Below are 144,179 nucleotides of genomic sequence, written 5' to 3'. Positions count from 1 at the left end.
GAAATAGAGAAAACAGGTTCTGTATCGGCCCCTTAAATCCAGACTTCACTATAAGCGGGATGATGTAATGTCATGGTACGTTTTTAATAAAGCAACCTGGTGAAACTATAAAAAACTAGATTACTGCCATGTTATTTGTTTCATAAATGCACAATATATTATATCAGTGGTTCTCAAACTTTTTTGTTGTACAGGCGGATTTTTACTTTTGCGTAGCCTACGCAGAGACGCGTACCCTATGCCGTCGCGCACCTCTCAAAAAATAAAACAGCGTGTCAATGCAGTCTACGGCATAGGTCTGGCACAGAAGAAAAAACCCACCTAAGGCCCCCTTTGTGTAACGTGCATCACTTTGTGGCCCCCCAAATAAAGACTTAGAATCGTAAACTTTGAATTTAAATTATACCAAAAACATATTTAGTTAAACAGTGCTGGAACATCAGTTCTTTTGGTTGGTGGTCTTACTTTTCTGATGTTTGATTGCATAAAATGTATTATAAAATTCTATAAATGCAACTAAATCTGTGGCCCCCTGGATCCATTTTGGGGCCCCCCAAGGGACCACGGACCCCGGTTTTAGAACCACTGTGTTGTATCATGAATGACATTTAAACCGTATATTTGCATATAATCTTATAATTGTATTATTATAATTTTATTTAATTTTGAAAAATTCATCCAGTGTACGCCTGGTTTTATTTTAAATTGGAAAATTGCCTGTTTAAATTTGATCTATTTGGATTTTTGGCCCTCGAAATCAATAACGATATATATGCAAAATAATAATTGAATTCCTATCAATTAAATTACATAACACGTTTTGAACTCATGAAACTATAGTAAACAAAGACAACTTGCACTAGCACAATCAAGTCTGGGCCAAATGACCGGTTCCCCTGGTCGAAATAAAAGCAAAACATCCAGCGCCATTTAGGTGGTAAAGCGGTAAAGTTGAGCTTTAAAGGAAATTGGCCTAGATGGTTACAAAAACATCCACTACCGCCCGTCACATTTTCTCGAACCTGAACCAAACGCTCCACTGAAGACACTTGCTCTTGCGTGCCTCCAACTCAGGGTTTTGAGCTCTGTAGAAAAATGACTTGACATCCTTTGACCGAGGCAACAGGCTTAACATAGGAAAAGAGGATACACAGATATATATTCCTTTACTCCACAGTTAATTTTCAAATCTCTGACATCCTATGGCTGTCTATTTTTCAGGACTCTTCTCTTTTCACTTTTTTCGGCTTTCATTCTTTTCTTTTAAGATGTTACGGGAGCCGGGTGCTGATGGTGATAGATGGCTCAGCGCTCTAACACTTTATCCAATCCAGTGCAGTTTTCATCCAATAAAGAATCACTTGTGCTCCCTCAAACTAAATGGAAGTCAGGCAGCGGAGAGAAAGGGGCTGCGGTTTGTTTCTGAGCTGCGAAAATCAAATTTTCTTAAAGCTGCCGCGGCAGTGGCTCGCGGAAAAAGCGGCAACAGCCATGACTGGACGGGTCCACAGACGTCTGCACACACAATTTAATCCATCACAGACCGCCTGACACCCCATCAATCAAGCTTTCATCAGCATGGACCCCAAAAAACTATATTTCCATTCACCCGCTTCTAACTGGGCCAAAGCCAGGCCCCTGCTGGCCAATAGCGGGGACCGGGGGCCCCCAACCAGACGGGGCTGCTGGGTAGCACCACCGACATGGCTCACGGATTGACACGCCCTCAGCCTGCAGGTCGGTGGGACTGCAGCAGAGATTCACAAACATACACTCCAGAGACTTGCAGAAATTCCTCACCGTAGAGACGCTGCACGGCGAGGCAACATATTTCTGCCACATAAGTGAGTCTGAAATAACAGGGCTTTATTTTTAAAGTATAAACTGTTACAGGATGATTTCTTTAGATTCTGAGATATTCATTCATGGTTGAATCAAAGATTTTTTGTAATATTTAAGCTTGAAATATGTTATATAAATACTAGTATTCTTTCTTATCTATGCAGGTGTTTTATGTATATATCTATTGCATTTCTAAGATTTGTTTTGCGATAAGAAAACCATGAGGGTGTGTTATTATACAGAAAGTGTTTTGTCTGTATTTTGACTGTACAAAGTCAGGACTTCTTTGCATTTGAGCTTTTTTCCCCAAATAATGAGCTGCCTACATGAGTCAAATACAGTACACTCAAACGTGAATGCTTTGTAATATCAGGTGAAAAAGTGCACTGAAATACAGTTAAGTGTATTTAAAGTGCTCTATTTTATTAGCACTTTTTGTCCAAAAATGTGTCTTTAGAACCTTTTAAGATACACATACTAAGATATACACTGTAAGTGTACTTAACCATGCTTTTTGGAGACTCTGTGAATAGCCGTACAAAAAAAAAGTATATTTTAAATAAATTAAGTACAAACTCCATGTGTGAAAATGGAGAACTTTAAGTACACTTATGAAAGTGTACTAGGTGTGATTAATGAGCTTTTTAGTGCACTTTATGTTCTGAATAGACAGCAATTGGGTAACTTCATGATGCAAACAGTACCAACTATATAATCTAACTATAAAAATACATAATGCATACAGATACTGACTAAAAAATACATTTTAATTACAAAGTAATTTAAAACAAAGTATGTATGAATTTAGTTCTGTCTATATATGTTTTTTACACTTTCTTCACCTCATGTACTATAACAGATTCTTGGAACTGTTTAGTGTCATACATTGTTGTCTTCAAGGGCACAACATACTTAGTTACAGTCACATTATAATTTGTTAGTTTAGTTGCAAAGCTGACTTGTGTTTTCACTTATGCATCTCTTTCTTCAAGACTGCTGTAGTACCAAATCATGAACAAACACAACCTGCATCCAACACACTCACAGACACACAAAAACATATTAAATGTACTGTCCTTCATCATTCTTTGCCGTATGACACGCCATCAAACCCGCACCCCCGCCCAGCCCTAACCTGACCCCTCCCTTGGCTGTCCTTTGTTCCGGGAACATGTGCCATTTCACCCCCTCAGCATCCCACAGGCTGTGGCTCTGGTGGCCTATGATTTATAATTCATAGGGGCCGCTTTTATATGGGACCTTGGTCTACCTGATATCTCTCAACTGCTCCTGTCCCAGGACAGGGAAGGAGGGGGTCTTTCTTCATTACACTATGACAGACTTCCTCTCGAACCCAATGTGCCACCTCCGTCCTGCATGTATATGGGTTTTAATGATCTCCCTGCTGTAAGTCAGTGATATCATTGATACACTCGGTATGCAGTCTGAGCCTCCCTCCCTTCCTTTTCGAATAAAGATCTTCAATATCGCTTTCTACGTCTGAAAGATCGTGCGGTATGATAAATACAGTCTGTCTCTTCATGCAGTACGCAAGCGTAACTCGCACAGGCATTAGCCTAGCTGCCGACAACCATGCGGCCCTCTGGCCCACCCTGGTGCTTGTCTTTATATGCATGTGTGTGTATGACAGTGAGAAAGTGAGAGCGGCGCTCAGAAGTTGACCTCAGCGTGGGCCCTGGGCATCAGGCTGTGAGCCAGGTCTGATTCCGCTTTAGGCTTTGCTCCTTGGCCTCCCGTACCCTGCCTGTTCTCCAGCGTGGCTCCTGCAGTGCACTCCTGCATGCCCCCCACCTCCCCACGGGGGGCTTCATCACGGCGGGGCTTGTCCGATTGCCAGCGGCAGGTTAAACGACAAAGAGAGGGCAGCTCAGCCCGGATCACAGGCATGTATTATTGTTGTTGTTGCTAAGTGCTCCGGACTAATTATTCCACCCTGATTTGCAAATGGGGCTTGGGCTCATTTCCATATCAATGGCCAGAGAAAAGCCGGTGGGGGGATTGGCGTGTGTCTAGAATGCCTTGACACACAGGAGCCACTCATTCAAACAACAAACACACAACAAACCCCCCTCCTCTAAAATGGGTTTATAAATGCACTGTAAACAATGCTGGTTGGTGGGGTTATTTGTATGTGGGGGGGTTGGTTGATGAGATGAGGGCACTCTGTCAAATTATAGGGCAGGCCTTGGATTAGTTTGGTTGTTGCGTGGCCCTGCACTCCACTGAGATCATTTAGGCAATTACCAAGAACAAAGGCAGCCGCAGTGTTGAACAGCACCACTTCAAAGGCTTTCGCCAGGCGAACAGTAACAGCACACTGGTCAATTTCCATACAATCCGCACCCCCCCAAACCTCCCTCCAAACTGGATCTCCCCTCCTCAACATGCCTCAAGGCATTCTAGCAGTGCTAATGAACAGTTGCTGCCTCTGCTGCCAAACATCACACATAAAAACATGCTCGCACTTCTAACTATGATGGGAACTTTATGATGTGCTCTTCACTGGTGTTTCAAACACAAAGAGGATGAGCAAGCCTTGACAACAACTACTTGACTCTTTATTGCCCAATTGTTGGCAGGGCGTTGGACCCTTTTGTCCTTTTTCCTGCCTGTAAGATCCTCAAAGCTTGCGAAAATTGTATGTTTTCCCCACAATCACTCAGCTTTCAAATCCACATCAAATCAACGGCTTTTGAGAACAAGCTACTTATTTTGTGTTCCAAAGGACGCCGCCGTCTAGCATAACTGCCATAATTGTTGTCATTGTTTAGGAAAATATTTTCTTATATGTAGCAACGGCAAGATGACAAAATTGCGCTTTTATTTTGTAACAGTATTTGAAACACCAGAAACTGACATTATTCAAAAAATAAAGTTTAAAGAAAGGAAATGATATTCATTTTATGTGCATTAATTCGAAAAAGATAAAAAAACTAAACCGAGGAGAAATGTATCTTTTAAAAATTATCTATTTGAAATTGTACATATAACATATATTTTTAAATATTTTTAACAACTTTGACTATAAAGTCAGAGATCAATATTTCCTAAATAGACAGTTCCACATGAATGAACTCTAATAACACCTACCAAAATACCAAAAGTCGTTTATTGAATTAGATTTAGCATTTAATCCAAATTGCATACTTTATGCATCATTTAATAACACAGAAAAGTGTTACATGCTTTTATGACTGCATGCTTCTTTCTAAAATTAGAGCATCAAAAAAGTTTCAGACCTAAAGTGGAGCAAACGGAATGAAGCATTTTGTGCAGTGTTTAAAAGGATGAGAAGATATTCCAAGACTGTTGACTGAATGCTAGTCTCAAGACTGCCACAGCGGCCCTCCAACAGTGCCAAAGTGATTGGGTTTGCGGCAGTAGTACTTAAGCGGTTCTGAAAAGCAGCCCCCTCTGGCATTCACAGCTAATGTATTCAACTGTTTTTGCTACACCTAGATCATCCTCGATTTACTCGAACAAAAGCGCAGCTTCTGCAATCATGGCCTATCTGCTAAGTGTTCTCACTTCAACTCTGAACATTCTGGGACGGGCTGAAGTTATGAGAAGACCGTCACATTTGCAATGCAGCTGCAAGGTCCTCAGGATGTTTTTTGCCCATCACTTATTGTATATCACTATTTATATACAAAAACAATCAGTGACCTGAGCCAGGCTATTCTTAAAGGTGCAGCTGTCTCAGTATTAAAAATTCAGTATCTGTTACTCTGCTGTGACCTCCGTGTTTGTCAAACTGCAGCATGGCCTGACAAAGGAGCAGCACTCAGGTTGACAGGATCATTCATTGTGGATGGCACGTTCTAGAGTGCCGAGCGGAGTAGCAGCCTGACGCCTGCAATAGGACGACAGGCCTTTGAGTTTGAGAAAGAAGCAGAGCAGAGGATCTGCAAACCAAAGGCGTCACTGCCAGTTTGGGGAGTCACTGGGTCTGACAGCCTTCCACCATCATTTGGGCACTGCCTGCTTTCCTCGTGGACACACAACAGCGCAGAGCAGGCCAAAGCGCTCGATTCCTGCTCTCTTGCTGCTCTCTTGCCCTTCTTGATGTTGCTTTTAAAGATCCAAGACAAACATACACGCAACTAGATCCCTCACTTAGGATTGGGTTTCGACAAAATATAGACCCTTATCGCACTCGATAAATAATTCAGGAGGAGTAAAATCGGACTTTGTAAAATGTTTATTGATACGGCCTGGGCAGTGTCAGACTGGTGACATGGATATTGATAATGCCATCTGAGCACATGACTCTCAGGGCCCGGGTGGGAATTATGGGGTTGTTGGGGTGAAGGAAAGGAGTATGATTATGGGCTGATCTAAAAAGCAAAGAATAAGGGCTGTCAATCAAATTGAAAAACATTGCATTCATGATGATTTATTAAAAATGCAAAAAAGAATGATATAACGAAATAACGAAAATTATTGTGGCAAATAAAATAATCAAATGGAAATTCAAAATGGATGTAGACGTCAATAAATGACGTTTATTAAAAACCTGTCTTGTAGATTTAGTCCACACAGTTTTTTAATTATGTGCAACTTTTGCCATTATGCTGACACATTAAAAATAGACAATTCATTTAACTAAATTAGTGAATTCAATCCACAGCCTTAAAAATAATACATTCCTAAATGAAAGAAAATATCTAGCAAACGCAGGTACTCGTGTCACAAACATAATCGATTTACGGGGAATCGAGACTGACAGAGTGAGAGAGAAGAAAATAGAGAGATGAAAACGTAGCTAAGGCAGCTGATAAAACAATGACAAAAAGACGAGGGCGATAAAGTCGTCGCCGAAAGACTGGTGATGAAAGGCAGGGAAATAAAAGCGTGGATGTCATTAGAAGTCGTCCTTTCATCCCGCACAAAAGCAGTTAATATGAGCCTGAACATACAGATATATTAAAGCAGAATATTCTCATTATTATTAATACTAATAAGGAGAGATCACATTGTGAAGAAAAGCCCGGCCTTCAGCTCATGCTAATAGTCACAGCATTCATAATGGTAATGTCATGAAATTCCGCTTTTCCTGCTCATCACAGCATCCATTTTATTCCCATCTTCCTATTCATATGACAGGAGTCATATTCCTCTAAATCCAACACTGGGGCCCTTTAGCACTGATAATATAAAATAATGTATTCTTTACATTTATTAAATACACACTTGGAAATATAATATAGCGGAGAGCCCCCCCCCCCTCTTCAAGTGGTGCGGTGGAGGGAGAGGCTTCTGGTGTCAGAGAAATTGCCCGGCGTGTATTTGTTTGAGATGCAAAACTGTTTAAATCTTTAATAAAATGACAAGGATGGAATATCAGACATCATCGGCTGGGCGTGAGGAACGGGGCATTTATATTGTGTCATTTAAAGGCCTGGGAGATCTGTGTGTGTGTGTGTGGGAGGGAGTGGGTGTTATGGCCTTATAGGGTTGAAAATTGTTCAATGATGATATTATTCTTATTCGAAATATTCTTCTCCTTTCTATCTACAGCCTATGGTGCTTCACCAGAGGCCATTTTTATTCCCAGCTAACTTGGCAGTGATCCTTCAAACATTTCCAAGACAAATTTCCATTCCTCTTAACGGGTTATTAATGCCACTTGGCTTTATTTCTAAATAAGTTATGTTTGGGAAATGGAGAGAGAGAGAGAGAGAGAGAGCTCTTGCCGTAAAATAGGCAATCACTTAGAAAAGAAAAACGCACGGGGGAAATGGGACCATTCTCTTTAGCGCTTTAAGTTATTATGAAAGCATCATTATGGTGCATCTGCTTTTGCGTGACCGGCTTCATAAGCCGCCCGTTGCCTGCATTTTTGCAGCTATATTGGAATGGTTTGATGAAAAATTACAAGAGCCATTATGTCTGCTTATCATAATAGCCTGCTCGCAATAGACAACAGACGTCTCATGTGAAGAATTCCTAACGTTCCAGGCATTTACAGCAAATGAGCAGGGTCATCAGTGAACCGACTCCGCTCAAAATCTGGAGAAACCGCACGCTTAGAGGTGGCGATGTGGACCTGAGAATGCTGAGATTCTTTACCTTGGGGACCCAACATAAGGAGTAAAGAGATGCAGATGGTTTCACGGGAGATTTCTAAGAACTAAACCTGAACAGTCATACAATAAAAAGGTTTCTGAAGCGAATATAGATATAGAGAATATTGGAGTACAAAAGTTGAGAACTGCGCCCCCTAACAGGTGAATGTACTCCCAGCTAACATCTTAGTATTGACGGACACACCGACATGTGGAAGACAAACACACGCTCAAATTTTGCCAGGAGGAGCGTGTGTTCTCTCTCATCTTTGAAACGGGCACAGACGGCTAGAATCCGTACCAGCCCAACATCAGCGAATGGTGACTACTGGGAATTTGTGTGATATCAAGCCGGGCGCCACATACACAACATTCTCCAAGCAAGTAAGCAGAAATACAGGAGTTTGTTTGGCAAGCAACAGCTTTGTTTTTCAGCAGCGCAAAGCTACAGAAACACGTCGCAGCTGGGATGACAGAAGACCGAAGCCTGTCAAAAACAAGCGTCAGCTTTGAATGAATGAAGGGAGGGGGTCTTTAAAAACAATAGTGGAGTAAGCAAAAGAAATTCATAACCAATGCGCAAAAAAACAAAACAGATACGGATACACACATATACAGAGAGAGAAGACAAACACGTATTGTGTGCGTTCCCACAACATCCAGTACAAACAAAAAGGAACAAAATTACGGAATATGAAACCATGTTTGGGAAAAGTGGGTTATTTTTGAGCGTTGTTCCACTCTTTTCCAACCACACTGAGCCTTATGTTATTCAGATGAGCACTGAAAGGGGAAAAGGTGCCACTAAACCTCAGAATAGCTGCCACTGATGGAACAGAAATGAGAATATTCACTTCGTCTCAACGTATAGACATAAATCAATGGGATGATGGAACGAATGTTGAGCTAATTATTGTGCTAGTGAAATAACCGAGAATGACACCTAGGCGCAACTGTAACATGTATAATAAATGCACGTCTGTCTTCTCGTGACGCAAATGGAGGGAAATATAACCATAAACAAATTATGGATGTGCTTATTTGTGCAACATGCACCAGTTAATCGTAGGCATGCAGCAAATGGGGTACAATCAATAAAGCCCTATGTGAAAATGTAATGTTTCTAGAAATCTGTAATCTAACATTATCACTCCGGATTTATTGGTAGCATTTGTTGCAAAACATACCTAGAAAATCCACTTAAAATGACACAGCTGGTTCAACATATTGAATAACACATTAAAATCACTATCTTCTAAAGATGGATATTATATTTGTTTCATCAAAATATAACAATAAAGTGAATGCATGTCAATAGCATCCAAAATATAACTGGCAATTCAAAAAAGAAATATTTCCGGCGTTTCATTTCTTTTTCATGGATTCAAATCGCAATACATTTATTTTACATTCATGCATTTGCCAGATGCTTTTATCTAAATATCCAAAAGACCTTCGAATTGATCATGTTAGCTAACTCTCAATACTTCACCCCGTCAAGTTCGCACTGTCAAGTTTTTTAGCAAGGGAACAAAAAGACAAGCTAAAATGAATAACGTGCGAGTCCTGAGCTTGACAGGGACCATATTTCTAAAACTCTGGCTTTAACACAAAGCCACAGAGCTCAACAGGTACCGCGTAACAGGACTGACCCACCTGCAACAGAGATGGACTGCCTGCGAATACACTTAATGCGCCACCATCAGTCTAAGAGCGTGCAGTGAGGGCGCGATGCCCGACGTCCATCACTCTGACATGAAAGAAATCAGATCAGAGATACACAGCCTCACCATAGCTTACAGACACACGCATCCACGAGGGCCCACACCGGAGCACTTCCATTGGATATGTCATCTAAATATTGCATGAATAACACAGGCAAGGCCTAGAGTGCAGTTAGACACCTCTGATAGGAACAGATGATTCAGGGTGCCCTCAACTGTTTTAAAATAAGGTTTGTTTGACCATCGACCCACATCTACAAATACTTATCCCGTCGGTCGAGAGTCCATGTTGTTGGTCGTAAAGCTACTGTGAGATTCTTGACACTGGATTTCAGAGGCCGGAAGTTTCGCCAAGTGCACGGCAAAGGAATTCAATAGTTTAAAAAAGAATGAAACTTTGCAACTTTTATCAGTTTTTTACCATTTAAAAATATGACATTTTATAAAGTACAGTCGCAGGGGTAAAATATCTGAAGTCTTGTATAAGCCTTCTGGTGTCTAGACCTCCACCCAAGAGGTGCTTTGGCATGACCTCAAGAGAGAAATTCACACCACACATCAGAAATATGAACTGTTTAGTAAACAGGAATGGCGCAAAATTCCTCCGGACCGTTGTGCAGGTTATTGCTGCCAAAAAGGGGTCGGCCAGTCATCGAGTCCAAAGGTTTGCATACTTGTTCCACCTAGAACTGGGAATGCTTATAAGAAAATGTATCAGTTACGTTTAACTGATTTCATAGGGTTTTAAAGACGATAAATCACACATTTGATCCTTTTTGGGTCCGTTTTTCACCACATACGGTGCTTATTTTGGCAAAGGTGCATGTACAGAAGGACAGAAAATATTGGCCGTGTTTTGCAGAATAGCTTCGCAAAATAATTCAGTATATTGAATATTAAACTGCATCTTGTCATTTTAAACCTGGATGGCTTTCTGTCTTTAGCAGAACACAAAAGAAGATATTTTGGTAAATATTTACCATGTCGGCATTCCAAAGCTGTGCTGTTTCAAGCACACATGCTCCTTATCATGAAGTTCGGGTATGCTCAAAACGTCACCGGTTTTGTGAAAGTTGATTAAAACTTTTGAGATTTATGGAGCTTTGCCGCTTTTCTATGTTTTACTTGATACGTTTTTGGTTAAGCTCCCATTTCAAGTTGACGTGCGTGCTTTTGCTGTGTTTTTGCCACTGAAAATGTTGGTAACAACAATTGTACCTGTTGACTTGCATTGGTTTTGTGTCCATACTATAGAAGTCAGTGGGTTCGTTCCCAAAAGTTTTCATATCTTTTGTGCTCAACATAATTTTACAGGTTTGCAATGACATGATGGTGAGTAAACGATGACAACATTTTATGCTGGGGTGAAATGTTAGCAACTGAGATTACTGTGACATCATTGACTACCATAGTAGGAAATGGTTGTTAAATGTGCCATAGAACCGTTGCATTCCTACATTCTTTATATCATCTTATTTAGTTTTCAAAAGAACAAAAATAATGATACGACTTTGTTTTACTATGTTAGTCAAAGACGTCCCAGAAAAGTCAGTTAACATTTTCCAAATATATTTCTGTGTGTTCAACAAAACAAATAAATGTATACAGGTTTGGAACAACTTGAAGGTACGTAAATTGTGATTTAGATTTTTGGTGGAATATCTAGTATTATGCTTTAAAATGAATAAACAGCCACGTGTCTGACTAAATCTGTCTTTATTAATAACAGCAGAAAAAGAAATACGAAAAACTTGATGAAGGCAGCTTTTTTACTAATCTAACCAAGAAAATGGCAATTCTGTGGAAACGTCTTCTCCGATAGGCTTGCAGAACGTTTCTGAGCGTAAAGTAATTTGCCATTCAAGTATTCTCTCTGATGAGAAAAGGCCCGACGGTGAGTGGTTTGCCGTGCTTGACGCTGGCCTGAACACAAGCTGTCTGCCTGCTGAAATCTTCAGAGCTCAAATAGTCAAGTGGAGATAAAGACAAAGAGGCTGTATTCCTCGGCACATTTCAAAAGATCAGAAAGCAACACGTCACATCGCCCCAGAGCGATCTCTACATTATGAAGTTTAATGCCTTCTGATCTGCATCAATAATTACCGTGGCAGGGGCAAGCGCTTGCCTTCCATTACCGCTAATTATAACACCGGCATTGATAATCCTTTTAATAATCAACAGATATGCCCGACATTAAAGTCAGGCTGTTGATAATGAGCACTGGGGGTGGTGTTTTATTATAACAGTACTGTTCACCATCTCGGGGAAATATATCCGGCTGTGAAGTTGAGAGTAATGGTGCCATAAACATGCACCTGATGTAATGTGTGCATGCGCGCAGTAAGTACCCGTCTCACAAACACATTCATGTGTGCTGTTTATTTGCACGTATGAAATCACACAAAGACAGGCGATGTGTGCCCAGCTTAAAGGAACCCTACTGAGGAAAGCCACGTCAACAAACTTGCAGAGAGAAGACAGTGGGAAAGTCGAAGAAAGCGCAATGAAGGAAAAGAAGAAGACTGAAGAGAAAGATAGAAATTTACGAAAGAAACCAAGAAAGAAAGAACTGAAAATGACTAAAAAGAAGGGAATGACTAGACCCCCATCCCTCTCCAGAGCAGCATAAATTGATCTATTAAGTCCCCTCGATCTCTCCCCCTCCCTCCTGTCCTTTCTCTCATATCCATCTCTCTCTATCCAGGAGCTGCTGGGAAAATCTGATTACTTTATACATGAGGCTGGACTGAAGGTGGTGGGCAGACACAGATAAAAAGGCGGAGGAGAGATTGGGTGAGCTGAGTGATGCAAATCAGCTGCTGGGGAGAGAGACAGGGCGAAATCACAACATCACAGTCACAGCCGAGCAAAGTGACCACCACAACATGAAACATTCAGAAAACAAGGACAGAGACTCTGTAATTCTGTGCTGCCTATACATCTACAGCTCTATATACAACCTGTATTTAAATGCAAAACAAGAATTCAACACTTACAAAAAGTACAGTGGTATTGACAGGTTGTTTGACATTGGATTTTATCCATGGAGAATTCTGAAGTACAGTTGAGTCCAAAGCAGAGAGATTTAAATACACATTTCGATTATTTTATGGAGAAGCATCCTGTCAAACTTCTTTAACAGATGCAAAGATAAATGAACATTTCAAACATTTTAATATACATTTTTCATTTTAACTAAATGTTAAATATAAATTGATATTCAACTTTACATGTGGATTTATATTCATCAAATAGTTAAAATCCATAAACATTAAATCATTTATTTATTTAGGTTTAAATTATCTCATTTTTCACATGGACCTTCATGGTAAATCCCTTACAAAAATTAACCATGGTTTTACTACGGTAACCATAGTTAAAGGGATTTCACGCAAAATTGAAAATTCTGTCATCATTTACTCCCCATTACACAATTTCATACCTGTATACATGACTTTGTTCTGATGAACACAGAGATAGATATTTGAAAGAATGTTAGTCATTTTCAGTTTCGGGAAATCCTTGACAGTCAAAGGTGCCATAGAACTGTTTGTTGTCCAAAATTCTTCAAAATCTCTCCCTTTTTGTATACAATAATACAATACTTTTTTTCTAATATGGTAGTGGATGTTTTCCCATAACTGCAAATCGCTAACATTCTTCTAAATGTCTTTCTCTGTGTTTATCAGAACAATGCGATTCATAATGGTTTGAAACAAGCTGAGCGTGAGTAAATCATGAGAGAATCTTCAGGTTTTTATGGGTGATCTGTCCCTTTAAACTATCTAACCATAAACTTTCCAAGGTTTTAATACAGCAACCATAACTTAACTTTTATGTTTCTAGTAAAGTATTGTAATGCCAATAGTAATGAATCCAGCCAAAACTACACTTTTAGAGCATTCAAACCATGGTAAACTTTCATCAGGGATGAATTGAGTAATATTAAAGTACCACGATATGACCATCACTTTTGCACAGTACCACCGCAGTACCTTTTGCTCTTTCGATAGATATTTGGGGAAAATGTTAGAAACTGACATTTTTGGGACATCATTGACTACCATAGTAGGACAAAGTAGTCAAAGTTGCCCTAGTACTGTTTGCTTTCATAAATTCCTCAAAATACTGTGTTTTAAACAGAACAAAATTCTCTACTATTGTAGTCAATGATGTCCCAGAAATATAAGTTGCTAACATTTCTTCAAATATCTTTCTTTGTGTTCAACAGAACAAAGAAATGTATACAGGTTTGGAACAACTTGAGGGTGAGTAAATGATGACAGAATTGTCATTTTTGGGTGGACTATCCCTCTAAGTGACAAAACAAATAATATATTTACTCTTTCTCCCATTTATCTGTGGTAAAATAAGGAAGGCATCAGTTCAACTCCGTCACTCAAGTGATTTCACTACAGTGCAGCCTCTGTGTCCCTCAGCATCGCTGTGTTCCACCGTTTTAACCGCACCTGTCATTTGCGCTCCAGTCATCCGCCATTTCTCTCTCTATGCTCACAAGGACCGCTAACCAGAGCCTTCCGTCAGACAGGCCAGCACCGTGGCAGGGCGGGGCGGCGTGTGGGGGGGTTAATGAGCCAGAGGCTGCGCTAACACCGAGGAGGGAGTCCATCTTACCAGCCTCCGCCACGGACGCCTTGAAATGGCGCTGCACGTTTCTTTTCCTCTCGCAGTTCTTCTAATGCCATCTTCCTTCGCATTGGCTCTTGTCTTTAATCTCACCCTTGCTCCTCGGAGGTGCAAGAAAGCACACATTACCTGCCACGAGGCAAGAATAAAACAATAGAATAAAACAGACACCTGCAGTTACAGCTAAGCCAAATGCACAAACTTTGATTCGCTCACACACAACCGTAAACATTGAGCGTATTCTGACTTGTGTGAGCAGTCGTGGCGCGGCTGTTGCTTTATTATTTCATTAAGTATAAATCCTGTCAGTGATCTGACACCCCCGGCCCAACCGGGGCCTTCCTGCTCTAGAGTCAGCAGGTTAAATTATAATTTAATTACCAGGCCTTAGCTGCATAAGCTGCCTGGGAGCACTCGCCCCCAGAATAATTTGAGAATATGGCATCTCTCCATCTCTCCATCTCCATCTAACTATCTATTTCTCTTTATCTCCGTCTCCCTCATTCTAAGATTCACGAGGTCCAGGACCCCAGAGGCCTTCCTCAATATCCCATCTAATTATATCTCTCAAATCAGCCCCGTATTACTACAGGACTAGCAGTAATTAAGTCGGATGGGGAATTTAATTGATCAAGAAAATGTTTTCAGAGTTAGCGCAACAAGACTCTTACAAGGCTTTTAAAGTGACAGTACAGTCCAAACTCACTTTCTAATCATTTCTAAATAACAATGATTTCTAGCTTCTACCAGCAGAGTTCTGACACAAACTGATGCAGAAACCATATAAACGTTTGGTTTTCACGAGCCCTATAGTATTTTAAGACACAACAATAGAGAAGCAAACGTAGGCATTTTAGTCTGCGTTTTTTATGGGGGAGAAATGTTTTAAATTGTATTCTTTTAGCTCATTACTCTCTTGGCCTTCAGTTTCTCACAGGCGTGTACAGATAGAGCTTTTATTACGTCCTATCTTTGCAGAATTAAACATTGTTCATGCTAGAAGCTCCATCTAGCATTCAATTTCAAGGTCTGTCTTTGAAGATTCGAACCTCTTCAGCGCACCGGAACAGCCAACACGTTTCCAAATAAATAGAGTAATGAAGCAAAAACAGAATTCATCTGGCTTTGAAAAGATGAGAGACAAACTCGGTTTCACACGGCTCCTTGTTTAAATGGAAATGGGTCGAAGAAAAGGGACATTTAAATGATGCCTATTCAAGTTTTTGTCACAAACATGAGTACACCCTTGGAGCCAGAAAATGCATCAGCACCTGTTGAATTAGCAATTAAGTGAATGTATACGCTTAAAATACAGACGATAAAATGGTTCTCCGCAGTGATTCCCCAAAGAACTTTTGAGTCAAAAATGTATGAAAGAACCATTATTTCCTTTATATAGACCAGTTTGCAAGTTGTTAACACTGGTGCAGATGCACTTCCGGCTTCATTTTTTATTTTACTATTTCAATCTTATGTATAAATATTTGGTGGACATTTTGATTGGGTTATAAATGTTCTATTGGTTGTTTTCTGTCCAAATATTTTAAAAAACTGAAAAAGGATGTTCTTCTGGACCAGCGTTGCACAAGCAATGTTTGCCTTTCCGAAGTAGTCTATAATCTGTATAGCAACAAGATGTTAAAGGTTCTTTATGGAGCCATACCGCCCTACGAACCCTTTAAGAAACATTTATTTTAAAAGGTGTTCGGCAAGATTCATCACTCCCTCAAATATTGATACTACGCTAGCATCCTGGAATTCATTAGACCAGAAGCAAAACTTTAAAAAGCAATTTAAAGAGTGTCTCAATTCTTTGTTCTTCCCCTGGAAAAAAACTTTTATTCAAACCCGGTTTAAGATATTACCACAAAAACCATGCTTTTAATCTTGATCGTGCAAGGCCAGCAGCAAAAATGTCTTGGAAATCACTCTTGCGCTCAAAAAAGAACCGAGCCAACTGCGAGTGAACATTTCAGCTCTGACGTTCATTTGCAATGACAATGTCAATTAGGTTTATTTTATTGTAAACAGAGAAGGATACATTTTCCCCATCGCCTGCATTCATTTACATGTAAATCCAGTGCGGCTAGCTCCATTTTATAAGCTCCTGCCAAACGTTCTTAAGGCCAAGGCTGTCTGATGAGGCGAATTATTTTCAAAGAAACGTAACAAATTATTAAAAGATGTGGCACATGATTTAAAAATACTATGTAAGGCGCCTTCCCGAGGAAGAATGGTGTAATTTTCTTTGTGCTAATTTGACACCATAAAATTGTACGTTGCAGTCAAAAAGGAACACACTATACGGGGGCCCTTGGGAAATGTAATTTGAAGAAATCAAGGATCTAATTCAGTGTATAATACCGAAGAAAAGTAGAAAAGTACTCATCGGCTATTCATACCTTCTTCGGAGTGGAACCCTTCCTTTGGCTTTAACTCAGTCGTGTCAAGGCAAAATGCGCTGTTAAAAACCTTTCTCCACATGAAAGAGGCCCTTTAAACACTTTGATTTTTTTCCATTTTGAGACAAAGATAAGTAAACACAGGCGAGATAATGAATGGAGGGGGAAATGAGCGTTGCCGCTCTGCCCTGTTCGAGCTCAGAGACAATTGCAGCATTTTGGGCGAAATTGCACGCGGGCTATGTCACCCCTACCTCGCCCACCTCACCTCGCCCCTCCCGAACCTCTAATCCTCCAGTGAGGAGACAGGACTTTCTCCGTCCATGCAGACCCCCCACCCGGAGGGACCCTGCCAAGGCAAATTAGACCAGAGGGGTGCCTTTTGTTTCGGGGCACTCTGGGAGGAGAAAAAATCCAAATTATTTCTCGAGCTAGGGCAATTTGACATGCTGTGATAACTACTCTGCAAGAAACTTCTTTGACAGTATTGAAAGAGAAGATTTTCCAGCCATGAAATACCCCACCGCCCCACCACAAAATCCCCCCCGCAAACACACACCCTTTTCTTTCAGGGCCCTATGTGCTGACAAAAGACCCACAAACTCATTAGACTGTTTAATTAAGCCATCTTTTCTTTTTGCCCGGTCCATCTCTCATTTTTATCAAAACAAGGCTAAAAAGACTGGCCCCATTTGAAGTAGTTAAGGCCCTCATTATAACTCTTTAACTCCACTATTTCACACTCCCTGATTTGTTTTCCTTTCTCCGAACAGTATCTTTCACTTGTTCCCCCCGTGTCTCTCACTTTCTCCCTGCCGTCTCGCCCAGTTGTGTTGTTCTCCATGTGCGAGGCACCCCACCGCAGTGATGTACTCAAGGGATGGTGCGATGTTTGACTACACTTCACTAGCTGCCCCACTACGCTCTCCAGCGCTGCTGTTTGGACAAGGGCCTGGTCAGTGTTTGAATGTGTAATCAAAAAGCAAACACAGACCGGTCCCCTAAAAACTGCGAAAAGGAAAAGCTCCTTAGTGGGAATGACTTGACAGATGGAGAAATGCATTTTATATGCTAATGGGAGGCACTCGTGCCTCAGAGCCGGTGATTGATCTTGGGCTTTACAAATGTAAAACTCATAATTAATAGAGCAAATTATCTTCAGAATGGTGAAATCTCATCTCGTCAGTATTTTGTGAAAACAGTTTATCTGCCCTTGTCAAGTTCTCTTATTAATCTAATTCAAGGGCTTCTTTGTAGACTACAGTATGTAAGCAAATATCAAATATTTGAATGATCTAAAAAAATCGGTGGGATTCATTTGTTTTCTATCTTGTGCTGACTTTGACCTGATGTTATGCTCTGAAAACATAAAAAATAGTTTTATCAAAGATGTGTAAAAAAATAAACATAATTTCTTTGTTTATTTTTCTGTGCTATTGTGTCCTTACATGCCCATCAAATGACGTGTAACACTGACACAATACAACAACGTAAATACAAAATGTTTATAATTAAGATGCATATCTGTATCTGCATATCTGTTTGCGTCGCAATGTGTTTTCCAGAAAGCCTCTTTGCAATACTGCAAAACTGTAAACAGCCCTATGGAAATAAACTTACAGAATATGTTCAATTTAAAAACTAGTTTTTGCTAATATTAATGCCAGGGAAAAAAGATGACTAATCAAAAGGACGTCTTTAATCTCTGGACTGAATCAAATTCTACAAAATGTATTCGTTAAATTGTACTTGCATTTCTTGAACAGCGACTGAAGCAACATGCTGCTTTTTTTCATATCATTCAGAATTGAAGCAGCTACACTTTCAGAAGGCTGTTGTTGGCGCTCTCATGATTAATGCTGTCCTGCAAACATCACCATTATCTAAACACACCATCCTTTGTCATGTTGTCAGCACCAAACAGGAAATTTGACTTTTGCAGATCCAATTACGGCATTCTCGCATCACCTCTCACCTTTACGCTAACACACAAATACACAAAGAGAGGAAAGCAGACACGTGAAATATCTGAATTTCAGGGTAAAAACATCAATGAATCACAAGCACCTGTGTCACAATCCCTCCACTGAAAGTCTATATGCAAGACAGATCAGTGACCATTCACTTAGTATTGAGTGGGCGGAACAGAAGGCCTGATTCACAATGATTGGTCAATGAATTTGTTTTGTCCACCTGCCAATACCAATGAAGGCATGCTGTCAATAAAGTCACCTAGATGTCTATTGATACAATTGAAGACAAGGAAATCCATACATATACCCCTTGGCTCTCTCTCTCTCTCTTTTGCTCAAGCTCAGCCAAGCGCATACAGGATATTAGCTCCTCTCTGGGCAAATTTGCTTTTCACATCTTTTTCGTTCCTTTTCTCGTCTTCCAGTTCTTGGAGGGACTTGTTATTGAGCTTAGTGTCCACAAATGCCATTGATCCGAGCCGCCACTCCGATCCATTCCCAAGAGCTTTAACACTCTCCCAGCATGTAAGTAACGCTAATCCCGCTCAACTTGTGAAGCCATTGATTTTATAGATCTCTCCCGAAAGTTGTGATAATGATATATCATTGTTAAATTTGGCAGAACAAACTGCTTTGCCAATCTATCTGTGTAGGGATGGGATCCGGGTAAAGATTCTGAAAGGTGGGCTGATTTTTTAACCTCTCAGCGAAAGTTGCACTGCACGCTTTGTCACTATTGCTAAGGTTCTTAGCAAGGTTGGAAAAATAGTGGTTGTGTTTAGAGGCTGCCACACACGTGCACCTCGTGCCTATGTCTTCAAATTCTAAAATATAAATGTTTTAAATGAAAGTTGTCAAACACAAAATGTGACCCTTGATCACAAAACCAGTCTTAAGTAGCACGGGGAAATTTTTAGTGAAAGCCAAAAATACATTGCGTGGGTCAAAATTATAGATTTTTCTTTTATGCCAAAAATCATTACGATATTAAGTAAAGATCATGTTCCATAAAGATATTTTGTAAATTTTCAACCTAAAATATATAAAAACTTTATTTGTGTGAGTGGATGGCCTGCTAAAGTGCCTCGGATTAACAACTTCAAAGGCGATTTTCTCAATATATAAATTTTTTGCACCCTTTACTTCCAGAGTTTTACACTCTTGTATCTCCACCAGATATTGTCTCATTTTAACAATCCATATATCAATAAAAAGCTTAACTATTCAGCTTTCAGTTGATGTAAAAATCTCAATTTTGAAAAATTGACCCTTAAGACTGGTTTTGTTGTCCAGGGTCACAAATGTGAAATGCTCTTTTATTCGCAAGTCACTGTGGATGAAAACATTATCAAACCCTTTTTGGTATGCAACATTAAGTTATGCAACATTTCTTTCATATGAATACATTTAGTTCCTTCATATTTATATCAACATGAAAGCTGACCTTACTTTTAATACATGCATTGTTAAAACCAGTATTTTCTTATTGAGATAAAAGCAGGAACTTATGGGTTCCTTGAAAATTGTTTACTGAAGCATAAAACAAATTACAGACATATGTTTACTCGCACTGTAATGATAAAACATGATTAAAGTTATGAAATGCTATGAAGAATCTCCAAACTTCTGTGGAACTTCTGCCACATCAAAACATATGTTACATACTGTATATGTTTTGTTCTTCTAATCTAAAAAAGTTTAAATAAATATTGATATTACTCACAACAAATTATTGTGATTCACAACCCTTGATTTTTCTACAAAAATGTTTAATACTGACTTTAAGTTCCCAAATGTGAGTGTTCACAGAATTCTCACCAATAAGTCCTATTGAATAACCACGAATCAGCCCTGCTGATGCCATGTTATGCTTAAATGTCTTTTCTATTTTAATGGTATTGCATATTCCGGTAAAATCACAATACTTAAAGTCATAAGCGACATTTCTGTTCCTATATTTTTTACACAGGCTCCTGCTGTTCTCTATATAACCGATTGTATAGTTTGAATGAATTGCAAAACACTTCTTTGCTTCTCATTGAACTTCAGCACTTTTACCTTGATGCTTTAAAAAGATACATAGCTGCCAGGAATGTGCTTTTTATGCGCTTGTTTGCCAGAAGAAATAATCTTTTTACGCTTACTGACAATGCACGACAACACACACACATATAAACAAAACCTAGTTAAATCCCAGATGATTACCAATGCAAAAACACAGAGGTGACAAACAGTTTAAATAAGCCCTACAGCATCTGATACCTCCCAGGGCTATGGCGAACGGAGAAACTTTACCGAAGGTGCAATCTCTTAACCGTACAACACTCAAAACCTGCTAGATGAAAAATGTTTACCGTAGCAGCATTTCTCCTAATATGGCCACGGCACACATGGGTAGCGATGTAGGGTAGAGCCGGGCACAGAGCCGACGGGGGGAGAGGGAACTAATAGGCTTCGCGGAGATGCCTCGGTGCAGAGCCAGAGAGAGGCAGCAGTGGCTGAGGGCCTCGGAGGAGAGAAACGCCTATTAGAGGAGGATAAGGGTCTGTTTGGAGGAGAAACCTTACAATGCTATACTGGGAAGCGGCGCTGGGCTGTGTATCAATTAAAGAGAGGAAAATATGACATTGAAGTTGAGATGCATTAAATAAAAAGCAAAAACACTGGCCGAGGGGCTGTAGCCTCCACCTGCTGTGATGCTCCAAAGGGAGAATGCTCGTCACCCGGCAAATAATGCAAGAGAGATCGATGCCGTGTGTGTGTGTGTGTGTATGTATGTGTGTTTAAGTGGAAGCATTGTTCAGGGCACTGTGGAAATGAGCAGCTATACCTCCTGGCACAGGGAAGCCTAAGTAAATGAGAAGAGGCCTTCAAAATCTAGAGAGATAGAAAATATAACATGTCAATGGGCCGGGCCACAATGACGGCTAATGTACTTTTAATTCATCCTCAATTCCTCCCTCTGACAGGCCTAAGGGCGATAACTCTGCCAGTTTCCGTGGCCTACATTTCTACTGTTAAAGTGACATTAAACGGTGTGCGTGTGTGTTTTTGTGTGTTTGAACTACCAAGGCTACTCCTTCTTTAAGACTAAAGCCTATTCAAATGAATAGATGAAGGAAAGTCTAACAAAGCTTTTATCGAGTGTAAAGGCTGGTCGATAAGATAATGATGTGCCCTAAAGTCAAGAAATTGGTGGGAATTATACGGGTAGTTTGGAAGTGTATGTGATGTAAAACCTCACGAGATGCAAAATTCTTTAGCATTCATGACACTGAAGTGACAAAAAGGAAGCAATAAAGTAATAGTTGTCATTTTCAACGATATGAAAACTACTTCAGTAGCTATTGATGTTATCAGATGGACATTCCATAAATGACTGAATAAATACAAGTTCATATTACAGGCCAAATATAGTCATATCCAAACATAATACATCAATGTAAAGCTTATGTATTCAATTTTGACTCATAAGACGTGTCCAGGGTCACATTTACTTAACGTAAGCTGAAATTACTTGTACATACTTGGTGCATCTCTGTGTCATTTTTCTTAAACCCAAGAAAAACCCAAACAATGCTGTCAAGAATCTAAAAACTGACCATATGACATCAGAATGAGAAAATGCAGTAGTTTTGACACTACTAGGTCAAGATACATGTGGTTTAGGCATGAAACTTTATGTAGGCGACACATGCCTCCCATGATTTTAACTAGAAAACAATAATCAGCCAAGCTGACTCTAACCAATGATCTCTGATAAAATCCTAAGAAACGCACACTTTCCGTGGGCGTGTGCGTATTTCTGCACGTACGTGTTCGGTTTGGGTGGGTTAACGTGATTTCCGTTCCGCCTGTCCGCTCCAGAGATCCGGCTTTGTGAGGACCGGTCAGGTAAAGTCGAGGCTCAGCCCCCTGTGGCCATTAGCGTGGACAGGAGACAACCCAATAAAGACAGGATGCTTTGATGCACACAGGTCATTGCACAACTGCCAGTTACAACTCATCTTTACTTTTAACAGTGACAGGGTGGGTTGGTACGGGCCTATGGGGGCTAATACTAAGACCTAATTACCAGACCAAGCTCGGATGCGATTCCGTAAGCTTCTATGGGAGTGGACTAATGCTAGTTGCATAAGAGCGTAGCCGTCTGAGGGCACACAACAGAGTCGAATTTACTCAGACAAACAACTCCGGGGTCAGTTCAGGGAGACTGCGCAGGAGGCGCAATCTGTTATATTCTTAATGCGTTGTTTTTTGTTTATTAATACAGCACTCACACACACGCACAGAGAGAGACGCACAAATACAAACACAAGTACACTCAGCCCGCCCGTCTGAAGTTTCCGTGCCATTTCCTTTAGCACGCTGTGGTGCATTTTAAAAGGCACCAAGAAGAGAAAGCCAACAGTGAATCTTTAAGGATTTGACTTGCGAAAAGCACCTCATATATTGTTTATGAAAAAAGCAACCCCCCCACCCAACATCTCCCATCTGCCTCCAGCATGTTAGTTTGTTTTATTTACTTATTTTTAGCTTCGTGCACTAGTTAGGGGAGAGGCGCACTTGTCTGTGTATATCTGCCTGGATGAAGACAGACTGTGTCCTCAACTGTCATTTCATATAAGAGGAGTCAAAACGCTTCCATTCAGGTTAAAGATTCATCTGTGACATCCTCAATTGAGTCAACAGATTCTCTTTTTTCTGACTTCTCGCACAGAACTATCGGGGAGGAAAGGGGTGAAAGACAATGAAATTCCTGAGCGTGTGTAACTGTAATGATAAAACACGGGAGGAAAAAGAATTAAAAAGGAATCTGTCAAGCGGGTGTCAACTCGGAAAACCTCTTAAGAGAGCAAAGGAAAAGAGTGAGGAAATTACCCTCCATAATTGGCATGTTGATCAAAGACGACGATGGCAGCCGAACAATAAAACCTTTAATTTATCAGAATTCATTATGAGCTACTGTTGTAACGCCAAGATACATTAGAATAAATAGAGACGGAGAATCAAAGGCTCTTTCTGTTGGATGGTTTTGTTGACTGCTCTTGTTCGGAGACGCTCACGAGGGTGACAGTGTAAAGGTGATGTCGGTGGGGGGGGTTCACTAACATACCTGATAACTGTTCATCCTAATCATGACCTTGACAGGTAAACATGGCATTCAAAGTTTCCCTATGAATATGGATGTGCCGGCTCTTCAATGCCTGTCTGCTGACTGGAAAGGGCATAGGGAGAAGGGAGCTGTCAGCAGGGGCCTGGGGACCGTGTTCCACGCCAGCTTTCGCTGATGGTGGAGGCCCCCGACTCCGCTCCTGCATCCGCGGCATGGCAGATAAATGGACACAGTAGTCGTCAGCTATGGACGTGTGGAGAGCTGTGTTGAGGTACAAGCATGTTCATTATTTATCAGCTATGGGGCGGACTGCAAGCAACCATTACTTGGTCCTGGATGCCCTTTTGGGATATTTGGAAAAAGGCTCGTGCAAACAGTTGTGTCTAAATGTCTGAGATCACTAATGAAAGGTTTGAATTTTCGGAATATTCTGTATTATCAGTTAAAGGTCCAGTGTGTCATTTAATGGAGAATCTATTGATAGAGATGCAATATAATGTCCATTACGATGTCTTCGATGTGTATACAGATCTTACATAATGAAGCGTAATGTTTTTATTACTTTAGAATGAGCTATTTCTATCTACATACATCGCCTGTCTCCTTGCATGGAATTCACAATGTTGTTTCTACAGTAGCCCTAAACGGATAAACTGCTCTACATAGAGTGTTTTGTAAATATGTTATCTCCTTCGGCAAAGAAGCGAAAATGTGACTTGTGTCAGCCACATAGTGCTTCGAAAGGGAGCCTTTGGGTGCAATTCGCAATCTCACCGCTTGATGCCTCTGATATTTAAATGCTAATTTTAAATATTGTGAATATGACACGTCTTTCATTATTTTTATCAAGGCATGCATTCGAGCTGGCATAGATTCTACACATTTGTAAGAAATATGTTGAATCTGATGATCTCAAGTTATTTTTGCACTTCAATGACAGCAAGGAACTTTTGTAGAAAAAAGTCAAACTAGCAATTTGCTCACATAAGCTTTAGTACAAAAAGAGAAGAATCTTAAATAATGTTTGCTATTTTAGATTTTAATTACGTTTGCTTCACATTTTTCAAAATTAGACTTTTGGATCTTCTTTCTAGATTTCATTAAGTGGAGAACAAATAGTTAGAACCGGAACTCACAAATGTCTCCATTAGAGTTTAGTTGTCCCAAATTGCGGTCAGATTTTCCAAGTCTGCAATCAAGAGTCAATTATTCTTATTAAGAACTTTACATGAACTCAAACATTTCATATCAGATTGACCACAATTCAGATTTTACCTTTAAAATCTACATTCATTTAACAGATCCATACTCCTTATGTATTTTAAAATTGTCTCATTTATCTCATTCTATTCATCTTCCCCTACACAGGTGCTTCAAAGGTTCTTCGATGCAATTGAAGAACATTTTGGTTCCATAAAGAACCTTTAACATCTCAAGGTTAACATTTTTGGTTAAAAAATGTAAGAAAGAGGTGCTTCTCTAAAGAACCTTTGACTGAATGGTTCTTTGTGGAACCAAAAACGGTTCTTCTATGGCATCGCTGTACTCTAAGCACCTTCATTTTTAAGAGCGTAAGCAATTTTAAAAGAAACATCTCAGGCTGCATTGGTACTTAAATGAGAAACAAAGACCTTCATCAAATTTCTGGACTACCAGTTAAGTTTATCAGGCCGATCACATCCATGCAGACATTTTCCTTTCTATGAAAGCATACCCTTTTCAGCCCAAATGAAGCCACAAGCTTATTCAGCACACAAACCGTTAATGATCTCAATATCTAACATTTCCCGTTCAGTCTCTCACAAGCCTCCCAACAGCTGCCTGTGAGAGTCAGAGCCAGCTGGGGCCACTTTCTGTTGACAAATATATTATTGCGCATCAATTAGACTGATTCTTCACACTGGCCCCGAACGCTGACGTTAATCAGAAAATGAGGGATAGACCCCTTAAAAGAATTATAGCAGGCTGGCTGTTGGAGTGACAGTATGGATACTAGAGGATATTGCTATTCCCTTCTGGAGACAACGTCCCCCCCTCCCGTTTTAATACCACTTCCTCATTTCCTTGATCTCCTAAGATCATTGGCCGCTCACCTGCATTCTCTCGTCCGCTTATTCTCTCTCTCTCGCTTTCCTCTCCTGCTTGTTTTGCTAACCACTCACATGCTGGAATACACACAGATAAGATGGCTACCATGAACACCAGAAATCCTGTATTTCGTAAGCCTCCATCACAAACCACCACCGTCAATTACCCGTGCAAGACTTTCTATATGGCTACACACTCTCTCATTAGCCCAGACAGGCAATTCAGGTTTTTATGGTCAGATATATTGGATATAAAGGGTGATATATGACACAGCCGGAGAGGCCCCAGCCTATTATAAGAGACGGAGGTCAGAAGGTTCAAGGAACAAAAAATTTTAAATGCAAATGCTTTGGTGTGGCAGACCTCTCATGTGCCTATTGTATTTAGTTACAGCAAGAAGAAAACTCAGAATTTTTGGTTAGTTTAGATGCATACCATTTCTTTGGTGAGATAAGCTAAACGAAAAGTTTAGAGTCTAAATACTTATCTAATAAATATCTGAATAGTGAACGTCAACAAGTAACTTGACTTCCCTTTGCTTAGCAACTACATCTTTAGAGTGCTCAACAAACCTTATTATATTGCACCATTAGCTATAGGCTGAGATAAAATGTCTTATTAGCTAACTTAAAAATGCTTCACCGGGTAACATTTAAGTCACAAATATGATTAAATATGTAAAAATCAACCAATGAATAATTTGAAAATGCCAAGAAATATCATTTTCTAAACCATCCAGGTAAAACATGGGTATTTCTGTTCATGTTATCTCAAAATATCGCATTTAAGTTCATTTAAATATTATTAAAGGGATAGTTCACCCTGTCATCATTTACTCATCCTCAAGTTGTTCCTGTATAAATATCCTTGTTCTGTTGAACACAAAGAAAGATATTTGGAAGGAAGTTAGCAAGAGAAAATTAAAAAAATATTTACATCCTTGTTCTGTTGAACACAAAGAAAGATATTTGGAAGGAAGTTAGCAAGGGAAAATTAAAAAAATATTTACGAGGGAACTGCGTGCATCACAGAAATAATTTACTATTTTAGGCTAATTCGTATGGATTCGGGCAATGTGAATGGTGCAAATCATATGATAAAAATAGCAATAACGAAGCCACACCCCAAAACCTAACATCACTAGCGCAAAAGCAGATCATACTAAAACGTACAAATTCAAATAAAGTTATGCGACTGCTATAACAAGTTGGATGCGTAAATATTCAGGGCATTACTACAGGTGTGGTCGCCCACTAACAGATGCCACAATTGACTCCAACTCGGAAAGGCGCCTGTAGTCTTGTCTCTAAGTGGACACACTGTTCTTCAACAACCATGAAGCATGTAACCTCTTACTGGCAACAGACAACAAGCCCATCTTGATCTATCTAGATCTAATTTCCACTCCTCGCTAACTGGAAATGATATCCAACATTGCAGGTGGATTTCACGGGCACAATGCAAAGCGTACGAGTATACGTGGGCTAGTGGTTTGGCTCGGAGTCTTATGCCCTGCACCCTCCATCTGGTGGTGTAGGCCCTTGGTCAGCTTCCCAGCATTAAGACGTGAGCGCAGAGGAGGGCAACACTAGCAGTCAGTACTGGCAGGTATAATTGCACTGAAAATCACTCTAAATCTGTTCCAGAAGGATATCGGGGCATGGGGATGTCAGCAGCTGTCCCATGCGGTGAAATATGTTAAGAGCAGAGAACGCTACACGCACACACTAGACAGATGAAGCTGTTGGGCTGATTCTGCAGGTTTTCCTCTTGGCATCGAATCCACTCAGCTGAGAAGATATTTCCTCATTAGCCAGCCTCAGCTTCAGACAGCTGTGGGGCTTGGAGCAAAAACGAAGTGCGTGTGTGTGCGTGTGTACGTACAAGAATAAAAAATGAGAGAAAGAGAAAGAAAGATAAAGGCAAAAGATCCACTATAAAACATATAAGCCAGCGGACGCAATAAAGGGCATTCTGGGATGTGTGTAAAATGTGTACATTATGGTAGAACATCAAGGTGAATGCTGCGGAGGTTTGGGGTGGGACTTTAAATCCAGTGCTGTGAATCGGGCCCAGCAAGTGGAGGCATAGAGAAGGAAAGATGGGGGATAGTGGAGGCGATAAATCACTAAGTGCCTCACCTTGGGTCAGCAATCACACCAGAGGCCACCGACAATCTGTATTTGAAGCACTGCATCTGCACTTCGAGGGTCCCGCTCTCTGGCCCCCACTATAAATCAGCATACGCACATGTACTCCGGTTGGAAGTGTATCTCTCGGTTCCTATCTGCATTTTTACCACCTGGTTATCATTGGGGCAAAACTAAGCCTCTCTCAATCTGTTTCAAATATTGCTTTTATTGGGCATTTTTTATGCTGCATTGGGGTTTAAAATGTTGAGGGTTTAAAATGTATTTGAGAAAATGTATTGTTAAAAAAAACTTTATTTGGGAAAAATACATTTAATATTTAACTGCATTTTAATCCGAAAATATTCATGTATCATCCTACTTTGCACCACACTTCTACTGTACATCTGTACCGGACCCCAAAACAGCATCTGTTTTGTGCATACTTCTGGTGTTCTGAGGTGTGTGATAAAGTCTGATATAGCCAGGACATAAAAAATATAGAGCCATTGAAAAGTTGAGAGATGAGAAAGGAAGTGACACGGGTCATGTTACCTTTGGACAGGAAGTAAAAAACATTTCGGTGCCACAAAAAATTCCATTGATACAAGCAAATATCTCTCTTGCTAGACATTTGTAAAAAGTGAGAGGGAGTCATGTGAAATATAAAGGTTTATACGACCCATCCATGTTCTTGAGTTTCACGAACGGCCACGTATTGTCCGTCAGAAACACGATCACACACATAATGACAATCATTTTCTTAAATTATGGAACATGGAGCCAATTACAAAATTATTCCTAACTGTCATGAGAACAGCACACATAATTATTTCAACATTAGCCTTCAATAGCTCCACAGTCATAATTTACCCTCTTAAAAATCTCTATTTTGAGACCTCTGATTATATTTCCTTAAGCCCCCTCTTAATTCAAGCCTGGCAATTTTCATCCTTTTCACAAAGCCAAAATTTGTGGGAAAAATTTAATCAGCTGGTCATTTGTCCTAATTGTTATATCAGTGGGGAAAAGAAACGAAGCTGAATGGATGTTGGTTTTCCACCTTTAAAATGACGAAATCCTAATAACACTTGTTCTGCTGATCACAAAACAAAATCTAACCTTGGGGAGTTTATTTTACCTGAAATTAAATATTCATTAATTCAAGTTTTGTCAATTGTCAATCAAAAGACAACAAAAATGTAATAAATATACAAAACTAAACTAAAAACAAAAATGTATATTCTTTGGAGCTTGACACCCACAGTCCCCTTCCCTACCTGTCCATCTAATTCCCAAAATATCACCTGTAAACCACAGGACAAAGAACGTCGTACAGGTTTCAGACAGTATGAGGGTGAATAAATGTATTTTTTGTGTAAACTATTCCTTTAAGAGTCTGCCTGTTTCTGATTCGGTCTCTTCCGCAGACTTTGTGTGCCGGAAGCTGTCTCAGGTGCCGGACATCTGAAGGTTCAGAAGGGAAATAAAAGCGTCAGGATGGATAATATAGCACCCAGAAATACTTTCAAAACAAATCATGCTCAGCTCAAACTCTAGCTTATCTTCCATCTTCGAACAGCACCTCAAAAGGCAGCAACATATAGACATTATATATAATATTAGCATCAAAAGTTGTTGAAAACATCTGAAAAGACCACGTGAGTCTCTCAGCCCCGAGACCAAGAATAATCATGAGCCAGAAAGAAAGCGTTTTACTGGAGAGGAACAAACATAATGTGATCGGCAATGTGCTTGTGAAAGACAGAGAGAGAACTGGGCGAGTTTGAAAGAGTGTGCGAGAGGAAATAATTTCACTTCTTCTATTAACCTGACACGATTACAATGGTTTGATGGGCTGCCTTATTTCATGGAATATTAAGTTCAAATGTGGCTGGCAGGGGGACAATGGAGCGGGGTGGGGGTAGGTGGGGGTCGGGGTGGATTTGTGGGTGCACGACTGGCCTGTAACACACGCCTTTCCTACTGCTCTGACAAACAATAAACAGTAGCCACTCACATCCAAGAATGTGTGTGTGTGTTTGCCAGAGTGCAAAAAAGTCTGGTTATCCATCCAACACAGAGCTGATAGTTTGAAATGATATGAATTTATAAATTACATTTACATTTATGCATTTACTAGAAGACAAGTTTTATCACTTATGATATTTCTGACCCTGTCTGTGATATCCACCATAAAGTCACAATCTAATTACGAAATAGGAGAATAAAGATAGTTATAATTATAAAACATAATGTAATGTTTGTTCATTGCTGTAAACAATAGATTACACGACAGATATAAAGATGCCGTACTTCAATTTTCATTTATAATAAGATAAAAATTTGCACAAAACTACTGGAAGCTGGCTTCATTTTCAATTTTTTACATGGAATCACTGTAGTCAATCTAAAGTCATAGTCAATCTCTAATAGTCAATATTAAAGATGTCAATGTTATACTTTCACATAATGTTCTTTACATTATGTAGGACGATTTGATGTAGAAAACTAAATCACAAAAAGCTATGTTTTCAAAGACTGGGTCACATTCAATCACAAGTTTGTTCTCTGGGTATCAAACATACAACCTTTGCACTGCTGACAAAATGCACTACCAATTGACCAACATGACCACCGCATTTAATGCAAAATTTATTCAAAATTGCAATAATGTTTATTATATTTCTGTTGTTTCTGTACTTGAGTTATGAAAATGTAATTCGCTTCAGGTTTCGAGTTACTAATATACATGTTTTGTTATTCCAAATTGCATCCTATACCTCTTTCTTTATCAAATTCACATTTGCAGACAAATATTCTGGACTTATTGACTGTGGTATACTTAGAAACGCCCAAACTGTCCCTCGCAACGTTTGCCTTTACATCAATAACTGGACACTAAAAACAGTCTGCAGCACTCCATGTACCAGACTACAGTCACTGACTATAATAAAGCGTGACATTATTACATTTTTAAATAATGTGTTTACCTTTTCAAACAACTATTAATTTGCTGGATTGTCAATGCCGAAAAAGTAGAAGCTACTTTTAACATTTCATAAATAACGTTGCTGTATTCAGCAATTGGACCACATCATTAAAAGCCGCCATCAATTAAAATTGAACAACGAATGCTGAAATAAATGAGTAATCGCTGGTAGAGAGTGAGATTGGGGTCTATTGTACGCAGGACAAATTAAAATATGCACAGATAAATCAGCGTGGAGAAGGCAACATCTGAGAAGACAATGCAGTTCAATTTAAAACCCAATCTTCATCCGCTCATTGTTTAGTGAGTGGGTGTGAGATGTTTTAGTAAGTGTGTGTGTTTGTGGAAAATACTGCCTCCAGTGGTTCATACCTGAGGCAATGCAACAGCGACACACCTATACGGAGGGCAACGTCTCGAGCATGAACTCGAGCATTTTAAAACATCAAACACAACAAAATACTATTTATTTTAAAACTGGGGAGTGTTACTTATCAACCAACATGCGACACTTTGTCTGGGTGATGCTTGCTACTACTTATAATGATTTTTTTGGGGGGAACAGCAAGAGTTATCTGTCATTTGATTGAGAACTGCATCTAATATTGTGAACCGCAGCAGTAGTTTGGACTTTGTTTGCTACTTAGGCTGACAAAAACTGTGCTTTAAGAAGTTTTGTCATAACCTTGCTCACTTTCGCTTTTTTGTGCCAAATGAGTTCAATATCCTCGCGTTTCAGAAGATCGTGAAACAATATCTCATAATTGCGAAACCACGTTCTACCATTGTGATGTTTACAGCCATCAATCTTTGTTTCCCAGGCCTGTCTGTCTTTCATTTCATCCATTTATCCCCATTCCAATGACTAGGTTTTGCTTCTGAACCGGCCCTATTCAGACTAATATCTACATCAGACTCAAACTAGAGTGATACCTTTTTTTATTTCAAAAGTGACATTTAAATCAGAAGACGCTGGAGTACCAGGCTTCTTTGTATCCGGCAATCCATCCGCTGTCAGGCTCCAGCGAATGATGCGGTGGGAAAGCCATCAAGTGCATTTCTGGGGCGCTTGTTCTTGCTAACACTCTGTACACCAGCACTCCTCTTATTCTAATGATTTTAAAGCCCGCCATGCTTCTCTATTCCGGTTCGTGTCATTTATCCTAAGCCTCTTCGAGAATTTCATAAATAACTTGTGTCTCTGAAAGGAGGAAAAGAGACGGAGGAAAAAAAGTTTAGTAATCAGAAACATTAGCTCTCCAAAAGGTTTCAAGACACCAAAAAAAGACACCATTTTTATTAGTCACTCAGCACGGCTTTCCACTTAGAGAGCGTACACGGCTATATTCTGAGAGCTGAATTACAGACGTGCTTCTGCTTCTTGGACAGGACCGAAACCCTGGAGCAAGGCACTCGCGGTTTCTCCTCGGATGGAGTGAAATCGCTAATGTTGCCATTTGAAGGACAATGGGGCATAAACGACAGCGTGATATCTCGGCGCAGGTGGAGATACAGTGCTCCTACTGTCAGAAGAGCCCTGTCAGCGGGGGCTTAAAGAGAAACTGGGGGACGTGAGCAGGGGAAGAAGGGAACACGGAACCGGCGGTTTGGCCCCAATTCGATAGCTTATTTAAAACAATTCATTCTGTCTTCCCGGCAAAGCTGGACTCTGGACGGCTCATTGAACAAATGCACGTCCTCCACCTTAGCCGCACATTTAAAGCACACCATGAGTGAAGAAAGCACAGAGAGGGCCGTTACTGGGCATCATTGACAGGAAATGGAGTCGGGAGAGAAAACGAGAGGGTGCAGGAGAACGCTCGTACTGAATGGAGCCCTGTGAGTTTGGGCTGTTAGGGTAACATAGTTCTGACTTATCAGAGATTGCACATCTGGAATCAGATTTTTTGCTATTCTAAACTATAATTATTAAAATATTATGCAACATTTGTGTCAAGCGTTATACAAGAAATGTATTTATAAGACCGTATTTCTTTAATGTAACGATTCTGAATTGACATAACCAAAGAAATTGGTCAAATGTCAAGATGTTGACAAACAGTATTTCATGCTGATCATAATCAATAAAGTCATTGGTGCAAAACTTGATGGAAGTCATTTTTATAAAGGAAAAAACACGTTCTCTGCAAACACACAAACCTATCAGAACCTTTGCTTGTCTCACACAACGTTTGACTTTCCCACATCCTCCTCCTCTATTAAATGTGAACCTCTTCAAATTATTTTATTCTAACACCATCTACTTACTCTCACCACAACATCACCGATGGCCTGCATTCATCTTTAAAAACATACAAGACATACATACGTTTTTGTTACAGTTTCACAATGTACAGAACGGCGAATCACTGTAAAATATTGACACAATGCTTACTGAGATTATTAAAAAGTGTAATTGTTGTAAAATACACACAGTGGAATTATTAAAGAAGATAAATGGCTTAAAGAAGGGAAAGGTATTGTGATGGCCTGTAAAGCAGTAAGTGCAGTGTCTTGAAACTTGACATACTGCACTTCACCTGAATGTACTGTCGGTCCCAAGTAGTTTTATAGTGTAGTTTTAATCACCTCATTATTCATTCAGAAACTACATGAAGTATTTGTATTGGTCCCAAGCATGACTAGTTACGTAAAGTACCATGAAGCTGTAAGGCGAACTAGAAGAATAGAATAGAATAGAATAGAATAGAATAGAATAGAATAGAATAGAATAGAATAGCTGTCTCTTTGGTAGAAAAACACATACATTATAACACACAATACATGAGATGGACGAGGACACATGTAAAAGCGGGTGTGCGCGCGCGTGTGACACACACACGCGCGCGAGCGAGAGAGAGAGAGAGCGAGTGAGCGAGTGAGCGAGAGGGCGAGTGAGCGAGAGGGCGAGTGAGCGAGAGGGCGAGTGAGCGAGAGGGCGAGTGAGCGAGAGGGCGAGTGAGCGAGAGAGAGAGAGAGAGAGAGAGAGAGAGAGAGAGAGAGAGAGAGAGAGAGAGAGAGAGAGAGAGAGAGAGAGAGAGAGAGAGAGAGAGAGAGAGAGAGAGAGAGAGAGAGAGAGAGAGAGAGAGAGAGAGAGAGAGAGAGAGAGACCGAGAGAGAGAGAGAGAGAGAGAGAGAGAGAGAGAGAGAGAGAGAGAGAGAGAGAGAGAGAGAGACTGGTGGTCTGTGCCTCTCCCATCTCCACTCACTGCTCTTCTGCACTCTGGAGTTTGTTATCAGCCCAGATGAGGAACAGAGATTGCAAAAGAGTGTGTGTGTGTGTGTGTGTGTGTGTGTGTGTGTGTGTGTGTGCGTGTGTGCATGAGAGGAAAACTGCAGTGTTAAACTGAAGTCAGGATCTGTGTTCTTGGCAGACCGGAGGCGTTTTTGAAACAGATCAGAGGTTCCAACACTGTCTCTCCCTGTTCTGTCCCGAACCCTAAAGACCTCTGGGTGCCGCACTACACTGAAAGGTGCTGAGGTGCAATCAACTGTCCATCTACAACAGAGTAAAAATGTAGTTTGAATGTGTAAATCTGGTATGCACTTTGAAAATTGAAAAAAGAAAACGTATAAACTATAAAGGGGAAAATACAAATTTGACGTACAAAAAAAGGGATTCTTGATGACTGTTCAGGTGTGTACAAGTTTGATAAAATATAAAAGACATCCTTTTTTGTGTGATAATGTGCACCACCGAACAGTGCAAAGTAAGACTAAGAATGTGTATCACAAAAACAGACAGGGTGAACTCTGTTTATTTCCTTATTTCTTTCTTTTTCATAAAATTCAACTTTTTATTGGTGCAACCTAAAAAAATCAGGTTAAAGCAATAAAAGTTTTTACTTAAATAAAACGAGTTGATTTAGATGTTACCACGTCAAGGCTACCTGACAAAACATTAAACATTAGCTTACTGAAGCAGCATTTTCAGAGTAAGTGCCTTCAGTGTTGTCAACACATTGAAATTCAAATTTTAAGTGTAAATTAAGTGGCATCACATCTCAAATGTGAGATGACATGATGTTCCGCAAGCGCACACACACACAAAAAAATATCCTCTCGAAAAATATTCACTCGCTGATCTCTGGTCACGGGCCACATGAGAGAGTCTTAGTGACAACGCTGTGCAGCCTGTCACCCCGCTTTCAAAAGCACCACCCTGACAAAGGTAAGTACAAAGGTAATTACCATGAAAGCCAATGTCACCCTAAAACGCCATCACCTCTCCTCATCTACGAGCAGGGCTCTTAACGCCCCATCCATTGTGCCAGGGTCTTTTGGGGTATGTTGCGGCAAGCGTGGGGTCCCTCTATTTTCATATTTGATAAAAGCAAATGGAAATGAGGTGTGTGTATGTGTGTGTGTGTGTGTGCGTGCGTGCGTGCGTGTTCAAGAAGGGGAGCGCAGCTGCGTTCGTGAGTACAATGTGTGTTTTTTACAGTGAAGTATAAGACAAGAGAATGAGAGCAAGGATACATGCATCTGTTCCTTTAAGTCAGTGTCCTGCTGGGATACTCTGTGGAGAGATCTCTAATTCGAGGAATTCTGTATCATTGGCTTTGTGTGAGCATCCCTTCTTTCAGTCTGTTTTTCCATCCTTCCTCTCTCAACATGTCAACCCTTGATCTGTGGGACGGAGCTACTGAGTGTCGATAGATGCCGAATAATAAGAAAAGTAAAAAGAGGACAAATAGGGCCGAGAGGAGAAGCTTTTACATGCTGACATCTAAACAACTACACTACCGCTTTAGATATTTCCTGTGAACTTACAAATGTAGAAGTGTAAGTTTGTGAATTATGGACAAAGTGGACAAAAATTAAATCTACTGTGTATAAGAATCATTACATGAAGAAGTCCATAAGATTTGTAATATTTACTAGTGAGCAGCACTGAAGAAACAAAAACTCTCTTTGCTACAAAAATCATTTTCATATCACCAGATAAAACTTTTTTTAAATGCAAGTGGTATGCTCGTAAAAACTACTTATGTCAATAATAAGCAAAAAGCATGTGTCTTTTATTACTCAGACTGAGATCAGAGACGTACGGTATATCAAGCGTTTGACAGAGAAACTCCTCGCTTAACTCGGCCATATGTGTGACAATAAAGATGCAGATATATATCAACATAAAGCACTTCAAAAGAGGTCTGCCTGTATTTCACCCATCTGTCCCCGCAAGAATTTAAGAAGAACTTAAACTTCCCATCATTACCGATGGAAAAAAGGTCTGGGGCTGAAACAGGAACAATTTCACACTTGTTCCAAGACGGAACTTTTGCCCCTGTGGAAATGTAACTAAATTGGGGTGTCTGTACATTTCTGGCCCTCTGATGATTGAAATTCACTTTTAAACTGTACTTCAAATAATACAGCTCCTTCATAATTCATGCGGCAAAATCAAAAGATGAGGCGTCACCTTGTTAGCACCTTTACCGTCTGTAATGGAAAAAATGATTTGTTAGAGGTCTGAAAATAGCTACTCTTATCCCAACCTATAATTATATCTATGAAACATATTAAATCAGGTATGGTTTCAAAAACGTCTCATCCAGAGCGCTACACAAATTTGCAGGAGAGACGGTGCTTAATTATAGTGCTACATACATAACTATATTTCAGCCACATGCACGTGCTTTAATTACAGTAAAGACAATTCCGCTCATTCTGAAAGGTCCTATCAACGTATCTTTTCTCTTTTCACTTTTACTGACCAAAAATCAAGCAAGAATCTAATCTGAAACATATCTAGAATGAATACAGTTTTAATACAGAAATATTAGGGAACATCCACTTCAGCTGTGCACTGTATTATTGGAGCAGAATAACAAACAAGAGTCTTTTTGTGGGATGGAAACTAGCGCCTGTCACCTGTGGGATCTGGTGAATGGTGCACACAGCTCCTTCTCAGTGGCCTGCTGCAGTTTGTCTCACTTTGTATCTTACATGCATGTTGTGTAGACAGGTAAGGCACAGCCCATTTTCTCTCTTTTATGTGTCACTTATGACAATATTTTGTATATGGGCACGTTGGAAAAAACACTGAACTAACACAAAAAATGCTTTTTTTTTAAGACGACAATTGTTGACGGTAATCATATTGTCGCTGTCCTTCCGAAATCTTGTGTCCAAATACGCTGTTTTTCAGGGAATGAAAAAATACAGTTTTTTAAATGATTAAATACTGTGTTGTCAAAGTTGACAAGCACTTTTTCATACTTTTAAAAGGTTAGATTCTTGCAAAACCCAGTGAAAAACAATAATTGGTGACTGATAATAATGATGTTTGACAACATACAAAAGATCCATAGCTTTCAGAAGGAAACCAAGAGCTATCAAACTAATTTTTAAAGTATATAATTATAAACAAAAATGTCTTTTGAGTGCAAATGATCTTGTAAAATGTAAGCAGAATTTGAGATATTATCAAGATCTCCTCCATTATTCTAGTCTGCACCACAGAAGAAAAATATTGAATATAACCGATAATTCTTCACCATTGGAAATGTTTTGCTAATAACAGTAAGTGATGATAATCATGACTGAAAGATAATACTGTACTGGACTGCTTCCACCAGAGGAAATGATTCATCATTTATCGGCTTCAGTATATTGGCCTGATTTTGTTATCGGGCCGATATCAATAAGATTAAAATAAATAAAAATTGCAGATACCGCCGATAATTTATTGTGCATCCCTAGGTATTAATATGTATTCTTTAGATGCAAATGTGTGAACGCAAACTTGCAGTCTTGGTGAAACTAAACACAGCCTGAGACTTTAGATCTCTTATTCCTAAACAAATATGAGAATATTACAGCATAGTCTTTGCATATACAAATTAAAAAGCAACATTTTGTCTCCACTGCATCTCATTGCTCTATATGAGAAACAACTGACACATTAAAGAGATAATTTATGTTTTAGTCAGTTAAAAAACACTGCATTGCACCTAAACAGCACATACGATAAAATAATTACGACAAGAACATTTTTGCAGAAATGCAATATGGCCGTACCTGCGACCAGTCTGCATGAGCTATTCTGCAGCGTTCAGTGGACGGAGTGGACACTGGCTGGATGAAGGAGAGGGGGGGGTATTACAGGGGCGAGGGCTTCTTTGAAGTCTGGATTCCAATTAAACCCCTGACTGAGTTCTAAGCGCAGAAGAAAAATGACTGAGGTACATGACATGGCCAGGTCCCCTCGTCCAACCAACCCTTTCCATTTCAGACCCTTTGTCTCACTGCAGCTTCTAATATTTATGATCGCTCCCCCCAACACCAGAAGGACCCACACACTCCCTCCCCTTAAGGAACAAAAAAAACCACATACTGACAGGACTCTAAACCTAGTCTTCGGACCCTGAGGTTTTCTTTCTTTCTCCAATCTTCGTTCAGACAACACAGAGAATCGCAGACATGACGCAGAGATGGAAAACAGATAAATTATTAGTCAGGCCAATCTAGAAGCGGAGAAATATTTTAATAAATATGTACATAATTACGTGAGGAATTGCCACATGACCAATTAGCAAGGCCCTGCGCTCTCACCTGCGCGGATATCCCATCCAACATTTAGATATTTATGTTGCTAGATCTACTTCAAAAGCTCTTCTGCTACCAATGGTACTGATAAGTTTCTGATTAGAGCGAAACAACAGCCACTGCAGAGGATTTCAAAGTCAGAAAAGATGAGAAATTCTGCATTTTTCCTTCGGTTCGCATTATTTGCATGCGATCGTACAGTTCAAACAAAGTAACTCAGTTATTCCCACTCACGCAACAAAAAACGCTGAAAAACCACCCAGGTATGCAAATAAAACTTTTCCAATCTAGCATGGCACGGTGTGATGGATACCACGCACAAATCCATGCAAGGTTGTCACAAATATTACAGGAAATGCAAGGTGTCCACGCAAAGTCGAGGTGAGAGAGGATAAGGTAAAGGTACAACCCCGATCGTGATAGTCGGCCTCCACAGAGCAGCAAGCAGCCACACTTACAGTTTACCTCAGAGACGATGCAACACACACCTTCACAACTCCAGTATCTGGGCTAGAGCAGCTCGCAGTTTTGTTTTCTCTTGAAATAGTGATGGTGAAAGCAGTGTAGGAGCACCTTAGCTGGGGGACATGTTTTTTTGTGTTGAAAGGGAATGCAGAGAGATTGTGGATTTCAGAAGCATCAGTCCTGCAAGGCAACCGCAGGCATTTTATACCCACACCCACACCTCCACCGAGAGACATGTGCCGCAGACACACTTCAACCCATGAAGTGCTCCGCTAGCGTTCACTCACACATCTATCAACACGCAAACCAACCGAATCAAAATATTACTGGAACGTACGTAGCTCTAGTTTTTGTCGTTTGCTCAAACAGAAAAACACACCAAAATACCACAAAGGCACACGAAAATAACAATAAAACATGTGTAAACCTTAAAAAATTCATAAAAGTCGCTTCCGCGTGCTTTCTAGAACATTACAATAACAGCGCCGCCACTATCACCTGGTCAAACGTTCATTCTCCAAGGAATGCTTTCCATCACAGCGCGAGAAGAGAAAATGACTGAAATACAGGCTTTTCGTCACACCTTTTTTTCTGATGACTCTTCTCGCTCGTACTGAAGTTCTGACACTAGTTTTAGCACTGCCTACCTTTTATCATGCAGTGGGGGAGACAGCTAGCGAGCCGGGAGCCAGAGAATGGTAAATATTTCATGCGGATGGGTGACATAAACAAAGGTTTACTATCATTCTCACTTTTTAACTTGCAAAATTTGGGGATGGCAATTCATTACGGCCGTCCATTTTGACACGCTAACACAGTGTTGAGAAATAGGCTCGAAGCAAACACTTTTACCCTTAGTTTGCCTGCCTGCTGATACACCCACCGCTTAACATTTATAAACAATATTTTCTAGGATTAAATGACTATCTATTTCTAGCGATTTCCATTATTTGCGCTATTACGTGCGTTGTGCCATGTTCAAATGAATATAAATAAAACTTGCCACTACTATATTGCAACTATAACAGAAAATACAGAAAATCTAAAATCAAACCAGCTTCCCTTTGTTCTACAAAATATTAAGAAATACATTATTAAGGACTGTTAAATGGGCGAATCATCATTTATTCACCCTTATGTCATTCCAAACCTGTATGACTTTCTTCTGGAAGACAAAAGAATATATTTTGAGAAATGTAAGTGGTTTCGCATCCACACAATGGAAGTCAAAGGGGTCAAATGTTGTTTGGTTAACAAAATTCTTTAAAACATCAATTATTTTTACTATATTTTATTTGAGATGAACACAATAGTCTAGAAATTGAGACTGAACATTCAGTCTGGCATCAGATATGTTCATGGTTAAGAAAAGGTTATCAAATTTGGAACAACAACAACTGAATAGAATAGAATAGAATAGAATAGAATAGAATGGTAATAGACAAAACACAAAAATATTAATCCATGTGAACAATCTGTACACTAAAGCTGGCTGTCCAGAAAACCTTCCTCTTCCTCCTTCCTTCCTCCCTCTCTCTGAGCTGCCCCTTACAGTGCCTGCGGGACCCAGAAAACCATTTGAAAGAGAGCAGGGTGGATGCTGATGTCTATGGCCAGCACCTTCCTCATAGCAGATATGAGAAAGTGTATTCATTCAAGCCAGCGGGGGCCCAGGCTAACATGCTTGCCCAGACGAGCATCAGGAAGAGAATCAGCAGGAAGAGATGAGAGAGAGACGCAAAACAGGAAGTACAGTACCAATCACCAGTGAAAAACAGAGGGCTACTGGGAGCCAGAATGAGCTATCGGACCCAGAAAGCTATTGTTTGTGTGTGTTTCTGCGCGTGTGTGCGTATGAGAAAACCGCAATCACTGCAGGGCTAACATCCTTTTACATGTATATGTGTGTGAATAAGGGTTGACATCCGTTTTTTAAGGAATAAAGAAAATAGGGCCATATAGATTAAAAGAGAGAGCGAGCAAGAAACAAAACATCAAACATGACCACTATTTTTACGATTATAAATCTAACAGCTCTACATATTTGAGAAGAGAATGTGAATAAAGGGACTGGCAGCCAGAGCTGTATTAAGCTCTCAGATGGTTTACATAAACACGTAAAAAATGAAACATCTCCGCAGAGAATAGAACTCTTCATTTAGCACATGTGTAAAGGAGCAATGCCGCCATTGTTCTTGTTTTTCAATACCATCATCAAAAACAACAACTCTGACACGACTTGTTAATATGTAGGTTGGACGACAGTGACCTAGCAAAATAAATATTTACAAACGCTAGTCTGAAGTGAGGACCCGCATGTAAAATGCAAAGGAACGTGTGTTTTTAGATTTTTTGCCTTTTTGGATTTACTGCTCCGGTGTGTTATAAACCATATGGACACAACAAGGGGGGAAATAAAGTCTTGCTTTTGCGCACCATATCGAGACATTAAAAACACGACTGATAGTAAGCAAAGGAAATGTGAAGTTACACAAGTTAAGATTTATGATATAAACCGGTGTTCTGTGTGGCTTTAAAAATCCCCACCATTAATTGCAAAAAAAATTCAGTTGAATCAAAGCAGATGCACATGCTAAATAAATAATAAAATAATTTGCATATCTCATATTTGTGTTTGTGTCGTGGGGACTAATGTACATCATAAGGCACCTGGTGTTGTTGTTTTTTGCTTGTTTATTTTTAAGAGAAGACAGAGGAGCAAATGAAACTCATGAAGGGAGAAAAAGAGAGAGAGAGGAAAACAGTGCATGAGAGCGAGTGAGAGTGCCCTCTACTGCACATCCAATGATTTAGAGAGCTTCTGCTATTTCCATCCAACCACAGAAATAATCCACATATGTGTAATTCTATTGTCAACTGGTTATAATTTTACCTAATTAAAGATAAAAGACAATCTACTAGAAGCCGTCCTGCATCTTAAATATACGGTCAGCGTATGTCCCTCAGATGGAACAGGAATGAGGTGATAAAGGTTATTTAGTGGGGGGACCAAATGGGGGCTGATGGTTCTTGTTACCATTTCTGATACACTCATTGCAAACGCGTGATACATGGCTGGCTGGAGTTCGGCCAGTCATCTGTGCCGAATAGCCACGGACAGACAGTCCGACAGCACCGCCCGGGAACCAAAGCATCTGCAGCTGAAATCGCTGGCAAATAACCCCAAAACATGGTCAACACATCGCCTTACGCACCGAAGGGTCTGTCAAAGCAATGTACTGTCCCTCACAGCCGAGCTTTACTGCCAGTAAAAACAATCAGCAAGAAAAAAATTGTTCTGACTTTTAATCAATATTTTAAGATGTATTATTAATACAATTCACAATGTAATTTTATATTTTACTTCAATTCTATTTTAATAACGTGAAATTATATATATCTCACGTGAATTTTTCCAAAGATTATCAGAAGATCTAGAAAACGACTGCATTCGTTTGAGATCATTTTGATTAAAAATGTAGATTTTAAATTGAACTGCACAAATGACATCCACTGTATGAAATCCGATTTTGTACATCAACAAATATCACACACACGATTTCAAAATTTCTCGTTTGAAGTTTGTAACACGTTCGATTGTCAATTACATCAACTTCAAGGAAAGATGCATGGCATGAAAAATAACTGCTAGAAATTTTCAAAGCATCAAATGCAAGACACACTCTCCATCACACAGACTATTTTTTGGCATTTATAGCCAGCATGTGTTCACTTAAATGTCAGTATATAGTACTGTATTACACTGCAGTGTGTGTGTCACTACTCTCTCTCTCTCTCTCTCTCTCTCTGCGTGTGTGTGTGTGTATTGTAGGGAGGTCTTCGACCCTGTTAACATTGCATGTACACAAAACACTGTGGTGGCCATCTCGCAGGCTGTGAAATGATGACCTATTTTTTTCAGCCGTATTTGATTACCTGGTTTTATTAAAATTGGATCCAAAGAGGCCAGTTTCCCATTTGATTTTAATGAAGGCAGCGTGGTTGACAGGAGACTCTTGATTTATACACTGTTATTAAAGGCACTGAGGCACACCGTGCAGGACCCAGCAGTGGCCAGTCACAGCTCCACACACGCTCTCTCTTACACACACCTCCACCTCAATGCTCCACAAGCTCCTCCATTATTCATAGTCAAATATGAAGGGCCTGAGATATACACTGATGCAAGAATGAATAATAAATACATTCACATCGAAAACGATGAGTGAGAGCCAAGCTGCCATTTACGACAGAGTCAACAGGCTTTATAAACATCTCTTGCCAATTCTGAAACTGATCTATCGATTCATTAACATTCACAAAATGAAAAAGCCATCCAAAAATTGAGCTCCTCGTGTTGCCGGAAACATCCATATGAATTATGGCGTAAAATCTGTATCTGCTAAAAATTCTTTGTTCTTTCTGCATCTGTGGTAAATACACTGTGATTGTATTCAATTTCGCCCACTCGTCCTCTAAAAAACTGCAAATGTGAAAGGCAGAGATTGCACAGCACCTACTCTCTCTACTGTCCTAGCCAAGATAGTGAAGTGGAAGAGAGAGAGAGAGAGAGAGAGAGAGAGAGAGAGAGAGAGAGAGAGAGAGAGAGAGAGAGACACTGCTGACTAACTGACTCTGTCTATGCTCTGTTAAGGGTCACGGGTTGGGGCAGGGGCCAGACGGGACTCAGACAGGACTCAGACAGGACAACAGCAAGTCAGGTTCAAATGCAAAAGAGATTTTTACAGACTGAATTCAGCAGCTTTAAATTCTGCTATTTAAATTATTTTGATTTACAAATTTGATTTGTATTTGTAATGTAAACGGATTTTGTTTGTTTTTAAAATAAAAATGATAATTGATAATTAATAAGACGCTGACAAATGTTGGAAGGTATTTTCTTACACAGTTAAGGCAGTAATGATTGTTTTCACCGCATGACTACTGTTGATTTTCGCTCATTTAAATTAAATCACTCAGTGATGCCCATTGTAATATCTGGCAACGCGAGCAACCAAGCAAATATCAAACAAATATCAACTGTGAACATAAGTCATCTGAAAAAGGAGAAAATTGCATTTTTCTTTTTCTAATATTTTGCTCAAACAGAGCAGCGCTGTCATGCCTTTTTTATCCGGAGTGTCAGACAAAAAGATTGAAGATGGAGAGGGAGTTATCCTGAGGGAGAGAGAGAGAGAGAGAGAGAGAGGAGAGGGTGGGTGGGTGTAGGACTAGAGATGGAGGGGGTGCTGACATGCACTTGTCTCCAATCTCTTCGAATACATTTCACAATTCATCTGCTTTGTCTCTACTGCCACGACTGAGGACAATCAGTCCAGACGCCCATTAGATTGCCCCCCCCCTACCCCCCATAAAAAAAATTTCATTGTGACACGTTGGCTGAAGAAGGAGTCAAGGCAATTCACAATTTTCACCAAATGGAGATATGTCAAGATTGGGAACCAACATCAAAAAAACTATGTCGTTATGGAGATAAAGTAAGGACCAAATATTACAACAACCGCGTTACATATTTACGGATTTAGGGAATGGTTGAATTTAGTGATGTAAAAATGTTGCACATTTTATCTGCTATTTATATTGCCGCAGGATGAACATGTAAAATTGTCAGCTCTGTGTTTTGAAGGCTTTTATTTAGAAAAATAAATAAAATCGCACACATTTGATTTTATTATTACCAACTAAAAATGACTATTCAAACAGGTGTAATTGAAATTGAAACATCCATATTTATGATTAACAATTTAATTATGCAAATAATTCTATTAACTGATTGCTTATATTCAGTACAGAATTTATTTAGCAAATATACATTTATTTATATATAGCCAAGGGTTTATTCCTTAAAAAAAATAAAATCACAATCATTCCAAGCCTCAAAGACGGTGTAAATCGTGAAATGTCAAATCTTCAGGCATGTCTATATGTGGAATCTTAGCTGGAGTCCTTTTCGGCAAACCTCTAGGGTGAGGTCATGTGACCACCGTGCCCATCCACAGAAGCCATTTTCAGCCAATAGTGTTGTCAAAGACACTATGCATCCGCAACGCTTGGCATTTCGATGATCTGCTCTACAGAAAATAAAAAAAGACCAGGAAAAGCAAAAAAGGAGACGACGAGAACGCGGAGAAAAAAGAGAGGACTCTTTACCCGTACTCAATTTAGTTCGGAACCAGCCATGTACTGGAGCTGCTCTCGAGGAAAGGTGAAACGGAAAAAACCCACTGCAATCCTGGTTAATCTGGCTTCGTCCAAAGGTCCATATGTTTATGCAGCCTGGGACGTCTGTAATAAGGGTCAGTTTAAAGGGGTTAGTGCACTCAGCACCACATAAAAAGCTGTGATTGAAAGGATATTAATGGTAAGCGTGGCATAGTAACGCCATTAAAACCCCGGCATTGCCCTTCCCCTCTTTTTCTTTGTTTGGCCAGAGGAGCTAAAGGCTTAAGGATAGAGGTAGAGCTCAAATCATGAGACGGAGCTAAAGCCCTGGAAAGATAGCGGGCTGAGACCGTGCTCTAGACCTCGTATAATTAAACACCCACAGCTTCACCGTGGACCTCATCTATCTCTCTGCTTTTTTCTCGGGGTCCCTGTCCTCAGGTCTGTCAGGAAAACAGAAGCACGTACAGTCGTCACGTACGCACACACCCGTACGCGCATTACGATGATGGTCTAGCCGCCAGCGCCGCGGCACATACATCCAGTGAGCAAAAACACAACACTGATACCAAACCTCTTCATGTCTTTAATATGTGTTTTATGTGTGTGGTGAGCGATGCTAGTTTTTATTGGATTACACCTAGACCATCTGTCTCCGCAGGCTCATCAAAACACACAGGTACACAAACAAGCGGTGATCCCTTTAACAAATGCTCTTCTGGTTACGTTTTACAATCATTTTTCTGCTTGTGGTGGAAAGCCACGAATGCCTGTTTTTGGATGCATTCTGCAACGCTACATTCTACCAGACACCAATCTGTACCACATTTTATTATCTACAGTCGCTGGATGTCAATATACTGCAGTATGGTATGCATTTGTTTTGTGTGTAGGCTACAGCATAGAGAGAGATGATGATGATGCATGCATGCATGTAGAAACAACACAAGCCAAAACACTAGTGTAAGATTTGTGTCTGACAAAAACAGAAAAAGCTTTTTTCCTTTTCGTATTTACTGTGAAGACACTGCTGTACAGCGGTGCTCCTGGTCATGCTGTGGGCAGTGAATACTGCCCTCTATTGGATGAATCAGACACTATGAAGAACTGCATAACAACAGAAAAACACACATTCACTTCATAACGTTCATCTATTCTGTGCTGTGTGTTCATGTGCAAACATTTATTATTAGCCGGGCGGTGAGCATGAATCTAGACTGCGGTTGTGGTGACCCTGGACCGACGCTTACGTGGGCTGTGAACATGGCATGTGTTCTTAGATGAAATAAAATGGTGGTTCTGACGGACATGTATTGCAACACGCGGCACAGATATACGACATGTCGCTGTGATACAGTGCAACAGGACACAAAAAACTGATTAAAAAAAATCCTGAATTGAAGATCATATTATTTGGTAGAACTTAATGCTGTTGATTCAGAATTTTCTTTTGAATGGCTGAATAAAAAAAACACCCCAAATCTGAGGGAAGAAAAATACGGTCTCAAAACAAATGCAGACAGTTTTAACATACCCTTACATTTTTTTTCCGGAGAGAATATACATTCATTCATACATATCATTATTGGTACGCATTAATTTTCTTTTATCCGTCTTTTAATTTAGGTTTTTAACTATATAATAAAAAATCAAGAAAACAATTATGACCCGTTTTCTATTTAACAGTATATGGCAACTCACAACATAACAAAATGTCTTAATTTTCACTATTTCAAATAAGTGTACCTGTTATCTGTCTCTATAGTTGTTCAATGGCCAAGGTGCTGAACGGTGCCTGTGAGAAAATCCACACAGGGTCACAGAGGCCATGCTGAGGTCAAAGGTCATGGGAAAACCAGCTCTGGACATACGCACGACCCTTGGCCAAGACAGATGAGCTCATGTAAACCAAAGGGGTGCTTATATTTGTTTACGTCTACACAAGCATACCGTGTTCACATAGGTTGTTCCTTTTTTCGTCGCATTCGACATTTGCATGGTTTCTAAACATCACAGAAATCAGGTTCAGGAGACATATCATTTCTCATGAATTCTTCTAAAACGTGAGCGAAGGCTTATGGAGGCAAATGTCTGCATGCTTCCACGAGCATGTCCGCTGTTGACATACTGGGTCCTGTAAATCAGGATGCCATTTCTGAAGGTGAATGTTTGTTATATTTGGCTTAATTTAACAGGACACAAAACAAACTTCACAACACACTTGACTGAACCATATTACAATGTAGGAGCAGCCATAGCCTGACCCAAAAGAGGGCACAACTACTGATCAACAAACCGTTCAAGAAAGAAAATTACATTTATGCATTTGTTTCTGACTATGTGCAATTCCCTGGGATCGAACCCATGACCTTTGCATTGCTAGCGCCATGTTCAAACCACAAGAAAGCAGCTATAGGATAAGCACTGAGCCACAGAAAACAAAGCAGCTATCGGATAAGACACTCTGGTAAGAAGACAGAACTACGTGAAGTTCAATGATCAGCTTACAAAGCACACCTGTGTCCCAGAAATGCCCAAGAAGCAGGTTTTCAAAAAACTGAGGTCAGAATCTATACTCTTAAAAAAATAAAGGTTTAATTTATTTTTTATTTAAATTTAAGGAATATTTTTAAGTCTAATGAGAACTTGCATGAATCAATTTTTTCAAGAACCCATAAAACGAAATATTCAATTGAACTACAATACGCACTGAGCATTCTCTTATAAAAAAGGATATAAGTCCTACCAAGAACAATCGAATAAACTTTATTTTTAAGTTCGATGCCCTTGTTATACACAAGTTATGCTCTATTGAGAGCATCTGTGGCATGACAATTATAATACTCGTCCCATGGTTCATAAAAACAAACAAAAACAGTGTTGACAGAAATCCACTATGCCATGGACTTTCATTGTAAGCGTGTAATTACCAACATATTTTTTGTTTGGTTTAACAAATTGTGCGGCAAAGTGCACGCATAATTCAAATAGACACTTTCTCTAAAAAAATTGAAATACTTTCTCATCTTCTTTATGCATGCATTACATTTGCTAAATCATCCTTTAGCAAACGTGACATCACGTTGTCACGTTTGTTAGGAGGTGACCACCACACTTCCACTGTGTTTAGGTCAGTACAGCTGGCCCTGTTGCAACGGGCTCCAGGCGGCCCCCATACAAGCAGACATAGAGACTGGGCACTCTAATAGGGACAAATTGGCAATGTCTGTGCTGGCCGGTACTGTGCGGCACAGAACTGTGGATTGATAGTGATTCCTAATGATCCCCTTGGGTAGATCAATACCAATAATTCCCTTTCCTGCCCATCCTCGTTATTGGCAATAGAGCACCAAGAGGAGAAAGAGAAAACTGCAGTGAGGAGTGACACAACCGTGGAGTTTGGACTGCATGACGCACTCGCCCACCGATTTCTTGACTTATCCTTTGACACGCGTGCAATATACAGTACACATCTTACAAATTACACAAGCAAGCCCGGACACATTATTCCACCAATACAGCCTTTCGCAAACAAAATAACAACCTCACTGGCTCGCAAATTGCGGAAATCAAGTCAAACACGTTTCGTCCACACAGCCAATGCGATCGATATTTATTCCACTGTATATGTATTTATTAGCGTGTACAATTTCAAAGGTCCAATAGGAGATGAGTTTGGTTATTGTTATCAGTGGCACCGCTGCCACAGGCTCCAAAACTTAAATTGAGATGTGGTGTGCAACAAAACAAACCTTAATGAAATTAAAGGCACATCTGGAGCCCGGCAAAGAGAAATAAATGATGTCTCATTATTCATGCTCTATGCGATATTGGAAAAGCATTTGTTTGGTATTCCGTGCGTTCAATACTTTTTACTTTGTTAACTCGAAGCGTCATTTTATTTAAGGTAAGATGCATTGATAACTTGAAATGTTTTTATCTCAGAGGGGGGAAGCGGTGAGAGATGAAATGTGGGACGTGTGTTGGTATGGATTAGACCGAATGTGTGCATGATTTGTAGATACATTCTAATAAAGTGTGTTCTATGAGTGGTCATGCGTCTGCCTCTGTGTGTTTAGCCTAGCGAGAGGGAAGCGGAGCATGCAATCCCAGAGGACCGCTGATCTCTGTGTGTCTGTGTGTGTGTGTGTTCCTGTTTGTGCATCACAGCCATAAAGCATCAAATCACTCTCTCTCTCTTACACATACGCGCGCACACACACACACACAAATCCCCACCCCCTCTGGGTTTATGCAGCCGATTACTACCACCAAACACATCCATACACTTTAGGCTAGCTGTCAGAGAGTGTCCTCATTACCCTAGAGTCCAGCGCTACACGCTGCACCTCTTCAACCGCACAACCACAGAGAAATGCACAACACAGCCCCAGATTTAACCGTTTCCAGTCTCTCTCACACAGAATCGACAAATGAAATGCCATGCTTTAAAAATAAAATTACAGCATGATACATAAATCAATTAAATCAATACAGTATTTGTGCTAGGACAGGAGGCTCATCGATTGTTCAGCCGATACTCCGTTCATCCGGCGATGGAGAGAAATGTGATAAGTTCACTGGCTGGGTTTTACCGGTGGATGGTCCTAATCAAGTTAAACCAACCTTTATATGAGACTAATCCTTTTAGCTTTATAGGAATAAAGTGAGTTTAAGCTGAAATCGGTCGTCTAAAGTCGTATCTGCATTACAATTAAAAAAATAGTTTAATGCTTTGTGCTAAAATATATAGATCGGCTGAGGTCTTCCGACAGATTCACGAAACAATGTTCATTATATTTTACAGATTTAAATTGAGTTCATTCATATAATTTCTTTATTTCACGGTTGGGAACTTGGGACATAGCCCTTGACTTTAAAGCCATGATGAAGTTTTGTTCAGTCGCTACCAGAAACCATCTGTTAACGTTTAAGAATGAACAATAAAACTACTTTATGCTTTTTTTCTGTTAAACATACAAAATCTGAAAATTTAAGAAATGAGAATTATACCTACAAATATTTTGAGGTATAAGAAAAACATACTGGAGACATTTTTGTTTATTCAACTTCCTAGTATTAGCCAAAATATATATTTCTTTAAAATTGTAATCTGATATTGTGACATCATTCATGAAAGAGAAGCAGAATCAATATCTGTGTAAATCAATTATTAGTCCATTCTTGTCAATTTCAACGAAATGCAACAATTGAGGCAAAAATGGTTTATTGAGCAATTTACACAAAGATTGGCTTGTGCGTCATGAATAAGGGCCATTGATTTTCTTCAAAAGATTTAACATTTCAAACTTCATAATTAACAAAACTTCATCTAATAACATTAAAAAGACTGTCCTAAAATGTGACAGATCTCAAGCCAGATCTCTGATCAATACAGCCCCTAGAAAGGAATAAAATAAAAAGAGAGAATGAAGTTTTGAGAGACAGGGGAGCAATCCGGCAGCCTTGCGGTTTGCTCAGGTGACTTGGTCAATAGTAGAGAGACGCTCCTGCAATATGGTGGCGGTCTCTCCAACCTGTCAGGGGCGGACGGGTGATATGCGTGACACACTCAGCTGTGTTACCGCGGAGACCCACAGGAGAGCGGACCGCGTGCCTCCGTCTCACTCAGCTTCATAAAAACACTGCCTCTTCCTGAACATCAATCAATGTGCGGCTCAACAGTACAAAGCCATTAACACACACACACACGTGCACACAAGTCATCTCTCACACTCTCTCTCTGCTTCTCTCCCTCACCAGACTATGAGATGCAAGGTTTTGGGGACTTCTGGCTCCCTAAGGAGGTTCCTTGTAGATTTTTTTCACGCCAGGTTATTGCCTGTCTTGAGGTGTGAGGTGTGTGTGTGTTTTATAGATGAGAGCAGAAATGATTTCAGGAGCTGAAGGAAATCAGCTCATGTAGTTATTGCAATGTAAAACAAACTATAATATACGGAGTCGAAAAGCTCATTCAGACAATAGCTGTCAAAGCCCTGCTCCAAAACATGCAGCACAGATGAGAAAGAAAACAAGAGAAAGACACAAATGTGACAGCAACCATGCCAAATGACGGAGAGAGAAAAATGAAGATTACGGAAAGAGAGAGAATGAGAGCAAGCAAACAGTATTATAATACTGTAAATTGTTGTAGTTTCTTTAAAAGGACACAAGCTCAAAAGGTCTTATATTTAAGGGAATCAGATAAAGCTTTTGTTATTTTTTATGTAAATATTCAAATTAAACCTTAACTAATGGAAGGTTCGTCTTTTGATGAACCTGTGCTGAGGGAATTTTATGACTGGAAAAAGTTTCAAAACCTTGAACTATTAGTCTTTATCTAATCATATTAGATAAAATGTTAAAAAAAATGTTTTGTAATGATTGAATAATACATTCAAAATGAATTTTGTTTTGGTTGATAAGCAATAATAGACAACGTGTTTAATGCTCTCTGGTTTCCAAGATCTAAATGAATTATTGTAAATCAAAAATGCATCCTTCTTATAAAAACAAACAATGGATCTATAAAATTAAAAACCCTGTTAATTCAATTGTACAAAAGTGTTACCCTAATGTTACCAAGTGCCCAAATAAAGACAAATAAAAAAACGTTGTAATATATATAAAAACAAATGAATAATGTAAAAGAACTGATGTAAATGTGAGGTGCAGAGAGAAGTGGATCGGTTTCTCATGATCTCAGCATGCAACGCAGCCGCGTGCAACAGCTAAACGCTGGCGTTTAATTCATTACATCGTTATGTCATCTCATACTAATCTGCGCAGTGCCTTCCACCGCTTTGACATGCAAATGATGCTGAAAAAAGCCACGGCACTTTGCGGGGGGGAGCGCGTGTATGTGTTTGGAAAGCGATGGGGGGGGTCAGCAATCATCATGTCGTGTCAGTGCCACGAAAATCCAGCCCGAAGCTCAAACTGCCATTTCCACTCCTTCCCACCCCGAATCTTTCTATCGGTTATTCCCAACACCCTCCATTCCCGTTTCCTTCTCTCTTCCCGAACAGTGAACAAAAATCCCACAATCTGACTCCTAATAGGGCGAGCTTAAACTCTCTCACCCCTCCTCGCACGGCCCACAGCACGCGCTCCTCATCTGCATATTCACAAAAAGGCCTGCCGCCACACAGGCATCCGAGTAACCCCTCCCCGACACCTCATCAGCACGTGCCAGATGAACTAACCAAAGCCGGGCGGCCGTGGGACCACACACACACAAACACCCCAAAGACAGAAGTAAACAGACAGACATCACAACATGTCACTTTGGGAGCTATGGTGATGCCGATTCCTCTTTCTCTTTTTTTTCCTGCGCTCTCTCTCTCCCTCTCACTCTCTCATCAGGCACCTGGTGACGAGCCGCCCATGATAATCCAGAGCCGTGAACCAATCAATCAGCAGCATCATAATCAGCAGTGCAGAGAGGGAAAAAAAAGCCCACAACTTACCCAGAGTTCCTCGCTGTCTCTCTTCTGCACACAGTCACAGCAATCTTTACTCTTCAACCCACAAAAACGAAGGAAAGAGGGCTTTTACCTCACGCCCTACACAGATTTCACTATGAATGCATTTTACACTGTCAAATGGAAAAAGCATATCTATTTCTGCGTCTGCCCCTAGATCTGCTTGCTGCGACCTGTGGGCACGTACACTCTGTGAAGTGGAGAAATGTATTAAAACAGCACTGTGGTAGATATAAAATGCTGGCGACTACTGTATCCTGCAGATCTGTTGGCCTGTGTGTGTGTGTGTATTGTGTGTGTATGCACGTGTGTGTGTGTGTACGTTTGTGTGTAGATGGGGGAGTGTGAGACGGGAGGGAGGAGGAAAGCATGGGAGGGTCAAAGCTAAATGTTCTACAAAGAACTAGGGGACTGTGAGGACTTCTTTCCATGGTCTCTCTCTCCCTCTCTCTCCCTCAGACAGCCGAGCACTCCCTCCCCTCCCGGTCGTCTTCTTTCCCGTATTCATCCCCTGCCTCCCAAACCTCTCTCTTTCTCATTTTTTCCAGCTCACAGACAATCTTTTCTCTCTACTCCACAGCAGCAGCATCCTTCAAGGGCTTTTGCTTGTTTTCCAAAAGCTGAAAGCATAGCAGAGCCTAGCAGCCATGTACATTTTGCCTTGGGGCTGCGCTGGATGGAAAGCCACGCGCTATCATCACTTTTTAAGGAGCGTGAGAGACAAAACCGGGGATGAAGGGGGAAAATCGAGACGGCGTGAGGGAGAAAGAAAACCTACAAGAGAGGAGCAGCCCTACGCGGTTGTATATCTGAATTTAGCATGGGATTATGCGAAAGCCAAATCCTAAACCATCTCAGTTCAGATTCTGTGATCATTAAACCCTACTTTTTGTATCGCAGACGTACGTTTCAAGCATGCTCAATTCAGAAACTCCCTAATATGTGAGAAATGTTCTCCTGCAAATAAATTACTTAAGAGCCCACATTTTAATATCAGGCATCAGGCCTAAGACATAACGTACACCAGGCCCGGTGCACCTCATCCACCCTGATCTTTGTCCTGGTTAAGAGCCGATGCGTAACGAAGAAAAAAACACATGAGGAATCAAACAGCGCCCTGGCTCTCGGGGGCCCGTGGAGCCCAATCCGCAGCTGATATTAAGAATCGCCGGTAACAAGGATGTAGAGGAGCTGGGGGGAGTCTGTGTGTTCCTTTGTGTCCCGTCCTATTCTTGCGCTGTTGTTTTATTAATCTAGTTTATATTTCTGAGCTGCCTACCCGCCTAGCTCATCCTGTAGTCTGCGCTGCCCCTCTGACCCACACACACAACTGCGCATACACACATCCGGCGAACATTCTCCAGGCACCGTTCTCCGGCTATGATACACACGATACTTACTGAACACGGTGAAGTCTGGCTCCACCTGCAGAGCACATGTTCTCCCTATAGTGCCCAGAGGAGATGAACAACAACACCAAACTCGTAAATCCCTCCATCTCTCAAGACTGTGCTAGTTGCACCAAACTGCAAACCCACGGTTTTATTGTGTGCGGCACAGCAATACGCGTCAGATTCTAACGTGGCCACATCTGACTGCCAGTGAGATGCTTGATGCAGAAAATTGATAACAATACAATTATTAAAAATATGAAATATATGATGGCACAAAAAAACTGTCCCAAAATAGGATATCAGGCTTTATCAATGATATAAAGAGGACAGCAGCATTTCAACAGACTGACAGATTCATTCAAAAGCAAAGCCGATTAAAAAGTAGTGACATCACAGTCAAATAGAGTTCCTGTAGCTCAATGGGAAGAGACTGGTGCTTGGCACATCATAGGTTTGATTCACTGTTAACACATGCGCTGATAAAAAAATATATGCGTTTAATGTTAGCTGCTTTGGATGAAATCAAATGTTACTGCACATTTCTGAACTTTTCCAAAATCGGCGAAATGTAGAACTACAAATATGCATTTATATAACAATACCATCAAGTAACTTTTATAAAGACTATTAGAAATACTAAACCTGCCACTTAATATTTTTTGTTAAAGACTGAACAGAAATGCCGTATTTTCGTCACGGCTCTAAAAGCAAAACAGTCAGGTCAGCTGAACATCATCAGACAGAACATACCAGCAATACGTCTTGAGGGCAAAGAGGAGAATGTGTAGTTTGCGTGTAACAGGCGTGTGTATTAGTGTGTAAATAGGTAAGCTATGGGTCTCTGCTTTGGGGGGGTGAGGTGGTGGTCATGCTTGCCTGCGTGTCATGTATATAAGGAGAAGGATCCATCTTCCCCAAATACAATTTCGCAGAATGTGACAAAGACCGACTCTCCAGACAGATGGAGAACATTGCTTGGTGGACAAATGAAAGATATAGATGGAGAGCAAAACAGAGGGAGAAAGACCGAGAGCAAGAAAGAACTAACAAAGCCTAAAGCGACGTAATGGGCTCCAGCACTTTGCCAGCTACATCCATCCGCATTACAAATGTAACATTTGATGTAGTAAAATAGTACATTTCTGATCAAAGTTAAGTGATGAGATTGCTTCGATTCTATTCTGTGCATGAGCATGCCACATCCAGAGAGCACACACCCTTCAAAGACTTCATGAGGGTGATAAAGACGCAGGGGTCAATCCACCACCCCTGCTGAATTTAATGCTCTCCTCATCACGCACAGTATTATACTGGACGGAAACATTTTATACCATGTTAAAGTTACACTCTCTATACTGGCAAAAACACACGCTTTTTAGTTTTTGCTTTTTTTGTTCTTACAGAAAACTGTTTTTTAAATAATGTACAATTAAAAAGTTAACATGAACTGGATTGAAAACTCATCAAGGCCGTCTGTATTTAACGCTATAAGAACCTGCTGGTGTGATCTGACTCTTGCTAATAGAAAATCTGAGAAAGTCAGAATTAACATATTTGATATACATTAAATATATAAAATTCATTAAATGTGAAGGCATTAATTGCAGGTGGGAATTATTACAATTATACCTGCCATATGCGCTAATGATGATTAATATAATTAACTAATAAAACTTAATTATTTCCGATCAATTAACATACGGGAGTATTTAACCAGATAATTTGTCTTAATTAGCTGCTGCAATTAAAAGTAATTAAAACCCAATTAACATTCTCAAGAGAGGCAAATTAGCACATGAAGTGGGTGTAAGCGCTATAGGGTGTGTGTGTGTGTGTGTGTGTGCGTGTGTGCGTGCGTGTGTGAAAGGGAGAGAAAGAGAGAGAAAGTACCACAGCTTTTCCCCATCAAGGCACAAGCAACTCCTCTGGCAGCGTTTCAAACAGGAATATGAAATGAAATTATTTCCAGCGAACAGCACAAACCTAATGGTAAATGACAGCTGTCAAAGGGACTCTGACTATCTGCCTGAAGATGGGAAAAAATGCCCATTGTCAACGTTAATCACTCTTGCCTCATATAAAGTCAAGAGAGAAAAAAACACGACAAAGAAAAAACTAAACAGCGTCAAGTTCAAGTTGAAGGAACAAAGTACAGAAGGCTGTACATTTACAACAATAGACATGCCGAGCACATATGGGAACACGGGAAGAAACCGGACAACCATTGAAAACCAGATGAACCGAGAAAACTGCTTAATGCAAAATTTGCTGCACAAAAAGTGCAAATATTTTATCACTATTATCGACTTTTTCAACACAACACATTTGCAACATTTGTGTTTACAATCAAGTTAATGTAACAGGCAGACCACTTTCTCTAAGACCTCTGTGGAGATGAGTAAAAGGTCTGGTTATGATTGAGACGGGCGGTCATGTGTGCTGCATGTTTTTGTGTATGTGTGTGATGCTCTGGGTTCAGCGGTCATCTTGCGGCCCCTCTCAGCATGTTCTCACACCCCTACTATGCACATCCTGATGAAAAAATTGAGTGACAAGATTCATGGCTACCAGACCTGCTGACGAGATAGCGAAGAGGACTGTAAAAAAAATTGGGCCCCTTCTATTTCTGATTACTATTCAAAGTCGAAGCCGAATGTGTGATACATCACCGGACACACGAAACATTTAAAATAAATAAGGGGCAACTGGCCATATACAATATACATTCCTCCTAGCCTTTATAGTGTCCCTCTCTGACCCAAAAAAATTTACCATGATTGCCAGAGAATTAGTTTTAGTGGTGAAATACATATACTTCACAATATACACATATCTATATTTTAGGTTAAATTAAGACACATACTGTAATATACACGTGATACTAAAACCATCTTCTGCACCAATAAAACATTCCTGACATGACTGTGAAGTCAATAGAGAGAAAAGCAAAATGTAAAATGTATAATTTTATATCTCATATATTATATTTCAAAAATGAAAACCTATTAAGAATAATTCAATTATTCAAACTTCAAATCCACGCATACAAAAAATTTCATTCAAAATAAGAGAATACGATTGAAAAGCAAAAATGTAAAATATAAAGAGTCATTTTCTGCGGTTGAATTTCCCTCTGCTCTGTGGATTCTGTTTTGTTCGTGCGGGCTCAATTTCAGCCGTTTGGTCAAGACCCTTTCTTTCAGTATCCCTGCAGGATTTCTTACAACAGAAGCGGCTCGGCTTTCCCCGGGTTTATATTTTATTTCATAGATTTTCCCATGCAGAATAAATATAATCATTGTAAGAATGATATTCTCAAATACCTTTTATTTATAGGATTTATTTTTTCATATTTATTTAAAAATAACATAACATGTATATTTTCTTTACCATAAATATGAATTTAATAAAAAATGAAGTTATCAATGAAGTAGTCAATATAAAAGTTAATCGTATGGAGTGTTATAAATGTAAATTAATCGAACATTTAAACTGGTTTGCTTGTTATAAATCAGTTTGTAAATTAAAAGATTTAGGCTTTTTTAAATAAAAATCTGAATTACATGATTTAAGCAAATTCTGGAAGCAATTATGCCTTCTATCACTTTTATTTATAAATATAACAGATTAAAAAACAGTATTCAATTACCGTTTAGATTAGAATAGACAGAAATATTTTGGAAAATTGCATAGAGATAGAATACAAATGAAAAACGAAGAAATGAATGTGGATTGAAACAGAAGCAGCAGATAAATTGTCTGTTCTTCAGTCAGAAGGGCTTCAGAGAGGAAACAGTGCTTGTTTAGGGGAGTTTTGACTCTGAATTGCCCCACATCACATCCCTTTGTCGGATTTCAACAACTGGGAGCAGCTCTGACCCCACATTACTTCCATTGTACTCAACCAGAAAAACGAAAGCAAAACGCACATCCAGCTGGAATCACAAAAGCATTTAGAAATGACTTACAGTCCGGCACCAACACAAGCCACAATGTCCAATCTCAGCTATTCTAAATTCAGCCTTGCCCATAACAGGCACCGATTGTTCACCACAAGAAAAAAAGCTTTTTTGCATATACAACCAAGCCTCTTTAAAACGAGGAGAGAATTGCGTTGGGTCTTGGTCAAGTGAGAGACAGTAATAACAGCACACAGCATGCGGACAATAATAAAAAATACAATTCAATGACTAGTTGTTATGTTAAAGGGCAACAAAAAAGGCAGAAGCCTCGATTATTTTCTGGAAGCCCAGCAGTGACATCCATGGATATATTCTGCATTAGCACCTGACCGCTCTGCCCTTGTGATCCAGAAATACCCTGTCAGAATACTTCATCTCAGCGAAGCTGGTTTACCCCACAGCTACACCCCAGTCTTAATGCAGTGGTTTGAAGTTTTTTAATATATATATATATATATATATATATATATATATATATATATATATATATATATATACACACACATATATATTGATTTGTGTGGATATACATAAATAGGATCACATCCCTTCGTGATGTGATGTTGTGTATATATATTTGTGATATAGTAAAAAACAATACATATATATTTACTATAGTACAGTAAAGACATCTGTGTATTTTTACTTCGTTTCTATAAATATACATGTAGAAATGTATATTTACTATAGAATATATCTATACTACAGTTAATGTATATGTAATATTTTACTATACATACACATGTAAAAAATGTATATTTACTATAGAATATATCTATTGTGATGCTACAGTAAATGTATATGTAATATTATACAAATTATACTCACATTTACTATAGTTTATGGTGAAATATAGTCTATATAGCAATAAATATGACTTTACTTACTAAAAAACTAGCATAAAGCATACAGAACAGGAGCTCATTTTATGCATTTTAGCATTTTAAAGAGGCAATATCAGTGTCTTGCATAATGGGGTAGAGATACTACAATTATTACCTTAAAATAGTCATCCAGCAGTCTTCTAAAACTGGCATCTAGCGTAAAAGCATCCAGCAGAATGGACTTTGGGCCTGAGGTGAAGCCATGTTAACTCTGCAATTCTTTAAATTCAGTGGAGCTGAAAAACACAAACTGCTCAAGAGACAGAAAAAAGGGAGAAAGGAGCTTTATTCATTTCTGGTTTTATGCCGGCATTGCAGGAATTCTCTAACTTGTGGAGATGGGTGTAAATGGAGGCATTTGGGAGCACTGAAATGAGGCAGAGCCAAAATAGGGCCATAAAAACAGCAGCATTACCATACATTATTATACACAATATTTTGCACTCGCTCTCTTGGACGAGCAATCAAAATGGCCTCTCTCCTCGTGCCAGTCACATTTGCGGGCTGTAGATGATAACCCTGCTTTTATTTTTTTCCCATGCAGGCCCCTGCTCTTGTGCTTTAAGGGCTACACAAAACCCCTGCCTGTGCGCTCCGAGCTTGTGAATGTGTCTGTGTCCCTTATTTATAAGTCGGTGTGTATTTGATGTGCACCGAGATGGTGACAGACTAAAGCTGCCAGATATGTGCATGTTCTTCTGAGGTGACCTGGACCCAGAGGGACAAGTCGAGGCAGGCACAGAGAGAAGAAAGGATGACGTGTCCGAATCAAAAGTGACCAATTACGGCAGAGTGGCTCAAAAAAATATTACATTTTAGGTTAACTGCATTATGGGATTGAGGTCCGACACCGCTGTTTTCTTCTGGTACATTCTTGCTTTGTGTTTTGTTGGAAGAGAAAGAGGGGGGTAAACAGAGGGTTATCCTTGGGCTTATCATGTCAGGCCATACAAATTCATTTCATATTCAGTGGAATGGCTGTTCACTGCGGGAGACTCGCCGCACTACCTATCCCACTCTCCCCCTTTTCTCTTTGATTTGCTTCATTTGAGCTGTGTTGTCCCCGCTAGCTTGTTAGAACTGCCACCTCACAGACCAGGCCCCCTGGATCGCATGGGAGAGAGAGAGAGGGAGAGAGGGAAGATGGAGTAGATGCTAAGGGTTGAGGAGGCCTCACCACGAGCATTGTCACAAGTCAAGGGTGAACAAGCACAGATCGTGACCAAAAGATGGAAAGCCGAGTATGGAACGCCATCTACTGATCAAACGTCGGTACTTTGTCATGCAACCAAACACAAAGACAAACAGGATGAGGGGCTTTTATCCTTTTTCTCTAATGCTTCTTTGTATACATTTTTTAATGTTTGATTTTGTGTTTTGAGGTAAATTACATTTTTATTTGATCTCACTAGCTTTGGCAAGCCTGATAGAGGCAATTCACCTGAACATTGTATGTCGTAGATTAAACAAGGAGCAACTGTTCATTTGGGATCTTAAATGATGTTCATTAGAGCAAAATTCACACCGATGTCAGTCGAATGAAACCGGGCCTCATTAACTACGAATTTCTCCTGAAAGATCTCTCAAACTAAATTACAACCAAATTGCGTAAAAAAATCTGATATAACAGAGAGAAGTTGAATTCCTCAGCCACAAGCTCCTTTTTTATTATGTTTGACAAGGTGCAAAAATGATTCATTTAGGTCAGGGGGACAAGAGACATAACTGCCTCAATTACCCATAATGGCACACATATGTGGCAGCCGCCTCCATTTTACGCGAATCAATCTAAAACGTTCGGTTTCGTGCCTACATTGGGCACGGGGAAAATTCTTGGTCATCCGTCAATCCAACGGAGGGTCAAAACAGAAAATGAAATTTTCCAAAAAAATCTGAAAATTATTGTATTGAGACCTCTCTATTTGCCAAGGTCAGACTCATTCATCACAGCGGGGCATGCTGGGTAACTGGACGAAGCCTTGAATGCATAATGACGGAGGGCAGACAGTATGTGAAGGTGAGGATGAACGGGGCACTAGATACAGCCTTCCCCACCCTTTCTGAATCCAGCCTGGATGATTAGATGTCCAGACGTGGGTTAACCTTGGGCTTGAGTGGCTGAAAAGTACCCGAGGAGGTGTCGACTTAGGGGAGACTTAAGCGCTATACAGCAACAGCATGGGGCTAAAGCTATTCGTAAATCATCTTTATATATATATAGAAGACATAATCTATACGTTTTCTTACACACGTGTGTGTGTATGAAAATAATGTAAGGCGCCATTACTGAAACCCTCCCCATCCCCCTCTCTAGACCCTATGAAAAAATAAATCTAATTTTCCCATCTCCGCCACAGAGCGACATTCCCCTTCCCGCAGGCTCCCCCAGCAAACCCCCCACCTTCTCCTCATACTGACGCACCCCTCTTCTTTTCCTCCGAGAAGGGCTCCATTTTGTAATAAGTTCTGATCAGTGTTTCTACCAATTTGCATTCTACTAAGGAAATGGAGGAACATCCTTGATGAAGAAAATGGAACAGTGTGAGTGAGTGAGTGTGAGCGAGAGAGAGAGAGAGCGAGAGAGCATCATATCCAATTGAATAAGCGTGTGTGTGTGCGTGTGTAATAGAGGGTGCAGTGAATGATCACGTAGGGACTGGGAGTGTGTTCCTCTGTGTTTGTGTGTCTCTGGCTACGCATGTGCAACCATGTTTGTCCATTTTCTGTATACGAGTGCTGGAATGTCAGGAAAGCTCATTGTATCATTTGCTTATTCATAATCAATCATATAGCCGTGCTGAGCGGTGGGTTGAAGGCAGCTATGTATATGTAAGATCGGCACGCTGATAGCTCTGGAGTCAATGCCAGCCCACTTTCTTTCTGTCAGCCAAAATAGGGAGAGAAAAACCCAACACCTATTGGCTGGTACCACTAAACCCAATAATAACACCTTGATAATACCCTAGTAGAAAAACAATACCCTTATATATTGTAAAAAAAATGCAAAGCCACACAGCTTTACAGACATATCGTGTTAGCACCACCATGGTTTTCTTTTTGGATATGCCATATGGTATACACCTTAGAGTACCATGAAAATGCCACGGTATATGAATATGGTAATCAGTCAGCATCATGACATCATTATGATGTCATCACATTGACGTCACGCCATCTTGAATGTTCCGCCATGTTGGGATGCAGGCTGCTGTTGCGTTCAAAGGAGTGTTCCCCTTTTTCTTGTTTGATTAAGTTTTATAACTTTGGTAGGTCGGTCTTGCTGTATTAAAAACTACAATACAATCGTTCTGGAAAAGACCCTTGTAGTTTCACTTTCGATTTCTCCATGTATCAAACAAACAAGTAACGGTACATATCACAACAATAACAGCGGCGTATCAACCTCCCAAGATGGCGGAGCAGCCGGCGGAACTGCAACATAAAACGCAAGGCGTGACTTCACATTCTCTATTAAGGGGTATTTATGAGCTACATGTATTAATAGAATAATTTTTTTTTTTTTTAATAATTACTTAGCTGTACAAATAACATAAATTTATGGAAATCTTCCTATAGCATTATCACATTATTAACTGCTTGCTTTAATAGTTTTATCTTTACTTGTGAATCTGTCCAGTATTTTTGTTGTGATTTTGTTACAAAACGGACATTTAAAGGGACAGTTCACCCAAAAATTTTAATTCTGTCTTCATTTACTCACCTTCGATCAATCCAAATCTGAATAAATGTTATTGTTCCGATTCACTTTACCTACTAGGGTAGTCAATGGTGGCCAAGAACTGTTTGGTTACAAACAATCTTCCAAATATCGGTGTTCAAGAATTTTATACAAAGAGTTTTATAAAGATTTGGAACAACATGAGGGTGAATAAATTATGACAGAACTTTTATTTTTGGGTGAACTAAGCAATGGATGCTTAGAAAATGTTATGGAATAACCAAATAAAGCCTGTAGAGTCCTGCATTCATCTAAAATACATATTCAAGAATATTGTAAAGATTTTCAAGAATGCTTAAAGCACATATCTTCTCACATGACAGAGCTGCATGAAACAGATAACATCATGTGATTATAATTACTCATGGCCCTATATCTGCATCACATGTTCCATTATACAGTTTCTTGGAAGATACAAAGCATGCTTCCCTTCAGGGCTTGGAATTCAAAGAACCAAGGTGTCCCCACCGAGTCTACGAAGAAAGGGGTCTTCAACAGGGCCTGCAATTATTGCTGATCTTTAACTAACTGTCATGAAAGGTGTAGGGGAGAACCCAATTGCAGGCAGACGCGGGGATGAAGGGGTTAACAGATAATTTATTATATAATAAAACAGAAAACAAAAACCCACGAGGGGGTAAAACAAGACAGGAAAAATAATGACAACTAGGACACGGACTAACTAGACTGGAAAAAATAAAACACTAAGGACAAGACTAGACTGACTCACCAAAACACAATGAACTAGAGACAAGCGACTCCATGGGATAAAGACTTGGAACCGCATACAGCAAACACATACAATGAACACGAGGATGTTTTAAAGGGGAACAAACACAGGATAGTTAACAAGGGGCAGGTGTAGGTAATGAAACACTAATGGGAAGGCTAACGAGACAAAAGGGTGGGAAACACTGACGAGACACGAGAAAGCACATGGCAAGTCAAAATCAAAACAAAGCCGTGTCTTTCTCACACAAAACCTAAGGCTACGCCATGACTCCGCTGCGACCAAGAATAAACATGACATGATAGCGGAATCATGACACTAACTTTGTGAAAAATATGCAATATTAAGATACACTAGTCATATACGGGGTAGGTAAACCAAATTGAAGTTCTAAGGTTTAACGTGTCATTTTCAACATTAAAATGTAAATAGTACATTTTTTTGCATACAAGACATATGAATAACAACCATTTTTACTTCTTTGGTTATAGATCACTTTGGAAAAAATGTTCAACAAATATCTTTAAGATTTAATCGTATATGATTAAAAAGTTTAAATAAAAATTACATCGGAGGTGTTTTGGACCAGTGTTTACATCTTGCAAAGCAGTCTATAGTATCTAGCAGGTGGGCAGAAGTTCTTTGGCAAAGGAGAGCACAAGTTTTTCTGAGGACTCAAACAGTGTATGTGCGTGTGTTGGGGGTATAGGAGAGAGGTTAAACGATGCTGCCGTAAAACATTGATCTGCTTCAGATCCACAGTTAGATCTCCCAAATCGCCCTCTCCTCACTGCCATTACTGAATTAGCCTAACTGCTGCCTCACCATGGCTCAACAGAAAGGCCACAATGAATTCCTTTCCACCACCTTATTGATTTTCACGCCCAGAGACGCCGCGCCCCCTAAGACCACTGAATTACAGGCTATTTTACAGGGAATTACCAGCGCTAGAAACTTTACAGAGATATGGATATCAAGGATCGGTGACAGTACAGCCACTGAAAACCGCAACTAAATCCAATTCACATCAGGACCGACACGCTGTTCAAAGCAATGACATAACAGGAAGTTAGGGGGGGACATATCGATTGGTTTCTTTCCATTTAAAATGGCCAAAAGAGTTCATCGGAGCCTGGAATCTAAGAAAGCTGAAGTGCAAATCGGTGTCCTCACAAATGTTTTTGGGGTGAGAAGTGATGCCTTGTTAGATTTGAATCTTTTGAAAGCTAATTTTGTAAATGTTTTGGAGCACGCTATTTTATTGATATGCGTAAAGGGATAGTTCACCCAAAAATGAAAACTCTTGCCGAACAATGGTAGCCAATCATTTGCAATGGTTTCGTGTCCATACAATAGAAAGGGTACCGCCATTGTTCAGTTACCAACTTTCTTAAGAATATATTTTGTGTTCTGCAGAAGAAAGTCATGTATAGGTTTGACTTGAGAAGAGGGTGAGTAAATGAAGAGGGTAAGTAAATAAGAGAAAAATGTATATTTTTGTGTGAACTATTCCTTTAAGATAACATATTCAGACTAAAAGCGGCATTTCTGATTTTATGGGGACTTAAGTGCTATGGCTTTACTATTTATTACCTTTCAATAAGTTGTCTAGACTAATTTCATGATCTTCAAAACAAGGTTATTATGGTTTACTAAAACTGTTCATTGAAATAAATAGGACTAAATAGTATTTGAAAAAACAACCATTAGAAATATTGTCTGGTGAGGAATTAAAATTATTACCTAAAAATACATTTAAAAAATATAATCTAATATTTAAAATACTGAAAACATATTCAAAACATGAATATTCTAAAAAATATAAAAACCAAAACTATACTAAATCTTTAAAATACTGTATAAGGAATTATCCAAACACTAAATAACTATTTTTTGGGTAAGGTAACCACTGGGTTTTAAAGGATTTACCACTTCAAAGAAAGTTTAGTTTGGGAGAATATCCTTGCTGCTGGTCACCATCCCATCTTTGGAAGAGACAAATATGCACACAATGTTGGCTATATAAGAAATTAGGGCTAAAAAACGAATACGGTCCCGTAAGCTTGATACAGTAAAGGCTTTAGAAAGACCTGATCTGCATTATAAAATGTGAATTAAGCAGTACAGTAATCAGGTCACACCCCCCATGATGCCCAGCTCGATCTTCACCTTAATGCGAATGGAAGCTATAGAAACAAACATCCGCAATCCCAACACGCATGTTGCAATAGGCTGGCGTTAGATCCGTTGACAAGCAATGACATGTGCAACATTGTATCGTTGTGCTGCTAATGTCTGAGCGTTCCCGCGCGCCAACAAGCCTTTCTGATATTATTTACGTCTGGGGAGGGCGTTTGATCGAAGCTCTGAAGCGCCGTTTACAACACCGTGTGTCATGTCAAAAAATGTGCGAGGCAAAAGCCCTGAGGATAGAGGTTAATTCAGTGAGGGAAAAAGAGCCTGCTGTATCTCTTTAATGTGATAAACAAGATGAAGCCGGAGAGAACTTGACATTTGTAGATTTTACATATACCGTTGATAAGTAGAATGACATAAAACATTGACAAGCCTTATTTGTGTTCCTTTTGAGTGAATGCAGAAGCAGCAAAGGCCCGTAAGAGAGGCTGAGTGAGCCGGGGGGACGATTCAAAGTTGGCTGAATAATAATAACAAAAAAAATCTGTCTCTCTTTGTCTCTCTCGCTTTCTGTGACATCTGGCAATCTCAGGCAGTGTGTTTTACATTTCATTTCTTATTTAGCTTTCACTTGTAAAACTCTCTGTGCGCATCAGTTCACACTGACCTCAGTGGAGACCCACAAACATGAAAGTGCCTTTATCTGTTCCAGGTGTGCGGGTACTCATGATCGGTTAGAATGTGTGTGCGTTCATTTACAAAGAGACAGAGAATTTCGGAGAGAGAAATTGTGCTTCATTTTGCAGGAAACCTGGTCCTTTACTAGCACAATGGTGTTAATAGCACAAGGCACACAACGCAACGTTTGGTGAGTAAGCCACAATCTATAATAAAAGGAGGTATATTATTATAGACTTGCGCAGAAAGGAGGTATGATTTTGCTAAAAAGAATAACAATCCCCTTTAATGGAGTACAATATAATATATGATTAGTTCCTGGCAAACTACATTATGGGGGGCTAGTAAATCAAATTTGGTGCAATGAAAACCACAGTGCTTCTTTTAACGGAAGTAAGGGAAAACAATATATTTTATATGTGAGACCCGGACCACAAAACCAGTCATAAAAGTGTTGTTTTATTTTATTTACACATCATCGGAAGAGTGGAGGAGAGTAGATAAACCCGAAAGCGGACATTCTAAACTTTACATAGATACCAAACTTGAGTGGGTAATTCCCAAAGAGCGGGTAGCAGCGAGTGAAGTTTGTATTTTTACGGCCATTTTTTATTCATGATTTTGCTGCATCCACGAACAAAAATAAAGTTTAGATATATTTACTCCAGGAAATGTACAAAATATCTTCATGGAACATGAACTTTACTTGAAGGGGTCATGAGGAGCGAATGTGTTTTCTGTGTCTTTGGTGCGTTATAAGTGTGTTATAACAAATAAAAGTGTCTGAACAAAAAAATGCCCGTGTCGTGTAACCACACTCCCACAAATCTACGTCAGTTCGTGGTATGATATGACTAAGACCGCCAAAATGTATACACATGTAAGGTGGGCGCACCTGTAAGGACAATTGCTTTGGAACCTGATGTTTCAAATATTAAAGAGGCGTTACATTTCCGTCACACGCTTGCAGTATTCGACCAATCACTTAGCACTGGTACATACGATCACATAACCCCAATGTTATCAACCCTTCAGTGGCTACCCAAATTTTGTATTGACTTTAAATTTCTTTTAATCACTTATAAAGCCTTAAAGGGTTTAGCCCCTACCTACATAACAGAGCTTCTATCACACTACAACCTATCTTGTCTCGAAGATCTCAAAACTCAGGACTTTTGATAATACCTAGAATAACTAAATCCACCAAAGGGGGTCGAGTTTTCTCATACGTAGCACCTAAACTCTGGAATAGCCTTCCTGATATTATTCGAGGATCAGACACACTCTCCCAATTTAAATCTAGATTAAAGACACATCTTTATAGCAAAGCATTCACTTAAGGCAAAATATGCTAAATAAACCACCATCAGACTGCATTTATAAGATATTATTTATGAGGATAATTTAACTTGTTATATAAACACCATGTGCTGTGCTGTGCTTTTTTTAGTTTTTCGGTTTTTCCCCTGTAAAGCTGCGTTGAAACAATGCACATTTTGAAAAGTGCTATGTAAATTAAATTGAATTGAAATTATGAACTGGCCAATCACAGCACACCTCACTTTCAGAGCGATGAGCTTTGTAAAAATCTGCACGTTTCAGAGAGGCGGGGCAAAGAGGAGATGCAAACATGCACTGTATGTAGAAAAAACTACGTTTTTGAACCTTAAATCGTGTATACACATTACAATACATCAAACAAACTTATTTATTATTGTAAACAAACAATAATATTTATTTTAGCCGTGTCATATGACCCCTTTAATATCCAGATTTTGGGCACAAAATGTTAAGGTAATTTTGACCAATACAATTGTATTTTTGGCCCTTGATACAAATAAACCCTTGCTACTTATTTTGTGGTTCAGGGTCACATATGTTGATATTTACTGTTACATTAGTTTCAGTTACTATTAATATAAGTTATGTGACCCATTCCGTGAAAACCAGAAGGAAAATCTAAACTAAATATAATTTTGAGAGAACAAGCATCGAAGTTAGATTTCAATCATTCATTTCACCGCGATTTTAACCTTTGACTTGGCCTTACGCAGTCAGTATTAAAGATATCAAAGTTATATTTTTACAGAATGTACAGAATTACACAGGATGATTTTATGTAGTAAAAAGTAAATTGCACAAAATGACTTTAGCTGGTTTTTCACAGACTGGGTCACATATCATCGCTGTCATTCTGAAACCTTAGACTTCCACATTCACACATTTTCAGGAAATGGAAAAAACACTGTACTTTTTTTCAAGTGGCTAAAATGTGTCGTCAAACTTAACAAGCACTTTTAAATTATTTTTATTGGATAGATGTTTGAAAAAAAGAGTGTCAAGGGTGACAAACAATAATGCTTTATGACAAAAATAAAAATATGGACATGCAAGGTTTCAGAAGGACAGCAGCGAAACGTATAGGCTATAAAAAAGTTTTATTGATTTTAGATTCCATCACATGACATCGAACAGAAATTCAGAACTCACGTGTTCCCACTTGTGCCACATTGCCAGGGACATACAAGACAGATGAGGAGTCCGGCCTGTCGACTGAGCTGTTAAGAAAGTTTGCATTCCATCCGCCAATTAGTTTCTACATGTTTATAGATTGGACCGGGGCAATTTTTCTAACCCTCGCAAATCACCCCAAGGGTGGAGACGCTGGAGGCGCGAAGACCGACCGCAAAACATAGAAATCAAATCATGCTTTAGAAGAACACTTTTCAGAAATCTCAATCCAGAACCAATCAGGCCACACACAAACCCACAATCAAGCTCCTCGGCTCCTTACAAGGGCTGATAAAATTTCAGATAAGTGATGGCAGGTCCGACCAACCCATCCCATTTTTCAGCTTTGTTACTTTTTTGCTAGACTCATTATTTCAGCCATTCGGGGACCGGACTGTCACACACAACCCACGTTTGATATATGAACATCGGCCCATCACTAAGATCCCCTCCTGCCAGAGCCAATGAGTTGTGTGGGTACGCGGTGGAGCGCAGGCTGCCTCCCTGCCACGCGCAGACAGAGACGGATGATTCGAGTTGGATGTGGTGAGGGGGAGCGGGGGAATCTGTGCTGGACAGGTTACAAATAGGGCTGAGTGTGTGGAGCTCAACTTGAATAAATGCTGATCTTCCACTGAGCCTCTCTCATCCACTACCTGTCATTTCTGCTGGCCACGGCAGCATTTAAGAGACTCGATCAGACAGGGAACGAGAGCGAGCCGCAGACAAGCTACGAGAAACGGCAAACAACACGAACCGCACAAAGTGGCCCTCTTGATGTAGCCCACTCTAATCTAGAGCCGGCCGGCAGATCTGAAGCTAATGCAAACGCGGCTGAGAGAGTAACGAAAAATTGTTAATGAAATTGGCCGGCGTTGTGCATCTCTTTTTTAGCTGCCACCTCCAATGTCTCTTTCACCCACAATCAGTGTCAGAGGACGAGGCGAGGAGCGCAAGACACACTTATCTAGCATAGCGGTAGAGCTCCGTTCCTACACCCTTTATCTCTTCGGGAAATGGAATTCAATATACAAAAATCCCATCATGCAACTGCTGCGTGCTAGCGCCAGATAGAAGGGCAGGGTTGCCAGGTAATTGGTTGGCGTGCACGAACACAAGGTATGAGACTACCCGTGGAGGAGAGGAGATTACAGGGAGGAGAAAATGGGGAGAGGAGGGGGGGCAAGAGGGTGTCTTGACAACCCCTCCAGCAGCACATCTCCACGACCCCTCCCGTTCTGAGTAACGTGGAGCCCGCTGCACCCTGAGGCTCCTGCTTAGCTTCTGTAAAGATCCAATTCACATGGCAACTATTGCAAGAAAAGGAGAGAGAAACAACAAGGCTTTGTTTATATTCAAAATTTTGCATGACTTTTGCTATTTCTAACACAGTACTTGTGAAAAGGACTTGCATACGAGTTAAATTTCAACAGATTAGGTCATATAACAAGATGTATTTGCATTTATGCATTTGACAGCTTTACCCAAAATTACAGATTTTGCATTTACAGTAAGATTTTTATCAGTATGCGTGTTCCTTGGAAATTGAACCCACAACATTTACATTACAATGTATGCGGGGGGGAGAGTAAAACATTTCAAATGAATTGGTAAGACCCAGTAAACTCCCAGGAACATCATTTATTTCCCAATCTCACGGAATAAATGGAAAAATTCTCACCCCAAAAAACTACAAAATTCTTATTTAAAAAAATCCTCTTATTTATATTGGATTGAAGGCATGCAGAATGGATCAGAACAGGCAGCAGTGGTCAGACTGTCAAAGCAATTAAAGTACACAACCTTAGAAAACAAATGCAATGCAAGTCGCTTTGGATAAAAGCGCCTGTCAAATGCATAAATGTAAATATAAATGTAAGTATCTTCATAGTTAAATAGATCAGTGAAAGTAATAAAGAGCAACAGTGGGGTCTGAGGTTGTGTTGCGGCCAGGTGTTAACCAGCTCGCGTTTGCAGAAAACCAAACTACAGACAACCACAACCACCATTAGGTGTCTCATCAACACACGTCACAATCGCTTCAACAAGACTTTCAGTAGATGTAAAACAGCAAAAGTCCCACCGTACAACGGTGTGAAGGACGTTAACCTGAGAGGATGTGAACTACGAGATGCAAAACACTTAAGATTATACTGCACTACAATACAACTAAAAAAGTGCACTACTGTTCAAAAGTAATTTTTCTAAAAGCATGTGCTTATATATTTGAAATTATTTTTGTAGACATGTAATTGTGAAAACATCACTTCCTTCATTAGAAAATAAAATTCGATATAATACAAAGTTTATGAAATGGATGATTTGGGCTAAATAATGTGGAAAAGGCAGCCAATAAGAACATAAAGATGCAAACTACTAATGATGAGACATCTGAGAGAATCTACCTTTTTATGTAACAGATTTAACACTTAAGCATTTAGCAGACGCTTTAATCCAAAACGAGTTTCATTGCATTGTACTAAACATTTGTATCGGAGTAAGTGCAATCCCTGGGAACCCGTAACCTTGGTGTTGCTAGTGTCATCCTCTAACCACTGAGCTACAGGAAAGCTTCTGATTTAAAGACGACTAGTCGGGCCGCTGAACAAACTAGGGGATAAAATGCTAATTTTGCACATTCAAAGCTAGTCTTAGCTACTTTGACTAGGCTAAAATATAACCATCTCTCAATTCAATTATTTATCAACAGATCAATCTTAAAAGTAATATGACACAAAGAAGGTAAGAGGAAAAGCAACAGCATACACAAATCCAGACACATACATGTACAGTATGCACACATACACATTTTTATTCAAGCAGCATTTGTAGATGTGTTGTGGCCATCCCAGTCCAGTGCCTGTTGAATCTTAACAAAATCAAACCCTTACATTTTCTCCGTGGCTGCATATAGGCTTCGGTTTGTTTTAGTTTTCTTCAGTCCTAACATAATTCTCATCAAAATATTATAGTTTTTTATTATTCTACAATTGAGAAAATACGAATTAAGAACGAATAAGGGATCCTAAACTTTTGAACAGTAGTATTTGTGACTCTGATGTTAATGCAATGATACAGTTTGAAATAATTTGTCTCGTTTTTAGTTTAGATTTGTGTAAAATGTCTCATATTTGTCAGGAAAGAAATAGTGGTTCTTACACCGGAAATGAAATGGAGATCATGTACACATTTCTTTGGGTAAATCTAGTTGGTCATGCAGGTATCCATGAATACATTGAAAATGTATACTGTGCACAATACAAAGTACATACCTTAACCTGCAGAAACAGTGAGAGGTGCGTGTGTGTACTGTATGGAGAGTTAAGAAGGTTCGTGTTAAAGACAACATCACCCTCTGCAGGTGGAGGACAGAATCCTACACTGACACACATTTTAAACAGTGCAAACACCATACATACACAAAGAAGCCACCTGCACAGAGTCACATGTCCTTGAGCTATGTGGGTCTCTAAAATAAATCTCTTCTGTATTTCGATAGAATGTAAGGCTGGAAGCTATGTACATTCAAAATGTTTAATGCAACAACAAACTAAATTTCAATACTGTAAGAATGCTCCCATGCTATGAAAATGCACCAATATGTATAAAGTATAAAAAAAGTATTGTATATTAAGAATATATTGTGAATATTCTATATATTGCCCAGGCCTTACTGAGAAGACAAGATGAGGACAGGAATGAAAAGAGATTCGAGATCCTGGATACTGTACAGTACATGAGGTCCAGCCCAAGATTAGTCACTAAAAAACAGCAAGTGAAATGCTTTCTGAGTTTGCTGTTGTTGCACAAAAGCTGAGCTACGACCCGGGCGAAACCTAAAAGCCTTGAAAAAATCAGCAAGCAAAAGCAGAAAGTACCGTATCCTCTCTGATTCAACCCTAATTCCGTCCATTTTACCTCATCATTATCGGACCGGAGCAATTTCCACTGACAGGCCAAAATCACCTCGACGAAACACTCATATTTACGTAACTACTGCTCTTTCGTCTCGGCGGTGTTCATCCCAAGATTCATTAACAGTTTTCAACATGGCATGTATTTGGAAAATACCAGTGATTTCATATAATTTAATGGGCTGCAGATGGGCCCGATTCAAACTCCACGGTCAGAAAATACAGCCCAAAATTGCTGTGCTTTCTAATATTGCTGGCACTCCAGGCAGATGGGAATAAACCGGAATGGAGCACAAATGTACTTTTCATATTTGCAGGTCTGCTGTGAATCTCCACCTCCGAGGTGATAAAAATTGGACGTGTGCGGCACGGATTCGAATAAGTCGGAAAGGCATCCATCTCAATGCTGAGGAAGTTAAGGAGATAGCAAACCATGCGTTGCTTAAAAGGGGATCGCCGAAAGATTTTACTTTTTATTGTCGCTTCATCTATGATTGATCAATGTACGATTAAATTAATTTAATCAAATCTATGAGCGCCATTTTGCAAGAATTACGTATTTAGACATAGAACTATATTTAATATCATTCACACACTGTTCGTTCGCCATTTCATTATTTCCCGTCTCACAAAATGGCTTCCTCCCAGTAGAGCGGCCCACTGACCCGCAAACACGCAAGGGGGGTGGGATATGAAAGATCTCCTCCGTCACCTGCTCCACTGTTTCATGCGTCACATTATAGAAAATTCCAGAAATCAGCCTGGCTAGATTGGGTCTGAAGCAAGCCCTTTGATTCCGTCGCGTGTCCTTTCATCTCTGTGAATGGTTCCCTTCACTTTAGTTTACCAGAACAACACTTTACACTGGAAAGAATACCCTTGAAACTTGACAACCAACTTGCCTTTTTTCTGCGCGGGCACAGGGAATATCGAAGGATTCTTTTCAACTTTTCTTCCTCCCCTGCAAGTTTTCGCAGCCGCGACACGTCACAAACAGATGCGACTCCATAGATTTTCCCCGCTCAGAGTTTTTGTCTCAGAAATGAGAATTCACACACTCAGAAGCGAGGTTTGATAGATTCATCCTTCAGGACTTAAGATGTACTGAGGGCGGCTTTCTCATCTCAGCCCGACCTCTTCATGCATTTAAATCATCCCGAACCATCGATTACCATCGCCAGATATCACCGTTCAGCTCAGAAAATATAAATTCGATAGGATCTTCTTTGCTAACGCTGGCTCTTTCTTCCCTCTCAAGATTGATCCCGAGATTGACCTGGTGCATTCTGTTCCTGTGTTATTGAAGACCTAGAAGTTGAGCCTGTTGAGTCAACTGATGCTTTAGCAAGACCACTCAGACTCCAGGGTTATTTCGGCCTGGATTTTCTTTCAGTTCTTTAAAGAAAGGCTCAAACGGTTTAGATACACGTTATACGTAAAAATGCGGCCAAATAAATGTGGCATCAAAGGGTGTTCACGTTAACCCAGACCTTATGGTGAGTTTTGTCTTTGTGTGCCGATCCTGCGGAGATGTTCTGGGTATCTTAGGGCACCGCTCAGCTTTTTCGACGGATTATGAAAAACTTTGAAGTCCCAAAACCGACCTGGTCCAATCACCACAGCACAGCTTTTCCAGACTGAGGACGAGCAGTTTGGGGGATGAGCTCCTCCGTGGAACATCGAACCTGAAAATTGAAATAAAATGGAATGAAATGAAATAAGTCACATGTAAATTTTGGTCTAACATGGTCTTCACATGGCTGTACAGCTTTTTAAGGAACAGTTCAACAAAAACTGTTATTGACCTAAGATTATTAGGGACATTTTGAAAATGATAATTTCAACCAACTTTATTATGTAAATAAATTATATATTTTTATAAATCCTGCAGCTCAGTTGCATAAGCATCGTAATGGTTGTTGGTTCGAAGCCCCAGGAAACACACATACTGATAAAAATGTATAGCTTGAATGAACTGTAAGTGACCCATAATGAATTCCAAATGCACACATTTAAAAATGCAATATATTCACGAAAAAGAAAGAACTTGGAAATTAAAATGTGACCGGAAACAAGTCTTGATCACAATGTTAATACTATTTGTCTTCAATAAGGTCAAGGATCCAAAATGTCACTTCTGTTTTCATGGCTTCATACACACATCCACACAGATAGACAGCATTCACCTTTATCACACACCCACATACACAAAATTCAGGTGACCGATGACTCCTTTTCCCGATGAAAAAAGAAAGCATAAATAGAAAGAGGCAGCACGTGAATGACTGAAGCCAGAGCAGAGCCAAATGTCAGCACAGCTACACAGAATCTCCAGCAGTCAAGAAAGAGCAAACACACGAGTGGGCAGAACCCGCACGAGAGGGCGGCCATTCTACCTTCAAGGTGCGATGAATAATGAATGCGCCTGCGATGGACACAGAGAGAGACCATCAATATTTCACATCTCTCCTGCTCTAATTTCACTCTCGCTCTCCCAGACTGATGCTCGCTGTCCCAACACAAATCTAGAGCTGTTGCTGCTGAGATATAAGGGCGCTGAGGTACACAAAACCACCGGAGTGGTGCTTTTAAAAAGTGCACCGATTTCTGCTCCATAAGAGTGAAAGAATGAGAAAGTGTGTGTGTGTGTGTGTCAGACGAAAAGATGATGAACATACAGTATGTTGATATATTTTTCACTTTGTTTAAACTCTACTTTGTATACTTCGTTATATTTTTACTACTCTTATAATTATTCTGTTTGTATCTACAAATGGGCACTATTTGCATTGATAGGAGGAAAGAAGGAAGGAAGACTCTCCTGAGCTCTACCTTTGAGCAGTAACATTTTGTTCTGGGTAACAAAGCACGAAAGCACTCGGGACTTTGGAAAGATGTCAAATTAGAAGTCCCGTCATTTATATGAAGGTATCGGACAACCCAGCACGAGCGAAACGTTCAGCTCGCATTTAGTAACCTGTCAGTATCAGCATAATCTAATGTAAATGAATGCGTGCAATCAAGCTAAATTGGATGCACTCAAACTTAATTCCTTCACTTTCTCCCCCATGAACCCACGGCCTCACTAATGACCCCATTAGATATTCTTACGCTGCGCTTTGTGTGTAAATCCAATTGTCGTTCCCATTTCATACAGCGTCACTATCCTGATTAGCCTGCAGACCCCGACAGACAACAATGGGAACGGCCATGCTCACTGAACCTGCCACCATCACGCACACAGTCGCGTCTGATCTCATCACACTCCTGCCTGTGTGAGCAGGGGTGGCCCGCCTCCATTCTGCTGATGCGAAAGCCTTTTTTTGTCCATGCAGAACTACTCTCTGTAAGAGGGGAGAAAACAGGTGAAGGTGGAAAGATGTAGACCCTCATCTTAAATCAAAAGGTCACAATCCCAGATCTTAAAAGATCCAACAGGCCTCAGAATTCCAGTAATCATGCTGTCACAACGTACGTTAACAAATCAATATTACAATCACAAATGCTCAGGATTTTTTATTCTTGTAATACAAGCCACAAGTTAGTATCGCTTTTATGCCCTCAGTAACATAAACTATGGTTTCATTTTATTAAAAGTGCAGAACGGCGTTCGTAAAAATACAATGTCAGAAAAAAGGGTCAAAAAATATATCATTGGTATCGAATATATACATATCTATACATCTTCGATGGGGATCTAAATGACATTTCTACCCTTTTTTGATAGTGTATAATTTGACGAAGATGACAATCTTTTCAAGTAAACAATTCAAATACTGTATAGCGAACTACGAATCTCCATCTTAAATGCCTCGAGACAAATACACACAAAATGCAGCAAAAAACCAACAATCTAACACGCACACCTATCATTTCACATTAAAAGAAAAATATTAACCAATAGAGTCATGTGGATTACTTTTGATGGAAGTATGGGGTTACCTTAAAAGAGAAGTTATATGCTGTACATCTGGGATGGCACAACCTTATCTCACAGGAATTCGTTACGTTTTTATGAGGTTGCTTATTCGTGCAAATTTCGATTTTCACAAAACATACGATTACTAGAAAAAAGCAATACTGAAGCCCCTCCCATAAACCAGCCCCTAACGTCACTGGCATGAAAGCAAATCATACTAGAATCGTATTATTTCATACTAACAAGCAAAAATTTATCACATGTCACATGGGTTAATAAATTGACATAATTTGTATTTTCAGTTCAATTATGCAATTTTTAACGAATTACGTCCTGAGATGAATGATTTTATCTCAGATATCCTCACACTGATGTTTCTCGGGTATATTAGCATCCATGATTTGCTATGAGTTGTAAAATTTTCTCCTTAACACTTCCCGATCCCCACCTCAGCCCCTCTACGTCTCTCCAAGCCCAGCTCTCAATCGCTTCAGGGCCACAGAGAGGAATCACCCGCCGGCAGAAGAAACGCCGACATGCCAAGCACCACACAAAAAAAGCAAAACGACTCGTCTGATCATATTATGCCACAAGATGATGATGCTAATTAGTCAAGGCAAATTTGCATCAGTGGATTATGTAATCGGTTGGAAGCGGGGCGGTGAGATGGGGCAGAGCGAGCGCGGCACCAGCTAAAGTCACAGCTTTAGCGTAACGCCACCCTGCCACTTTATGCCAACGTGGGCATGAGCAATCAAGCAGAGAAGATAGCAATCCCAATTAAACATGAGGGGGTAATTTCATCAGAGGAGGGGCTGGTGGCATGAGAGACCCTGTTACATGCCCTCGGGCACCTCTGCGTCTCTGCCCGTTTTAATTCTTATTAAACAACGAGCTTGTTCTCGCTAATGCAGTCAGACAGACAGTTAAACCCGCACACTTATAATAGCAGGATGATCAAATAGGGCCAAATGAGATTGAGGAGGGCGGTGATGGTATTAAGGCCATAAAGTGTGGGAGTGAAAATAAAGATTTAAAATAAGTTACACAAATTAAAAAGCAAGGAGTTCATTTAAAAGCAATGAGGGAGAGAAAATGGCTCACTGGATGTTAACTACTGCTGCACAACCCTGCTGAAGAAATTGAACCTGTGGTGGTTCACTGGTCTTTGCTGGTTTGAGCTGGTCTAACTGGATTTTTTGCCTAGGCCTAAGCGGGTTAAGGATGTAAGCCCGCTTGCATCCAAACCATGAGATTCAAAGTGTTGGAGCAACTAAAAACCATCAAAACCACTGAAGACAACTAACCATTGTAAGCAGCTATAAGCGGTTTGGAAAGTATGGTGGCACGGTATATCCCATGTCCCAAGTAACCGTTTAAAAATATAGCATAGCATCTCTGTTATGTCTTTGTAAAATATTACAAAATATACATTTAAAAAATACAATTTTTGCACAAAACATATACATTTAAAACCACAAATGCAGCATTAACTGACGGCGTGTGATGTAAAAACTATGTGCAATAACTGAAAAACAAAGAAATAAAAAAGCGTCTGTCTTCACAAGGAAGACAAGCATTTGAAGAGTTAGCACCACGCTGAGATATACACAATTCTTCCTCAGACCTCTTCACCAGCCTGCAGGGAGGGTAGATGTATATGGCGGGAGGGGGGGCTTCTCTAGATCTCCATCTTTCCCTCTGACCCCACAGCAGGCCGGAGTTGTCTGGGCGCCTCGCTGCGCAAATGCCCTCTTCTCATCTTTCCACAGCCGCTCCTGACTCTAATTGGTCGAGATCCGTCTTGTTTCGGTGTAATCCTTGCATGTTAATACTCCCACAGTAACATTCTCCAGCCTAATGGCTGCCCAGCGAGAGGCATTTTCAACCGCATTACCTCTTATCGAGTTACGGTGCCCCACCGTTCCAAATAAGACAAATTTAATTGATCCAGTCTATAAAAATCCCAGTCCGCTGTGAAGGGCCCTGCTCGACGCATTTCTTTATTTATTTATTCCCCGTGTTTTCCTCACACGGCCTGAACTGCCTCTGCATGTGGCGTGGGGAAATTAGGTTTATTCAACTCCTTACAAAGAGGAGGAACGGTGGAGAGAAAAAATTCAAAAGGCTTCAAAATTAGATCAATGGTCTCAACAATCAATCAACGACCGGGCTCCTAAGCCGCCTCGCTCAGGAGGAGATGTGAAATGAACCTTTAAAACAGCAGGCTTTTGCTCCATACCTCTGCGTGGCGTGCGGAGGCGAGCTACTAAACTGCAGCATGATTCAATGGTTAACAACATTCATCGCTCTCACTGCTGTGATGCCAAAATATTCTTCAACCTAAAAGACATGCACACACACAAGCAGGCAAACACACAGACGGGCGCGTAACATATATACAGTAGCAGCCCTGCACAGGGGACAGAAGCGTAAAGTGTAATACTCTACGTACATACACTATATCAAACAGTCAGACGCTGGAGAGTTTAAAAACACAGAACTTTCAGAAGCAGCGGTAGTTGCGTGGCCTTAATTTCACCTACTGTGCTTTTTTAATCCCGTTACTGCACATTGGTTTTATTGGGCTCAGTGCAACACGGGCAGGCTTATCGGGAATAAATATATCCGTTTCGCTGTATTAGCTGAGGATGAGGAGCTTGTGAAGGCGCTCCAAAACACTGGCCTTAAACTTGAACTCATGGCACATCGGTTCCCAACTTTCTTTGTCTTTGGTACCTCCAAAGTGAACCTTAAGTAACCCTTTATTAACACAAAACCAGAAATGGGCTTACAATCGATGCTAATATACTGTATTTACATAAAAGAAAAAGATGTATAGGCCTATTACAAATCCACTTAAATAGACACGTTTTCGTTTACACCGTCACACTGTAGATTTGTCTCTCATATTTCTGTACAAATGTCTAAACATGTTTTAATCAAGCAATACAACTATTAATATATTAAAATATGAAGTCCTGTTTTATGAAAAGTTGCTTTTGCTTAAACTTAAGAATATCTGGTATGAAAAATAAACCCAATTTAAAGGGAAAACTAAATCATTTATCATACCCCGTTCGCAAATAGTTTTTCTTGTTTCAGGCCAAAACCAAGAAATCAGATTTTTCCAGAAAATTATATTTTAGACAATTTAGCAAAGCGTAAACAACACTGGTCCAGACGCACTTTCTGTTTCAGTTCTTTTAACAAAAGGCAACCCAAATGTTAGAGCCAACAGAAGAATACAACCAACAGAAGATTTAGAGGTGAATCATAATGTTAAATCAAGTTCTTTATGACTTAAGTGTGAAAATACTACACTTACATTACATGTACAGTTCATTTAGCAGATGCTTTTCTCCAAAGCGAATTACAAAATGAATGAAACAGGAAGTGCTTCAGGACGAGTGCTGCTTACAATGAGCAAATTTTTTATTTTGCTTGTCAATTAAATTTATCTAAATTAGTACATTTTCAAAAATGTTTAATACGTAGTAAAAAAAAGTATACGTAGAGAAAATTAAGTGTGTACAATATTGTAAAGTGTAAAATATTGTCAAATAATTTACACAATTTTAAATATATATTTCATAATTTTTGTCAAACAGGTTTAAAAATATCCAACTCAAAATCTTTCCATATACGAAGGTTCTACAAGAAACATGTGCCCCAGAAATCGCTGCCATTGGACACAACTCTGAACTAAATTGTATGCTATGCTAATGTAATTCTTACTTCCTACTTTGCACAACTAAGTGAGTCTGAGGGGGCAGGGAAGCCCAAGGGCTCGATGCTTTTAAGAGGAACTGTTGTCCCAGCGATCTGATGTCCCTTCCTGCCCTTATAACTAAAACAGAGCTCCTCCAACAGACGTCTTTCATCTGCTCATCAGACATTCAGAGGAGAACATGATAGAAAAGGGGAGGAGTCAAGCATAGCATAGTAAGGGATCTTTCGAAACTTCATGCCATTGGAGGACTGGATGAAAGGATTAAGGGCTTTACTGTATATGTAGACATAAATCTAAATTCACCACACAGTATTTACTTAGAACATGCTGTACTTTAGCTGAAAGATTTTCTGTATGCATTTGGCAGATAATTTTTTTATCAAAAGTGCATTCAAGGTGTTAAAGGTGATGTGCGTAATATCTATTGACCGAAATTTCATATAATATACATAACTATGTCTTCAGAGGTGTACCTGACATATTACCTTAGAATGAGCTATTTCTTTCTACATACACGGTGGATCCCCTTGCGTGTAATTGTAGTTTGTACAGTAGCCCTAAAGGGACCAACTGCTCTACAAGGTGCGTTTCGTAATACGTACATTATCTCCCTTGGCAAGGAAGCGTAAATGCGACATCTTAGTTCTGTGTCAGCCTCTGTATAGTGCTTCAAATGGGAGGGGTGGAGTGAGCCGTTGGGGTAGCAATTCGCAACCTTACCAAAAGATGTCGCTAAAATCTCCTTATTGCTCCTTTAATTCTACTAATTGACCTATTTGACGACATGGCAACTTTGAAAATATGTAGTATTTTAGTGAGCTAAAGTTTAGTGAGATAAATTAAAATCTTGTCCATTCATTCCTGGGTTGGTGATCCCTTCCTCGTGACTTCTTCCATCATCTAATTTTACACATGAGTAAGGTTTTAATGAGAGATGGGCAGTATTATTGCAGGAGCTCATATGGACGAACCTATTCTTCATCACGTCTAGCTAGCCTATATTACATTCATAGGACGAAGCCTGGATTGAAAGAAAAATAAGTTTTTCAGTTCAACTAATATGCTTCCTCATTCAAAGCATTAATTTCTTGGCATCAGAACCCTTGGGTAAGCAGAACTTAAACACTAATTGCTCATGATCTGTCAAATGATAACAATCTCATTTATGAATTTGTTGTTAATGTGCAACTATCGAACGCTACTGTTACTGTTAATTCAAAGCAAGCAGGTGATGAGGAACAAGTCTGTGCGCGATGTTATATGTTTTTGTCACACATATCATTGGAACATCATCTATCTGGGCATGACAGCTCCTGTTCGATTCACACATTTATGATTGCCATTCTGTGAAACTCGCTGTGCTCAACGATCAGCTCCAAAACTCCACAATGCCGCTCTTTCTGCTACAGCACAAAGCAACATCAACAGCCATAAAACTAGACCAGAAGAATAAATTGATTCAATTTAGTTCCTCCATAGAACTTCTAAGCTGTACAAAAAGGAACAAGGGCAAATTTTTACGTTTTTTAACCAAACTTTCATCCAATTAAAAAGTTTGATTAACCAGATTTTTCCAAGAGTGCAACTCAACAGCTTCTCACAACCCTGATGAAAACAAAACCTGCCTACTTAAAATCCAACAAAAAGTTCTGACAGGAAATCAACAGTGAGGTAAAGAAGAGCAAAGGGGTTGTCCTGTGATTTAACGGCAAAAATTCTGAAAAAGCTAGCATTATGCTTTTTGATATTATAAATACAAATATTAAGCGCAATACACGTGTTTGTTTACTAACACTCGCCCTACATTATTCCGTTTTCACTTGAAAACTGAGTTTTCGTCTTCAAAACGCTCTTCGTCCACACTAGCATCTTCAAGCATTTCCCAAACACCGCCCATCCACAACGAAACGTCTGAAAATGCTTAGGCTACATCCATGTACTGCGCATGAGTAAAACCTAAGACACGTCAGCATGTGTCATTTCACTTCAACACGAAAACTGCGTTTTCAAATGTATCCTAAACCATTTTCGAAAAGTTCAGTTTTCGTTGGCAAAAACGCCGTCTCAGTGTGGACGAAAGGCCAAAACGGAGAGAGAAAATTTTGTGTTGACAGGATATAAACTGATGGAACCGGAGAATGCAGAAATGTCTGGAAACCATATCGCACTGTTCTGCAGGCAGGGGATGGGCCGGGCCAGGGGCAGAGGCTGATATGGGGGCCCTAAGTATTTAAATGTATTTTTCTTCCTCCTCAAAGTACACAACATTTTATCCCAAGTGACAGGGGAAAAATAAGCTTAATATACACAGATACTAACTAATTAAACAAAAATGAAATAATGAATTCCCAAATGAAAAACATGGAAAAAATGTGATCTATGATTATATACAAAATGTGGGATTTCACTCTGTGTGTTCTTTTGTGTTTTTGTGGTTTATGTACCAAATTTCTGTACTAGTTCGTACAGTACAGACCTGTTAGCACTGTATTTTAATGTTATTATATGTCATTATTAGGCTTGTTGCGATAGTCGTGTCACTGGTGATACACTGTGTCCATCTGCCAACCGATTACATCACCAACCCCACTATCATTTTGAATTTGTGTAGTAAAAAATCACTTATTTAGTTAAATACAAAACTACAAATGCGCATCTGAACGTGGCTGCTGCATTCAGCGTACACAGAACATATTTGTTTTCAACACACTACCATTTAATTTTTTTCTTCTGTAGTGGTCAATGCTGGCCAGGAACTGTTTGGTTAAAAGCATTCTTCCAAATATATCTTTCCACATGTCTGTGTTCTTCAGGATTTTATACAGGTTTGGAACAATTCGAGGGTGAGTGAATGATGACAGAATTGTTATTTTTGGGCGAACTTTTTCTCTTTAATAATTATTCCATAACCAAAGTTTTTGAACTGTCATTCACAACAGCTGGACAATTGATCAAAATACCACAAATGTGCATCTCTCAATGAATTCAGATAACTTGGTTTTCATGTACTTCAATGGTAAAACGTGGCTTTTTGACTTTCAGAAGTTATGATGAGCCTTTTTTTTTCGCCATTTGTTTTAATGTGATCGTATCCTAAGGAATTTTGGAAGAAACATTTGCTACAAAGTAAAAAAATTCATGAGCTGTGTTTCATTGAACTCTCCTGAGTTTTAAAAGTGCGACCTCCGTGCAGTAAAATTAGATTGCATCACATTATAGCAACTCACCGAAAATATATGTTAGGTGCTGTTTTGTTACTTAGCATTGTTAGCAATTTTAAACTCAAAATGTTTAGGTGACAGCACAGATCAGAACAGATGAAAGACATCTATCATAACCGCCACGTTCCCCAGTGAGGTAGTCCAAATCCTCTGTGAATCCCCCTCTTTGCATGTGAGTCTGGTATGGTGTACGGCTGATCCCTGGAGAGGCAGCTCTTTTGAATACATATTGATAGGACTGAGCTCCTGAGACACAGCGGGAAAGCCTCAGGCCACTTTCTGTTTATTACATATGTTCTCTGCGCACAAGCCGGGGTTTGGAGCAATATAGCCTTAGGAGGGGGCAGAGACTCGGCACTTTATCTACCGCTGCGTCCAGCTAAGGCAGCATGTACCATCACATGTGGCAAGTGCTTTCCAAAGCCACATGTACATGCATTTAAAGTGCTTGCATATGAAATCAATCACCGTCTGAGGGTACTTAGATCATTTAGAGCTCATAACAAACCAAAACACTCGCCACACGACCAATGCATCTGTGGGCAAAAGCAGGATGGGAGACCATGAGGTACGTTAATGGCTCCATGCTTAAGTGTGCGAGATGTTGAAGACACCCGTGATCGTTGGGAAAAGTCCTTCAGAATGAATGCAAATGAATCTTGAGAGACTGAAGAAGGACGAGGAAGGGAGGGGGGCAATTAAAGAACGCCCAAAGCAACAATATTAAGGACGAGGCATTTCTTCTATCTAATTAAATTCTACGGCAGACACCTGCCCTTTTCACCCCTCGCTCTCCACCTCCCTAGTACTTGAGGGAGGCAGTGAAACGCTTCTGGCCGCTTTACATCTTTGAAGACTTCACAAGGCTCAACTGGGAGAGAACACTTCTTCTGTCCTGTTTTCATGGGGCACTGTCAAACAAAAGAGGGCAGTACTTCTGGAATTGGGACAATGAAACACCAAAACGTTTAAATGGTGGTCTGTATTAAAAACTGTGATGCCGATCCATAAACTTCTGTATAATATTTAAAGGGATAGATCACCCAAAAATGAAAAATCTTGTCATTTCAACCTTGATCAGAGTTTTTTTTAAATATATTTTAAAGATTGTTAATTGTTCCCAAACATGGGCAGGAGCCATTGACTAGCATTTGTTTTGTTGCCATACAAAAGAAGCTAATGGGTACCGCCGCTGTTTGGTTACTAACATTCTTCAAAATATCTTTCGTGTTCTGCAGAAGAAATAAAAACATACAGGTTTGTTGAAACTAGTAACTTTGTATTAGCACCTATCGTACTATTGCTCTTGTATGACATATCGCTTATTGCTCCCTGAATTCTTTGTAAGTCGCTTTGGATGAAAGCGTCTGCTAAATGACTAAATGTAAATGTTTGCAAAACTCAGTTTCGCCTCAGAGTTCATTAAATGGGAGATGATCATCCTCATCTTCAATCCATAGCAATTCTTACAGGAAAAACACTGCAGAGGAGTGTGTGGTAATAGCACGGAAGTTCATAAAGGAGACACCAGGTACTGGAGATTGGTTTTAAATCACTGGCCGAGATGCTTTGCTCTGAAGGGAGACGAGTTCAGCTAATAAAGCCTGACAGCCCATTCCAGAGCAGGAGAACATTACGCCCGGATGCAGCCGCCGGCTCGGCCCCCTCTCGACGGGCGAAGGAGAGGGAAGAACTTTAGAGAAACTAAGTGTTGCACATTTCCTGCTTATTTAACACCCAATCTCACTTCAAAGCTTGTAATAGCAACTCAAGTCGACCGACATCAAACACGCCGGCATCCCTGCCATGAAAATCAACCCATCACTTGCAGAAGGCACCGACCATACATGCTGGCATTAACATACTGACTAAAGGCCCTAGATTATTACATAAGAGGAGAAATGTTACATACCTTGAAATATACCAGCCTGAACAAATGCAAATGGATTAAACAAGATAATACAAAAGCAGACCCTTAAACCCTTTCTGCGGTTTTAATTTGTAGATTAATAGTTTTGCTTTGATGCTAACGAATGGCGCATTTAAGTTTAATTGTGCGGATCTCATTGTGTGACCTCTAGAATTGCACGCAACAACGAAATCTCACAAGACCACAAAGCACGAGCAAGATTTACTGGATTCCTTTTCACAACCTCTGGGAGAATCTGGCCAGCAGGACATTTCAGACAAGAGGAACCAAGACGAAGCGGAAAAAGCTTGTGAAGCCGGCCCTTAAACATATTTCACTGCCTTACTAAAATGAAGAGAGAACGTATTGGACTTTGAGTCGAGGGGTGCTGTTAATTTACAGCACATGGCAAAAACAGAGAAGTGAGGACGGAAAAAGAGCAAGAAAGAGAGCGAGCGAAAGCTTAATATGATTCCCAGCTCCCTAATAATCCCCAGCTTCCCCCCTGGAGTGGACTTCCACTAACCCCTCCGCTGCTCTACTCCGTTTCATATTCTTCCAAGATGATCTGGAACTAATGTGCTGTTTATTTTTCCCAGAAGATAGCGTCTGGGCCGCTCTGCTCACGCAACCTGTCTTTATCCACTCACAGGTGGACGGAGAGAGAGAAAATTACACAGAGGCTGGGAAGACAGAGGATTTAGATGTATACTTGTGCTCTTTGTTGGTATTAAATATTGTTTTGATCATCTCCATCCTCAAAAAGGTTGGCTGCTGAAATCAGTTACGAATAGTTTACTGCTGATACTGAGACCTTTCGCTTGGCCAGTTTTTGAGCTGAAAGATATATCAAGCTGACGTGATATCACAGAATAACTCAGAGTTAAATTAATACATGTCAGGGATCCTAGAATCCTGCATACATGTTGCATTTACTAATGTTAAAGGAGCAATGTGGATCTAGCGGTGAGGTTGTGAATTGCAACCAACAGCTCACTCCTCCCCATAGTTTCAAAGCACTACGGTGGGTGACACAGAACAAAGATTAAGTCATTTTTTGCTCCTATACGGAAGGAGATAACGTATTTACGAAATGCGCAGTTTAACCGTTTAGGGCTACTGCAGAAACAACTTGGGGAATTCCATGCAACCTCGGTGTATATAGACAGAAATAGATCATTCTAAGGGAATAAAAACAAAACGCTTCACCATGTAAAAGCTTTATACACCTCTGAAGACAAAGTTATGCATATTACATTGTATTTCTGTCAATAGATCCTCCAGATAATCGCACATCTCCTCATTTGCTGACCCTCATGTCATTCAAAACTTATTTATAACTCTGTGAAACAAAAAGTTGAAGTGGTTTTGTATCCCTACAATGGAGGTCAATGGGAGCCCGTGTAATTTGGTTACCAACATTAGAAAATCATACTGGTTAAAAAATAACATGAGGGTGAGTAAATAATGAAAGAATTTCATTGTTTTGTGAATCATCCTTTTAATGAATGAGACCTTATTGTAAAGTGCTACCTAATTTAACTATGCAAAACTGTTAATGATGGATCACTACACTAGCAAAACCAAGGTAGTGTTAAATTCACAGGTTTTATTTGAATCTTGTCACGGAAACAATATAACATGAAATTTGCGTCCTGCATTGCAAATATGCAAAACAACAGGTGACGGGACAGTCGGAGAAAACATCTACACCGTGTCATCGGAGTCACTTTCTGTCTCTTACGGAGCGAATAGATGATGCATGGTGATTTGAGCTCCCCCACAACCCGCTATACTGTTTCAGGACAAAAAGACAAGCCAACATGATTTCCAAACAGACCAGCCAAGTCAGTTTCAATAAAGGCTGACAGCAGCTGTCAGAAAATCTAATGCAAGCTCTTTCAACACTCTCCCAGTGATAAAACATCGCCTCAGATTGTGTACCCTGATAAAAGTTCCCTCCGCTCACCCTGTAGGAACACAAGGAGATCTTTGAAGTGGAGACACCGGGGATGCTGCGTTCCCAAGCTACCATGGGCGTCTGAGCAGGCAACGAGTGCTCTGTACTGGCCTGTTCTCTCCTTGAAGATTTGTAAATAAAATATCAAGGCATCAGGAATGCAGAAACAATCTCACATTGCGGCCGCGTGCACCGGGTGTGCGGTACAGCTCGGGAGAAGGAGGCGGGCCGGCGCTCGATTGAACTTCGGAGGTGCCAGGCATGGACCTTAATGAGATGGGAATAGGAGCGTTTTCTTCCCTGCCCTCCGTGCCGCAGCCTTAAAACCCAGCCCGACCGGGGCCCGTTCGCGCTAGCGAAAGGTACTCGGACTAATCTGCTTCATTTTCTGCCTCTTTAACCGAGACCAATGTATTTAAACGCCTGCCCCTTTGACAGATGCTCAGTTCAAATTATTCCTAACTGGAAATTTGCTGGAGTAAAATTAAATATCCTTCAGGCCAGGCAGCCTTAAGAGAACGCTCAACATCAAAAAGGGGCGAACACTTCAAAAACTAAAACTAATGACCCCGGCCTACCTCCGGGGAGTGTCGTTCCAGCCTCAGATCCTGGCCAGCTAGGATTTCAGAGCTTTAAATTGAGATTTTAACTGTTCCCTTGACTCCCGTCTTTAACACAGAATACAGAATAAGAAACCCACGCTACATTTTACCTACAGCACATGGTCCGAGAACAGAAACATAGTTCGTAATCTAAAGCATCTCTTTATGGCTGGTATTCACACTGTCAGTCAAACCATTATCACCTTACGTACCGCCAAGGCGAAGACCCGGGTTGGCCGCGGGTGACTGTCTTCTAAAAATGAGGCTCCATCCCCACCGTGAGGCCAGACGAAGCAGGGCAGAGAAAGAAAAGGGGAACGCAGGGTTACGACAGCTGGCAACATTCATCTCGGCTCCCTGATCAGAGCCGACAGGAGTCATTAAGTCATAAAAACCACAGAAACTCCCTTTCTCCAGATCAGCAGAAGGAGAGCGGCAACCCGGAGAGACGGAGGTCCGTGTTGGCCTCTGTGTTCCCTGTGAGATCGAAGGAGAGTCTTGTACTTCAGTGGATTGAATAAGACATATCTAAATACATCTGGACGAAACATGAGCAATCTTTAACATCAACATCATAACATTATCCTAGGACGGACTGTTTGTTTTGAAAACTACATTTTTAGATACCCTCACGATTGGAGCAGCTATCCATATTGTAACCGCATAACGGTAGTGATGCTGTGAAGCGTTTTAAAAGCAGAATGTGTTCTTAAACGTATTCTAAAAAAGCAATTAATCTTGACAAAAATTCAGCAAGGGCTCAAAATGCTGACATAATAATCCATATACACTTCAAATTTGAATCCAGGGAACTCGGCCGTGCAGTAAAGATAACATGCATGGCACACCGGTGCACAACACCTCTGAACTTGCTAAAAACATTGACTTATGCATATTAGGGAAACGTTGAAATATTGAGAGTGAAATGAACCCACAAAGAATGGTGTGCCATAGCGATACAAAATCTGATCAACGAGGTGTGTTTCGGTCTCTTGTGAGAGGCAGTATTTCGTTTCTTAAAGCAGCGCAGTTAAACAAAAAACAAATGTTAGGCTCGGTTCCTCTGAAGTTGTGCCGGGCTTTGAAAACCAATACCCTGCCTCTCTCGGCCAGACTAACTCACCATTTTACAAGTCAAATCAAATGCCTTCTCAAATCAGAGCTCATAATTTATGACATTCATGACAGCTCCAGTTTTAATCCTGTTATGGGAACATGGATAAAGACAACTCGAGAAGATTAAACTACTGACAAATAACACACCTGCCTCCTTTAAATAAACAATAAAAAAGACAAGATTCAAGGTTTGAGGGCAGAAGTTGAAGGAGTAACCTGGCAAAAACCACACAGGGGGCCGTAGCACTCCATAGATCATCTTCTGACCATTCACAGTGACATATCTACGTGTCTTTCATCTACCATTCTTCATTGTGTTAGGCGATGTCAAGCGCGAAAGCACTTTCATAGATTTAGGACTTATTCAGACAGTAATATAGTAAATAATAGCATGTGTAAAAACACCTCTGATCGATCCAGGAGTGAGACAAAACCACCAACGCTCAAACTTCACAAAAACAGCCACTACTGGCTCCAGGCGAAATCACATAATCACAAATCTCATTACTGACATAGATCAGTACTTGTGTGATCTCCTTCCACAGAGGAGGAAAGCTCCGGAAAACTCCTCAGGAGTCGAAACCAACTCAACATGCCAGAACAGAACGTCTGAGACACGGACATAATAGATGGAGTATTTCACGTATGCTTAAATTCAGTTTAAACTGTGATGCGGGGATGGAAAGAAACCCGCTCAAAAATGCAACTTCGTCTGCACAGCTTATCAAACAGAGACGAAAGGGCATATTATATTACAATATACTGTTTTACTGTTTAGTGTTTATTACTGTTATACATTTATATAAGTTTTTACAGATTTTTTTGTATTTTGCAGTTCACCGTTTAATATACATTCAATATTTGCATTCGATATCCATTCCATATATTGTTTTATTTTTCTGTTTGTGAAATGTTACAATGCAATGTAAAGCATTTTTTTTCATGCCAGTAAAGCTTTTTTTGCGTCTTGAATATATCACGTAATCATGTAGAATAATAATTACATTAAAATGATTATTAATTAAAACAATTCATATAATAATATGACTAAACATGTTGGCCATTATTCGTAAGTGCACATTTCGAAGTATTGAAAAAAATAGTATCTATGCTTCTCGGCAGATTGACTGTTTGTTTTACCCCAGTTTTAGTACAAATATAATTGTTAAACTATGTTCTTTTCTATAGACAGATAATTGTACATTTGTAGTAACAATAGTTGTACTAAAAATATCGTAGTTAAGTTCTGGTTAATTTTCATAAGGGACAACAAATAAACTCAGTCTCCCGTAAAAAACACAAGTCGTGACTATGAATAATATATCCATGTTCATTTTATACCGCAGCTTTTCTTTTAACACGTCCACAGAGGACAGTAGGAAAGTTTTGTTCCCTGGTGGAATGCGAGGAGAACAGCAGGACAGCGACGAGGATACATGTAAACCTGTGAGCGTTGACCCGGAACGGTCTTTCCCTGCCCCGCGAGCACAGCAAGGTCCACCAGCAGAAGAATAAACTCTCAGTCCTGTTAGCCGCTCGGCTGCATGGAGTTAATTTTCACCATCTGTTGCCTTCATGCCTCCGCGCTTTCCATTCCTGCCGCACATTCTTCACAAATTCAGTAGCTTCCTTCTTCTACATTTGTAAATGTTGTTGACTGTGGAAGGAGTCCATGTTTACTTTGCGTCCCTGGCCATCTCAAGGACTTGTCTAATCACCAACAGCTGTTCGCTTCATCTGTGCTTTGCTTGGCCCGCGCCTTCAAAAACACAGACTATATTTTCAATGTAAATTATAGATTTGTGACAGACTAAATAAAATGTCAGATTGTTATTGGAAGCAACATGTCTTACTGTAATAAAGATATTTCTTTTTTTTTGACATTTTCTTCGCTGGCGTACATCCAGAACTGGCAGCTTTTAACTTTGTGCACGACTTCAAACAGTGCCAACTGGGTGAACTTTGTTTAACAGGCTGAGAAAAAGAAACATTTCTGCAATTTTACAATTTAGAAAAAGCTTGATTTGCTATTTTAGTAGTGTTTTTACAAATGAGGACTTTGCCAAAGAGAGGATTTACACCACTCTGTCAGGTTTTGCATATTTTGTGCATAAATGTGTCCACAAAGTATAGTTAGGTGGCTAAACACACAAGTGCACACAATGTTTACACATTTAAGGGCTTATTTAATTAAGGCCGTCAAAATAAAAGCACAAGAATGAAAGTTTGTGTTGACATAATATATGTCTGTGTACTGTGCATGTTATTTTTGTATTTCTAATATATAATAATAATTTTCTAATATTCTAATAATATATCTAGGAAATATTTACATGTATTTATTTATATTTACCAATAGTTTGAATTAAATAAATGAATATGCACAGTACAGTACACAGACATATATTATGTAAGTACAAACTTTTATTCTGGATGCGTTAATTAATCGTATGGCATCATATCAAAATGCCATATATGCGATATAGTGTCCGGTGTACAAAAGGTAACAAAAATCTTGGAGCATTCTTGATTGAAACTACCCGACTGTATTAGACCAACAGATTTGTGTCTTTGTTTTTGTTTGCATTTGACTTCTACAGAATGGGTTTAACCTCTCATGTAGAAAGTTTTACAAGCGGGATGGAGTTGAGACGAGAATCAGAAAAAAACGAAGGGAGAGAGAGAGAGGGGGAGAGAGGAAGAGAGAGATAACAAGTAAGAGAGAGATTGAAAAAACGAGAGCAAAACGCATAAAGAGTCGTCTGTTCTTCTTCGTGCCCGAGGACCGTGTCTGCTCTCACCTGCTCTTTTGGCAGCAAGTGGAAAAGCAAATTTTACACAGTCTGGGACACAAATTGGCATTCTGAACCACAGTGATTCCTTGAGTGTAATCTAATTAAAGCACACAGCCGGTGGGGTAACGGGAGAAAAAATATCACTGCATTAAAAAGTTCAATGGATGAAGAGACATAAAAGTGTCTAGCACTTTTCTCCAAAGCCTTCATCAAGTTTGTTATCTGTAACTTCACAGCTCTTACCAGGAATGACAAGCAGTCGATAGTTTACGTCAAGGCTACAAGAAACCAAGCCCACAAAGTCAAGAATATAGAGGATCCTTTAACCTACTGCATTGGGTTTTCTGTAACCATATACCATTTATAGCGCAGCCGGTAAAAACTTCCAACATTATTGAATTGCCTTTAAAAGTCACATAACGTTTTAAACAAGCACACAGAGCTTTGGTTTTCCATCATTTAAGAAAAGGGAAGCACAAAATCATTTTTCCAGTGTTCCTCTATAACTTGATGCAACATCGTGAGTTGAGGGGGATCACTTGAGTTTAGGCTAATCTCTGACATTATCCTCAGAGATCTGAAATATGAGAATAACATGTCTTTTTGAGAGAAGGGATGATGATCTCAGCTAGGTTAAGGTTTCATGTTATCCTACTTAAAACACTTTAGTTCATCCAGCAATAATGTTTACTAGCAGAAATAACAAAAAACACACCAGCCTAGGGACACTTCAACACGACCATGGCATACTGGTATTCAAAGAGTTATAAAAAAAATTGGTAGGGCAAAATATGGAAAAACTCAGCGTAGGTTATCATAGAAAATGGCTTTATTTGACCCAAACGTGGATTGAAACGACTCAGCCTTTATGGTTGAAATGACACATTTTAGATTGATTTAAACCCAATGTTTGAGTTACTCCATATTTCACCAAACCACGGGTTGAAACCCAGCATGAGCGATTAGAAACAATCTGGAAAAAGAATGTGAAAAAATAGATGATAAGGCTTTACGTGAGCATTAAAAGCAAAAGTTCTCAGGAAGAAGCCACACATCCATAAACCAATAACATGAATATTCTCTCACAATTCAGATACAAAATGCTTAGTATATAATCAAATTGTTTTTATATTACCACACTGGAATCATTTAAATTATTATTTTTGGAGCTCCGCCATGTTGGATCCCAAATAAGAGAACATGACGCCATTTTGATATAAAATTACATTTCTGAGGAAAGGAAGTCATATGCATCTGGGATGGCATAAGGGTGGTAAATTGAGAGAATTTTTATATTCGGTTGAATTATTCCATTAAATTAAATCGAACTGGCTAGTGCAATAGAAATAAAACTAAACCAATATCACATTAAAGCTGGGCGAATGAAATAGCAACGTCTCTATAGTATCATCTCTGCTGTCCTTCTGAAACCTTGTATCTCCATATGATTTTAATTATTCCATTATTAATAGTCATTGGTCACCCGTATTGTTTGTCACTGGGTTTTGCAAATATATAACCAATAAAAAGTATTAAAAAGTCCTTGTCAACTTTGAAAACACAGCGATGAAACGCTTAATAAATACAGAGTTTATTATAGATGATGAATAACTACAGATACTGTACATATAGGATTTGAGAATAGGAGGAAGAGTATCATGGCACAAGCGAGATACTGCCAATCTGCTGTCGTTGCAAAGAAGACAAACAGATATCCTATGAGATACGTGTTTCAGTAGCAATACATCACTGCGCCAATTGGCCCTATTACATGCTCAATTAACCTGTTCAAACACATCATCTGTGCCAAATATCTCCGAGCACATGTACACGGATTAACAAAGAAACAACCATTCATGCCGTAAACGCTTTTAAAACACGACATTCCAAAAAACGTTAATTGTGATGGCACAGTGCTCTTAGGTAAGATGCCAAGCATGAACATAAAATGTACATCTTCGATGTGTAGGCAACTTTAAACATATTTATTATGACAATAAACTCAACAAAACCAAAAAAATGGATGAAAGGATATGATGCAATCTAATCAGTCAATATATCAACCTCCCCGTTTCGCATTCTATTAGAAAGCTGATTCTTTACCCTGATCCACATAGGCGGTAATATCCGTACTGTAAGTCTTATGATGGAAAGACTGACATATTAGAGAGGGGGGTAGGCTGCTTAAATTAAGAATATGTCATGCCGCATTCCCAAGGACCCAAATGAGACCAAATGAATCTGAGCTTAGATGTGGCCGCTGGGTTTCCCATTCTCTTAACTTCCCACTCGGCTTTGGGTTTTTTATTAATTTTATTTAATTATCCTAAAAAGCTCTTTTTACGCCGCGCCGCTCCACTCCCCAAGTCTGAGCTATGTAATTTAATAAAGTTCCATTAAAGGGAGGATTTGATTAAAAAATTAAGCTGCCACGATCGCCCCTTCCCCCCACCTCAACTTAGGACGAGATCCAATATTTCACATTACGAATATGTCGAGCAGAAATTATCACCGCAGGACAAATTAATACATTTCACGGGACCTCCACGAGACACGCGTCCCCACGCGAAGGAGATGAATGTAAAGGAAGTTACAGGGAGGGAAAATTAAGTGTGAACCTTTTCCTTTATCTGAGGTGTTCCATCTTTTTTTCCACCTCTTGTCTTTCTCATCATGCCCGTGGTCAGATCTCTATTCATAATTCTTTATATTCCACCTCGTTCCCTACCCGCGGATGACTGACTGAGCTCAAATCAAATAACTCAGGTGGAAGTGGAAGTCTCTTTTTCACCTCTCGGGCGTGCATGACGCCATTGCCCTGCAATTTGAACAAAAGATCCAAGTCCGTGCGTTTCTGGCTTGGCTTTGGAAACTCGTTCCAATTGCTTAATTGTTTATACATAGTGTAGCGACCCTTTGAAATCCCATCCCGGCCAGAACAAGCACGCCGTGTGTACGCACAAAGGCTCTGCTGATAAAGAAAACGTGCAAGCTGTCAATCGTCATTGGCCGTGATTGAGACGGGTGGGGAGGGTTTGGGGGATTTAAACGCGAAAACAGAGCTGGATGCAATGCGCGCACTGCAGTTTAAAGTTAAGTGGCATTTTGGCATTACAGTTTTGGAGGAGAAACATAATATGCGCAATTAATGCCTGAAAATTATAGCCTGGATCTAGTAGTGGTTTGAAGCATAAGTTATTGATTTTGAAATGAAAACCTGCGCTCTTCAAGGTTAAATCCAGTCCACCCTCATTATAGTTCTGTCCTTGAGAGGACCCACATTAGGGGCCGCAGCTAGGAAGAGAGAAGGCCTGCTTTAATGAAGGTGAATTTAATGGGATTTAATGTAGCTGGGGGCAACGGAGCAGCAGAGATAGAGTTTTAACAAAGAGCCGGGGAGCAGGAGTAGAGCCCGGAGAGCAGCCATTTTCCATACGTTTTATTTATTTCACCATTCAGCCAGATGGGATGAAAGCGCGCCGTGTCTTAGTTGTAAGTGGGTCCCGCGAGTCGGCACTTACTCTTTGCTCTAGAGTCAAGCCGGTAAAAAAAAAAGAGCCAGGCTTTTCCATCCCTGTCATCTACACAACCTATTGTACAGATCTATATAACATGATCCCATTTTTAAAAAAAGGATGGAAATCTATTCCACACACCTAACCTCTTCAGCCTGGGCGGAGAACAATGGGACATAACATCCTATGCTGTCCAACATTCTTATGGCAGTCATATTTGGAGAGACGTTCCCAAATTATTCGCCAAGTTTGCGCTTAAATGATTTATGGTGCACTGATGTGAAAGACGCGTAAATTTCGGAATGCTATTCATGTCTTGGCACGTCATCATTTATTTTCATTGTATGAACAAGTTTAATTTTCCTTCCACACTATCCATAGTCATTTCTTTCTTTCTCTCATTCTCTTCTTTTTTTCCTCTCTTTCTCTCTCTATCTTTCCTCCTCTTTCTTAGCAGTTACAGGATGTCACCATAACAGTACCCTATCGTTCAAGAGAGACTACTAGTTCAAGTTCAATCCAAAATTCTGACCTCATTGGACGAGTCGGGCTGCACAATACAGCTCTGAGGTCTCCCTCTCTCTCTCCCTCTCTCCCTCAGCTTCACCCTCCACTTCTCATGTGCTTGATGAAAACAATGTGCGCTCTCTGCAAATAACATTAAACAGCCGTGTCTACAGTAATGCCCCATAAATATGCCTAAATCTTGAAAAGCAAAAATAATTACTTTCATACCTTTTTCTGAGCCCGTTGCACACATTCATTCATCTTCTGTCTTTCCCACCGCACACTCCCCTGCCTCACAAATCAGCTTCAACCGTGAATGCAGCGTTAAGATGCTGTAAAGCACATAAACAACACATTAATTAGAACTGGCAGGGCAATGAATCGCTCATAGGTTTGCGTTAGGTCTCTGTAAAGTTCCATAATAATAACAATACTAATAATAACAGCGGGCTCACCGAGTAACCCATTACACATCACTTGTATTTCACCCGTGCCTGCCAGACGATCTGGTCTAGAAATGAACTACAGTTTATCTCAAACTTATTTCACTCATTTTCACTTCGCAAGAACGTCCCGAGATGAGCACCCCACCCTGTTTATTTTGAATAATAGCCTTTCGCATTTTAATCAGCATACACGTTGATCCATCGCTTTGTGGGGCTTTTATGAATCTCAGAGGGACCGGACAAAACTTTAGAAGAAAACAAGTACTTCATTGCCAAGAGGTCAAACAGGGGGTATATAATTAAAGACATACACCTAGCGCAGCGGTTGGTACGTACGAGGCATAATTAATGTACAGGCATGCGCTTACAAGCCACTGATCCTCTGCCAGGTTAAGCATGTGTGGACGCCAGGCTCCAGCCAAGGGCACTGGCGTAATGATTGAGGGAGCGAAGACATGCTCCGATCTTACCCTTTAAACATCTGCAGAGCAACGGGGAAATCCACATGACACGGAAAACCCTAGCGTCAGGGGTCAAACAATCTTTACGTATGTTGAATTTCAATCCCTGGAAGCAATTCATAACCTTTCCATTGTACCATGACAAATACATTTTAATACGAGTGTCTCACACTTGTAATGTTTTTTATAAAGCATGTTTTCTAAAAACTACTTAAAGCAACAGTAAGTAGTTTTGGTGTATGGTTACCCCATGTGGTTGATAAGCGCAATTGTCTGATACGTGTGTCGTAAATACTGACGCAAAGTTTACCGGTTGTCAGCGATACACGTGAATTTGTTTACAATGCTAACCAGCGTCCCAAGATACGTCGTTTTGAAACTATGTCCACTGATCAGGTAAAGTAACCCGTGTTACCATAAAAAAGTAAAGTAACAGAGCATATTTGTTTGTAAAACGTATGCCGTAAAGCAGGCGATGGGCGGGGCTTGTGAACCTACCAGCGTACCAAAGTTACAAGTGTGATTTCAACCGATAGAGGGCTGCCTAGGTAGCAGCGGCAGTTCAATTCCTCCAGTTAAGAGTTGTCCTAACACAAAAATAATTTGAGAGAGATTATTTTAAAGTCGAAAAACAGATCATTGTTGCTTTAAATATCCAATTTAACTAAAGACTAGTCATGGATTAAGCTAATCCTTGTCCGGGAAACCGCCCCTAAATTTAAATAGCATTAATGCCACCGTGTTACATTGTGGCATTTATATATATTCAAATATGTAAAAATTCTAGTAAATAAAATAGGAAGAGGCCACAGAAAAGCAATTTTTCTGACTAATTGCTGGTATAAAAATGAGAAATACTTTTTCATTTAAAGTAAGATTTTGAACCCTAACTTCCCCCATGCAGACCAAATAACCCCAGCACAAAAACAAAATCAACATTAATTGGAAAAGAAATGAGGAAACCTTGTCAAATCTGGTCATTTTTTTTAAACGCTAAACGACTGTGATCATAATAAAACAAGCCGCATTGTTCGCACATCTGCATTTTCCATTTAATCCTTGACTTTCATTGGAGCTGTCTGTAATCCCTCAAACATGACTAATGGGAAACATTAAGTACAAGTTCAGGAACAAGTGGTTTTAATTAAAAACTCCTTCATAGAGGTTTTGAATGGCTCGAGTTTTTTATAATTCTTCAGAGGATCCAGCATGTGCTTTTTCTTTTATTAGCAGTTATGGACATGCTCGGTCCGCACAAGGTGTTGTGCATTTTCTGCAGAAACTTAAAAGCAAAGCGCTTATATCTAAACCACATTTCTCTTCAACTTTTTTAAGTTCTCGAGAAAAACTTAATAGCGAAGAATGGGGAGAAGCAATGTAAATGATGGTGTAAATGCAGTAAAGATGAGGCAGCACCCATAGAGTGTTTTGTTTTAAACAGCAAAGCAATTTAAAGCATTGGAGGGATACAGAATACAAACTAAAATAAAAAACACTCCATGACTACCGACTGAGGCAATGGTTAGAGATCTCTACTGGAATCTTCATGGGAAACATTTGTGACCTTGTGCTGACAGCGGTGTGTTCCACCCACATGTAGTGAACTGAAGTTTATAAGAGTTAATGAACAGTGCTGCCATAGCGATTTTCAGTACGAGCGTTTGACACTTTGACCTCCAAGAACTTTAAGACAAGGATAGCCTAAAGCATATGGGTGTAATCACGCAAGCACATTTATTCAGATCATGGCCTATCATTTCTCATTTTTGTCACGCCCCCTTTGGAACGAGAAACCCCGAATAATATTATCAGTTGCCATTTAATCCTGTTGAGCAATACACATTATTTACCTCAATTTATTTAGTACAAGATTACTACATTACTACATTTTTCTACATCTCTTTGTACAAAAGCGAGCAATTTTATATAATGGGCCATTCATATTTCATTGGTTAAATTATTAAATCCAATTCTGTCAAAAAAAGGTGATTTTTTAAACTTTTTATTGGTTACATATTTGCTAAAACCAGGGATAAACATATGGGGATTTATGGCAAAACACATATATATAATAGACTTTCAATGGAACAACATAACATTATTGCGCATTGCATGCTTTTGTTGTCTAAACTTTCTGTACACATATACGCAAAAATTAGAGCACGTACAAATCATTTCTGATAACAAGCAAAAGGAATAACGCAAGTAAATAACATAAGATAGCAGGTTAAAAGTATGTCTAGCCAGTGTTATTTTGGATTACCAGTATCTGTACCAGAACAGTTTCTTGGCCAAACTTAGAGGGATGCTCCCCTCACAAATGAAAATTCTGTTATCAGTGACAAACCTGTATACAATTATTTGTTCTGTCGAAGACGAAGAAAGATATTTGGATGAATGTTAGCAATTTTCAGTTCTGCGACATCATCCACTAAAATAGTAAGATATTTTGAGGAATTTAAACAGTTGCGGGGCACCTTTGACTACCATTTAATTTTTCCTACTGTGGTAGTCAATGATGTCCCGTAAGTGACAATTGCTAACATTCTTCTGTATATCTTTCTCTTTGTTCAACAGAGTTATTTATACAGGTAAGAAATAACATGAGGGCGAGTAAATGATGACAGAATTTTGATTTTTGGGTGAGCTATCCCTTTAAATGCGACGAAGTTACACAACATATTCAACAAAACTAAATATACAGTAAAATTCAACTAATTGTTTATTAAAGGGACAATCACCCAAAACATTTTATTCTGTCATCATTTACTCACTTTTTTTCCCAAATCTGTATAAATGTCTTTGTTCTGCTGAACACAAAGGAAGACATGTGTAAGAATGTCAATAACCAAACAGATCTCATCGCATATTTACTGCCATAGTTATAGAAAGGAAAATAAATACTATGGGAGTCAATAGGGGAAAGATCTGTTTGGTCTAACAGAGGTCTGACAGAATTTTCACTTTTGGAATTCCTAAAAATACAATACAAATAGTTATAATATATAATATAATGTATATATTATCAGCCACTACTGCGAAATCAATAAACAAAAAGACCGGCCAGGCGCGTGCATCCGATGAAACCGTATGTAGAGATGCAGAGACGAGGTTTCAGAGAGACATAAGAGACAGTTTAAGTTAAAACAGCTGAAATTGTATTTTGCCTTGTAATAGGATTTGTTCCAAATAAAAACTTGCGTAAAGAAAACGTGATGTGTTTTGTGACAAAGTTCAGCTTATTCTTTATTAGTTGCAGAATAAAAATTATGAAAAGCAAATTGTCTTTGCAGGAGTCCACCCAACAGTTCAACCCAAAAATCATCCGTGGAATTGAGTACAAAAGGAGATGGATGAGGGAGGAGATGAATTAAACCATATTAATGATGTCAAAAAGCACGCTTGAACCCAAATTCTTCCTGAACGAACTGAAGTCATCATTATTTACTGATCTACTCCTCCACCCTTTAAATCAGACACAATAATGAAAAAAACATTGTTTACAGCATCAGAGAACACACAATATGAGGAGAAAACTTCATTGGTTTTCATGTGTATCATCAACAAGCTTTAAAAAATGTATTCTACAGTATCTTTGCCCCTTTAAGAAGATTTATTAAAGACTTTTATCTTTCACATTAAACTCTGAAAACACTGTATATAATAGGTCAAATTATTATTGTCCAAGACAAACAGTATAGTCCCCGACCGTAAACCGTAACACAACATATTAACAATATTAACCAATCAGCATCCAGGATCGAAACTATTCGTTTTATAAAATCACTTTAACGCTCTACTGAAACTCTACCATTTGGGATATCTTATGTTATTTCAGCAAATCTCAAATCTGTACCGTCACTCATCAGATCAATCCACTGATGCATGCAGGTCACGCCATATTGAGCTAGAATCATTTGTGTATTATACTTTTGTCCACCTGGCCTAAATCTTTCCCTTGCGTATTCGCAAAAATGGTGGACAGTACCGAACGATCAGCATGCTCGTCTGCATCAGAAGAAGTCTGGAAAAGCCATCGGTCCGAGCCCATTTTTGGAGCGGATTTTTGGTGCTCTCTGAACCACCTCCTGGATTTGGCCGTGTCCGTGACAGTTCCTCTCCCGGTGAGCTTGCTCCCATGATGAATAGCCACCTTTCTATTCTTTATTGCTCCACTAAATCATACAACTGCCATGTGTTTATAACCCATTTTTTCGGCTTTTTATCCCCCTCATTCTTTGGTATTAAACTACAGATGTCTTTTTTCTAATGAGGAACATGCAGGATGAAGAGCAAACTCAGGCGTTCACTCTTTTTAACATGCGACAAACACGTGAACGTTCACTTTCAAGTTAAGTACAGGTGGAATTTCTGCACTAAGAAATATCAAAGTAAAGTGAGCAGCTTCATTAAAACGTTAGCAAATGGAAATAGAAAAAACATTAAGCCCCTTCAACTTAAAGTCCTCGGAGTAATAAAGTGAATATTTGGAGTGGTTCAATTTTGTTGATAATTCAATTCTACGGACTATAGATTTATGCCTAATGACTATAGTATTATGAATCATCACCTGCGAAGGATAAAGCAATTCACATTTGTGCTCGTATATTCTTATGATCAGACTTTTTCCATTAAAAAAATGCCTAGGTAATGATACAGTGCATTATTTTAGCCGTTGATTTTACTTAATTTACAGAGGACTGTGTAAAATATGTGGCACAGATTTAACACATCTCCAGATACGTCCTGTCGTCTTTGTTTAAAAAAATGTTTTTCAGTTTTTTGCTGTGCGTATTCTAAACACAAAAAACAGCAAATGTGTGGGTTTATATTTCATCCAGGCCTACGTAAACCAAAGTATGCTTTTTCTATTCGGCACGGATCCAAATACAATTTTCACCAATAACTACGACTCCACCAAACAAAGAAAATCTGAAATGCATCTGTTTAGAGTTTTAGATGCCAGCCCGCTAAGAAGCGCCAGAGACATCGTTTATTTATGTTTGGATAATAGCCCTAGCCGCATTACAGGCAAGGTTGTGACAGCGCGGAGGAACAGCAAAGTTCAATCCTGCTGCTCTCCACACTTTACCTTTCCAAACTGCACAAGCGCTGGCTCTGAAATACAGCATCTCACAGCTATCCATCATTCTTCAGTGCACACATGCGGACAGGTAGAGCTGCCTCCGGTGCACCTGTGAGGAGTAAATCCTGCCACACTGACAGAGCCTTACACACACTGTACGCATTCAGATTTAAGACAGGTGAGTCACTTATTTTGAGTCACTTAAGTCGCAGACTAAAGCAATGCAATCTGAACCTTTGGTAACTCCGGGAGACTTTCTTTAATTTCATAGGGGGACATGTTTCATGTTTCTCCATAAAGAGGTGCAGATGGTTTCAAGTCTGCCGCTTCAGAATGTTCCCTCTTCAGAAATCTAGGTATGGCAGTATATGCTGTACTCTGTCTCCCCTTTGTGGTTGTATTTAAAAGCATCTGTAATAAAGAGGGAGACCACAGCTCAGTCCTCAGCTGTGCTGTGCTGTGATTGACAGGGTTTTAATGAGCCATCAGTCATCTTAAGCGTGATCGTGTGTGTTAGTGTGTACTGGGGGAGGTCTGACCTACGGCCCACTGTGACATTTAAGGAAGGACTGAAACTCACAGAGGAAATCCCATTAGAGCAAAGCATGATGGATATTTCTTTTAAAATAGTAATAAGCTGCCTGACATATAATATGTTATAATTTGTAAAAAGTAAAAAGACCACTTTCAGCTTTATCCATTTTTTATTTTTCATTCTATTTTATATGTTTTTCCATATACTGTTTAAGAGAATCATGGCATACGAGTTCAAAAAGATTTTATAGTTTTTTTTTAGTTTTAAACATATTTTAGATTAGCTTTAGTTTTTATATTTTTTGTTTTTATGTTCATTCTGCTAACATTTTAGAAGTTTTGTTAAAGGCTTTTGTCAATTTCCTTTTTTTATGATGCTTTAGAAGATGAATATTTTTTTGTTTTGTTTTGTTTATTATATCATTTAAGTGTCTTAATCTTATTTGAGATTATTTCTGAGGCATCATTCCCAAGTTTTTCCAAAGATGTTATGGGCCAATATTATATCTGATTTCAATAAACAGAAACATTTTCAACGTTTTAATTTAATAGCCAAGTAATAAACGCTGGAGCATCATATTATTCAAAATTCAATATTATTTGTTAGATTTCATATTTTGTTCAATATTTTATTTCTGTGATTGTTCCCAATGACACTTATGGATAGAAGAGAATATACAAAAAGGAAATAAAATATTTTTGAATAAATATCATATTCATAAATCAAGTTATTCTGTGATTGTTCCTAATGACAATATAGGATAGAAGAGAATATTTCAAAATAGAATAAAACATATTTAAATTAAATTATATAACTATGTGATTGTACCTTAGGACATATTGGATAGAAGATAATTTTAAAGCACAAAAGGACAAGAACCGATTTGGCTTTTCCTCTTTGCACAAACCTGACCACCACACTATTCAAATGGTATTACCTATAAACATAAAAACCATCCCTAGCAAGATTTGATAAACAGCTGTGTAATACTACAGCAGAACTGCTGAACACTGTTAGTTTGTTACAGATAAATTGATTCGAAAATCTATAACACTCTGTGTTGATAGCTAACTGTGAAACAGTGAAAGAGCTCCCCATGATCTCATTGTAACACACGAAATTCAAACTGAAGGCAAAGAATGTAACGCAATACCACGTTATCGCAGTACCTTTGATCAATTGCACCGTTGACCTGATAGCAAACATACCAAAAGGGCAAAGTTTAAAATAAACGCTACTGACTGTTCCTTTGAAGACAAAAATATGGAGAATCCGCCACCAAAAAAACACCAGACGGTATATCGGAGTTATTAAACACACTACTGTATCTCTGGGCTAGTGTGCTGTCACGGACACAAGGCCTTAAAGGGATAGTTCACCCCAAAATGTAATTTCTTTCATCATTTCTTCACCCTCAAGTTGTTTCAAACCAGTAGAAAGTACTTTGTTCTGGTGAACACAATGGAAGATATTTTGAACAATGTTAGCAATTTTCAGATCTGGGAAGTCATGGTCTACCATAGTAGGAACAATTCCAGAACGGTTTGCTTGAATAACAAAACAAAGAAATAAAGACTGACACAATTATATGAAAGGCACCTTTAAATTGATTTATTTTAGTAATAGAAGTGTACTGTTTCTATATTAAAACATTGCATCCCGACCTGCCTGACACAACAAGACTGGCTCGACCAATAGGGTTTGACACACGACTGGCCAATGGTGAAAGTGTTTGGTGCAAAACGTTTTAAAAACAGTCATTTTATCCCAAACAGCTCATTCATTAAGCCTTTCGCTTTATGTTGCAAACTGTTAAAAAGTACGATAAAGGTTAAACGAAATTTCCCACAGAAGAGTAAGTCATGTTTACTTGTTTTAAAACCCACCCCTTTATGATTCACTCTACAAAGATAAGAGACAACTCAACACACAAGCTCCTGGCAAAATCTCAGTCTCTCTCACACTCTTCATCTTCAATCTTGGACATTTAGCATCATAAGAAAATCAAAGCGGTTTAGTCACTTCGTCCGGGGAATTTGCGACGTGGGGCGGGCGACTGAACGGAAGGTCTCGAGAAGAACATCTACGCGGTTGATGTTGAAATTCAAACATTTGACGTCTGTTTAAAAAGATCTACAGTAACAGCACACCGAAATGTGAAAGCAGAATTGTTTACCAGCTCAGACTTAATCCGTCACTAAGTTGTTTCTCAGGTACGGTAAAGCAGTAGGCCAAATCCGAACCTTCGACTACCATGAAGATCTCAGGAGCTTCGCTGGACCTGAGCGCAACAGAATATGGAGTATCCCTGGACCCTACGTTCACCATGCTGGAGTTTGACGGTCTCCGTGTTCTCCCTGTACAAACAGGTACGTGTGACCTCTGCTCTAATGACATGCGGCACAATTCCTGACACAACATGATCTTGTCTCGACTCTCTTTGTACCTAATGGATTAAACTTCACGGATGTGAAAAACAAGCACCGATGTTTAAAGCTGGCCTGAGAACAACCGGCATGTCTTCAACCTATAGACGTAAAGAATTGAGATGCAAGACAAGCATGCCTTTAACCGCTTTAATGGTTAAAAGCTTCGGACCATTTTGAAATGACATCTCAATGACACGAGGCCCTATGCCATGAGATGCCGCTACTTCAATTACTATCCGGCCATATGAGAAGTTTTCAAAAGGCTACACTTAAACCACTTCTAGCTTTCCATTATAATCTCATTTTCTCTACTCATTAGAAGCTCTGCTGAATCAGATGTACTGGATCCATCTTACCAAAGCATACATGCGTAGGTGGCAGTAGCATTGTAGACTCTTAATATAATATAACTGGCCTTTGAAACTGGAGGCGCTCTGTATGTAAGAGTCTATTAGCTCTCGGAGCGGGTTTAAAGCGCTGAGTGGATTATTTGCATGCATTAAGCTCGATTCCTTCAGGTTTAGATGGTAACACGCTCACCGGAGTGGGATGCAAAGCGGCCGCAATCAGATTCTGAGCGCAATTTAATGCAACACATGAGGAAATTGAATTAAAATTTAGCTAGCGCTGCAAAATTAGCTGGGATTCGGCCGTCGACTCCCGTCTTTTCACTGACCGCTTTAATGAAATGAAGTTTCTTCTTTCATAAAAATTAATAAATGGAGACACTGACTCTTGGACTCATAACCCACCGGGTGGTTGGACACATTTTCTTCAGTTGCATTAGTATTGCGAGTCTTTTCGTCTAGAAAGACACCGAGATGAACAGCATGCAGGATAGATAAACATTTTTCAGGGATTGTGTTTGCATGGTTCATTTGTTTTAGATTGAAAGCAGACGTGTCTCTCAGTGATGATTACTAATAATATAGTTGCTACTGTAGTTGTGTTTATCTAGTGCTACAATCAGACCAGTGGACACATTTACTTCTTCACTTTAAAGAGATTGTAGGCATGGAGTGTTACACATAGCAAATAAGGGAAACTTACAGCATATGGAGACAAGAAATTATAGTATCTGTTAAAAAAGTTAAGTAACACCTTCAAACACGGTCCCATTTGTTGACATTTGTTAAATAGTAACCCTCGAGTTGTTCCAAATCTGTGTACATTTCTTTGGTCTGAGACCATACAAAATATATTTGGAAGAATGCTTGTAACCAAATAGTTCTTGACCATAGTAGGAACCATTACAATGGTGTTGAAGAGACGATTTTGTTCCCCAGAAAATCATCATGGAAAGTGCCACATATACAAATTCACATTTTACCATCTGTAATAAGATGCTACAGACTATGTTGTACACTCTTTTCCATTTAAGAGTCACTCATACCCATCCCAATGCCCGCATCAGTACCAACCCTCGGTCTGCAGCATAACAGTGTGAATCTCTGTGCCATCTGCGCAGACAGGGCGACGGGGAAACACTACGGTGCGTCCAGCTGCGATGGATGCAAGGGCTTCTTCAGAAGAAGCGTACGCAAAAATCACGCCTACACATGCAGGTGAGAAAACACACACATAAATCATTTTTAATTTGCCAATATGGTTTTGACGAAGGGGGAAATACAATTAGACATATATACGTTCTTAGATACTCTTGGGTTTCATGATATTTATCTATACAAGCCCACCGAAGGCTAATTCGGGTCACGCTGGATGTAACCATCCAGAGGAGTGAGTCAGAACATCACAGCTGATTTCACAGCTCAGTCTATACAACGGAAATTTTATTTCACAGATCCACAGGAACTGACTGTTACACGTATTGTCTTCGTGGCAAGACCCCATCTATTAATGGTCACAGACGCTTGTGTCCTGAAACAATCTGTGATCTGTGACCACCTTCATCAGAAACTGTATGAGTGTGACATGAAGTGTTCAATTGGATTGTTTCTCTCTCTCTGCAAATGTGAGAATTATAGCATACAATGTGTGCCCGCGTGCGTGTGTACAGGTTCAGCAGGCAGTGTGTTGTGGACAAAGACAAAAGGAATCAATGTAGATACTGCAGACTTCGAAAGTGCTTCAGAGCTGGCATGAGAAAAGAAGGTACATTTTTACCAAAGTTTTCGAAAAAGCCTTGACTACACGCAAAAAACTAATTATAGCTTCATCATTTTACTCACGAATGCCTGTATCGTGAGATTGGCCCCCCCTTTGAGATTGAAAAACTGGATGGCAAATGGTGTAAGACTACACACTAAAATAAAACGTACATTGACACAGCTATAAGACATCTTGTGCTCTTAAAGATGCCAATTTTGAAACTGAGAGTTAGAAAATCAATCCCTCAAAACAAACAAAAACATTTAAATCAATTTCAGGTTTTTTGGATAATAAGATATGAGGTTAACTTTGCCTGTTTATTCTTATAAAATCACTGAATGTTGCTCAAGCAAGCTTAAGGAAAACTGAAAAACAGTCGTGAGTCATGAACTGCTCATTCTTCTATACAAGACTCGTAAAAGCTCAAAATGAGGTGTGATGGCAAAAAAAGTACACTAAATTGCCATTGGAAGCCTGCACACCCCAACAATAAAAGGGAAAGACATCAAACGCAACATCAGTATATCAGGCGACCTTCTCTTTCATTGTTTGAGTTTGCGGACTTCTTTCTGTATCCATGTTTAGACCTATTGGTAGTTTGGTCATCAGAAGGGATAAACCCAGATAGTATTTATTAAATTCCTACTGGCTGTTGTATGAGCTGTAAAACAGCAGGACAGCGACCCAAAACGCCGAACTGTCACGGAATAAGATTCATCATTAACCATCAATAAAGCAGCTATCAGGAAATATGTAACAAAGATGCCAATCCTGCCCTTATTTCAGGGTTAAATTCAATGTATTTGCCATAAATGAAGTCATCTTTATGCATAGAAACTGATTACATATAGACAATTATTTTTAAAGTGGCTTTTATTAAATATACTTCCTATGAAAAAGTTTACATACGCATCACCAACCATTACTATGAATGTTAATGTCCGATTACAAACTTATGTTTTCATATTGCGAAAATGTGCAATGATACCATCATGTATTCTACTTGTATTTCTATTCTGTATTCTGACTAAATGCATGTAAAGCTGCTTTGCGACAATGCAGATGATAAAATTACAATTATAAATAATCAAATGTACTGCATTTATAAATAAAAATAGATAGAAAATAAATATTAAAACAAAAATTTTATTATAGAACTAAAATTCATTTTTAGATGAGACATAAATATCTTGACGCAAATGATGCAATGTGAACAACATGGGATGGAGAATGCGTAATATCTCAAACACCACACCAGCTCAGATGTTCACTGCCTTTTATATAGAAACCCATCAGGTAAACTGAAGCGGTCAAAGATTCACTGACATTTCCTTTCGTCTTACAGCAGTGCAGAATGAGCGAGACCGTATAAGCAGTCGTAGGGAAGGCCAAGGAGTGGGGACCCTCACCATCGATGTGTTAATGCAGGCTGAGGCCTGCACACATCAGGTAAACTTACTTTCATCATCCACTGTTCATACCTTTTAGATAATACTTTTAATTGTTTGCTCAAGTCATTTTAATTTCTTTAGAGCTATAAGGCGCCAGAAGCTGTACTAGACTGTGAATACAGTCAAGCTTGAAGGGTGTTGTTAGACACTTTAAAAAAGCATCAATTATTCAAGTTAGTAAAAATTATTAATAAACATATAGTCCCTGACATGTAAAAATGACATGCTTCAAAACCACAAACAAAAATGATAAGTTATTAATCATACCAATAGTGGGTCACTGAAAAAGTGTTAAATAAGCAAACATTTGACAAGCAACATCCTGGACTGGAACTAATGATTTAAAGTCTATTTTCAAGTCTGATTAAATAAGTTAATAAACATTTGTGCCAGAAAGGTATCAATCAAACTGACACGCATCCAAATGACATGCATACTGTGTGTAATATGCAAGAATAAACAGATTGACAGATGAGCCAGAAAACAGACAGATTTCCACAAGCGTTCTACTTTATTCCCAATTTAGATGCTCCTTTCAGTGCAGTAACATCCATGAACAACAAATCAGCTTAGATGTGTAAATAAGTGCTAGCCATAGAAAGCCCTTTACCGCTGCCACATCTTTTCAACTAACCGCTAATACCAGCCTTTAAACCTTTGATATAATAGCCTATTTATAACAGTCCTATAATGTCATAATCAGTCATTGTTTTCTCAGCATCCGTCTCTTAACCCTATGAGGGACATCAACGCTAAGAAGATAGCCAGCGTAGGAGACGTGTGTGAATCTATGAAAGAGCAGCTCCTCCTCCTAGTGGAATGGGCGAAGCGCATCCCTGAATTCTGTGTGCTTTCAGTGGATGACAGGGTAGGTCTACACCTGAACTTGGACTTGTTTGATCATTTGATTTTCTGTTTGATGTGGGCAATAAGAGCCTCACGCTGTCCGTCTGCTCATATCTGTGCACAGGTGGCACTGTTAAGAGCTCACTCAGCAGAGCACCTCATCTTAGGGGTCACACGACGTTCGCTGCCCTACAATGACATCATTCTGCTTGGTAAAGAAATACAGTGAAATATCAAACCTCTTTTAAATCTATATAGACAAATGAAGCTATAAAAAAAATCAAGATCTGACCGTATGTTGTATTTTTGCAGGAAATGACTTCATCATTCCTGTAGGAGGCATCGAGCAGGAGATGTCTAAACTAGCGACTCGTGTCTTGGAGGAGCTGGTGAGACCTCTGAAAGAGCTAGACATCACAGACACTGAATTTGTCTGCCTCAAAACCATCGTGTTCTTTTCTCCGGGTGAGTCAGGGATCATCGAGACCCGGTCTCGGTGGTTCACCCCTGGCACAACACGCCATCTGTGCCAGGTGCTCTTCTACTTGTTCTTGGCACGATTTGGTTGTACGGTCTTTAATTTCATGCTGTCTTATGGGGATCTATTAATATCTGGAAAACAGTGGTAGACTTTACTGCTTGTTGGCCTCATGTCTTGATTATAACACCGGGGCCAGGTCGGTCAGTGAGACCAGACATCTGCCCAACGAGTGTAAATGTCTGTCTGAGATTGCAGCTTGGACAAATATACATTCCTCGCAGACAACCGTACACAAAAAACGCAAAGACACACGAACAAACCTGTGACCCTTCCACACGTTATATGACCAACGTTATCTTAGATAAATGTGAGACAGTAAATCCCTCCACAAGCACAGTTTTCTTTTTTTATGGCTATGCCACTGAACCCTCTCTATGTTTTAGATTGTCCAGGACTGCAGCGCGCCCAGGCGGTGCGCCACTTGCGATTTCAGGCCCAGCTGCTCCTGGATGAGGCCACGAGCGAGCAGCGAGGGCGGTTCGGAGAGCTTCTGTTGTTGCTGACCACTCTTCAGAGTGTGGCCTGGCAGATGGTGGAACACCTGCAGCTAATGCGTCTGCTGGGCAAAGCCAACGTGGACAGCCTGCTTATGGAGATGCTACTTGGAGAGGAGGCAACCAGAGGATCGGAATCACTGCATGTCTCAGGTACAAAGATCTGCCACGGCCAAATCCTCTTAAATTTGTTTCGGTCCCATAACCCAGGCACAATGACACTCATGGCGCATTTCCAACGCGGGATCTTTCCCCCGGAACTTAGGCGCAGTACTCTGTGTGTTTCCACCGCAGGAACTGGGATCAAAACAAAGTTCTGGGTAAAGATTTCCCCCAAAAAGTCCCTGCTTGTGAGGTCGTACTTTTCCAGAGTTCCAGAAGATTCGGGTGTGGGCCTCTGTGGTCGAATATGCTGAATGGTTGAGTTCATGATTTTATCATGTTCCGGTAAAAACAAGCCACTATTTTAAAGTGTTTGTTGCGGTGCGTGTAGTTTCAACTGTTTGAAATGGATAAAATATTGAGTCGGCTATACAAGCTGGGCATTGTCGCACAGAAAAATTACGAGTGTCCGTCGCTTTATGTGATGTCATTGTTGTTGACATTACCGCCCCCTTCTGGACTCGGAGGAGCCGCCACATGCAGTCCTACGTCACGGGACTGATTGCCTAATCTTCATGGCACATAAGGGCGCTATAAAACGCAGACAGCAACTGATCTGGGGAGAAATAGGTTCCTGGGAAAAAAGATCCTGGGACACATTTTTCCAGGTAATTTCGGTGGAAATTTGCCATTAGTTTAGTGTACGTAAAGTGCTCTATTTTCACACATTACGTTTGTACTTAATATACAGGCGCTGAAAAAGAGAACATTCCCAACATTCATTTAATCAGCATTTCTAGATCTATTGTGGTCATTTCAGTGCTGTGTCTGTTGAATTTGACCAAAATCAAATCTAAGGAAAGACAAAGTCATCCAACAGCAATGTGAAAGACTGACAGAATCATTAAAACTGTGATAAAAATCCAGGTTATGAAATACAAATATTATTTAACTTTTTCTAAATACACGTTAAAAATGTTTAGAAATGTTGAAACTTAGTCCATCAAAGTGACAAGTAAATATTTGTGCTCAAAATCATCTCAACAATGTCACTGGATTCACAATATAACCATGAAGGGAAATACAAATTAAAATGTATAAAAAAAACCATCTAATTTAAATAACGGATGAATTCCCAAACCAAATTTCAGAAACATTTTTGCAGTAGCTATAGAATTTTATACTTATAACTTTGTATTCGCACCTATTGTATTATTGCTCCTGTATGACATATCGCTTATTGCTCCCTGAATTCTTTGTAAGTTGCTTTGGATAAAAGCGTCTGCTAAATGACTAAATGTAAATGTAAAGAATGCATGAAATAGCACGTCACCGATCTTTAAAAACACGAAATCTAAAAATGTAAAACATTATATATGTTAATGCTGTTCTGCATAATAGTTCAATCCTAGTTCTGCAATAAAGCCTACCTGTCTTCATTTTTTTGCATCATTAAATTAAGTGCCACAATATACCTTGACACCCCTAGTGCATATCAGACATATCAATGTCTGTAACAAAGGCACCATTAACAAGCTACGCGAGGAGCCACATTACTTTTCTGTACTTCAAAAGCAAATCATTCATCATAAATCATTATTTCTCCCATTAACTTCCAAGACGAACCTCCTGAGCTATAAAAGAGCCATCTGTGAGCAATATTTTGGGTTGCAATACGGCTGATTAAGGGTCAGTATGTGCAGTGGTGGTCCTGAACCTCATGTAGAATCAGACTTTCGACAGTATAAACTTTAGTAAACTCAGATCTGGTTAAGATTCCACAAGAGATCTCAGTCCAGAGTCCGTCAGTCTAAGCTCTCAGGTTTAAGATAAGACTCAACATCCGTCCTTTGAGTTAAGTCTCTCTCTCTCTCTCTGACGTTCCTGCAGTTAAAGTCTGAACTGAACTGTTGAAAGTGGAATAAAGGTATTAACAAGTGTGTGTGTTTATCTCTTTCTTCCTCCCTGTAGACTCAAATCCCGAGCCACTTATATTCACCACACCAACAGAGCCGGTTCTCACCAGAGAGATGCTGCCAGAGCATACCACAATGCCTAACTTCACCTCAGTCATCCTCCCAGTACCCTCCTGTGAGTATCCAGAGCTAACGTAGCCAAGCTGTCAGTTTAAAGGAACAGCGTTTGAGCTTTGTTGTGTTGATAATGCTCACTTTGTTGAGCAATGGAAAGGTCATGGGTTCAATCTGACAGATCACGCATAAAGCGCTGATAAAATGTATAGATTGAATGCACTGTCTGTAAGTCACACTGGATAAAAGCATCTGTCAAATGCATTATGTAAATGTACAAAGTTTAAAATACTTTTTAGTATTTATGTGGCTATTTTGACCCCAACAGCTCTGCACGAAGAGTCCTTGCTACCCACACATGCTGTGCCTGAGGTCTTCACACATGGACAACCGGCAGACATGCCAATAGAAATGACCAACAGTCTCGCCATCCCAACTGTCCACACATGCCTTTAACCACAGTTACTGAACAGTGACAGTCCCATACACGTACTAGAAAATGTCCTACGGAATATTGTAAACCCAACACACTCACTTACACTGATTTACACATGCAGACAGACACTAAAAATAGGAAAGCCACTGTTATGCACACAATAGAAATATGCATCATGAAAGGGTTATAATTCAACATCTGATGACTTTAAAACGTTTTCAACATTGCAATCAATCTAAAGAAGGTTGTGCCATGCCCTAACAGTGTGAATATTTTACAGCGAGTGAAAAGTTAAAAGAAAATAAAGTTTTTACGCAATATAAAATACTTCCTAATGAGATCACTGGTTGATGATTGTCTAATTTATTGGACATCCAAATACAACACATATCAGGGGTTCATGGTTCAATCTGATACCACGTCACATGAGGGACGGTTAGACTATACGTTCACTGTCTGATTTCATCACTTTTTAAAATATCACTGAGGAATGTAATATAGTGCACCATATACAATTGATCTCACTCCAAAAAACAGTAAACAGAGGAATATCATCAATATTCACTTATATTTAACATTAATATATATATATGTTCTTCCGAAATCAAAATTTGGTTTATGCTAATATTTTCTTAATCCTATAGGATAAATAGCATTTTCAAAAAGGCTCAACCGTTCACGCAAACAAACACCAGAGGGCGCCAGACGCCTACCGACGCCTTATTCAGACGCCTATGCTTCCCTCTTCATGGGGCAACGCAATAAATGCAATGAAATGCTTTTACTTTATACGATCGAAGACATTAATTCTTGTCTGGCGTGTATTTACACCATACAAATAAGTAAAAAAGAATTTGTTCAGTTTGTAAAGGCTACGAGCAACCCACTTTAGCAAGAAATATGAGCATTTAAATTGATGTTTTAAATTGAACAATTCAAGCTAAAGCGCGACGCTCGTCACATGATTGTCACTGTCTACAGCCGTCCAATTACAGTTATTGAGAGGCGGGGCAAATACCACACCGACCAATCGACATGCTTATTGCACGTACCCAAGATCGTAACTTTGGAGAAGTTCATATAGTTTGCTAACATTGATAGCGCTAAGGTCACATCCAGAAAACAATCAAATACTAGTAACACGCATTACTACCTCCATATTCTGTATCATAGCAACCTGAAAAAACATTTTGGGCACACGTCATGTACAATTAACACCCGTAATGGTTCTGCCCGACTCATCTGAACAGCACAGAGAGCGGGAGTCAGGCCATACATTAATACAGTAATGGAAGAAAAAACAGTTGCAACCTTGGCAACAGTAGCCACAGCGATATCTGTCCAAATAACTAAAAACAGAGTGTTAACTCGTATTCAACACTGTCTCTCGAGCTCCTATAAGGCAAAACAATGATTTCACGAAGCCATACACGTGTACAACGCGTAACTAGCGAACTATATGCTCTAATTAAATTGCGTCACGTTCAAACTATTTAATGTCCTTATATAAAGTCAAAGACAACACGCTATTACATTGTATTATTACATTTTAATGAATGTAGGCGTTAATATGAAAAATCCCAATCCTATCGAGTTTTACGTGCAGTAGACCACAGGTGCGATATCAAAAGATTACTTATGCTTATTAAATTACTGAGTTGTATACAATGTGTGTCCACTAAGTTCGTATATATTCATTCTTGGCGAAAGAATATAGAGAATATAGATGCTGAAACAGACATTTTGCTTACTTCAAGTGACTGGTGGCGACAGGCCGGAAGTGCGTCATTGGTAGAGCACATGGGTGGAGTTCTATATGGGGAGGCTCTGCAGTTCGCTTATATTTAATTTGCGCGGAATAGTTTTTTTTAACTTCATTTAATTTATCATCAACGTTTGCATATGTTTTCTGTTGTGAATAAATATGAAAATAAACTTGAATTAAAATAATGATATTATTTGAGGCCTAAATAGACCTTCTCAGATTTGCTAATTATTTAGCAATTTTACATCTCACCACGATCAGCATGAATAGGCTATAATAATAATTTGTAAAGTTTATATAGCGCTTTTCTGGGCACACAAGGCGCTTTTTTACATTGAAGTGGGGATCTCCTCAACCATCACCATGTGCAACATCCACCTGGATGATGCGACGGCAGCCATATTGCACCAGAACGCCCACCACACACCAGCTAATTGGTGGAGAGGAGACAAAAAGGAGTTAAAAAGCCAATCGGTACATATGGGGACGATTAGGAGGCCATGATGTACTGTTTACAGGCGAATGGGCGAATTTTGGCAAGTATGCCAGGGTTAAACCCCACTCTTATTCGAAGGACATCCAATAAAGAGCACAAATTATTTCTAGCTCTAGAAATAATTTGGTTTGAAGATCTTCAATATCAGGCCTGTCAATGCAGCAATGAATGTCAAGCATCCAAACCACACCGTTTAACTTAGGCTATATATGCGTTTCTTAAAAAGGCCTATCCAAATCATTGTGTTATTGTGTGCCCTAGCATACTTGAGTACAATAATGGAATAAAATAGTTTATCTTTTATTGTCTATGTTTATTTAGTGTTTTTCTAAGAATAAACCACAGCTTTGATTCAAGGAAATAGAGATATTTCTCTTCATCAGTGCAGCTGACTCTTGCTGAAAACCTTTTCAACTTTCTCCAAGAACCGCACACCTGGCAGCTTTTCACCCTTTCTCTGTGCACTGCTCTGGGCTTTTCCATGCTGCTTTAGTCTGTATTTGCTGTCATCGGAAAAATTATAAAATAAATGACAAACCACAAAGTCCACATTAGCACAAACCGGGTCTTTCAGAGAGCCCCTCGCACTTATTGACCCAAAGGCGGGCATCTGTAAGACCTGTGAGGTTGCTTCTTATGAGTCAGTGACATTATTACTTTTAATATCACAAGGATATTAAAATGTTAATGAACAGGTCTTGAAATAAGTACAAAACAGCTACGTTACTTAATTTTGTCCAAAACGACTTACAACTGGTACAAGGTAAAAGAAGAAAACTAATTATTTACTCGTGTGTTCATTGTTTTAGCAAACAAAGGTTAATTGAAAAAAAAATCTGATTGACATGTGAAAAAGCCCTGTAATAATATAGAATTTTTCTCTATCGTAATTTCAAAGAAATTAGGGAGGCTGACTAGACAGCTTCCCCTTTTTCTCAATTTCCTGTTTTCACAAAATTCCCATATCACACTGGCCATGTGTCTCATATCTCTTCAAGAAAAAACTTATACTGGATGAACTAAAGGCCACGAATCAACCAGACATTAGTTAGTCGCTCAATAAAATAAAATAAATTAATTAAACGTGATTAAAAAGGTTCAAATTTTAAAATACTTAAAACGATGTTCTGCCTCATGTAAATATCTTTGGGATTGTACATTTACAGTATATTTTAATACATTTTTACACAGTATCTGAATGGGATGTGCTTGGGCGTTTCAAACCAACTGTGTAATTTAAGTGACATAACTCATTTACTGTATGTGAATTCTGAGTTTACTGTATATTAAACCAATTTCAGTCAGTTCCTATTCCAGTACAGTAGCTGAAAGGTGCAGATATATTTATATGTGCAGATGTTTCAGGGGGACTAAAGGGCAAAAGACAAATAAATATCTTGTTTCAGTAGTGCCAAAAAATACTGATTCTTAATCAAAATGGAGATCAAAAGCAAACGTGATCGGGGAAAACTTTGGACACACGATCCATCTTCGGCTTGTGTACATCTTCAGGTCTCATTCAGTACTTATCTGGATTGAGCCTGTCCTGACTTTTCCATCTGGCTCACAGCGTGTAGATAACATTTTAAAGCCAAAGAATGTTGGAGATTAGATTAGAAACAGACTATTTTTCTCATTTTTTAAATAAAATGGGTAAAACCTGTTGTGGCTAATAAAGCATATATTCTGGGTGTTTGTTATACAGCATGTCTTGGTTTTATATTAAGCACTTCAAGTCAAGTCAAGTCAGCTGTATTTATATGGCACTTTTTACAGGAAAACATTGACTATAAGCAACATATATAAACATATAAGGTTATACAAGTCAAAACAGGTATTTCAGGTATTTTCAACCCAGAAATCTTTTTTAATTTAGAAAATAAATGGTATGTAAATGTTACCTTTCATAGAAAATTCGAACAGAAAGCAATGTTCACCTTTGAATCTATTGACCTTGAAAGAAAAATTGTTGCATAATAACGCAAGTTTATCTTAAGACTTTCTTATCTAAATGAATTGTTGATTCATAATAAATTTGGCATCACCCCTCCAATCTTTGGTTTGCTTTCATACTAAATCAGTCATATTCTTTAGAAAGGCCTGTTTGTTCTGCGTGAATGGATGACCATGAGATCATTAATATGTTTAACAATATAAAAAACGTAAAATATAAAAGATTTATCAAGTAGAAGCTTGTGCCTTTAAACGCCTGAAAACGCATCTCTTCTGTCAACACGTCACTGATTGATTTATCCTAATTCTTTTCCCTTTCCTTCTTATTCAATAATAATAATAATAACTAACCTCACTTTTCTTAGCTTTGTATAATGTGCTTGGCTTTAATGGACTAGTTTTTGATGCACTTATGTATTTTGTTGCCTATGTTGTTATAATTGCTTCCAAAAGCGTCTGCTAAATGACTAAATGTAAATGTATAGTTTAATATTCACAATTTCGATTGGTTTTTGAAGTTATATTATTTTTCTTTCTTTATTTATATACAATTTCTCTTGGTGTCACATGCTGAAAGAACCTCAGTCATTCTATACATTGACAGCCAAATCAGATTTCAACTTAATAGACCCATAAATAGTGTTTAGCTTCCATATAGAAGTGAGTACATAAAAACAATTTCCCAAAAGTTAAAACAACACATGATTTAAGAGACAGCTGTAAAAAATTTATGTGTTTCTCCTGTATGTGTCTCTTTCTGTGTACTTCAATCAAAGACAAACTGGATGGTTAGGCCTCCTAAAGCCCAACATATTAAAGACTACATATTGTATGTTATCACAGCAGTGGGAGTACAGTCAACATGGCTATAGCAGTAGATGCCAAGCAAGCGAGATGTTAAAAGCTGACCTGAAGTCAAGCATCCCAGAACCACGGAAACCAAAGTGGACTTGGACACTATCATGAGTCTCTGCAGGTGCCAGAAAATGAAAGGGACCAGAGCACACGGACAAAGACCGAATGGTTAACCGCTCTGACTCTCATTAAACTCTGCTGATCCGTGTCATAAACAGCTCTGCTCTGAAGATATCCTCCATTCTCCACACTAACACCCAGCTCACTTTCTAACAAATATCACTTTCTGAAAGTCAACTGCATATAATATAGTTCTCTGAACGAATGTATCATTTTGTGCATGCAGGTACCTAAATAACAATGTCATGTGATGACCAATGAAAGCCAACTTTCTGTTTGCACTGAAGAAATAATAAAGGTAATAAATAAAACAAGACTCTTCTCTCTGTTTAAAATGGCAGGGTAAGCGTGTAGCTGTTTTTGCAGCCTTGTCTGGCCCCTGTCATAACTGACAGCATCTTCTACTGTAAAATGAATTTACGACAGGAAAGCCGTTTGCTTAACTGAAGCATGCCCACAGTTATGACCCACACTAAACAGCAAAAAAACAATGTTGTTTTAACGGTCCAGTGTATAATTTATGGAGGACTTACTGACTTACTCTTCAGAGGTGTATAAAGACCTTACATAATGAAGCGTTATGTTTTTATTACCTCCGAATGAGCTATTTCTATCTATATACAGCGCGGGTACCCTTGCATTGAATTCACCATGTTGTTTCTACAGTAGCCCTAAACGGACATACTGCTCTACAGAGCGCATTTTGTAAATATGTCATCTCCTTCACCAAAGAAGCGAAAATGCGACAAGATTTTTGTTCTGTGAGATCCCCGTACTGCTTTGAAAGGGAGGCGTGGAGTAAGCCGTTAGTTGCAATTCGCAATCTCACCACTAGACGCTGCTAAAATCTCAACATTGCTCCTTTAAAGGGGTGAAATATGATTCTTGCACGTTAGTGGATGAAAAACAGGTAGCTGTAATCTGTTTTTCGTTAGCTTAGTTATATAAGCAGACAGCCAAATTGCTTCTCTTTAATTTAAGAAAACATTTTTGTTTTCATAAAGCAAACCCAAAATGGGTGGGATTGAGGAAACCGATGAGATTACTTGTATATACAGCATAAATGGAGAAGCAAAGCAAAATGTTTTTTATGATAATGTCCTGAGTTCATTATTAGTCATTAAAACCAAAATGTGAGAAATGCATGAGCTTTGATATCATAAAATAATGTTTTCATCCAAGTGAGCTGAGAGAGTGAATGGGAATGTCTTGTGAATCAGAGAGAGAAACATTTTGTGATCATGTTAGTTCAAATAGCAAGGTGGTAACAGTTTATCATCCTCATTTAATCCCTTGTCATTCCAGTCCTTTAATGCACATCCGGTCTTAACAATAGCTGAAACTTTCCGTCTTAAAGAGCTTTAATAATGATATATGTGTGATATTCTTTGTTTTCTTCCTCGCCAGTAAGTAGTCTGACATTTTATGAGATGTAACTGGCAATACGCACATCACAGCACGTACTGTAACTCCAGATTTCACACACTGTGTGCAACTATCACAGCCTACTAAGAGCGTCTCAAGCGCATTGTCAATACCGAAATTCTCGAACACATCTTTGGACATCCCATTAGACTGTGTTCCTTGAATGAATATGTCGTTTGTCCAGTTTGTCCAGAGGAACGCTATAATGATATTAACAGAGCAGTGTTATTGCCAACCCAGGGGCAGTTATGTTTGATTCGACATGGCTGGAACGTGTGTTCAGTGTCTTCTTAATGTTTTCACCAGACCATTCACAACACCGTTTATGCACTTACATGTATGCAATTGGCAGACACTTTTACCCAACGTGACTTACAGTGCATATAAAGTATCCATTTTATATGTGCAGTCAGTTTTGTACCTTTTTTGTTGGCAGACACACGTGAACACAAAATTACGATTGAGCCTTAGGTCCAGTGTATGAAATTTTGTGGAGAGGTTGCGAATTGCAACCAACGGCTCACCCCCTCCCTTTCGAAGCACAACCGTGGCCGACACGACTAAAATGTCGTCCAGTGAGCAAAGAATAAAAATCCTATCTGATTTAAATATCCCTTTATTCTAGTACATGGCCAAATCTGTAGCTTTATGCACTGCATTTCTGATACAATTGACTGATTCATCAATGTAGTGAATGTGAAGGTGAATAACCTTCCTGCAACCTCCATCTCTTCTGCACGTACACACTCTCACACCTGATGAGGCGGTTTAGAGGTGAGTCTTGGCATGATACTTTGGCTTCACTTGAGGTCTTCAGCACACCTGATTACATACAGAGCAACCCCAGAGGAAGAAATGCGCACCGGCAAAGAGGCCACAGGCGAGGAGAGTACTTTTCCACTCAGGCTGTGTCAGCTAGGTTCTTAAAAAACACTTACAAATTGCTACTAATAAGAATAAACATTAAAAATGGAGAATAAATATGGAAACGTAGTAAATACATAAAAGGCTTTCTTGTCCTAATGATACGTTTCACATCCACAGTACGTAAATATAAAAAAATGTGTATCATGCCAACACTATCTCATGACAATTCGTAACTTTTAAGGTGGCTATACACCTGGATTTATATGATCAAATGCGTAACTTGTAGTAAAATCAGCTTTTCACCCCAGTGATGTTAGGTTTAGGTGAGGCGCTTTGTTTTTGCTTTATATACATCTATGTATGATCGTCAAACTCAGAAAATAGTTACGTTTAACTGTTAGATCACCCAACAGATTTACATTTATTCCTCACACCCTCAGTGTTATCCCCACAGCTTAAATATACAACATAAATCTAGTCTATAGACAGGACTAGCTGTGAAAATGTCTGAATCTAATATCAAATCCAAAGTCCTCACAGAGAGACTTTACCAAAGGAAAACAAATGGGAAGAAGTATCACGGCGTTTGACAGACCACCAAAGCAACTTAAATTCAAGCATCTCATATAAACTAAACGTGGAAACGTGTCGTAAAAATTCCACAAAAACACATATCTGTGATTTTTGTTTGTCTTCCAAAATGAATACAAGAATACTGAAACTCTGTCCAATCTGAAGCAGTAAAAGACAAATGTCAGCACACTCTGTCCTAGAGCCAGGAAAGAGGTTTTACTGCGAGTATCCTCATCTCTCTCCAGAGAACTGATAACCGAGACTTACTGTTGTGGAAAAATAAAGCTTTCTGTGAAACACGAGTAAATCAAAATTACTTCACGAAAACAAAATTCAAAGGGGGCGAGGATGGGGAAACGTCTCAGATTCGTTCCACAACGTATGTTAGATATGGATGTTTAGTGCGAAATGCACTCTGTCCCGTGTTTCTTCTCTCCAGCTGAACATGTTGGTTAGTCCAAGAAGGCAAATTTTGGCTGGAAGTCCAGCCGTTGGCTCCTCCTTTGTGCCTGTACGTCAGCAGCCCGTTCCGTGACTCTCTGCCCATGTCAGATAGGAGGGTTTTATTCCCCAGGGAATTAGAACTATGAATCAACAAAGTTGTGGCACTTGAGCAACTTAAAGATCCAACGTCTGCAACGACCAAAACGTGTCCACGGACGTCAAAATACGCCATATATAAAGATAATTTGTGGTTCAGTGAGACCACTCCAGTTTCACCTTTTGAAGTCATTTGTTTTATCTAACCATATGCTGTTGAACAAATAAAACAATCCACCGCATACACGGTTAAAATAAGTAAATTACAGCTTGAGGGAATGGAAAACCATGTTCTGTGTGTTTGAAGCCACTGGAATAGGGAGGGAGTGATCCTACTGTAAATCGAACCACACTTCGTAATACAAATTTGTTGTGGAGTTAAACTTCGTATTAAATACATCAGTGCTGTTTCAGGTTATGAGTTTTGAAAAGGTCAAGGTCACCTTAAAGATGACTCTGGAGAGCAAGTAAGCTCGAGTCCTTCCGGTCCGGGAGAGAAACTTTTCCCAGAACCTTTACGATCAAACGAAGGGGACACTGTATTACGCATGTGCCGTGGTTTCGCAAACCGTGCAAGCTTATCAAAAATATAAGAGGGCACATTAGCTCAACTGAGTGGCATTTGTGTTGGCAAGAGGGGCCACTCTACACGGACCACGTCGCAAGTGCACAATCGGTGATGTGAGAGCATTTGACGATAATTCTTATAATATTATAAAGCCATGAGAGTATTTCCCATGAATCATTGATCAGTGATGGCGTACACTAAGCGTGAGAATTTTTTTAACTCAACACACATAAAATAATACGGCCTTAGATAGTACCATGTTTAGATACTCACTCACCACGATGTGCATTCTTTGAAGTCTGTGAGGTGACTAATACAGACATTTATAGGGATTTCAAGGCACAGCTATCATTTTTTCATTGACCATAATTCTACATACACTATAATGGGCCTTAAAAGAAACCCATATCAAAGATCTCTTACAGTCAATCCTGCAGATGCCAGAGGATCTCAAGAGCATATGGTGGCAATAAAAGGCCTGACATCTATCAAACAGCACCTAAGAACAAGCCACCAGACCATCACTAGTACAAAAACATCTCTTGCTGGTTTAACCCTTTAAAAGCAGTGTGGGTCGTGTACGCTAAACCTGTGGTTAAATGAGAAATGCAAATCTTAGGAAAATGTGTCTTTCCAAAAGTAACTGTAAACCACAAAAGATATTTGGAGTAATTCACGGTTGAGAATGACCCAAAGTGATTCAAATCGCACTTTGCGTTTGGTCTTAAGTATACAATTCTGTCATCCTCCTTTCTGGTGAACCAAGCTTCCAACCCTACCAGGTCTCCAAAGAGCATCACAAAATTCAAGAAACAGCTGGATCACTCAGATTTTAACTAGCCATGTTGTGAATATTGTGCTGATGTATCTCATTCCACATGACCTAGTTTTTACTAGAAAGAATGATTCACAAAGTTCATTTGCAATAGCACGTTCTGAACCATATCCTGACCTTTCCATCCATCCTCTCATTCTCCAGAACTCATTAATTCTCTTTAAACTTAATCTAGTGGTTTTGCAAATGTTAGATCTGGTCTTTCTCACTTTCTCACAGCCAAATCATCAATCTTGTTTTTAAATACAAACAAGCCACCAGAAAAATGAGAGAACATTTCAGAGACTGTTTTTCTGATTTTAAAATGTACTATTTAGATATGTGTTTTGGTATAATGGTAATTTTTGTTTCATACAGTGAACTACTAAGAACTCCCAAATTTAAAATACAAATATTGTTTCTGTTTGCATTTATTCCCAGAAATTCGCAGGTCAAAATAACAGAACAGATATTCTGTATTTTTCAAACCTCAAATACTGCAACGAATAAGTTCATATTGAATTTTAAGCAAAGCAACAGTAATTTTTGTACATGTATTTAGGAAAAGATGACCTTCATTTTAACCAGTTTTCATGTGTCTCGTCATGCTGTCATTGTGAGGTTTGATTTTGTTGAATTCAACAGACACTGGACTGGAATGGCCACAATAGATCTAGAAACGCTGATTTGGAATGAAAATTTGTCTCTGCGGCTATATTAAAGCAAAACCTTTTAAGTTTCCCCACAAAACCCACAAGTCTGGTCTTTGTCAATTGACATCACGGCGTGTTGCATGCTGGGGCGGCGCCGCCATCTTCAGAGGTAGTTTACTAGCGATTGTTTTGTTTTACTACGGCTCTCACCTTGCTTTTGGGTACAGTGGTGTGATTTGAATTAGAGCGGTGTAAAATATGAATAAATCGAGTCAAACGGAACAACATTGAACTGAACTCACTGGCAGAAAAGAGCCTCCACCTACAAATATGGCACGGCGTGACGTCGATTGACAAGCTCTTTAGTTTTTATGGGTTATTTTCAACTCATGGTTGGGTAACATAAGCACAAAACCAACCATTGTGTTGTAAATTAACCTACGCATTTTTAACTGTTTAGATTTTTTAAATAGGCACAGGCTTGGCCATCAAGCGGTCCTTATAGCTTCATGTATACATATGCAAGTCCTGCTATAACTTTACAACTTTTCTCTCTAGCACACATACAGTAAAATCCAGCTGGCTCTTGTTTCCTGGAGGATTTCTAACTGTCCATGAATAAGGTTTCTAACTGTCACTGCGTTCTGTGATCTTATAGTGACTAAAGCTGCAAGCAGACTTGTTCTGCTAACATACACAGAGCACTGAGTTTGGCTAGATAGTTTCCATCGTGCAACACGGCAAGCTGGTTAACAAAACACGTGAAACAAATGAAGCCCGTGAGTCATCCTGAGACATTTTCCAAGTGTCAAGACACAAAATGGATAAAATAATTGCATTTGTCTTTGGAAGTATATGGCTCTACCGTCATGGTAGATAAAAGTAGGGCACTGCAGTTAGAGTGAAAGAAAAGGGATCTGCCACATATCATTCTGTAATGAATATGGGGATATACATTTATATTTTTCACGTAGCAGACGCTTTTATTCAGATGAGAGAGCATTTAACATTTTGTCAGTGAGCTAAATTTAAGAACAGTCTACAAAGCCATGTTTACAAGTAGGACCAAAGTTAAAGCTAGGGGAAAGATGAAAACACCTTTGAATATATCTAAACAGGGAAAGATTGGGGAAAATCTGACGTTAGTGGTTAGTCATGTGTGTGTGGAACAGGTGTGTGTTTGTGTATTCAACCCCTCATTTTTTTCTGTCATCATTTACTCTCTTGTCATTTTAAACCTGTATGACTTTCATTCTCCTGCAAAACACACGAAATATGAAACAAATTAAAATGAAAAGAGGGCGAGTGCTGTAAAAAGACAACACTAATTTTAGCTTCTACACATTTTTAAGTTAAATAAAAATAGCTTTATAAGTCAATTGAACATAATTCTTTTGAACACACTTTAAAAATCAAGCTAATCAATATAATTAATACATTGAATTGACTCATAAAGCTAATTTGTTTTGACCTAAAAATTTAATAACTTAAGTTTTTAGAATTTCAGAATTGTCACCTCATCTCTTTGAACAGAATATGGAAATTGGCAGCCACTTTTATCCGGAGCGACTTACTTAGACATATATATGTTATATGTATGGCAGACATTACCAGAATATCACTTTTGTGTCTGTGTCAGCCTTCGAATACGCTCGGCTTTTGCCAAGTGAGAGATGTTCTTAATCTTTCTGTACAAAAACAACCCCAAACCAAACCAAAACCTATCCCTAAAATGAGAGAGAAATGGTAGCAATGGTGTAGAAATGCCTAACCCTGGTCAAAAATGTAAACACCCCTGTGGCTTTCAACTTGTAAGTCATTATCTGATTGGTTAATTGGAATGATGTTGACACCACGGGTCATCTTCCCTTGGCAAAGTCCTTAAACAAGATGCAAGAGGTGAAGTCATACTGGTCTAAGCTCAACCACCAGAGGATGTCAATGAATTTACGTCCCGCATATAAACTGAACAGAACAGTTACAATCACATATGAAGCTTAGACAAGTTGACCAGACCTGATCTGTATGCAATCTCTAATGGGTGCATGCCCTTTTACAGGAAGCACTTAAACACCATTCCAGAACAGCTGTTCAGTAAACACGGGTCTGTGTGCGTAAGCAGTAAGTTGTAAAAATAAAAGAGCGTCTGGTCAGTGTTTAGTTACTTTTACAGAAGACCTAAAGCGATCCTTCCTTTCCCAATCATGAATACCAAAGGACAGATTTGATGTGCAAAGACATCAGGAGACATGAGTATTGGACATAAGTTAAACAAACACTGTGGGTTTGAGCATGAATACACATCTCAGTATGTTTAGATGATCCATACTCAAAGACCGAGGATATGGTCTGGCAAGGAAACGAACAGCCGTTCCTTCTACGAACAGTTAGGTTCGGATTTGGACAGGGTTCTTTCAAGTGTATCTTTCTTCCAACAAACGACTTTCTTTCAGGTCATAACACATTGCATCATACCCCAGACCTGCTATAAACCTAAGATCTGCATAATACTATACATGTTCGCAAAAGATAAATAATGTGCATATCTGCGGTGCATGAAGAGTTGACATGAGTGTTCGGGTGGTCTATGAAAGTTTTGATATTTTTGTTGATATGGTTCCCATTTCAAGTGGTCATTTGAAATGATTGAAAAACGACATTGAAGATTTTCTTTTTATTAGGCAGTATAAAACCCCTAAATAAATATATTTATACATGAAGCGAAAGTCAGAAATCATTTTAAAATTATACATTTTTATATTCTTAATTTTCAACTTGTGCAAGAACAATTTTCTAGTTTAAAAAGGCACGGACCGTTCACATTCACACTTTTAAAACACTGACTTGAAAAAAAAAACCAGAATATTTACAAATACCATTTTCAAAAGTTACACAAACATTTCCCCAAACACAATAATACTTAAATGTAACGTTGCAACAGGACTGAGGTAACCAATTTTATTGGATTAGAAAAAAGGATAAACTGAAAGGCAAAATAAGGAATAAAAGCAGCAAGAAGGGAGGCCTACGAAAGGGTCACACCAAAGGTAACACTATGCTAAATCCTAGACTCAATTCAACTAGAAAAATGACACTATAAAGTTTTTTTTCTAGCAGACCCTTATGTCTCCAATGCTCTACTGCAGTGGTTCTCAAACTGTGTTATTTTATGAAATATAGAAATTTACCATATATCCTGTACCGCCAACCAAAATAATTGATGTTTCAGCATTGTATAACTGAATATGTTTTTGATTTCATTAAATATTTTAAGTTTAAGATTATAAGTCTTCATTTGGGGGGCCGCAAAGCAATGCACTCTACACAAAGGGGGCCTTACTAAAGGTTTGAGAACCATGCTCTACTGTTCCTGCTTTCAGCTTGAGTACCTTTCTATTACTTTGCAGAATAAAAGTGGTTTAAACAAAATATAAAATGAAACATAAATCTCTATACAGCATTTAACCAAACAGGAACATGTTACACGTTAAAAGGCATTTCATTTCAATTGGGCACATATTGTGTTACATTCATAAATATATGATTCTGTTCCACAGAATTTGCAATTGCAAAAAGGGGTTTAAAGGCATAAAATAAATAGCAAAAAATCTAGATACCGTATTAACAGTTGAGTCTAAACTTGAACCCAGTGCCTCCAGAATCTGCCGGGACTGAACATTGTTGCAATGTTTTTGCACCTTAACTATAATGTCTGAGCATTGTTGAAACTGGACAGCTCACGTGCATTATAAAGGAAAGATCTCTTTTCTTTGGATGTCTGCCTCCTTCCCGTTTCCATTACTCTGCATAGCATCTGTCTGCCCGCTGCATATTCAACAGATCCCACCTACTGCACACACCACATTCAACTACCACCGTTACGAAAAAAGAACCAAAATAACTTTAACATGAAAGCAAAGAGAAATTAAACAAATCTATTTACAGATTAAACACAGTGTAATCATGATCAATTCTTCGTATAGACGTGAGAATTTTGCATTTATTTCATTAAACATTTTGAATACGATATTATTTAAAATATAAATGGACTGAAAAGATGATTAAACCAGCCCCGCGGTTAAAATATCATCTCTACCCCACTGCATCAAAAAACATTACTCACAAACAGATACAACTTTTGGAAACGCTCTAAATAGACCAGCAGTAAGAAAGGAAAGTTTAACTGGTCCTTTGTTCTTATGTAAGCGTCTCTTGATGAGAGGTTGCGTTCCACATTGACACATTCTGCTTTTTGAGAGCCATCAGGAGTGCTTTTGTAGCAATGGACGAGAGACTCACTCTCTAACAGCGAAGACACGGAACGAACCACCTTCTGTATTGGATTTACTAAAAAAAACAGAGAAAAAACTGATTAGAAGAAAAATAAAACAAAAATTTAAGAAGAAAATGTAAAGGAAAAAAAACAATAGGGATTTGCAATGTGTCAGTGCAACTAAAAGGCCTCTCTAACAGAAATACTTCTGCAGCCAAGCATACGTAAGTTAAATAATAATGATTTATACGACTTATGTATTAACCTATTTTAATATTTGTGACCCTCGACCACAAAACCAGTTTTAAGGGTCTATTTTTGAAATTGAGATTAATACATTATCTGAAAAGTTAATAAATAGGCTTTCCATTGATGTATGGTTTGTTAGTATAGAACAAAATTGGCCGAGATACAACTATTTGAAAATCTGGAATCTAAGGGTGCAAAAAAAGAAATATTGAGTAAATCCCCTTTTATGTTGTCCATAAGAGGTGCTGTAGCAGGCCGTCACTAAGAAGAAACAGGTTTATTTTAATACTCTCTATTAGCATACCACTGTAATGCTCTCTTGTGGAGAGCAGATAAACACAAAAGCATAAACTCTAACCTTTAGATAGCAAACTTGAGTGGGTAATTCCAAAAGAGCGGGCGACAGCAAGCTACTTTCACTACTTTGCCACATCCACTCACAAAAATAAAGTTTTTATATATTTATGGTAGGAAATTTACAAAATATCTTTATGGAACATGGTCTCAACTTAATACCCTAATCATTTTTGGCATAAAAGAAAAATCGCAACTTCCAGTTTCCAGAGACTACTTATTCACTTAAACACCAAGTAATTATAATTATATTGATAAATCACAAAATATGTCAAAACTCACCAATCGACCTCAAGAATTATTTTATTCAGAGCAGTCCGGGAAACGGACATTCAAACCAACTCATTGTTTCATGTTTTGATTCCATTCAACTTGTTCCTTCCATGACTTTTAACCACTTTTTTGGCCTGGCCGTTAACTCCATTTATTCTGAATCAGACCGGCCTTCAGGTGGTGGTGTATTGGGACGTGCCGGAATAAAACTGCTTCCGTTGGCTTCAATCGTACCATAATTACCCTTGGCTGGAACCACTAAGTCAGTCACTGACAACTTTTCCATCCACTGGTAAAATAGAGCAATCCCTGTTAATACAGAAAAGTGCACACAACTAGCCACCCCCCTTTTCCCCCATCGTGTGACTAGCATGAGAAAATCTCTTTAAACCCTTTGTAAATGACTTTACTAAGATTCGCCCATTGAGCAGTCAAGGCCGGCAACTTGATAAAAGCCAGGGGAAGATGTTTTTTAATTCAAGCGTTAGATTTCATTAAACTGGAGCGAATTTCGTCTATATAAGCAGTTTGCACGCAGCATTGAAGTGCTGGTCTAGAGTAAGCAAAGAGTCCCTGTGTGGTCCACCATCAATGAGAAACCACACCATGACTCTTCAACCGCTGACGTGCCACGGATAGATTTGACCCTACGAGAGTTCAATCATGGAGATTTTCTAATATGCGTTATTGAAGGAAAGCTAAGGAAGGAAGAGCAAAGGTGAATCGAGATACAGGACGTGTACCTCTCAGATTGGATGCCGTTCTTCATGGTCCCAGTGTAACTTTTCCTCTTATCCAGAGCCAGGACATCTACATAGCCCCCACTAGCTTTGATCACTCCGGCGTGGATAGCTGCTCGACAGATACTGGAACCCTGGACACGTGGAAACAAAAAAGGTATTCTTTAGTCGACATGCTTTCCCTTTTAGTTCTCAGAAAGGGGCATTCATGTGCACTTCTATTACATTGGCCTACATCCGACTGACCTTCATGCTAAAGGTTTCACACGGTCATGCATCATCAAAATGCACAGATACATAGATTGGATGCAAAACAAACCCAACCACACATTTACAAAAAGTGATGAATGTTCCTTTGAAGAGACGTATTGAGTGGTTACTCAGTAACAATCAGAGATACTCAAAAGTAGAGATGCATTGATATATCGGCCAATAATCGGTATTGGTCGATAAAAGCACATTTTCACATCATTAGTTATAGGCCAAAAGTTTAAATACAGCCCATGATCACGGCGGATATACTGTATTGTATATGCAACGAATTGTGCTCTTTATATAGAAAATGTTAAGAAACATTACCAGTTTGATGTCCAACATTAATAGTCATTACATGAATTACTAACATTCAGAAAGATACGTAAGATTCATTTAATCTTTAGAATTGGTATCAGCAGATATCCCTCTGAATAACACAATGTAACAAATGATATGTAATGTGAAAAATCACATGAGTTTCATCTGACTATTGGAAATTGTGAAAATTTTTCCAGTTTTTGTTTATTTGCCATATACGGATATATCGTAATGATATAGGCTTAAGATTTACTAAGCGAAATATACACTTAACATTGATGCTACATGATAAGTATTACCACAATGATTAGCACCACAGAATTGTAAGCTGAAACTACAATTTGTTACACTGTGTAATCTGTATCGGTGGAGAATTTTTTTATCGCTGCATCTCTATTTAAAAGTCAAGGTTTGTTTGAATCCCAAACTTAGACACAACGTCTTAGCAAGCACCACTGATATGTAAACAGTCTAAAGCAGCCCAGACAAATGACATCACTTCTTAGTCTGCATTACACACAAGAGAAAACCACAGCTCAAGAGCTCCAGAAAAGGCAAGTTGGCCTGAATTCTTTCTTCAGACGACCTTAGCATTCATGACCATGACATAGGCACACATGCAGTTTCTATTGCTGAAAAGTGCTATGTTTTTTGGTTCTCTAAGTCTCCCTCCATTTTGAACTGAAGTATTACCCCGGGTGCCCCCTGCGGTCCTTCACCTGGACCAACAGTAATGAAACCCCACAGCTCATTGCACACGCCTGGATGCCGCTCATCCAGTTCCATAAGTGAACTTTTAAACAAAGGCTACCATTATAAAATACTAAATATAAAGCACAGAATATTGAGAGTTAATTAGCGCTCTGATCTGAAGCCAGCTGTGCGGGTACTCAGTCGAAACAAGAAAAGAGGACCGAAAGGCAACATGTTCATCTGAATTCAGAATACTCGGCCCATTCTGCAACCGCACACCTCAAGACATAACCACCTTCTCAGGGTTTATTTGGTGACAATAATCAACTGACTGTACATGAATCGTATGTGAACCAATACGAATCAAGAACTATGTGAGTATCTGAAGTAAAGTTCATCTCTCTAAGCTGTTCCCTAAACAGTTAAGTAGTCTCTGAGGCAAACCCCTGACCTCAAGTATGCATGAGGCAATGCAATTGAACTCTTCAGGTCCACGTACACATCTGCTGTTCTGCGGTCAGTTTACACACTAGGAGAAAAATTAGTGGCGGCAATGTCCATCTCCTCTACAACTTGCACAGACAAATCTCGTGGTTGACCCTTACCGCAAGTGCAACATGCTCACTTAAGCACTCGCAAGTGCTTGACTGCTATGGTCTGTTCTCCCTCATTTCCTATCTCTCAGCTCTTGAACTTGCTCACAGTGACTCAAATTCAGCAGGTCTTTCTCACCATCCCATTATAGCTAAGCAGGGTGGTGCTTGGACACTATCAGTATGGGAGACCTTATCGTGCCCAGGGGTGTTCAACACTGAGTCTGGTGGTCCATCATCTTCAAACTTAAAACACACATTGATCAGCCAATAAGAGTATATAGAATTATGCTCACGTCAGCGTAGATGTTTGTGCCGACCACTGGAGCCCAGTATGAAGGTTCATTTATGCAGTTCGCAGGACAGAAAACTCTAAAGAGAGGCAGAATTTTGTTAGTATGACGACTTGACTGAAGAAATTATGTATTTAAAGTGATTGGTTTGTACCTTGGACAAGAGGAGGAGGACATCTTGAAGGAACAAGTCTCAGCCACTGTCGAGTAGCAATCTATGGATTGCTCTAAAGAGGGAAAATAAAAGATTGGTCAGCTTCAAAAGAGACTCAGTTTCACTGTAAAAGTGAAGAAAGACTTTCAAAATGATGCTGAATAAATACTTAAAATGAAGAAGACATTATTTAAGAGTTTACGATTTAAAGGGTTTATGTGCGAAAACAGATAACTCCATTTTCAAAAAGTTTTTTATAAAGTTATCGTGTTTTATTGTGTTAGTCCGCTGTATTTTTCACTTACCTTCCACTTTTGACACCATGAATGCATTTCCAGGTTTATATTTACTAAAAAAGCACACAGATAAGAGTGAACAACTGAAATATTAGACATACTATAGACCTATAAGACAACCGAATCACAATATTCAGCTCACCTCAGGGACTCAATGCCATTTTTGTTTGCTTTTACGAAGAATGGCATGTTATCTTTTCTTGTGGTGTCCACGAGGCCTCCATTATTATCAATTACACCATGATGAATAGCAGCACGACAAATACTTGATTGCTAGAAAGAAAACATGTGCGATTTAAAAATATATTTACATAATAAGGTTGTGAAAGTCTGTTAGGTCTCAGTGACATACGTACTACATCATAGTAAAGTGTACCCCACACTTTTCCTCTTCTGTCCATGCAGTTGGCCGGACAGTTGTACCTATAAAAGAAAAAACACTTATCAAGGTAAAAATATTGAAGGCATGTCTTCAAATCTTGGAAAGAAAACAACAAATTCCATTATTTCTGACCTGTTACAGTTTGCTCCTCTACATTTGTCCCTCATTTTCGTCTCACACTTTATATTTTGGGCTGCAAACGGTAACAAGAAGTATTCCTTTTTTTAATACACAGCATGAAAATTGTTGCTTTATTATATTTAAAAAATAAATAATAAACAAGCATTCACTCGGAAAATAAATTATAAGAAAATATAGGATTTGCAAAAAGGTGTTCTTGGAGCTCAATATATTTATATCAACATATTTAGGAAATGTTTAGATGTATTTATTTAGATTTACCAATAATTGAAATTATATATAAACTTTTACAAATTTTTATATTTGATATTTTTCTTAAACACAATATGCATGTATGGTATGTGTATGTGTATGTGTTTATAAATATAACATTATTATGCACAGTACACAGACACAAATATTATGCAAACACAAACTTTTAATCTGGATGCGATTAATCGCGATTAATCGGTTGACAGCCCTAAAACACACATACTGTTCTGACATAATGTATATTTGATTTATTTGTTACCCATTCTGCATGGAAACTGATATCTAACAGACACTTATTTTAAACATAGTAGGAAAAATTGTGATCTGAATTGAAAGGTTGTCACTCACCTAGATAGGTGGTGCTTGTAGACTTGAGTGAGAAGGTTTTGGGGTTTACAGGTCTCTTAGGTTTGGACTGTATTTTAATTTGAGGAGTCTGAGGCTGTACTGGCTCCTGGGGCTTCTCCACCTCATTCATATCTTGAGTCTCCTGACGTTCAGAGTCTCCTAAACATAAAACAAAACTTATGAATTAAACATAGACTTTTATTAATTGTGTTGTTAAATGATCTTTATCAATCCCCACCCTTATAACAGAGATTGTTCCTGCAGACTCCTCCATAACTTGGTGGGCATTGAGAGCAAGGTCGGCCATGTTGGTATGGGGCTTCCCCGATCCAGTTTCCCCTAGAAGAGGGAACGGGTTCAATGTAACTTTAGAAATTAAGGCAAAGCTTCAAAAAACTCTTCGGCCCCATAACTCAAATGCTCTTTACACACTTTCAAGACTGATTTAAGTAAACAATCCCTGATTGCCAAATTAAATTATTAGCCGGGAAAAGGACAGCAAATTATGTCCGTGTTTTCTTTTTCTAAATTGTTCGTTTACTTGTTCTTGTAAAACGAAACTTCAGAGCCTCAGTGTTTGGGGATACCGGCTTCAATTTCAAAATGTTTAGTTCCATAGCATCTGGTTTTAAAGGGATAGTTCACCCAAAATTAAATTTTTTAAAGTGTCAGACTTTATCCACCCTCATGTCAAACCTATATGACTTTGAAGAACACCACGGGACGCCATTGACTTCCATTGTATTGGCACAAAACCACAGACACATTTCTCAAAATATCGTCATATACACGTTGAATGAGGCTGAATAAATGATGACAGAATTTGTTTGTGAACTGTACAAAATAGTCAACACAAAGAGTTCATGATCTTACTTGGGTGAATAGTTGCAAACAAGATAGATGGAATTCTCCCAGGTCTCCCCCCATACGTTCATACTTCGACACGTGTGTACAGCGCAGCCCACGCGATTGGTTGTGGCCCAGACCAGCTGAAAACAAAAATTATTCATTATAATTATTAATGATGTGCATCACTAATATCATTGCACCCACCCAACAAAACAAACTACTATTTCTTTCGTGTATGTATAAACGCTGCAAATCTCATGGCTGTAGTTGAAAGACTAAAGCTGCGTCTGAATTCGAGAACAGTTCACTTGTTAACTCGTTCACTATTCCCTATATAGAGAATGCTAAATAGTCCACTATATGGGGAAGAAGTAAATGAAAATGAGTGAAAGATTTCGGACGCTGACGTAATATATCCTGCGTCTGACAGTACTGTTGTGGACATCCGTCTTAACGCTTATATTACACCTGTGTGGCTTTACGGATTGTTTTATAAAATGGTAAGGTTCATTTTTACATTTATTGTCACGTTTATTGTAAGCTTTTCGTTTTTAATAAAGAGAACAAAACAAATGTTTTTTTGAATCTGTTTATTTGTTTAATCTGTTTATTCTCAAAAAGTAGAAAATAACCATTAACAAGAACAAACACAAGCGTATAAATGTACATTCGTGGCATTAAAGGTTCATCTCCTCCAGTTGATTCTAATCAGATTTGCATTGTATCATGGGAAATAAGAGTGAGCGAGACATCGGATGCACACTGAGGGCCCTATTTTCACGATGTAAGTGCATGGTTAAAAGCGCATGACGCAGATCCACTTTTGCTAGTTTAACGGTTGCCTTGCGCCGCATTACGCCGGGTGTACGATAGGGCCCTCAAAATCAGAATGCATTTCAGGTAAAAGTAGTGAACAAATGTAGGGAATGAGTTGTTTGAATACACTACAAAATAGCAGATACCCGATATAGTGCACTATAAAGGAGATTATTAATCCCCACTGACTGCCCTTTGAGGAGGAAGTGTTGCCCAACAGGAAGTGATCTTCACGCTGGGGCAGCAGCGGTAGATTGATGGGAGCACTGGGGCAGTAAATAAAGACTGTTCACTTTCATTCTGCCCCTTAGGGCGGAAGGAGAAGCACCTCAAGTGTGACCGGGGTAGTTTCCTGAAAAACGTGTGCGTTTCATCCACTCTTATCCACACAAACAAAGTAATGCCTGGTCTCAGTCGTGGTCAAAACCCTCCTGCACAATAGGGTTCACCGAGTGCGACCGTCTGCGCGGGCCAAACCGTTTGACTGCTAAATGAAAAGGAAATGCTTATTCAGGCCATTTTTATACATACAGTTAAACTGCACAGTGGGTTTGCATCCAGTCCCATAGAGCGCGGGCAGAGCCTCTATTTCCCTTCTGCGCTCAAATACTCTCTCAGGAATGTGCTTCCTGTGCCAAGGCAAAAGGCCACAGGCGGTGTCGGCCACGGGACGGTGATTCAGCAAAGTAACCCGCTTCGATATATCTTCCTCTACGGTCAAACCAGACACAACACTAGGGTTAAAATTCAAGTTGATCCCTGAGGGATCGTTTGGTACTGCAGGGAGAATTATAGCCATCCGGACTGGTTTCCCACATGATGCACGTGAGAGACCCTGGAGAAATTACCAGGGAGTGTTGGTGACCCTGCAACTTTGAGTTCTGTGTGTTCAAAGTAATTTGGGTCAAACAGGAAAATGATCCAGGACTCTGGGAACGGTTCCCGAAGACTGTGACCTGCTTTCAGAAGGCCAGGGAGCGGGCCCAACGTGTGTTTTTACAAACTCATCTGAGCGATAAAACGTAGGGAGGACGAGAGGCCAGTGCTCAGCTTTTCTCTATATCTGTTAAACTTTTTTCTCCTATCCTTGTTTGTCTTCTGTTATTGTTTCTCTTTAGCTGGTTGGTCTCCCTTTCTTACGCTGTTCTTTATGCATCTGTTAGATATAGCACGTCTAGTTTGTTTTCATAGTTTCCACATTACTAGAAAAATGGGCAAAAGAAGCCACTAAAACAGTGTTGAACAAAATGGCATGCAGATATTTATGATAATCTACAGTGGCCCACAAAAGTATTTGGACCCTTTAAGTATCTGAATAATGAATTTATAAATGTATTTCATTGCATTAGATAACAAAATACCAAACCAAAAGGTCCCTTTAAAGGTACAGTGTATGACATTTAGCAGCATCTAGAGGTGAATTTGCGGATTGCAAAAAAATGCTCGCTCCCCTCTCACGTTCGAGGCACTACGGCAGCTGACAAAGGAATAAGATGTCGTCACATTTTCGCTTCTTTGCCGACGGAGATAACCTATTTACATACGTAACACCGTGGGCTCTGTAGAGAAGTTTATCCATTTAGGGCTACTGTAGAACCAACATGGCGAATTCCATGCAAGGTGACCCACGGTGTATGTAGATAGAAATAGCTCATTTTATGTAATAAAAACAACGCTTCATTATGAAACTTCTTATGTATATTTTATGGCCCAAAAATGACACATTGGACCTTTAAATAAATGATGCTGTGGACACTCTTCACTATATGAGAAATCTTTGTTACTATTGTTTTTGAAAAGTGTGCTTTTTAAGAGCTCCTAAAGTGGTCAAATGCGTTCTAGGGCCCTGTGTATAATACACGTTTACATTGCTCTGGCTGAGCCCGCATGCAGTGCTAATGAACATCAGTGGTCGGGTCTGCATTCCACATGCTACATTTTAAGGGCGCTTTTTAAGCTTCTTGTTAAACACGGCTGGTACAGTGAGCTGACATGTGCATACCTTTGCACGCAATGTCATGAACAAAGTCAAGAATGGCGCATAATAAAGCATGATTTACTCCAACAGGGATAATTGTTCATAAACTGTCTGTACAACTTGTCTCTCTCACCCACCTGGGTGTAATGGGTGCACATGGGTCCAGAGCAGCGCTCGGGGCAATGGGGGTTGCACTCTTGTGGGTAAGGGTATGTGTAGTCCTTCACTTCATCATACCAGGCCTGCACATGGTAAGCAGGTGAGCGGTACCTATGAGACACAGAATCGTACGATTTTGAGTATTGAACTATGCGAACATAGAGAGGAAAGAACAGTGTTTAGTAGATTATATATGCATTAACATTTTGCCATATGTTTCCACACATTTCATTGTTTTTAAGATACATCATTTAGCAAAATGTCTGTAGTGTAGCATTAAGTGTCCTCACAAAAATGTACATTCTCAATACATTAAAATATTGCGCTAAAGCTGCATTACACAACTTTTGCCTCTCTGTTTAAAAACAATTTAAGAAACAAGTTACTTTGCGTACTTGTCTTTATGTGTGCTGAAGTTCAAATGGACATTTGACATGTTTGTTAATTGTTATTATAAATTCAGCATCGTGAATTGGGGTAGGGTGCCAGTTTACTTGCCCAAAAATGAGATATAGAAGCTTTTTATTAGTGTTTCAAAACTGAAAAACCCAATTCAAAATGTTGGTTTTCCATAGGTTTTCAAAGACTTTGGGTAACCTCTGTGTTTGTGTGGAAAATGTGTGTGTGCACTCAAAGTGTACCTTCCCCAGTGTACTGCCAGATTCTGCCCAATGGACATGAGAAGATCTTTGGGCCCATGTTCCCATTGGCACTGTTCCGCCCAATAAGTTGCTGACTTCTCCAGTTCATCATCCCATACCTGGTCATACAAGCAAAGAACATAAATATCACAATCAGACCGACAAACCGCTGCCTCACACACCAGGTTCAACATTTTCAAACATTTGCGTTGATACTTTAACAAAACCTGGAAATGCTGATTGTAAATTCCAGAGCAGTTCCTTAAGCCGTCCTCTTGCTCTCTGTGTTCACTATGGTAGCTACTGGGATTGAGGCCCAATACAACTAAAACATTGGCTTCAGGCACGCACCTCAGAGCTTGGCTGGCATCCATTGTAAATCCCCGGCAATCAGGGTTAAATGAAACAAATTTCCCCACCTTACGGGAGGGAGAAGTCCATTCACACACTCATTCTAGTTTTCACCTCCATGGAGCTCTCAGTAAATTTCCAACTGCATGATGGGTACAAGCGCTTACACATACTACAACCTTGCTAAATTTCTCAAACCTTTACTTGTTCATTGACGCTTGGCAAAGACTTCAGAAATTCTTTGCTTGTCTCCAAACCTCCAAAGGCACCAACTCAACAACATTAACCAGACTGCTCTATGTATCTTTCCTATATGTATCTTTCCCTTTCTCTGTGCATCTTAGAAATTGCAACGTGACATAATAACAGACTAAACCGGAGACTTTTTTAACCTTAAAGGTCTAGTGTATGACATTTAACGGCATCTAGCGGTGGGATTGTGAATTTCAACTAACGGATCACCCCTGCCTTTCAAACCACTACGGTGGCTGACACAGGACTAAGATATCGTCACGTTTTCACTTATTGGCCGAAGGAGATAATGTATTTACAAAACACGCTCTGTAGAGCAGTTTGTCTGTTTAGGGCTACTGTAGAAACAACATGGCGAATTCCATGTAAGGTGACCCGCGGTGTATGTACATAGAAATAGCTCATTCTAAGGTAATAAAAACGTAACGCTTCATTATATAAGGTCTTTATACACCTCTGTAGACATTGTTATGTATATTTGATTGCATTTCTGTCAATAGATCCTCCCCAAAAATGACAAACCGCACCTTTAAAAGCAGCTTGACTATCCAGGACATTTTTCTCAAATACGTCTATATAAACAGTAATGTCACTAATCTCTGTTCTCTACCTGTGTCAGCAGGCATCTAAGTGTTAGTATAATTGTCTCCACGTTTAAACAGGCATCTTACCACGCTGGCTGCACGACTGTCCTCCCTCCCTCTCACCCCCAATGACTTCATCATTTCCAAACACGACTACACTTGTAAAATAAACACATTTCTTTCCATAAAAGCAGTAAGTGCTGGCAATTACACCACCTTAAGATATTAATTGCATCAAAAAAGATGACCGCAGCTAACACAAAATGCAATTTGTATAAATTAGTGTCATTAACTTTGCAGATTAAAGCTCAGGTTTTGTGTGAGGTCGAAGCATTTCTTTTTCTGCAGGCTAAACCCATAAATAAACACCTCTGTTCAACCAGATTTAGTAAGACTTCTAGTTACATTAGCAGCTATTTTAAAGGGATATTTTACCCCAAAACTGATATTCTTTCACCGTTTTATCACCCGCACATCATTCCAAACTCGTATGACTGTATCTTTCTTCTGCAGAACAAGAATGTTGGTAGGCAAACAACATTGGCCCCATTGACGTCCTGTCTATGGATACCAAAACCACAGAGACATTTCTCAAAATATCTTCTTTTGTGATCCACAAAACAGTTTTTGAATGACATTTAGGCGAGTCCTTGTATTGGGTATATGTCTATTTGTTCAATGCCATATCGTACACAACATCGTAAAGTTTTTAAAGGCGCAAAGAGAGTCAAAAAGTGTTCTTACCATGTACTCCATGTTTGATGCAGTGGGGTATACTGCACCCCTCAGCTTATTGTGTAGCTGCAAAATCTCCTCACGATCTGACCAGGGGATGGCTCTGCGGGTGCGTGAATGTGCATCTGCATTTGTGCCGTTGGACTCATCCTGGTAACGTTGCATTAGTCGCCTCAGCTCCGGGGAGTCGGGCAGGAAGAGGGAAGTTGCCAACCTGGCACTCAGGAATAGCAACGCAAGGGGAACGAGTTTATGCATGACAACAGCGGTGTGGACGGGTTCAGAGACGGACTACAGTGGACAGCCTTGTGTGAGCGTGTCTTCAGGCCTCTGGTCTGAAAAATCTGGAAGGAAATATGGTTTCCATGAACATAAGTGTTGGAAGAGTTGCATTAGCAAACGCCAGATAGTAAACACATCATTGTGTTGTGACAGAGATAAATACTGTAGTGCTTTGAAAAGACATTTCGTTTGTTGTCGCAATTTTGATTTTCCATATTCCAAAAATAGCTCAACACAAACATAATGGGGAAAAGTGTAAATGAGAATAGTTTGGATCTTTTTTGTGTTCCTGAAGTCTAAGCATTGTGCTAGCAACGGAAATGTCAGGGGTTCGAACCCAGGGAAAACATATATAGTATGGACTGAATGCACTGTAAATCACTTTGGATAAAAGCATCTGGAAAATGCAAAAATGTAATACAGTAGCTTCTTTATTAAAGGGACAGTTCACCCAAAAAGTAAAATTCTGTCATAAATGACTCACTCTCTTGTCCAGACCTGTATACATTTCTTTGTTCTGATGAACGCAGAGACAGATATTTGGACACATGCTTGTAATAGTAGAAAAAATGACAATGGTAGTCAAAAGTGTCCCAGAACTGTTTCCTTTCCAACATTCTCCAAAATATCTTCTTTTGTGATCAACAAAATATCTCTCTCTGTGTTCATCAGAACAAAGAAATGAATACAAATTTGGAATAACTCGAAGATGAGTAAATGAAGACAGACTTTTCATATTTTAAACTGATGCTTGTCCCTTTTGGGGCAAATCACACACAGGTGTTCTCAAACCCAAAATCAAGAAGACAAAAGTGTATTTGCATTGTACAATTTACAAATGCATGCATACATTTTTACATTAAAGTAATAAGGTTAATATACAAGAAAATATACATGTGTAATTTCTTACAGTGCTCTAGATCATAATGTTTGTCACCAAAGACTCATTGAAAATAATACAAATATTTAGTTTAGCCTTCCACATATACAACTCAACAACACGATCAAAGCTTTGAACCTGATCTGATCTTCTCTAATAAGATGTCATAGTTGGCTTTTGTTTTCGATCCACACAGTGAACTTGATTCAAACTTGTTTACCAATGTACTTTTCTGTGGTAACGGCGGGATAAAAATAATTCATTGGTAACATGCAGAGAGGGGGCTGGAGATGCAGACTTGGGATAGGTCACCAAAAAATGACAATGCCGTCACCATTTATTCACCCTCTTGTCGCTTCAAACCTGTATGACTTTCTTTCTCAGAACACAAAAGAAAGTTGATCACCAGCGCTGGCACACATTCACTTGTGTGGACACAAAACCAATGCGAGTAAATGGGTCCTGGTTCACAACATCCTTCAAAATATCTTATTTTGTGTCATACAGGTGTGAAATGAAAATAGGGTGAATAAATGATTATAGAAGTTTCATTTTGGGGTGAACTATCACTTTAAAACAATCGAGTCCTGAGCCAACTCGGCTAAAGACCCTCTGCGAAGGAAATACTAGCAAAATAATTTACTGTTGCTGTCCAAGTATCTGTTTAGAGCCTACAGATAATGTGGCAATGTCTCAAACATAATAAGAATAATCATAATATAAGGACATATAAGGACCTACAACACATGAAGTCTCTCTCTCTCTCTCTCTCTCTCTCTCTCTCTCTCTCTCTCTCTCTCTCTCTCTCTCTCTCTCTCTCTCTCTCTCTCTCTCTCTCTCTCTCTCTCTCTCTCTCTCTCTCTCTCTCTCTCTCTCTCTCTCTCTCTCTCTCTCTCTCTCTCGAGCTTTGACATTAAGCCTGAGTAAACAAATGCATTGCTTTAGTTCTAGCTGCCTTACGCCTCGTTCCTTCTTTCTGCTCCACATCCAGTAACATTTCATCCCTCTCCCGAATTGAATACTGTCATGCCAGGTAAAGCAGCCAGGAAAATGCCAGCCGGGCACCTGGTCTACATAAGCATGAGTCAAAATATTACCAATAGATCATCATGGGAGTTAAAAGGCAATGTTCTGCACACCTTATCTTTTCCTGTGCAACACGCTGAAAGAAAAACAGCTAATACTGGGTTTATATGACAGCTTGGCAGGCATGTTGCGTCTCGCACATATCATTTGTTCCTCAGAAACTTCTGTCCAAACCCATCTCATACTGTGCATGCATTGCCACTTCATACACCCTCATTTTATAAACACAGAACATCATATTGCACGTTTACATTAATGCATTAGGCACAGGCTCTTATCCAAAACGACGTGACGTGCTATCAGCATGTCTACTCACTGCTATCAATGGACTATAGAGCAAGTTAAAAAACAACAGATGTATACAACTTTAATTCATCTTAATGCAAATGCATTCAACTATACATGTAGATTAGGAATGGTAAGTCACTTTTTAATACAGAGACTGGAACACAGTTTACCTAGATAGAGATGTCTTCTTCCACAGGCAGGCTACTCCAGAGGTTACAGGAGCTCAGCTGGAATAGTTTCCTTCAAAGTCAAACAAGTGCGAATATTTGTGGCTGTTTGGCAGCGCTCCCGGACGAGATGTGGAGACTGGGTTCGGACTGAGTCTGTGGAGTCAGCTCAGCTCCTTTTATAGAGGAGGAGACCTGTGAAGAGGAGGAGGACGGATGGAGGTTACGATCTTGGCACGCGCGCGCTGACGAACGATGTCATAATGAAAACGCAAAGGACGTAAATCATGGCAATTAAACCACACCTCCGGCTTCACAACACGGTAAATGATGCTTGCTGATGACTTATATAGTTATGCAACTTGTATTTTGAGAATTCAATGAACGAATTGACATTTATTTACGTTTAATGTAGTTTTATCTGACACTTTGAAGGGACAGTTCACCCCAAAATGAAAATTCTGCCATCGGATAGCCTACTCACCCTCGGGTGGTTTCAAACCTGTTCAAATAGACCTGTTCTGTTTAACACAAAGAAAGATATTTGTAAGAATGTCAGTTCTCTAACATCATCCACGGCCACAGTAGGAACAAAATATTGCTTCATTTTTGTTTTGTTTTGTTGAACACAAAGTGGGATATTAGGAAGAATTTAGGAAAGCAAACAGTCGACTACCGTTTACATTGTCATGGATGTCACAGAATTGAAACTATCTGAATATCTTTCTCTGTGTTCATCAGAACAACTTAAAAGTCCTTGACCTTTACACAGGTATGACATGACATGATGCTGAATAAACATGATGACAGAATATTTGGGTGAACTATCACTTTAATCGTTGTCTGCTTTAAAAGTGACTATTATAGCCTATTGTTAATCATATTTCATTTAAAATAAGTTTTAAATGTCTTGAAACTATTCCACGAGGCCAAAACATACATCTGTGACCGCATTCGTATTACTACGCACTCAGCAGCCACTTTATTGGGCTTTATGCAATTGTTTCTGAAGGACTAGCGGAAGAATAATAATCAATATAAAATTTTTGCTGCTGTGTCTATTTTATGAAACCTCTGTAGTTATGTGGAACAACCGTTTTATTAAAGCAATTCCCTGTAAAGGCATGGTTTTATTCGAGGAAAGGTTTATTAACAAGATTTTTGGGAGATGCAATGACTATCTGTGGTAATCATGGTAATTTCAACTCAAAACTGATGGTTATTACCTTACTCACATCAACCCTGTGAGATTCATGATGATTTCCACCCTGTTACAAAAAATCGATTGAAAGGCCTTGACTTAAAGCAATAAAATCTGGGCCCTTTCTGCAAAACAATCCTCAATTTTCGTACACATTGACTGCAGTTTCCAAGTTTAACCATTCAACCCCACTTACATCCAATCGAATCATTCTTAATTTGCAGTAAACCAACCTTTAGTCCCAATCTAGTAACCCCTACAAAGTGGTAGTTTAACCCAGGCTAAATCTGCAGCCCTCTTTACCATTCAGTCATAAAATTTAGACCACATTCAACTCAAGATTTCTCTCTATTTGCTCCCCTTTGGTTTACCGCAACCATTTCCCAAAAGTGTCAATAAAGGACACAAGCAGATTAATTTTAGAATGATGGCACTTTGAAATGGCCTTGTTGTAGAGTTCAACAAGTAGATGTGACCATCAGCAAAGAAATCTGGTGTGTTTGAAAAGGCTGAGCAAGGCGGATTTTTTGATGCGCGCCCACCACTAAATATTTCACATCTTCAGTGCAGACAATATAGGGTTTAGATACTTTACACAAGGGTGTGCAATTTTGGTTCATAGGAACCAGAATAGGATTAGTAACTGTCTGGCGACTCTAAATCCAAAGCATGAAGTGCTTACTGGACAGATTAGGAAGTCTTATTTAGCTGTTATCGTTTTAATCTCGGATTTTAGCAAACCATGTCTTCTACACATTAAAAAACTCATGGCCGTATTATAGCAATGTGCT

General features: G+C 39.3%; 2 protein-coding genes and 1 long non-coding RNA gene across 4 annotated transcripts; 1 reads left to right on the top strand and 2 right to left on the bottom strand.

Moving 5' to 3' along the window:
- Positions 1 to 72,240: 72,240 nt before the first annotated feature.
- LOC306890596 lies at positions 72,241 to 114,690 on the bottom strand. Its single transcript, XR_013786283.1, has 3 exons — positions 114,628 to 114,690; positions 96,139 to 96,242; positions 72,241 to 74,318 (listed from the first exon to the last, which is right to left on the bottom strand). It is a non-coding gene; the product is annotated as an uncharacterized lncRNA (long non-coding RNA).
- hnf4b (hepatic nuclear factor 4, beta) lies at positions 104,197 to 114,819 on the top strand. Of its 2 annotated transcripts, none has more exons than XM_079450237.1 (10): positions 104,197 to 104,807; positions 106,249 to 106,432; positions 106,885 to 106,979; positions 108,322 to 108,425; positions 109,146 to 109,295; positions 109,398 to 109,485; positions 109,586 to 109,738; positions 110,198 to 110,461; positions 112,382 to 112,501; positions 112,769 to 114,819. In XM_079450237.1, exons 1-10 carry the CDS (start codon positions 104,693 to 104,695, stop codon positions 112,894 to 112,896), a joined length of 1,401 nt encoding a protein of 466 aa, XP_079306363.1. In that variant the 5' UTR covers positions 104,197 to 104,692; the 3' UTR covers positions 112,897 to 114,819. The 2 variants fall into 2 exon arrangements, with proteins under 2 accessions (XP_079306363.1, XP_079306364.1); XM_079450238.1 differs by having other exon boundaries at positions 104,338 to 104,807; positions 106,336 to 106,432; positions 112,769 to 113,218.
- An 11,346-nt stretch (positions 114,820 to 126,165) lies between these two features.
- On the bottom strand, positions 126,166 to 142,339 carry crispld2 (cysteine-rich secretory protein LCCL domain containing 2). The gene is made up of 15 exons (XM_079466510.1): positions 142,191 to 142,339; positions 139,494 to 139,828; positions 137,563 to 137,681; positions 136,900 to 137,032; positions 133,993 to 134,108; positions 133,358 to 133,458; positions 133,120 to 133,278; positions 132,511 to 132,571; positions 132,353 to 132,419; positions 132,139 to 132,269; positions 132,006 to 132,049; positions 131,701 to 131,773; positions 131,550 to 131,625; positions 129,398 to 129,528; positions 126,166 to 127,852 (listed from the first exon to the last, which is right to left on the bottom strand). The coding sequence occupies exons 2-15, from the start codon at positions 139,740 to 139,742 to the stop codon at positions 127,801 to 127,803; spliced, it is 1,512 nt and encodes a 503-aa protein (XP_079322636.1). The 5' UTR covers positions 139,743 to 139,828; positions 142,191 to 142,339; the 3' UTR covers positions 126,166 to 127,800.
- Between the last annotated feature and the right edge of the window lie 1,840 nt (positions 142,340 to 144,179).

This window comes from Barbatula barbatula (genome assembly GCF_947034865.1).
Source record: "Barbatula barbatula genome assembly, chromosome: 1".
In the NCBI taxonomy this organism is placed as follows: Eukaryota; Metazoa; Chordata; class Actinopteri; order Cypriniformes; family Nemacheilidae; genus Barbatula; species Barbatula barbatula.
Note: the sequence above shows the minus strand (reverse complement) of the source record. Positions and strands in the feature narration are given on the sequence as shown.

Bases quoted from the DNA above. Each gene is read 5' to 3' on its own strand.
- hnf4b (XM_079450237.1), top strand. From the start codon at position 104,693: ATGAAGATCTCAGGAGCTTCGCTGGACCTGAGCGCAACAGAATATGGA. The intron at 109,486-109,585 runs GTAAAGAAATAC...GTATTTTTGCAG, and splicing joins CAATGACATCATTCTGCTTG to GAAATGACTTCATCATTCCT. The intron at 110,462-112,381 runs GTACAAAGATCT...TCCTCCCTGTAG, and splicing joins GGAATCACTGCATGTCTCAG to ACTCAAATCCCGAGCCACTT.
- crispld2 (XM_079466510.1), bottom strand. From the start codon at position 139,742: ATGCATAAACTCGTTCCCCTTGCGTTGCTATTCCTGAGTGCCAGGTTG. The intron at 134,109-136,899 runs GTGGGTGAGAGA...TTTTGTTTTCAG, and splicing joins TGTGCACCCATTACACCCAG to CTGGTCTGGGCCACAACCAA. The intron at 131,774-132,005 runs GTAAGTGAAAAA...TTCCCTCTTTAG, and splicing joins CATGGTGTCAAAAGTGGAAG to AGCAATCCATAGATTGCTAC.